Raw genomic sequence first — 121896 nt, 5'->3', positions numbered from 1 at the left:
CGAGTTGCAGAGTGAGAATCTCTGAGAACGTACTTTTCTTGTATGAAGAGTTGAGAACTCGGGGTGCTGGGTGGTTCAGTCGGTTACGCGCCCGACTTCGGCTCAGGTCATGATCTTGTGGTAAGTTCGAGCCCTGTATCAGGCTCTGGGCTGACAGCTCAGAGCCTGGAGACTGCTTTGGATTCTGTGTCTCTCTCTCTTTATGCCCCTCCCCTGCTCGCGCCCTGTCTCTCCCTCTCGAAAATAAACAAACATTAGCGGAAAAAAATTAAAAAAAAAAAAAAAGATTGAGAACTCGCTTTGTAGAACATCACAAAGATAGTGAGAGGACAGGAGCCTACCCTTCTCACCACTGCCTCCTTCAGCACTATCACCACACTTGCACACAAATGCTTAATACATTTAATTGGAGAGGTTACATGGAACACACCAAAAACTCTTGAAACAGCATGTACTGCATAATCTAGTTACACAGTTTCAAAGACAAGAACAGATATTTATTCAATGAGGTAGATAGAAATACTCAAAAGTAAACTCCAAAGTAAAGCATATTCTAAAGTGTCTACACATGGATTTATAATGTATCTCTGAATTTATGCAGCCAGTGTTAAATGTTTTCATAACTCTTATCTATCCCAGCAGTTTTCAATGTTTAGCATACTTATTAAAGATTCTTATTTAGTCAAAGTAACCACTAAAATGATACGACAAAATAATTCATTTTATTTCTTAAATGCCTATGTATTTACAATCATAAAAATGTTCATGCATTATAACTTATGAGATACTATACTTTCACATTTATTAAAAATTAAAAATCTTAGGAAACCTAATTATTTATGAAGAAATTAATGGCCAATCAAAAAATGTCAAATTACTATTATTAGCTTAAGATTATATCATAATCATGAATAGCATTTCATCATGAATACCTTCATTTTACTTTTAAAACTATACTTACAGTTTTTAGATTAAAATCTCATATTGAGGCAATAAGACTTTACTTCAAATTACAGTCACATATGGAAGGGAGCTTTTAATTCAAGGTTTCGATGGTCCGTAGTACAAAGATGTATTTTCCTGAGGGGTACATGATGGACAGCTAGCCAAAGAAATAGGCTAGCAGAGGGTAGTAAATAGCCAACTAAGCATGCACTGAACCCACAGACTACTTTAGAACACAGTAAATCTTTGATTATTGTCAGCTTTTCTATAATGTTCAGGTTCTCAAAGGTCACTGAATTTTATAATTATCTCCAAACAATTTTCTTCATGGTCATTTAAGCTTTGTCTAAACAGCTGAGTGTGTTGCCAAGCAACAACACCATCTCCTCTGCTTAATTCTGCTTCCAAAATAACTTCAGTGGCACCAGAAAAATCATGATAGGAGCGAAGAGTTTTATCTGTTGGAGGAAAAAAAAAAAATTAACACTCTGCTTTTGGTAACTTAAAGAATATAAAGAAATAGCTTATATATATTATATGCCTAACACGTAGGTAAAAACCAACCCTTAAAAAATAAATACAATGATTCCTTAGGGAGGGAATGTGTCCTTTGAAACAAAGAAATAATCTTTCTTCATCCGTTTGTGTTTCACAATAAAAAACGTAAGCCTTTCTATCAGAATGAGGTTATACAAGTTTTAATTAAATTTTTTACTGCAGAGTACGAATGGCTCTTGGGTATGGAACCCTCAAATAAGTACGATTATTCTTCAGAGTTAACTATATACATCGTGATTAATTCTCCAAATGCTTACCGCCTGACAGTTCTACTTGTGCTGAGTCAGATCGCAATTTCCACTGTATTGTTCCAGTTTGAAAGGTTTGACTACTCGTTCTAATGGAAACGCTATCTACTTTGAAGCCAACTGACCCACACTCAAACTTCCAGGAAATGTAAGCGTAAGACGATCCTTCTTTTCGGGCTAAATATACCTACAAAGGAGGAGGGAGAGCAAGAACTGTCAGAAATAATGAAGTAGTGTAGAAAACACATGTAGTCAAAGTCTTACTGTCATAGGGTACTATAATACAGATGCTCTGAACACCTAGTTTTTTCCCATTGAGATTTTTACTGGTAACATTTCTCATCTTGTCAGCAATTTTTCCTACAGCATCTTTTGCTCTGGAAGAAAGAAACTTGGATACAGGTGCCCCGTTAAGTACATTGCTAAGGGGTGCATGCTAACCAAATTTTGGTAAATCTTATTTTTTTTTAAATTAGTAAAGCCCAGCTATTTAATATGAACTTTAGGAGAAGTCCTGCTGAAAATGAAGAATCCTTTTAAATGCAATTATTCTATATCTTCTTTTCTTTTTTTAAATTTTTTTTTTTTCAACGTTTATTTATTTTTGGGACAGAGAGAGACAGAGCATGAACGGGGGAGGGGCAGAGAGAGAGGGAGACACAGAATCGGAAACAGGCTCCAGGCTCTGAGCCATCAGCCCAGAGCCCGACGCGGGGCTCGAACTCACGGACCGTGAGATCGTGACCTGGCTGAAGTCGGACGCTTAACCGACTGCGCCACCCAGGCGCCCCTATATCTTCTTTTCTAAGTGTGGATTTTCAGACAAGCTTTTCTAGAGTGAGAAGTCAAGAAAATAACTCAGTCAATGCGAAGTAATGGTTTAAAAGGTAGTATTCATGCTTGCCTCTTCAAATAGTATGCCCCCATTCCTTCATTATCAGTGATCCTTACCACTTTAAATGTATACTACTTAAGGCAGCCAAGGTTACTGGCTGCTTTCAGCTCATTTCCTTGCATAGTTTCATCTACATTCTAGAAGATGTGGACATTAACATTGACATCCACAGCCTTGGTCTTTCACAGTAACTCCATTTCAATCAGGCTCAACCCCCGAGAATCTCTTTTTATTTACTTCTTAAAAAATATATATTTTTTAAAGTTTATCTTTATTTTGAGAGAGAGATAGACAGCAAGCAGGGGGAAGGCCAGAGAGAGAGGGAGAGAGACAGTCCTGAGCCACCCAGGTGCCCCAAGAATCTGACTCTTTAATCACTTATCCCTGATGTTCAAACTCACACAATAATCATGTATTTCTTTGAAATAAGTCTGGAAAAAAACCCTTTCCTCATTTACACTGCACTTACCATGAATAGTCATGACTTTATGCTCATCTTTCTCCAACTGCCTAATTAATGTTTTTATTTATTTTTTATTTTTTTAATGAAATTTATTGTCAAATTGGTTTCCATACAACACCCAGTGCTCATCCCAAAAAGTGCCCTCTTCAATACCCATCACCCACCCTCCCCTGCCTCTCAGCCCCCATCAACCCTCAGTTTGTTCTCAGTTTTTAATAGTCTCTTATGGTTTGGCTCTCTCCCACTCTAACCTTTTTTTTTTTTTCCTTCCCCTCCCCCATGGGTTTCTGTTAAGTTTCTCAGGATCCACATAAGAGTGAAAACATAAGGTATCTGTCTTTCTCTGTATGGCTTATTTCACTTAGCATAACACTCTCCTGTTCTATCCACGTTGCTACAAAGGGCCATATTTCATTCTTTCTCATTGCCATGTAGTACTCCATTGTGTATATAAACCACAATTTCTTTATCCATTCATCAGTTGATGGACATTTAGGCTCTTTCCATCATTTGGCTATTGTTGAGAGGGCTGCTATAAACATTGCGGTACAAGTGCCCCTATGCATCAGTACTCCTGTATCCCTTGGGTAAATTCCTAGCAGTGCTACTGCTGGGTCATAGAGTAGATCGATTTTTAATTTTTTGAGGAACCTCCACACAGTTTTCCAGAGCGGCTGAACCAGTTTGCATTCCCACCAACAGTGCAAGAGGGTTCCCATTTCTCCACATCCTCTCCAGCATCTATAGTCTCCTGATTTGTTCTTTTTGGCCACTCTGACTGGCGTGAGGTGACATCTGAGTGTGGTTTTGATTTGTATTTCCCTGATGAGGAGTGACGTTGAGCATCTTTTCATGTGCCTGTTGGCCATCTGGATGTCTTCTTTAGAGAAGTGTCTATTCATGCTAATTAATGTTTTTAAAGGCTCACTTCCTTCCTATCATTTGCATGGTCTAGGATGTACAGCAAGTAACTGGCTCATGCATTAAACCTAAACTCCTGGCCATTTACAGGGATTATCTGTAGCTTAATTACTCTTTCAAAGGAGTGGCTAGTAAAGGGGGTTATCTGGAAAAGATGAGCCAAACAGTTATTGGAAGAAAGGTGGCTAGAGAAATGAAAAGACCAGGGGAAAATTATCTTAAGACAAATAAATACATTCAAATTTATGTCTCTCTCTCTCTATATACGTATATATGTCTCTCTCTCTATATATACATATGTCTCTCTCTCTATATATATACATATATATATTTTATGTTTTAAGTCTTTTTAGAGCTCAGTAGTCTAATAAAAGCTCCCCCTCCCCCATCCCACCCTTGCCAAAGTGTGGACGTAAAATATGAAAGATTGACGTTAGGGTAATTTCAAATTTCTAGCTTACCCCCAGAACTTTTTTTTTTGTTTTTAATTTTTTTTTTCCAACATTTATTTATTTTTTGGGACAGAGAGAGACAGAGCATGAACAGGGGAGGGGCAGAGAGAGAGGGAGACACAGAATTGGAAACAGGCTCCAGGCTCTGAGCCATCAGCCCAGAGCCCGACGCGGGGCTCGAACTCACGGACTGCGAGATCGTGACCTGGCTGAAGTCGGACGCTTAACCGACTGCGCCACCCAGGCGCCCCTTAATTTTTAATGTTTATTTGTTGTTGAGAGAGTGAGAGAACATGAGCAGGGGAGGGGCAGAGAGAGAAAGGGAGACACAGAATCCGAAGCAGGCTCTAGGCTCTGAGCTGTCAGCGCAGAGCCCGGTGTGGGGCTCAAACCAACAAACTGTGAAATCATGACCTGAGCTGAAGTTGGATGTTTAACCGACTTAGCCACCCAGGTGCCCCGAGATTAGAATTATCTTAATTATACCAAGGGGGTCTGGGCCACAACTTTAACTATCATAAGAAGGTTTTCAATAGCTGTTGAACATGTCTGACAGAACTGCTTGTTCTATAATTTACATTTTTCAGTCCTAAAGGCATCAGTTTTTAAGACCAAAAAAGTTAAAGGACAGGATGGAATTCATCACTGAACTCTTAAATGCTTAAATAAACATTCAAACACATTGTGAAAAAATAAAAGGTCTCCCAGGCTAAAGAAACAGTATATGGAAATAAAAGACTACTGATATTGAAAATTCATGTCACTTTTTTCTCACAATATATTTTCTGTACCATTTTAACCAAGTTATTTTAACTCAGCATTTTTATTTAACTAATTAATTTATTTACTTTAATGTTTATTTATTTCTGAGACAGAGAGAGAGACAGAGCATGAGTGGGGGAGGGGCAGAGAGAGAGGGAGACACAGAATCAGAAGCAGGCTCCAGGCTCTGAGCTGTCAGCCTAACATTTCCTCACGAATACTTTCATTTTACTTTTAAAACTATACTTACAGTTTTCCCTTACATTTTACTTTTAAAACTATACTTACAGAGTTTCGACGCAGGGCTCGAACTCACAAAGTGTGAGATCATGACCTGAGCCAAAATTGGTCGCCCAACCGACTGAGCCACCCAGGCACCCTAACTCAGCGTTTTTAGAGGTAGAAGTTACCAAGCATATGTATACTCAGTTTGATCATTTGAAATATGCCAAAACAGTAAGATTTATATAAACACCCAACCGTAGTCCTCTCTGTATAACAGCAACAGAACCAGTACTTATAATTTATTTAGGAGAAAAAAGCATTTTATAAGCTCTCAAATATTCAATTGTTTTGTCTAGATGAAAAAACAAACCATTTTTTTTGTAACTACTGGTTGCTCCTAACTTCTTGAGTGTTACCTTAGACAAATTTTTGGATGTTGGTTTTTTAATGCATAGGTATCACTTGCTGTGGGCAAGTTGTACCTGCTTGGTCTTGCAATTTCAGGGACTACTGAGCCACCTCACTTTCGCAGCAGGGACAATAAAATCAGAAGTCATGGAGTTTTCCTTCCACAGACCCGAAATCTACACAGCACCCCACCCCTCCCTCCGGTGACCTATCCCTGTCCCTTTTTGGCAACTGTAAGGCACACACAGAACAGGCAGATCACAACCTGTGGGTGAGAACAAAACCAGTCTGTCTGTGGCTGGAAAGTCTAAGCTTTGCCCCTAACAATGTACACAATGTAAACTTGTCCTTTGGATTATGGCTGTAACCACTATTTTCAAGATTGAGAGCAATTTGCATGTCAGCTTCTTTATGTTTTATGTATTTCACATCCTACAGACCTTCACTTAAAGGGTGTCTGATTACTACATGCCAGGCTGTTTTGTCCACTGTTATGGTTTTCCGGAGGTTTGTGCTGCACTGTTGAAGCTGTTCTTCACTATACTCTTAAAATGATTCTTCTGTTTTGCCTGTCAAGATGAACTCTAATTAAGTTTACTGTGCAGCACTCTACAGTTAGTCATGCCTACAGATACCTAAAAGAACAGCTATATTTCAAGAGATTTTAATTTAATACTTATAGACTGGTTGGTATTGCTCATTAATCTTATTTCGGTTATTCCATTTTATCACTGAAGTCAAACATGAATCGGTCAGTCCCCACTGCATTAGTATCTTTCTATACTCTGTCTATTTCTCCTACCGGCAGCCTCTGAATTACCTCTGATCACTAGTGTGATCTTATCCTTCCTTTGTCTGAAATCTCTCGTGGTTTCCTGTTACGTAACTGCAAGGTAATCAAAGTCCTTGGAACCTGACTACTGTTTACCTCTCTAGTCTCATTTCCCACCATTCTCCTCCATATTCCCTACTACTTTCCCCTGAATATACCAGACGTTTCTCACCTCAGTGTCTTTGCACATGCTCTATCTCATGCTCCTTCTACATCCTGTCTCCACACTGAGAAACTCGTCCACTGCCTCCTTCTCTAAAAGCCTATTCAGACATTAGTTCTTCTGCAAGGTCATCTCTGACTCAAGAAGGGACAGTGGCTCTTCCTTCTGTCTTCTCTCCCTTGGAGTCATATACAGACCCATATTCTTCTACCAGTCATCTCACCAATCTAAACAGCTGGTCCATGTCTTTTTCCTTCACTAGTCTAAGCTCACCTTGATGCTTGACTCTTAATTAAACATTACATCATGTCCAAGCACATCCAAGCACATCATATCACATCCAAGCACAATGTCTGACAATGCACACTTACTGAATGACTAATGACTAATGCCATACCCCCAAAAAGTGCTAAAATGACTCTACTGACAAAAACAATACTTTGCAAAAATGCAAAGTACTTAAAAACATGCAAGGGGCAATCCAAATGAAGATAGATTATTTTTGATACCCTACACAGTTTGAGGGTGGTATAGAATTTACGCCATATACATTCAAAAATTCTTTCTTGCATCCAGCCATCTTTACTAAATATTTCTCAGGCACTATGCTAGATAGATGCATACTGAGAGGACAAGGGAGTAGAAAGACAAAGTCTTTTCTATGAGAATGTTTACAATCTGGTAGGATAGAGACAAATAATCTATTATATTTGTTGAATAAATGTCAAGAAGGAGGGGTACATGGTACAGTGAATAAATAAAGGGAGAAATGAATCCAGCTAGCTGGGACTGGAGGGAGCGAGGCTTACACCAAGCTCGAAGGACAGGAATAAGTGAATCTAACAAAAAGGAAAGTAAAAGAAGTCCTGTGGAGAGGTGAGAAGGGCAATGCAGCTGCAATGCAGAGCAAGAGGGTACCATGGAGCAAGGCGAGGCCAAGAAGGCAGAGGCCAGACTCAGAAGAGACTTGAGTTGTTTCTTGTCCTAAGATCACTCAGTAATGACTAGGGTTTGGAAAATGCTTTTCTGCCTTACACCATGGAAAACAACTATGAAGGGACCAGAGCAGATGCAGAAAGACTAGTTAGGAAGCTATTAACACTTTTCTCAAGGTGTTGTCACCTGCCTCCTAAAAGGCATACTGGTTTTCTTGATTCAGCTTTTTATATTTCTTCCAAATTAGACATCACTGAACAATGTATCTGCTAAGTAGTAAAATTTAGTAAGTCTCTGTGTACCTGGGAGACTAGCTCTTTGAGACGGTAAGAATCTGTTCTAAATATCTGAGAGCAGGCTGCATGTGCTGTCATGATTCCAGGCTGGAGGTTACTGAGGAAAGGTGTGGTGGGAAATAGGTAGGTTAGGTTTCTTCTTCTATTTAGTGGACATAGAGAATCCCTAATTGGAAACATGCTAGTACAAAACTAAAAATATTGACTTATTTCTAGGTGGAAAATTCAATGTTTCAATGGCAATATATTACTTCTGAGTTATTAGACTCTATAGGGGTAATTAAGATTCAACTATTTTTCTTCATTTAGTATTAAATATTATAACTGGACAAAGATTCATTCAACTTTTAAAAAGTGATACCCCTTGTAAAGGTAAATCAAGGCATAAACTTTAATTGAGTAGGAGCCTTTTTTTATTTAATGGCCTCTGCATCTCATTTACATTATTTAAATCTTACTCATACAATATACCCTCTGGGCACAATGGTCTATTTAGAGAACTCAAAACATGCCATGTAATCTATGCTTTTCCCCTACTGTTCCCTTGCTTTATGAACACCTACTCATCCTTCAGCGTCCAGCTCAAATGTCTCCTGCTCTACAGAGCTATCCCCAACTCCCACAGCCAGAGCTAATTACTCCCTCCTTGGTGTTTCCATAGCAATGTGTTGATATCCTTATTATAGCACTCTGCATCCTGGGTAAGATGGCTGTTTGTGCTTCGGCTTTCCCTGTTAGATTGTGAGGGCAGAAACCGTATCTTTATCTTTTTATCCATGGAGCCAAGAACAATGCCTGACATAACAGACATTTAGTAAATGTTTGCTGATGAACAAATGAGTGAATAAGACAGAATCGACCTACTTCTCATCACATCACATCTTCTGCAGCATGTCATTGTTTTTTTTCCATTAATTTTCTCCATTAACACTGCTGGTTAGGAAAAAGGCATACTTTTTCTTTAGTTCCGCAATGACAGCTTAGTCCTTGGATAAATAACATGTCTATCCTATCCTGCTTTCTGTTCAGAAGAACTTTCAGGCTAAGGATAATCTTCCAGAGAAGTTTACCCTTCCTCATTAACTGTATAATCAATTATAGATATACATATCTTAAAATTTAAATTTTCACCTTGCTCTATTTTTTATGTTCTTCTTTAACTCAAGAGGAATAATTTATACAATTTTATTAACGTTGGCAAGTTATTCTTAGTGTAATTTAAAAAGGTCACCAAAACAAGCACCAAGGTAAATTTTACAACAAAAACTTATGACTGGAAAAAAAAAAAAAAAAAAAGCAGGGATCTTACCCTTACGTCTTCTGCACTCTGACTAATGCCTAGTACGGTGACAAGCATATTGTAGATGCTCCTATACACTAGCAGCTGCTAACCTGTGACTCGCTCTTTAAATCTAGCCAATGTGTCCTGCAAATGAGCAACTTCCCTTCCCAAACATCCTGGCAAGTTAACTTTAAAAGCTCCCTCTAAGTTCACTAATTCCTATGAAAATCTATCAATAATATGGTTAGATCTGCTGAGGTCATGTGAATAGTTTTGAGTTTATTTTTGGTGTGTGTCTAAGTGGTAGGACACTTTAAAAGCAAAGCTTCTTACTATTAACTGGGAACATGTGAAAACAATGTGCAAGCTGGTATAAGTGAAATACTATAGTCCGGCATCCATTTCTTTCTTTTTCAGGACACAAAGAAGAAATAGCCAGTATTACTGTTCAATCATCCACATTCTTATGAAATGAAAGCATGTTAAATGCTTAGCTCTTGGGACTTTGGATTAAATGTGCATTTAGTAGGCAATCAACAAGTATCTGTGAAAGGATTAAATAACAATGTATTTTATATATTCATGCAAAAAACCAGTCACAAGTTGGTCATATATGTGATTCTTTTTCCCCATGAATGAATTAAATTCAGCCTCTTTGATGAAAATGGATGCTTCCTTGATATAAATGCACAACTGTCTTATGGACTTCTGATTAAACGTTGGGAGCAGGATTTTCTTTTACAGGTTTAAGGATTACTAAAAGTACTTTTGATATATCAGTTTTCACATTATACACAACTGAAAAATGAAGCCAATCTATGTTTGTTTAAAAACAATGACAAAGTTTTTAAACAGCCTCATGCAGGAAATTACCATGTTCCAGTCTGTTTCAACTTTTCTGAATATGGATTCCATTTTCCACACACCATTCTCCCATCCAGAAATGGTTTGATTATTATTTGAAACTCGGACGTAACGATCTTTCACAATATTATAACAAAGGTGGAGCTGTTTGGAAATCTTCTCATTTTCAGAGGGAATGAGCAGGGTTTCTTTTCTCTTAAAAAGAAAGCAGAATTAGTTTTTCAACATAATGGAAGACTATATATGAAGAACTGCTACATCCAGTGGTTAAGAGATTCCTTCAACTTGAAAATGAAGAGTTGGTGCCATTAAAAAATTTGGAAAACATTTTATAGGTTAAATATGATTAGTATGATGTGGATATAGCTCCAAAAATTACTAAACAGAAAATGAGATGTATAAACCATAGCTCTGATTTATATTGTTGTGATTTATGTTCAACCTAAATTCATTTACTTTTGTTCATTTCTATCACCAACATCTCCAAACTGGACTCCTTCAGTTGTCTCCTAAAGTTGACTCCCAGCTATCAACTCTTACCTTTCCAATCCAAGCTCCACATAGTAATGAAAGTGATTTTCTAGAAATGTAAATTGGGATATGTCACTTTCTTGCTTAGCTCACTCCAATGACTTCCCACTGTACTTAAACTCCAAACCTTTACCAAGGCTAACAGGGCTCTAAATGATCTATTCCCTGCTTACTTCTCAAACCAATCTCATGGTAGTCTTCCATTAGCTCCTCAAAAAGGTCCAGCTAGTTCCTGCCTCAGGGTCTTGACATGCTGTTCCTGCTATCTGGAATGTTGTTTTCCTACTCTCCATATACTTGATTCTTTCTCTTCTTTCAGGCCTCAAAGCCATTTCATCAGTGTCCTTTCTTGATACTCTAAGGTAGGAGAGTGCCTGGGATACATAGCTTGAAACAAACTTCTACATGTGTGAAGCTCATGTTTTACCTTAGAATTCCAGGAAAAATTTGCATCCTAGCCCCCAAATAAATCCATGTTTATTGTAATGAAAATCAATCCCTAGAAATCTGAAATCACTGAGTGAATCTAAAGATTGAGAAAGATGATACATTTATCCCACATCTTAAAAAAAAAATTTTTTTTTTTAATATTTATTTATTTTTGAGAGACAGAGACAGAGTGTGAGTGGGGGAGGGGGCAGAGAGAGAGAGAAAGACACAGAATCTGTGTCTCCAGGCTCTGAGCGGTCAGCACAGAGCCTGACGTGGGGCTCGAACTCACAAGCTGTCAGATCATGACCTGAGCCGAAGTCGGACGCTCAACTGACTGAGCCACTCAGGCGCCCCTATCCCACATCTTTATATGCCACTAAAACACTGGTCCCTGTCCTTTAGACATGGGCATAGTAGCATCTGGGCCAGACAATTAATTCTTTGTAGTAAGGGATGCCCAGTACATTGCAGGTTGTTTAGCAGCAGCCCAGGCCTCTGTCCATTTGATGGCAGTGGCACCCCTCCGCCCAGATGTGACAACCAAAATTGTCTCCAGACATTGCCAAAAATCCCCTGGAAGGCGAAATCAACCACCACTGAGAACCAGTGCTCTAGTCTGTGTCAATGTCTTGCCACAGTATTTGCTAATCAATCAAAATAGTAGGCAATGCTTTCTTGTTAAACATTGGGTACTAGGTATTAAACAATATGAAAACTTCAAATGCATAACAATCAATAAGCAAAATAGAAAACATCTTAGAAACAAAAAGAGAAAAAATAATGTTTGTGTGTGTATATATCACGTTGGAATTATTAAACAGTAGTATTAAATGTATGAAAAACAGAATTCCCTAGTAGAACCTATGAATATCACTGTTAAAAAGGTTTAAAAAAAAAGCAGCTTATTTTTAGAAATTGATTTATAATTATGGATTATAACTTCAAAACAAGCATATAACAAAACTCCCCAATTCTTTTCTTCTTTATCAAAAATATTTTAGGGTGCTGACATAAACTCAATGGAAATAAAATTCAAAAGTAGCATTATCTACTATTTAACAAAGGATAACTAATTACCAAAGAGAAAAGAAAAATATTTATGCTACTGCACATAATTGTGTATGCAACTGAATAATCTAGATTCAGAATAACATTAATATTTCATAAAATCTTTTAATTCTAAGATTAAGATAAACTTTTCTTTCTGAAATGATATCACCAATGTTTCCTTCTTTTTCCAAATGATTTCAAGGTAGAGTTCCATAATTTTTTAGGACTAACATTTTTCAATTAACTTTTAAAATGAACATCTACTTCTAAAGAGGAAAATGATTTTTTAAATCCATGACCCTAATGGTCTCCAGTAACAGAAGTTTTAAAAAAAAATTTCAAAAGGGAAGACAATCCAGGCATATGACCCAATTCATATTTTTAAAGTTTAATCAACTTATATGCCATACAAGAGGAAGCACATCCATCCATAAAAAGAAAAAAGAATAAAGACCTAAATAATATCGACGTTTTATTTAAATTGAACACAGCTGTGAATTAAATTAGCTCTTTTAAATTGGCTTCATTTAGATTTATACTTGTAACTTGCACTGCATCAGCAGTGATTTGAATTATCTGTTGAATTTAGATCGTGTAATTCTATGGCTGAACCAACCCTTCCAACTGCTTCCTAAAGATGATGAAGTAAATTAAAAAGCAAACATAAAGTTTACTGGGGATAATTAACCCATTTTGGACATATTCCTTTATTGGAGAAATTAGTTGCAACAATGGCAAATCTAGAAAAAGTAGATATAAAACTCTATTTTGTTTGGAATTGTTTGATATGATACTGTGGTGGGTATTTTCCTTCCAAGCATTTTTCATTACATACCTTCTTAGACATTTATGAGTCAACTTTAAGTTCCCTAAGGGCAAGGGACAGTCTACTGTACTTTCTTACTGTTCATTACAGACACATTGCTTCTCACCTAGCCCCTAACTACAGGCATATGTCCATTGTTCATTATTTAATTTGGGGACATTAATCAAGAGAGAATGTCTTAATATAAATTTGGCAATAGTAATCACAGCAGCAATGATCATTTCTAGCCAATAACAGATATAGGCAAGTAAATAACAAGAAATAAACACTTTCCTTCACTGAATTATCCAGATTCTATTATTTGTCTCATTGTACTATAAAAAAATTTCTAAAAAGGTAAAACAAGCCTTTCTAAAATGTATAAAATCTTATTTTGAAAAACTTAAACAGGCACTTCCCAAAAGATGATATCCAAAAATTTACAGGACAGGCATTCAACTTCATTAGTCATCAAGGTAAATGCAAAAATGCAAGGTAAAACCACAATATAATAGTACTACACACCACCAGAACTGCTAAAATGAAAAAGACAATACCAACTACAGGCAAATATGTTACAAACTCTCATTCGCTGCTGGTCAGAGTGTAAACTGGCACAACCACTTTGGAAAACTGCTTGGCCATATCTACCCAAACTGAACATACTCCTACTCTATGACCTAGCAATTCCACTCCTAGGTATACATCAAAGTCAAATGCATAAATACATTCACTGAAAACATGTATATAAATGTTCACAGCAGTACAACTTTTAACATCCAAGACCTAGAAACTCAAATGCCCATCAATGGTGGCACGGATAAACTGCATTTATACATTATTATATATCAGTGAGAAAAAATGTGCCATAACCATGCAGCAACAAGTCTGAATTTCATGAAGTAATGTTAAAAGAAAAAAACTCCTCACCAAAGAGTACATATGGTACAATGCCATTTACATAAAGCACAATAATAGGCAAAATCAATCTATGAGGTTAGAAACCAGGATAATGGATACTCTTAGTGGTGAGAAGTGACCGGAAGGGAACTCATGGCCATTCCTGGGATTCTGGTGGCCTATCTGCCACTCTGGTTGGTGGTTACATGGATGCTCAATTTGCACAAATTTGTTAAGCTATACACACTTATAATTTGTGCATTTTTTCTGTATGTACTTTAGTAACAGTTATACTATACTAAAAATTTACATAGGAAAATCCCATTTTAAAATGCTTTCCTTATTCCTGCATGTGAATATACTATGTCAATCAATTATTGCTTCTCTTCAAACGTTTATGTCTTTTCACAATTACTGTAAAAAGTTAACTGAAAGGTCCTGGCGAATGCATTTTTCTGTAAGTAAAGAGCACACTATAGGAAGCAGTCAAGTGAAAAGATTATGATGCTATAATGAATTAAATACCTCTAGACCCATTTCACCTCGGGCTACTCTCCAAGCCACTGACCCAGATATTCTTCCACCAAGTTCTCCAGGCTTAGGGGTTTTGGGAGATATAAATTCAACAAGTTCCACGATTATCCTCTGGAGAAGTTCTTTTCTTCTGTTTTCCGACAAAGATATTTGCCTCTGTAATTCATGTTTTAAAAAAAGTCATTAAGATTAGGGAAGTGCAGAGGTCCATCTCTAAGCAAGTGTATACTTAAAACATTCATATTTTAATGGGATCCTGACAGACGTAACCAACTTTTTGTTCACATGTAGTTATTTGGAAAAGTAATAGGTCACTGTGGAAAACTGAAAATAATTTTACAAATGTTATGTGAAGAAATCATTTAAGATCCATATCCAACTCTTTATGATCTTTACTGTCCTACATTTAAAATGAAGGTGGCAATTTCTGCTTCCAGCTACGATAGACTACCTTGTGTCAGACCAACTGTCCTACTGAGAAAAGGTACGAAGCTGGGCAAAACATTACATGCAGACACAAACAAACCCCTGTTTAAATGCAACAGAAGGCTACCAAGGCAAGCACAGCTGTAGAAGCTAAGATCCCAAGGAAAGAAATGAATTGAGGTGAACTGAACATGCTCCACCTCTTTTCCCTTCCAGGCATTTGCCAATTATTAACTGGTAGGAGCTAAAGAGGGAGAGAAGCCAAGCACAAAATGACAGCTAAAGTGCTGAAAAACACAGCAGAATTTTTACAGAATCACAGTACTGTGGAGTAAATACAGCGGAGTTCAGAGCATTTCAAGGTGAGAAGCTCTAGTTAATACTCCAGATATTCAGTTTAGGATCTTTGAAGGGCTGCACATCAGAAGGTGAAATTCCAAACAGATGGAAACTTCACCCTGAGTCTCAACCACCGGGTTAAGGTGATTCTAACTGCCTGCCAAGAAACAAAATTGATGGTCTGGCTTTTAAATCACAGAAGAACCCACACGTGTGTAATAGTAAAAAATTTCAATACTACCAAACGGATATAAAATAAAAACCGAATCTTCCTTTTTGAACTTCCAGTTCCTCTTTTCAAAAGTAGTCATTGTTAACAATTTCCTGTGCTTTGTCTCAAAAGTTTCCACACTTGGACAAGTGTGTGTAATTATATTCAAGACATAATTTCTTTGAAAAATAAAGCAGCATACTTTTGATGCCTAGTATTACATACATTGAAATTTTGTTTCACTAAACTTTGAGATGTGACAATTTAATGCATAAAACACTCACAATATTTAGAAGGGGTCCTCAAAATTTTCAATGAACGAAAAGACATTTAACATATTAAAATACTTTTGCTTGCAAAGTAATGCTATTACTTTAAGAACTTCAATGGGTTAAAAACTGGCCATTCTTGATTATATAAAAAACTTCAAATGTCTTCTCAAAAATGACAAATACCCATACCTGCTTATTAAGTCCATTAATAGTTTCTCGAAGTAATTCTTCTTTAACCTCAGTTCTTCTGGAGATTACCTCCTCATGTTTACAAGAGTATCGCCAAGTGACATCAACCACCTCAAATCACAGAATACAACAGTTGACAAGATTACAACCATCAACCTTAATCTGCTGTCTAGAACGTTTGTAATTCTTATCTGGTTTTTTTTTGTTTTTTTTTTTAAGTAGACCTCATGCCCACGTTGGAGCCAAAGTGGGGGCTGAGCTCATGACCCTGAGATGAAGATCCGAGCTGAGATCCAGAGTCAGACATTTAACTGACTAAGCCACCCAGGTGCTCCTAGAATGTACAGAATTCTTAAATAGATTTTTAAAATGCTATCCTTTGCTTGAAATTTTAAAACCTGCAGAGAAAAATAAAAAATATGCTTTTTATTCATTTTCTAACATGTATATATTTTTTTAATTTTATGTTTGTTTATTTTTGAGAGAGAGCGTGAGTGGGGGAAGGCAGAGAAAGAGGGAGACAGAATCCAAAGCAGGCTCCAGGCTCTGAGCTGTCAGCACACAGCCCGATGCGGGGCTCAAACTTAGAAACTGTGAGATCATGACCTGAGCTGAAGTTGGACGCTTAACCAACTGAGCCACCCAGGCACTGCTCTAATAGGTACACTTCCAAGAAAGACTGATAAAATGAGATTTTCAGAATACTTAGCTTTTTAAAACTCATCTACAAAGTTAATTTCATAATATTCAACTAATAAAAACTTTTTCCATTTTTACTGTATTAAATTTATATCAAATAACTAACTTTTGACAAAGGTACAAAAACAAGTCAATGGAAAAAAGAAAACCTTTTCAACAAATGATGCTAGAACAATCTGTCATCTATCTGGCAAATAATGACTTTCGATCCACACACTGTACTATACACAAAAATTAACTCAAAATGGATGACAGACCCAAATGTAAAACTGAAAGTATAAAACTTTTAAAAGAAAACACACGAAAAAATCATTCTGACTTGGGCTAGGCAAAACTTGCTTAGATATAACATCAAAAAGCACAATCCATCATTTCATCATCTATACGAATACTGAATCGTTATGCTGTATATGTGCAACTATACAGTGTTATATGCAGACGATACCTCATTTTAAAAGGAAAATAGCACAATCCCTGAAAGAACAAATTGATAATCTGGACTTTCTCAATTTTGTCTCTTCAAAAGTCACTCTGTAACAGAATGAAAAGACATGCCACAGACAAGGAGAAAATCTTTGCAAAGCATTTATTTGAAAAACGACTTATATGCAGAATATATAAAGAATTCTCAAAACTCAACAATAAAAAAATGAACAACCCAACTTAAAAAAAAATGGACAAAGAGGAGGATGCATGGCAAATAAGCACACAAGAGGATACCTGGCATCATTTGTCATCAGGGAAATGCAAATGAAAACCACCATGAGATACCATCTCACATACCGACAACCACACTAAGTGTTAGCAAGGATGCAGAGAAACTGACAACTCTCATACTGCTGGTGAGAATGTAGAATGGCACATGATTCTGGAAAACAGCTTAGCAATTTCTTATGGCTCTACCATATGATTCAGTCATTCTACTTCTAGGCATTTACCAAAGAGAAAAGACAGCATACGGCAATATAAGGACTTGTGTTTAAGTGTTTACAGCAACTTTATTTGAAATACTAAAAAACTGGAAATTATCTAACTGCCCCTCAACAGGTGAATGGATAAACAAACTAGGGTACACGCATACAATGGAAAACTACTCAGCAATAAAAATAATAAATTATTGATACATGAGAATAACATGGGTGAATCTCAAAATAATTGTGCTGAGAAAAAGACACCAGATCACGCCCACCAAAAAGAGCATATATATTGTATTAATTCCATTTTATATAAAACTCTAGAAATGGGATGCTGGGGTGGCTCAGTTGGTTAAGTGTCTGACTCTTGATCTGGGTTCAGGTCATGATCTTACGGTTGTGAGATTGAGCCCCATGTTAGGCTCTGTGCTGACAGAGTGGAGCCTACTTGGGATTCTCTCTCTCTCTCTCTCTCTCTCTCTCTCTCTCATTCCCTCTCCCCCCACCCCCACCCCCGCTTGCATGCTCTCTCTCTCAAAAAAAATAAACACTAAAAAAAAACCAAAACGACAACCTAGAAATCTACAGCGAGAGAAAGCAGATCCATGGTCCATGGTTGCCTAAAGAGGGGCAAAAACGAGGGATAACAAAGGACATAAGGAAACTTCCAGATATAGTGCATATGTTCACTATCTTGACTGCAAAGATGATTTCATGGGTGCATACAAGTGACAAAATTTATTAAACTGTACACTTTAAATGTATGCTGCTTATTATATGTCAAATATATCTTCAAAAGCTGTCCAAAAAGGAAAGAAATTCTACTTTATTCTTAGAAAAAACCCTTTTTTTCTTATGCTTTACCTCATCCTTAGAAAATGCTATGACATAGGAAAGCTTCTTGCCCCACCCTACTTCATAAAGGAGTGGCTTATCACAGACATCTTCACATGCATCACAGTGCAGCCACCGCTGCTGAGAAGGTGAATAGACTTCTGTCCAGACATGGTCTACTCAAGTAAGACACAAGAAAACAGCAGGAAGAAAGAATATAAAAGTTAAGTTTATAAAACCAGAATGATTTCCAACAACTACATACAAACTGCTAAGATAAGGATCATATAATAATTTCTAACAGTCTAAATTTTAGCTAATAGGACTGAGCATTTTGGGGCACACAAAACTCCAGAACATTTGTTTTCATTTCTCTCTTTGAAACCCTTAAAAATATTTTTGGAAAATGTCCTTTAAGGTGGTTAGTTTTAAGTGTCATTAAAAATTATGTGAACCATAACTCTAAAAAGGTGAACATATTGAACAACGGCATCAGAAACATGGGCCTCAGCTTTTGCTAATGTGGAGCTAATGCCACTTTGGAAACTGCAGTCTCTCTTGACGTTTACGACTCAGAACAGGTAGGAGGCCTCCCAAAGGATCTCTGGCTATTGATGTTCTATATTTGACTGTAAGAGAACAGTAACTCTTAAGTGAAGGTTTCATTTTATCCTACAAAACAACAGAAACACAAGTAAAATTCTAAGAACAAGGAAAACAACTTTTTAACGTGTAGATGATAAATCATTTCTAAATAAGAACAACATAAATTTCACATGGCTTTTATTAATTTTTTTTGTATACTGAGGTTTAAGATTACTATGTCTTTTATACTAATCTCTACAAAAATAAAGGTTTCTACAGCATATTACATGTTATTACTCATACAGAAAAAGCACTGTTACAAATGTCATGGTAAATGGTTAATAAAAGAATGTTTATAGGCCATGTTTAAAGTACCAGGCAAAATGGTAGGTGTACAACTCTATACAAAAAACTTACAAGTTGGTATTAGTGTTATTTACAGAAGGCAAATGGGAGCTCAGACTGACAAGGCCAGAAAGTAATAGACAAAAAGCGATGAGCCCAGACTGTAAACCCAAACCTGAAGTGTGCACAGCTCTACTACTTCGCTCACACCACATTCCGTACCTGTATAATCCCAAACATAGCGAGCTTCAAACCCTAAGGCTCGACAGCACAGCGTAAAACAATTGGCCCACTCGCCACACCGTCCACATCTCGTTTCCAAAAGTTTCTCAGGGTTATTATACCTGTTTAAAAATAACCATAGTTATCAACTTTGCAACCAAACTCTGCAAAGAGACTGAAAGGGGGTGTTCTGCACGTAGGGCCGACTCAATCTGCACTGCAGTGAGTTCCAGTAATGAAGGGGATCCTTGGGATTCTGGCAATGGTGGTGGATTTTCAGGTTCTGTTTACCCGGCCCTGAAGATGATGTATTTTTACGGTCTGAGGGTGAAGATTAAAGCTTTTATGATAGTTTTGTACATTCGGGGGACTTGTCCTATAGCTTTAATGTTCACTGAAATATGTTTTCTTTTAGAATTTAGTTTGTCTTGCTCCCGGTAAAGTATTTGCTTTTTTTTAAAACGATGAGCATAACACTGGGATTCAGTTAAGTTTGTTATGTTTCGTTGTCAGTTTTTCCTGAAGTATTATTTTGCGTTAATAAGCAATGGTATCTTGCTGGCATTTTACTCAAATGTATTGTGATTTTGCTGATTTTGTACCTTTATTAATATTTGCTTTTTAATCATGTACTATATGGAACTTCATTCCTAATTGTGGTTAACATCATGGCTTGCTTTTTCACTACAGTCCCATTATTAGCTTTATATTACATGCATGGTATGAGATTAAACTCACCAGAAATTTGAAAATAAAATAAAATAACCATAGAAAAACCTTGATTCATTATCATAATCAATAGTTTAAACAATTTATATTACCTCTGTGCTAAACAGCAACATTTCTTAATTTCACATTTTTAAAAATTAATTTTTTTGTTTTTTCTTTTTTATTATTATTTATTTATTTATTTATTTATTTATTTTTAATTTACATCCAAGTTAGTTAGCCTATAGTGCAATAATGATTTTAGGAGTAGATTCCAGTGATTCATCCCCTTTATATAAAACCCAGTGCTCATCCCAACAAGTGCCTTCCTTAGTGCTCCTTCCCAGTCAGCCCATCCCCCCACCTATAGCCCTCTAGTAATCGTCAGTTTGTTCTCTGTATTTAAGTCTCTTATGTTTTGTCCCCATCCCCAAAATTATTTTTAATTGAAATATAGTTGACATACAATTTTATATTAGCTTCATTTCACATACTTAAATAATGATTAAAGAGCCTAGAATATATGAGGCATTGTGTTAGAATCTATAGTGGAAAATGGTTCAACAGTGGTACAGCCTTAAAGGAGTTTACAGGCATTAACAGGAAGAAGGCAGAATGTGACAAAACCATACACAACAGGTCAGATTTAGTGTTACAGAGTGTGGTTGGGAGCAAAGTTTGTATTTGAACTGGGACCTGAAGGACAGATAAGATTTGGACAGGCAGAGATTCTCTAGGAAATCTGCTTAAAGCATTAGTATTATTCTAACAAGTGGTATAATTAGCTCATGTATTTAAAAGGTAAACAACTTTAACAAACTACTCAGTAAAGATTTTAAAACTTAAGTGAACTCAATTCTACTTAAAACACTACTATTCTGGGGGCGCCTGGGTGGCTCAGTCCATTGAGCGTCCGACTTCGGCTCAGGTCATGATCTCACAGTCCGTGAGTTCGAGCCCTGTGTCGGGCTCTGTGCTAACAGCTCAGAGCCTGGAGCCTTCTTCGGATTCTGTGTCTCCCCCCCTCTCTGCCCCTCCCCTGCTCATTCTCTGTCTCTCTCTGTCTCAAAAATAAATAAAAACATTAAAAAATTAAAAAAAAATTAAATACTACTATACTGTAGAATGATCTTTTTGATGGAACTTTTTTCTTCTTAACCACTTAAAGGTGCTTGCTAATTTGGAAATTATTTTTTGAAAGATGTTTGCCACAATCTTTTAAAAAGTTACTGTAATTATAAAATAATCATAAAACTGGAGAACACCAAATTTTGCATAATGCATTGAGAAGGATTTCACTGATAAAGCTAAGCAAGAAAAGTGCCCTAGCTGAGCACAGATGTTGGCCATAAGCTTGTAGAAGGAAACCACTGCATGAATGAATTGGCTTTGCAATGATAAGTTTGTCTTAAACAGATGCCATTAAACTACTTAATTTAAATAAATTTATGACGAACATAATTAAAAGTAATTGAAAACAGACGTAAATTAAAAAAAATTTTTTTTAACGTTTATTTATTATTGAGAGACAGAGAGACACAGAGCGTGAGCAGGGGAGGGGCAGAGAGAAAGGGGGAGACAGAATCTGAAGCAGGCTTCAGGCTCTGAGCTGTCAGCACAGAGCCCGATGAGGGGCTCGAACTCACAAACTGCGAGATCATGACCTGAGCTAAAGTCAGTCGCCCAACCAGCTGAGCCACCCAGGCGCCCCAAAAACAGACGTAAATTTACATGAAGCAGTAACAGTGGCAGAATTAGCACATCCTATGCCTCCTCTATATACTACTTGTGCCAAGTTGCATAACCAGCTTAGCCTAGAATTAATACTGTTCGTCATCCCAACTCTATATGTAGGACAAAACTAAGTCCCTATGTGTCCAAAATGAGGTATTTCAAAACTTGGTATCTTTTCTTGACTGATGATACAACCAATGTTTATAAGTATTGCGAATTTAACAAATCTGATAAGAGGCTTGTGAATTAAAGGATGAAAAAAGTTAATTGAAAAGTGCAAACTTCCTTAGTTTAAAATTTAAATAATGAGGATACATTAGATTGGGTGGGGAAGGCACCTGATTAAAATTCTGTCGTTAATATGATGGCATTATACTTCTACCTTCCATATTAGCATCTGATGATTATTTTATGTACCTCATTGTGTTTACTATCACAATGTATCAGTAGTATTATTAATGTCATTAGTGTTATTTTTATGTGCTATCAATTATTAATAAAGTTATCAGAAAGTTACAAGTTATGTAATTAAAAGAACAATACAAGATTTACAGCATTAGGGCAGCTGGGTGATTTAGTCAGTTAAGCAACTGACTCTTGGTTTCGGCTCTGGTCATGATCTCGCAGTTTCATGAGAGCCTTATGTTGGGCTCTGCACTGACAGCGTGGAGACTGCTTGGGATTCTCTCTCCCAACTCACTCTCTGCCCCTCCCCCACTCATGCTGTCTCTTTCAAATAAGAAACTTAAAAGAAAATATTAAAAAAAAAAAGATTTATAGCATTAAATGTGCTAAGACCACACTTTATTTATTTATTTAAATTTATTAATTTATTTATTTTTCAGAGAGCCCAAGCTGGGGAGGGGCAGAGAGAGGGGGACAGAGAATTTGAAACAGGCTTTGCACTCACAAGCTGACAGCAGTGAGCCTGATGAGGGGCTCTAACTCATGAACCATGAGATCATGTCCCGAGCCCAAGTTGGATGCTTAACTGACTGAGCCATCCAGGTGCCTCTACACTCAATATTTGCTAGAGAAAGAGTAAACAAATTTTTCCTATAAAAAGACAGTAATTGGGGTGCCTGGGTGGCTCAGTCAGTTAAGTGTCCAACTTTGTCTGAGGTCATGATCTCACGGTTTGTGAGTTAGAGACCCACGTTGGGCTCTTTCTGACAGCTCAGAGCCTGGAACTGGTTTGGATTCTGTGTCTCCCTCTCTCTCTCTGCCCCTTCCTTGCTTGTGCTCGGTCTCTCTCCATCTCTTTCTCTCAAAAATAAATAAACAATCAAAAAAAATTTTAAGACAGTAATTACTTTAGACTTTGTAGGCCATATGGCTGCTGTTGCCAGTATTCAACCCTGACATTATAATGTGAAAGGAGTTATAGACCATAAGCACACAAATCAGAATAAATGTGTTCCAGTATTTACAAAAATAGGATGTGGGCTGGACTTACCCTACCAGCCATAGCTTGCTGACCTCTGTCTTAGAGGAATATATTTCTAATAATTAAAAAGCTCATTTAATAAAAATTCTTTTCTAACCATTCCATTAAGAGATCACTCTGACTTTACTGTCCAGGGGACACTCACCTTGGGAATCGATTGCTGAACTGGCATGTATCACAGTAATGATCTTCTACTCTGTTTGCGCCCCACTTCAGTTCATCATCATTGGGAAATAATGATTCACCTCTAGACTTAGTCTGGCCACCACATTTGCTGCACAAAATGTCATTCACCCATTGAAAAAATTCTTCCTTAAACCAGTGTAAAAGCTCCAGCAGAAGAAAATCCTCTTCACTTACATCAGTACCTGAGAAGTTAAAACAGAACCAAGTAAGATCTGAAGCTGACAAAAACTAAAAATACACACACACACATATTTTATTCTAAAATATGGAGCTGAAATATATGAAAATATAAGATGATCTAAAAGGTATTCTAAAATATGATGCAAGAAAAGAACTGTCAGCATATCGTGAATCAGGATGAAATACGACATAATGCCTTGCACATTTATAGCAGTATGCCATTTACCACTGTAACTGACATTATGTACTAAAGTGAGCTGAACATAACCACCTCTCAGGGAACTATGGTTAATGTGGAATTGATCTTGAAACACAGGGAGGTAAGAAAATCATTCTGATTCATAAAAATATTTAAAAATGACTATATTCAATTTGTTATCAGGTATATATACCAGTAAACGTGAAACAATCACAAAATCACAAGCAGAAATCAGAGAATTCCAGACACCTAAAAAAAATCACCCTATCAACTTTTCTTAGTCTTTCAACTACACAATGTAATCTATCTGTAGCCACTCACCACACATCAACTAAAAAGAGAACAATGCCTACAATGTATGTAACAACCCCAGCAGGTATGTATGGCCTGTTAATATTATATCTACTTTAAAAAGATTTCTCTTGATCATATTCAAGACTGTGGTATCTTTGGAAAGAAGGGAAGGAGAGGAGAAATGAATCTAGAAGACATATCTAGGGAGTTCTCATTTCTATCTTTTCATGTTTTATTATTAAGAAGTGATAATAAAACATACTTGAAGGAAATATATGGCATAATGTTAAGATCTAATAAAGTTCAATGCTGGTCATAGGTGTTTTTGTATTTCTGTTTGATATAGTTCAAAATAGAAAAAAACTGTATTATACAAAAACCTAGAGACTATAAAGGCTAGAAACAGATTATGTTCCCGGATGGGAAAACAATATTCTAAAGTTGTTAATTACCTACTAATTAATCTGTAATTTAATGTAATACCAATTAAAATTAAAAATTACAAATTTTATGTAATTAAAATTTATAAAGTAATCTTTCATAAAATTTGAAAAACTGCAAATTCACATGAAAGACAAAATGGTCAACATAACTTTGAGTAAGAACAATAAGATAAATTCATCAAATACATGTCAAAACACATTACAAAATCACAAAAATAATTAAAATATTGTGATATTGGTGAAAAATAGACAAAGTAGATTACTGAAACAAAGGAAGACTCCTGAAAAATAGATTTCTAAGTGATACATAATGTCTGATGAAGTTAGCCTTTCAAAGTAGTTCTAAGAGGATGGACGATTCAATAAATGATTTGGGGGGCGCCTGGGTGACTCAGTAGGTTGAGCACTCGACTTCAGCTCAGGTCATGATCTCACGGTTTGTGGGTTCAAGCCCAATGTCGGGCTCTGTGCTGACAGGTTGGAGCCTGGAACCTGCTTCAGGTTCTGTGTCTCCCTCTCTCTGCCCCTTCCCCACTCATGCTCTGTCTCTCTCTGCCTCTCAAAAATGAATAAATGTTAAAAAAAATTTTTTTTAAATAAAAAAAAAATGATTTGGGTACAACAGAATTTACATAACATACTGAGAGGAGGAATACTATAAAGGCAGAAATTACAAAAGAACACGTTTATGGCTTTGTGGTGTAGAACGGCCTTCTTAAGCAAGATGCAGATTGTAAAATTAATAATGGAAAAAAATAAATTTTCTTATATTAACTTTGTAACATGAATTTCAAAAGATATACTACATGAAATTAAGCAAAGAACACTGGGAGAAAAAAAGTAACATGTTTAACAAAGAAAAGTACGCAGAACATATATAGAACTTCTATAAATCGGAAAGAATATTAGCAAACCCATTAGATAAATTCAAAGTCCATAAAAGAAGTCCAATAATTTCATTAAGTGGAAACAAATACTCTCAAGACACTTTTTATGTACAATGGAAGGCAATTTGTTTGGCAGGATCCATTACAGTATAAAAGTATCAACACATCCTTGACATTTATATTTATCCCAGAGAAACACTTGTGCATATATATACACCAGGAGGCATGCTTTACAGGAATTCTCACTGCAGGAATACTTAGAATAGAAAAAAATGGTAAATAATCTCCATGTTTATCAATAGGGAACTGTATACATAATAGTACATGCATACTATAGAACACTATGGAGAATTAAAAAGATTTTTAAAACACATTAGTAAATGAAAAACATCAAGAAACTGAAGATATATGGGATGATAAATTTTATGTAAATCCACAGAGCTTAAACTATTTTTACAGGTAACTATGGGTGTATTTCCTATGTATTAACATAGGAAAAGATATGAAAAGGAACACATCATATGATAATAGCTGTTAACCTATGGAAGAGATGTGACTGATTGGCAGGGAGAGTCTAGCTTCTTTTTTTTTTTTTTAATGCATTTTTAAATAAAGTTTATTTATTTTTGAGAGAGAGAGAGAGAGAGAGAAAGTGAGTGCGTGTGCTGGGGAGGGTCAGGGAGAGAGGGGGAACAGAAGATCTGAAGCTGTCAGCACACAGCCTGATGTGGGACTCAAATCCACAAACCATGAGATCATGAAGCTGGATGCTTAACTTGACTGAGCCGCCTGGCTTTCCAAATCTAGCTTTACTTATATAATATGAAAGTTGGTATTAGATTAAAAATGAGCTTGAGAAATATAGCACTGCCATCCTTCTCCATCAAGTGCCTACAGCAGAGTAATCTTTTCAAAAATGCAAGGTAGATTATGTCACTCAAAACCCTCCAATGGGTTTCCATCTCACTCAGGATACAGTTCAGTTTCTACTCTTGCCCTTTCTTACCACAGTTGGTTTCCTCTGGTAGGCTGAAAAATGGTCCACCAAGAGATACGCATATTTTTTTTTAAGATAAGCATATTCTAACCCCTGGAGTCTCTAACTCCTAACATAGCAAAAAAAATAAATAAATAAATAAATAAAACAAAACAAAACAAAACAAAACTTTGAAGATATGATTAAGGATATGGAGATGTGAGATTATACTGGATTATCTGGGTGGGCCCTAAATGCATGCTGTACCCTTAAAAGAGGGAAGCAGAGGGAAATTCTACACATACACAGAAGGTGATGTGATAGTGGAACAGAAAGAGATAATGAGACCCTGTTGACACCTTGATTTCAACCCAGCGATTCTGATTATGAACTTGCGGCTTCCAGAACTGCAAGTGAATACATTCCTGTTGTTTTAGGTCACCAAGTTTGTGACCGTTTGTTACAGCAGACACAGGAAACTAATGTACCCCCTTTACTTCTCTGACCTCTGTCTTGTTCATTCTGTGGCAGGCACCATGTCCTCCCTGCCATCCTTTATACGGACCAAGCTCACCTGCACCGTGGGGAGCCTTTGCAGTTGTTGGTTCCCCCTAACTGCAGTGGAAATCCCTGCTTTCCAGAGAAGACTTTCCTGACAACTCTATACAAACAGCATCCTTCCTAGTCACTCTCTATTCTGTTATCCTGATTTGTTTGCCTTCCCAGCACTTATCACTACGTGCTATATTTGAGTATTGGGTTTTTTTTAGTCTCTCACCCAATGACAGCAGAGACTTTGCTCTGTTCACTGCTGTATCCCCGACACCTTGAACTGTGCTTGTCATGCAGTAAATACCTGAATGAATGATGGAAGGACTAAACAAACAAGTCTCATAATATTACTTAGAATTAATACTGTTCACCAAATAGTCATTATCAAAATGGGAAAAGAAAGGCAAGGAAGACAGAATACTTGTATTTCTGCATTCTAGGTACTGCAGCCTCCCAGCCAGAAGTAGAACTGGCACACAGAGTGTGAGGCCCATCGGGGACAGTGCTCCTTGATCAAGCAATATCCTTAATTATGGCTCAGAGAAATGCAAGTGGAATCCTGTCTGTAGAGGATAAGAGCTCAGAAAGCTCAGAGTTATGGGGCTTAAAGGAAGGTTTGACTTAGATGCTAAATTCTTTTTTGTTGTGTGCCTGTGTTTGGTTTTTTTGTTTGTTTGTTTTAGATGGTAAATTCTGGGAAAATATGGAGAACATATTAGAGTGTGGAGTGTATATTTTAAAATTATAATCAAGACTTCAAGGGGGTGCCCGGGTGGCTCAGTTGGTTAAGTGCCTAACTCCTGATTTTGGCTCAGGTCGTGATCTCATGGTTTGTGAGACTGAGCCCTGCATTGAGCTCTTCTGACAACATGGAGCCTGCTTTGGATTCTCTCTCTCCCTCTCTCTGCCCCTCCCCCGTGCACTCTTTCTCTCAAATAAATAAACCTAAAAAAAAAAAAAAAGACTTTAGATTAATAAATTTAGCATCTTCAAAAATAACATACGAATAGATTTCTGGTAATTTTTCAGTGACAAAAATAAAATCAACAACTTTAGGTCTTAACTCCATCCTATGAAAACCAGACATTAGTGTACAAAAGAGGGAATAAGAAGAGAACCCATTGGGGCACCTGAGTGGCTCAGTCGGCTGAGTGTCTGACTTTGGCTTAGGTGATGATCTCGCGGGTTGGGAGTCTGAACCCCACACTGGGCTCTGTGCTGACAGCTCAGAGCCTGGAACCTGCTTCAAATTCTGTGTCTCCCTCTCTCTCTGCCCTTCTGTCACTCACAAGAACATTAAATAAACATAAAAACAAAAAGAGAAGAGAACCAGTAAAACATCTGTCTAGGTAGCCTCATCCTTAGACACACCTTAATATTCAACATTTTTCTTCCCATGTCTTCATATTCAATTCAGTAGGCCAACATATATTTTATTTCACTTTTCTAAAATGACAGGGTTCTCCCTCTTTGAAAAAGGTGTTTCACCTATATTTGGAACACTCAATCATGACAACTCTTCAGTCTTCCAAGCCAGAGCTATGAAATCACACTTCTCTGAGCCTCAACTATCTCTAAAGGTATCTCAGTGGGCAGTGTTCCAAGGTTCTCACTTCTGCTTCAAACCAGAACACTTTTCCTAGTTCAGAAACCCAGAAGATTTAATTTGAGGAGGAAATGAAAAAACAAACAAATAACACACCAAAAAAACCCACAATGAAGGAAAATCACCAACCTGGACAAAGGAGGCTTTGTAATCACCTCAGTGCCAAAGGTGCTCCTTGCCTTACAACATCCATCTGCCAATACTTTATTTACAGATTCTGATTTATTTAGGATGGCAATGCATTAGCTAAAAAGACTACAGGTCCCAGCCTCCCTTGGAGCTGAATGAGGCCAAATGACGAAGATTGGTGTGAGATGCCAAGGAAGGCTGCTTCAAGAGAATAGGCTCAGCTTAGAGGTACCTTTTGCTTTCTCTCCTTTTCTTCTTCCTGATGCCTGGTCTGCAGATATAATGGCTGGAGCTTTAGCAGTCACCTTGGACTATGAGACGTAACTGCGGAATGGAAACCATGTATGCCAGCACCAAAAGATGAAAGAACCTAGGCTTCTGATAATGTCTCAGAGCCTACCAGTAGCATCAGACTGCCTCCCTCAATAATTTCTTACATGGGAAAATAAATCTTAAGCCACTGGGGTCAAATCCCATTGCTCACAGCCCACTCTAACCTGAAATAATATATCCATTATGTCTGTAATACCACTTATTTCACTATATATTTGGATTTCTCCCACTTATGACTCTTACTCTTTCATCTTTCAGTATCCTACTGTTTTTGTAGAACAGCAGCATCCAATAGAACTTTCAGCAATAATGGAAATATAGCTCATATCTACACTGTCCGACAAGGTGGCCACAAATCACTTGTGGTTAATGAGTACTTAAAATGTGTTCATGTACTCATTAGTACATTAGTAACTAAAGAACAGGATTTTTAACTTCTTTAATTTAAGTGTGAGAGGATATATAGACAAATCTTAAGTCATACTCTGATGAGATGAAGTTATAGATGCCTTATCTTATTCCTATTTTCCAAATCTTCTACCAAAAAGCCACATATTACCTTTATAATTAGAGGGAAAACATGCCAGGCAAATGTCAGCAGGGACACTGCTGTGTCTCCCCTGCAGGGCTTAGCCCAATGACTCACACACAAAACACGCTTCAGTTAGTACCTATTAGACAGGCATTTATGTCAGGCATTATCTAAAGGAGGACAGTACTTTAAAGTGGACAGGGTCTTTGTGATCACATATTAATAAGCATTCTTATCTCATAAATAGTAAAAATATATTAATCCAACATGAAGAATTGTCTCAAGGTCTCACAACAATGTTGCTGAATTTAGACTAAGGCCCAGACTGGTCATCAAATACAAGGAAATGACACAGTATAATATTACAATAAAGACAAAACTACCAAAATACAATGGGCAGCAAAAGATCTACATGATATATGTAAGAAGTGATTAGATGATTAAAAAAGGAAAAGAGACACATTGTTAATCCCTCTGAGAGACTTCTGGTTTTAGCTCTAACACGTAAAGAGCTTAGAGTTTTCATTCGCATTGTTACAACAGTAAAAAACTGAATAAACCAAAATCACTGACTTTTCTTGAGTTCAAAAGAGTTCACAGGGCAAACTGTCACCCTGAAATCTGGAGAAACAGACAAATACAGAGAATCACAACCACCATCTGCTATATGGAAAATAAGCCACCGGAGTCATAAATTGGTAAGAAACACTTAAATGGTAATTTTGACAAACTGCTGGAGGCTGAATATGAACTAGCTTGAATAAGAAACACAATCTTAGGAGGGATTCCTAACACGTTTGAGGGTTTTCCCTCCAAGAATTCCATCAGGTTTTCTTGGTAAAGAACCAAAAAAGAAGGGCTCCTGGATGGCTCAGTTGGTTAAGTGACTGACTCTTGATTTCAGCTTAGGTCATCATCTCACACTTGTGAGATCAAGCCCCATGTTGGGCTCTGTGCTGACAGGGCAGCATGGAACCTGCTTGGGATTCTCTCTCTCCCTCTCCCTCTCCGTTCACCTCCCCTGCTTGCATGTGTGTGTATGTGTGTGCACGCTCTCAAAATAAATAAATTAAAAAAAAAAAAAAGATTCCTTCATGGCTCTGGGAAGGAGAGGAGAAGATCAAGAATTGTAAAGTATGCCCAGATTATTCTCTACAATTAAGGCCTATTCTTCAGGGAAAAAAGATTTTACCAGAGCCTTTTCTGAAGTGGGGAAAGGGGACTTCCCTGGCCCTAGCTGTCTCTAGCCTTCTTATCTTGCCTATGGGGGGGAAAAGTTAAGAAAGACCTGGGAAGGTCACAGGCCTGAGGATACAGGCCCACTAAAACTTAATTGAGATTTACTCAGAAGATGACAGAGGGCTTCTCCTCCCCTCTGCATTATACCAACAAGGCTCCAGTGTAAAAACAATGGAATACGCTAAAAGATACAGACTCTAAGGAGTTCTTAGAAAAGCCCAAAGACAAGAGGGAAGACAAGAATACCAGAGGAAATCTGAAGCTTCTGACACCTATGGCAAACATTAAACATAGCCCAACTCCTCATTAAATGGACATAAAACCTTACATAAAAGGCCTATTCACCTCAGCTCCTATTACCCAATACATCATGTCCAACTTCCAACAAAAAATATAAGATGTGCTAAAAGGCATGAAAAACAGTCTGAAGAGACAAAGCAAGTATCAGAACTACTCAGATATGGCACAGATTTTGGAATTAACAGACAAAAAATTTAAAATAATTATGATTAAGATATTAGGTTTCTCATGAAAAAAGTAGACAACATGTAAGAATAGATGGATAATGTAAATAGATTTTTTTGTTGTTATTTAGAAACTTTTAAAAAAATCTAAAGGAAATGGTAGAAATCAAGAACACTTAAGAATGCCCTTCATGGGGGGTACCTGGGTGGCTCAGTCGGTTAAGCATCCAACTTCAGCTGGAGTCATGGTCTCGCATTTTGCGGGTTCGAGCCCCCACATCACGCTCGGAGCCTGGAGCCTGCTTTGGATTCTGTGTCTCCCTCTCTCTGCTCCTCCCCTGCTCATGCTCTCTCTCTCTCTCTCTCTCTCTCTCTCAGAAATAAAGAAACTTAAAAAAAAAAAAAGAATTCGCTTCATAGGCTCATCAGTAGATAAGACGTAGCCAAGGACAGTGAGCTTGCAGATAGGTTAACAGAAACTTCCCAAACTAAAAATCAAAGAGGAAAAGAAAGAATAAAGGAAAAAAAAAAGAAAAGGGGCACAGGACATCCAAGAATTGCAAGAGAATCTCAAAATGGACCAGAGCACTAAGAACTGCGGGAAACTGAGGAAGAGATAGATGAAGGTAAAATAGAGTATCTTCATTTTGGAATACCAGAAGGAAAAGGGAGAAAGAAACAAAAGAAATATCTGACGCAATAATGGCCAAGAATTTTCCAAAATTAATGAGATTCCAAACCACAGATCTAGGAAGCTCGGAAACACCAACCAAGAAGCTGCACCTAGGCTTGTCATGTTCAAACTGCAGAAAACCATAGACAAAGAGAAAATCTTGAATAAAGCTGGGGATGAGGAGCTGGCAGGTGTGGGGGAACCTTAACTGTTCAAGAATAAGCATGGGGACCATAGCCAACTTCTGGTCATAAACAATGCAGGCAAGAAGACTGTGGAGTAAAATAAAGTGTTGTTGAAAGAAAAGCCTCACCAACCTAGAATTCTATATCCCAGTGATACTATCCTTCAAGCGGGAAGAAAAAAATAAAGGCTTTCTCAGGCAATGAAAAAGTGAGGGAATCACCTCTGACAGAGCTGCCCTGAAAGAAATATTAAAAAGAAGTTCTTCAGGAAGAAGGAAAAAGGTAAAGGTCAGAAACTCAGATCTAGAGAAAGAAAGTGTCAGAAAAGGAATACATGAAAGTAAAAGAGAATCTTGTGTTTTTCTTATCTGTGGCCTAAAAAGTAACTTGTTTAACAACAACAGCGATGTATTATTAGGTGATTGCAGTATATGACAGCAATGTCATAAGGACGGGAGGGAAGAATTGGGACAATTCTTTTAAGAGGTATCTGCACTATACATGACGAAGAATAGTGTTTTTGAAGGTGGACTTAGATTAGTTAAAACTGTTTACTGAAACTAAGGCAACCACCAAAAAAATTACATCATCCCCTAGAAAATTTAGTATTACGAAATGACTTAGATAAAAGCTAATTACATAAAAACCCAAAGTAAAAATGCTGATGTTGGAAAAATAACTAAAATTCTAAAACCATTAATGATAACAAATAATTATTGGTTGATGAGTGTGGCAGGTATCATTCCGAGCCATTTAGTTGTTCTATCTCATTTACTTTTAAAAATCACCTTTTTTAAAACATTTTTTTACATTTATTTATTTTTGAGAAACAGAGTGAGACAAAGTGTGAGCGGGGGAGGCGCAGAGAGAGAAGGAGACACAGAATCCGAAGCAGGCTCCAGGCTCTGAGCAAGTGGTCAGCACAGAGCCCGACGTGGGGCTCAAACCCAAGAACTGTGGGATCTTGACCTGAGCCAAAGTCAGACGCTCAACTGACTGAGCCACCCAGGTGCCCCCAAAATCAAATTTTCAAATGAAGAAATTGAGACCTAGAGATTAAATTACTGGCTCAGTGATGTACAGTAAAGTGGCAGAGCTGAATTTCTTCCCAGGCAGTTGGCTTCAAGATCCATACTCTTAATCAGTAAATACTATCTCTTTATTAACCAAAGTGAGTCAATGGTCTAATCATATAGATTAACCTTGAATGTGTTTTCTGTCTGATTCACATTAAAATTTATTAAAAATGCTGTATGTTCCACAGATTAAAGTTCTACTATACCTAAAAAAATTCACATACCAATGATTAAACTGCAAATACATACTGAAGTAAGAAAAAAAAATGTTAATAGATGTATCCATAAGGTATGTGCAATAAAATTTTACTACTGTTTTAACTTGAGACATCAACATATTAATAGGTTAGAATTTTATGATGTATACAGCAAAAGGCATCATTTCAGTATTTCTATTTAGCAATGATGTATATTTAGCAATGAACGGTTATATAAAGCCACTACCTTTATCCAATTTTCTAGCTCTAGATAACTTTTCTTGAGATCTCCTTTTTAGTTCTTGGACTGGAATACAAGCCAGTGCTTTTTCCTGGAGAGCAAGGTTCTCATAGACCAGCACATGCTGAATGTTGGACTGCAGAACTTTTAGAATGACTGAATCAGTGGTAACCTAATAGAAAAAAATACTGAAGTTAGCTTTTCTCCATATGCTGCAAAAATAACACGTAACAGAAAACAATGGTTCTATGATTTCATAGATAAAGAGGAATGTATGAATTTAGTGAAATACATAACTATACTCAAAACCTTTATAAAATTAGTTTTAGGAGATACCCATATCTGGGTCACAGTCTAAGATACATCTATTTTTTTCCTCTGAATATATTGTATCATTGAGGATACATTTAAACAAGAATATGCTAAATGCTTGATTACAAGTTTGGATCAACACACTGCTCTGAGCAATGCATGTGAACAATAGCTTTTCCACTTCAAATCCCTGGCAAGTATCATAATATTTGAAAAAAAAATTTTAATGTTTATTTTTTGAGAGACAGAGAGAGCGAGCAAGTGCATGTAGAAGAGAAAATCCCAAGCAGTCTCTGCACTTTCAGTGCAGAGCCTGATGTGGGGCTCAAACTCATGAACTGTGAGATCACGAACTGAGCTGAAACCAAGACTCGGATGCTTAACTGACTGAGCCACCCAGGCACCCCAGTAACATAATTTTTTAAGAAAACTCTATATGGCATTAACAAGGGAGGAGTACTCTTAAGGGATCAGGAATTTTGAGAAATTCCTGAAGGAGAAAAACAGACACAAATGGATTAAAGGAAAAAACCATGGCAATATGCACCGCCCTCCCCCCCCCCCCCCCCGCCACCAAAAGAGTGGTTACAGAAACTAAAAAATGTTCTCAAAATAATCCCAAGGGTAGAGGAGCCACAGGATCCAGAGCAAAAAAAGCCTTGGAACAAGCATTAGGAACACTGGCTGAGCTCTGCAGGAGGAACAGCTAGCATTTTCTCCACCCTATCCCCATCACTCCTTGTCAACAAAGAAGTATACCTCTCAGCAGTGAGGGAGGATGCTGAGACTCCCAGAAGGAAAGAAAAACTTCCAAGCTCAGAACTGCTGCTTCTGGTACAGCCTACCTGGTAGCATGTGCTACCCCTCCCTACAATTGCTAGAAGAAGATGCTGTATTCACAGACAGGCTCGTGGGAACTCTCAAGACTCACTGGATCTGCAACAACCCATATTGTTGAGAAGACATACTAGAATCAACATCAGAAGAACTAACCCTGTAGCCATGGCAGCAAATACAGAGACAGAGTATAAAAAAGTCTATCTTCAGAGATTTGAGAGTATACTGTATTCAGTAAAAGACAACTATGGATCCTGGAAATTAAAAATTTAAACACTGAAAGGACAAAGTACAGAGGGTGTCAAACAGTAGAATAAACATAGCTAAAGAGTGATCAATTAGAAGATTGAACCAAGACATTTTCTGAGAATGTGCCCCCCCCCCCCAAAAAAAAAGCATCCCTCCGCCCCCACCCAAAAAACCCAACAAATAGACACTGAGGATAAATCCAAAAGTTCCCAAATCCAGCCAACAGGAAATCTAGAAAGTAGAGCAGAAAAAGTGGAGAAGAGAAACTTCTCCAAGAAATAGCAGAAACCAATAGTTGAAGAAAAGAGCCACTATGAATGGGGGGATAAAACTAGGCATATAATAGGGATATTTCATAAATAGAAAATAGAGAAATAGAAAAACAAAATCCTAATATGCCCTAATGAATCAGACATCTCATTAGAAACATTTAAACAAACTCTTTGAAATTCTGAGGGGTTGGGGCATCTGGGTGGCGCACTTGGTTAAGCATCCGACTTGGTTTCAACTCAGGTCATGATCTCATGGTTCATGAGTTCAAGCCCCACAATCGGATCCACACTGACAGGGCAGAGCCTGCTTGGGATTCCCTCTCACTCTCTCTCTCTGTCCCTCCCACTCCCCCTTATAAATAAATAAATAAATAAACAAACAAATAAATAAATAAATAATGAGGGGGCGCCTGGGTGGCTCAGTCAGTAAGCCTCCAACTCTTGATTTCTGCTCATCTCGCAGTCTGTGAGACAGAGCCCTGTGTGGGGTCTGTGCTGACAGCGCAGGGCCTCTTGGGCTTCCCTCTTTCTCTCGCTTGCTCTCAAAAATAAATAAAGAAACATTAAAAAAAAAAAAAGGAAGAAATTCTGAGGGAAAATGACTGGGAAACAGGATTCATACCCAGCCAAACTAATCACACAAAAGGGCACAAGAAATGTTTTCTGATATATAACACTGTAGAAAGTATACCACTCCCAAATCTTATCTAAAAGAATTCTTAGGGAAGTTATTTTCCCCTCAAAATATAATATATTCAAAGTAAATAAACAGATCACCCAGTAGAAACTGAGATAAAAGAAGCAGGAGCAAGTTAAAAAAAATAAACTAGTAAAACCTAAGTTCTGATTATTACAAACAGTAACTGAACAGCAATATCTCAAATCTTCTCATAAAGAAGGTAGCAGGGAAGAAAGCAGAAAAAAGTAAAATCTTTCTGAGGTTCCTGTCTTGTTATAACATGTTGGAAAAAAATACATTTATATATCATATATATATATACATATATATGATATATATGTGATTTTATATGATATATAAAAGTAAATATATATATGCACAAAATTAAACATTTGCATTAAAAACTTAAGTGCAATAATAGAAAACCAAAAAGATATTTAACATTTTTTAACTTTTAAAGGGAAAATAATTGAAGAAAATGTTTTCAATATAAAACAGAAATGGGAAAAAAACAAAAGCAAGGACACAGGCAACACAAAATAAGATGTCAGAAATAAATTCCAATATATTAGCAGTTATGATAAATATGAATGGGTTGTATGTGTGTTTATTAAAAGGTAGCCAAGGAGTGCCTGGGTGGCTCAGTTGGTTAAGTGTCTGACTTCAGCTTAGGTCATGAGCTCACGGTTCAGTTCGTGGGTTCCAGCCCCACATCAAGCTCTCTGTTGTCAGCGCAGAGCCTGCTTCAGATCCTTTCTCTCCCTCTCTCTCTGCCCATCCCTTGCTTGTGCCCTCGCACTCCCTCTCAAAAATAAACAAACATTGAAAACAACTTAAAAAATAAAAATAAAAGGTAGCCATAGCCAGATTAAGTTTAAAAATACAGATTATTATCTGGCACAAAAACAGACACTCAGATCAATGGAGCAGAATAGAAAACCCAGAAATGGACCGACAAATGTATGACCAGCTAATCTTTGACAAAGCAGGAAAGAATACCTAATGGAATAAAGACAGTCTCTTCAGCAAGTGGTGCTGGGAAAACTGGACAGCAACATGCAGAGCAATGAACCTGAACCACTTTCTTATATCATACACAAAAATAAACTCAAAATGGATGAATGACCTAAATGTAAGACAGGAAGCCATCAAAATCCTCGAGGAGAAAGCAGGCAAAAACCTCTTTGACCTTGGCCGCAGCAACTTCTTACTCAACACATCTCTGGAGGCAAGGGAAACAAAAGCAAAAATGAACTATTGGGACCTCATCAAAATAAAAAGCTTCTGCACAGTGAAAGAAACAATCAACAAAACTAAAAGGCAACTGATGGAATGGGAGAAGATATTTGCAAACAACATATCAGATAAAGGGTTAGTATCCAAAATCTATAAAGAACTTATCAAACTCAACACCCAAAAAACAAATAATCCAGTGAAGAAATGGGCAAAAGACATGAATAGACACTTCTCCAAAGACATCCAGATGGCCAACCAACACATGAAAAAATGCTCAACATCACTCATCAACAGAGAAATACAAACCAAACCCACAATGAGATACCACCTTACACCTGTCAGAATGCCTAACATTAACAACTCAGGCAACAACAGATGTTGGCGAGGATGCGGAGAAAGAGGATCTCTTTTGCGCTGCTGGTGGGAATGCAAACTGGTGCAGCCACTCTGGAAAACAGTCTGGAGGTTTCTCAAAAGTTAAAAATAGAACTACCCTATGACCCAGCAATTGCACTACTAGGCATTTATCCAAGGGATGCAGGTATACTGTTTTGAAGGGATACATGCACCCCCATGTTTACAGCAGCACTATCAACAATAGCCAAAGTATGGAAAGAGCCCAAATGTCCATCGATGGATGAATGGATAAAGATGTTGTATATATATATACAACGGACTATTACTTGGCAATCAAAAAGAATGAAATGTTGCCATTTGCAACTATGTGGATGGAACTGGAGGGTATTATGCTAAGTGAAATTAGTCAGTCAGAGAAAGACAAATATCACATGACTTCACTCATATGAGGACTTTTAGACACGGAACAGATGAACACAAGGGAAGGGAAGCAAAAATAATATAAAAACAGGGAGGGGGACAAAACATAAGAGACTCTTAAATATGGAGAATAAACAGAGGGTTACTGGAGGAGTTGTGGGAGGGGGGATGGACTAAATTGGTAGGGGCATTAAGGAATCTACTCCTGAAATCATTGTTGCACTATATGGTAACTAGTTTGGATGTAAATTTAAAAAATAATAGTAATAAATAAATAAAACCATTCTCAAATACTCCCTTTAATGTCAAGAACTATTTAAAGCACTGGAGATGGGTGTACAGGACAGACATGATCACTTTATGGTCTAAGGGAAGGAAAGGCATTAAACAAATAATGACAAAACTTACCATATTAAGTCAATAAACATTTGTGTATAATGTACGTGTGTGTGTGTGTGTGTGTGTGTGTGTGTGTGTGTGTGTGTGTGTGTGTTACATACTGGAAAAATAATGGAGACCAAAACAGTCAAGGACATTACCCTCACAAAGTAGTCTATGGATGCAGAAAAAAGTACTGGTACAACGATATTAATTTACTCAAGTATTTAATGAGCCTTTATTATTTGCTACGTACTGGGATATAATGCTAAGTTAGACAATTTATTCACAGGTATAAGAAAAGTTATAAGGAAAATACAGAGGATAATGACACTGTATAGTAACAGGGATTCCAAACCTAGAATTCCCTGAAAAAATGGTATTTGTGGTAAATTATGAAGGATGAGAAGAGGCTAATAAACAGGAAAGTGAAAAGACCATTCCTATCAGAAGGTACAGCACAGAGATAGCTGGGGAGTGTGTGTGTGGGGGGACATGCTTAGCAAATTATAAACGGTCAGAGAGCCTATCGGGGTTGAGAGCATGGAGAACCAAGGGGAAATGGAGAGAGAAAGCTGAGGATGAAGTTGATTGGTAAGCACTTAGATCTTTTTGGTCTCTTTCCATTGTGATGGGAAGCTATTAAAAATACTTAAGCAAGGGAGTAAAAGGATCAGATTTGTGGTTTCAGAATATTATTCCAACTGTAGAGTGGAGAAAGGAGGTTATGAAAACACCCAAAGGGGTCTGTAGAACTGAGAGCTGATGGCTTCAAGTAGATGGCTCAGTAGTGGTAGAAAAGTAATAAAAAGAATTTAGGATTAACAGTCTTGGTGACTGAATTGGGAAGTCAGGGGGCAGTTAGAAAACTAGAAAAATACATCAGGAATAATCTGTGAATTTTGAATGAGCAACTAAATGGGGTAATAGTTGAGACAATTACAGTAGAAGGAAAACCAGGAAATGATCAACTGAACTAAAGATGACAAATGGTCAACTAAAAATGAACTGAAGAAAAAGGTATATTAAATTTAGCAGCATGGAGATATTTGACAATCTCAGTAAGAAGTTTTGTAATAATGTTAATAAGGCAAACAGGTTGTAAGAAACTTAGTTGTGTAACTGTGTCCCAAAGTGGTCTAAGTGTACCAAAGCAACTCCACAAAATGGTCCACTAGAAAGTACACAGAAAATATTAGAACTTCTATTTACATTCTTCTTTTGTCCGAAAAATAAAGCAATTAAATTATAATAATATTTAGAATTTGGATTATCGGTAGCTCCCCCCGAGGTTAGAGAAGCTCACCTGAGGAGAGAAAAGTACCACAAAGTACAGGGGGAGTTAACAACTGGCACGTTCACTCCTACTACTACTTTCACCATATTACAAGGTTTTGCAATTCGTATGTGCCTGGCTAAGTGAATTTACAGGTTATATTATGTAGTTTTCACTAATTAACCCTCAACCTGGCTTGGAAATAGTACAAAAACTTGGGGTACTTGGCTGGTTCAGTTGGTGGAGCATGCAGCTCTCGGTCTCAGGGTTGTGAGTTCGAGCCCTGAGTTGGGTGTGGAAATTACTTAAAAATAAAATTAAACAACAACAACAACAACAAAGATTCAAAGACCTCTAGGCATGGAAGCTAATACTAATACTGCAAGTATATGTAAACAAGAAGAAAATGGCTAGGCTAACTCATATACTTTTTTTTGGTATGAGCCCTTCAACAGCTACATTTTAATGCCATAAATCACAATCTACTTAGATCTAACAAAGTTTGCCCCTAAATTCAAAATTATCAAGACTATTTAAAATACAGTTATACCCAAATTAATTCATTTACATCCACATCAATGATATATGATTAATATGTTTTTAAAAATTAAAAATATTATTGGGGTGCCTGGATGGCTCAGTCGGTTGAGCGGCCGACTTCAGCTCAGGTCATGATCTCACAGTCCCTGAGTTTGAGCCTCGCGTCGGGCTCTGTGCTGACAGCCTAGAGCCTGGAGCCTGCTTCGGATTCTGTTTCTCCCTTTCTCTCTGACCCTCCCCTGCTCATGCTCTGTCTCTGTCTCAAAAAAAAAAAAAAATTAAAAAAATTAAAAATATTATTTACTTGATAGCTTCTATTGACATTGTCTTACGATGAATATAATGGCATAATAGTATATATTTATATATAATTTGTGAACAAAATAATAAAAAACATCTATATAATTATGTATGTAATTCACAAACAAAAATATACATTGAAAGGATATGCTCAACATTTTACTGACAGGGCACATGATTAAAGAATGGAAGGGGCGCCTGGGTGGCTCAGTCGGTTAAGCGGCCGACTTGGGCTCAGGTCATGATCTCGCGGTCCGTGAGTTCGAGCCCCGCGTCGGGCTCTGTGCTGACAGCTCAGAGCCTGGAGCCTGTTTCAGATTCTGTGTCTCCCTCTCTCTGACCCTCCCCCGTTCATGCTCTCTCTCTGTCTCAAAAATAAATAAACGTTAAAAAAAAAAAATTAAAAAAAAAAAAAGAATGGAAGCTCACGGGGCGCTTGGTTGGCTCAGTTGGTTAAGCGTCCAACTTCAGCTCAAGTCATGATTTCGTCATTAGTGAGTTCGAAGCCCACATCAGGATCTGTGCTGATAGCTCAGAGCCTGGAGCCCGCTTCAGATTCTGTGTCTCCTGCTCTCTGCCCCTCCCCCATTCAAGTTCTGTCCCTCTCTCAAAAATAAACACTAAAAATTAAAAAAAACAAACAAACAAAGAACGGAAGCTCACTACACCAGTGTGTAAAAAGTAAAGATACAATGATGAGTACAGGGGACTGACTCTTCCTGAAACTTTCTGCCAAGAAGAAATGAGAACCACTGGACGTGAAGGATCTAGGTAGGGATATTTGTATGCTGGCTTGTTTCTAAGACAGGGGTGCTTATAGGAAAGGTTCTTAAACATTAATCCACTTGTAAAAATGGAGATTTCCCAATTCCCGAATCTTCCTTTCTGAGTTAGCCAGTTTGGGGTTACACCTAGGAATCTGAATGTCCAGTTCATTGTGATGCAAACAGTCTAACATTAGATGAAAACTGGTCTAATGCAAGGTTTAAATGCCACTGAGAAGAATCCCCAAGAAAAGAGGATTCAAGACTGTGCACAGTCCATGTAAGATTACACAGGTAACAGAGAAGAAGGGATGCCGGGACAAAGGAGGAAGTGGCTTTTATTAAGAGCAGACACACCTCCCCGATTTACAGAAGGGACAAGTACAACAGATGGATGAGGAAATTTATTGAAGATCTGGTGATGACAAATCCAGGCTCTTCACAACAGGGAGGAATATGCTCCTTTACCAGAATGGATACAGAAACACAAAAAAGAAATGTTTCCATTTTTACTTTAAAGAATTCTTACAAAAATGAGGCACAGCAATATTTTTGTTGTTGTTCTTAAATGCAAGTTTTCATTTACTGAGAGTAAGGTAAGAACTCATCTAGAGATTTTTGTTTTCAATTTAATACTTCCAATCTGGAAATTACCTCATTCGTTGTGGTTTTAATGGCACTCAGACAATCCTGAACAGTTTATTTTCTTGCCTTATTTCTTTACATATTCTTTGGCACAGCTCCATAAACACTAAGTGGTAAAACTAGAAGTCTGCTGATTGCATGGCGACCACAGCAGCTGGGTAACCATGTACACAAGGCAGCAGTTAATTGCCTGAGAGAGTTGAAGTAATATTAGGAGTCCAAATAGAAGTTTAAAATGCGCAATCTGTCTGGTTTTAAGTCGAAAAGATGTTTTTCTTCACTGATCATACTTGGATTCTAATTATTTTGGTTTCTAATGTGAACTATATTTAAGACACTATATATGAAAAAAAAAGATAATATGTATATTTTGCCAAATCATGCGATGAGACCCATGGAAGCTGTATTAGTAAATATACTTTTTTAGTAAAGAACCAACGGTCCCCAGGCCCATCAGTCTTCCTTCTACCTTTATGTAGCTCTTTGCTTTTGTGGCTTTTAAATTTAGAACCTGTTTTTAAACACAAAAGTTCCATTTAATAATTTTTTAATTATAGTTTTAATCAACTTGTGATTTTAATTACCTTATTTCTTACAAAACCTTTTTTTCTACTTATCAAAGTAATAAATGTTGTTATGAGAAATTCTCAGGAAATACTGAATGGTGTAAGTAATATGGAATCACCTGTAATTTCACCCCCAGATAAAATAATGGCTAAGAATTCATTGTATAGCCTTCTAGACCTTTTTAAAATGAACGTATGTGTGTGCATTTAAAAAATTTATTTATTTATTTTTTAAGTCACATCCAAGTTAGTTAGCATATAGTGCAATACGGATTTCAGGAGTGGATTCCAGTGATTCTTCACCTATGTATAAAAACCCAGTGCTCATCCCAACAAGTGTCTTCCTTAATGCCCCTTGCCCATTTAGGCCATCCCCCCACCCACAACCCTCCAGCAACCCTCAGTTTGTTCTCTATATTTAACAGTCTCTTGTGTTTTGTCCCCCTGCCTGTTTTTATATTATTTTTGCTTCCCTTCCCTCTGTTGATTTGTTTTGTATCTTAAATTCTATGTACGTGCATTTTTAATAAGAAAATTGAAATATTATACATACACACATGTTGTTTAATTTTGGAATTCTGAGTTTACCTTTTTTCCCACATAATAAGTCTCTTAATGTCAAAACAGACCACATCATCATTTTTAACAGATGCTAAAAAAATTCTGGTATATGGGTGTGTTATAATTTAAGTGGTCCCTTATTGAAGGGTATGCAGATGTATTTTACCTTTAACAATGTTAGGTTCACAACAAGAAATTAGACATTTAAATCTTATGTCCAAATAGAAGACTTTTTCTCTAATAAAGATCATATATAGATACAGACTAAAAGGTTTCTTAGAGATTAAGTTAGTTCAAAAATAAATCAACTCGGGGGTGCCTGGATGGCTTAGTTGGTTAAGCATCCGACTCCCGGTTTTGGCTCAGGTGAGTTCCAGCTTGGGATATCCCCCCCTCATACTCTTTCCCTTTGCTCTCTACCCCATGCTCACAGGCTGGTCTCTCTCTCAAATAAATAAACATTTAAAAAATAAATAAATAAACTCATAAAAAAATCAACCAACTCATTTTGTTATCGTCTAAAAATATATTATATTTATAATTCCAACAGAATAATCTCAAATGGCAATTCTTTTGCTACTTTTTTAAAGTTTATTTTTTGAGAGAGAGAGAGAGAGAGAGAGAGAGAGAGCGTGCGCGCGCAGGGGATGGGCAGACAGAGTGGGGGCCAGAGGATCCGCACTGACAGCAGAGAGCCCAATGTGGGGCTCGGACTCACAAACCTTGAGATCATTACCTGATCCAAAGTCAGAGGCTTTACTGACTGAGCCACCCAGGTGCCCCTCAAATGGTAATTCTTTTAAATAAATAAATGTATACCCACATACACAATGGGCAATAATTTCTAGAGTGGTTGGAGTTGATGAAAAGTCCTTTAACAATTCCACATACATTTAAAAAATTAGGCATATGCCAAATAAAAGTATGCACATAAACTAGCTGTATAATAATTGCTAAAGACTTATTTTAAGCAAATCATACTCAGAATCATGTTTTCAACCTAAATTGGAAATATAATGCTTTTAACATTCTAAGGTTCTATGTCTTTGAGAAACTATTTTTGTTATTTTGAAACTGCTTTTGGAGAGCAAAGGGTATAAAAATATATAAAGGGTTAACAGGAAATTATGTCCTATAGGAACACTACACACTCAGCATGTATAACCAGCAAATTTAAAAGTCAATTGAGTCATTAGAGAAATGCAAATTAAAGCCACAATGAGATACTACCTAACATCCACTAAAATTGCCATAATAAAAAAGACAATAACAAGTGTCAGTGAGGATATTGAGAATTGTAACATTCACACACTGCTGGTGAGAATGTAAAATGGTGCAGCAACCTTGGAAAACAGCTTGGCAATGTCTTAAAACATTAAGCATAAACTTACCATACAACCTAGTGGTTCCACTTCTAGAAATCTACCCAAGAGAAATGAAAACATATGTCCACACAAAGCCTCGTATGTGAATGTTCAAAACAGCAATATTCATAATTGGCAAAGATGGGGAAACAACCCAAAAGTCCAACATGGAATACTATCCAGCAGTAAAAAGGAGTAAAATACTGATACATCCTACAATATGAATAAGCTTCAAAAGCATAAAAGTAAAAGAAGCCAGAAGCAAAAGCTACATACTGTGTAATTTACTTACATAAATATTCAAAAAAAGCAGCAAAATAAGTTTCTAGCAACCATCACCTTTTATTTAATACCAATATATTCCAGTATTTTATATCTTAAAGGAAAAGCTTATTGGCAAACTTCAACATCAGTGACTATCACCTTGTTTTATAATTCATGATTTTACTTGATGTAATTTTAACGAAAAATATTATAATAGCTGCGAGCACATCAGTGCTCAGGATTTGTCTAGTTTATATGCATGTTAAATCTTTCTCTTGCTGCTTGAATTTGGTCTATTTTAATTAGCAATTAGTACCCCCATTCAAAATGGGCAAGGCAGGAGAACATAATTATCAAATTCTGTAGTATAACAAGTAGTGGTGATGGATGCTTAAATAACAAAATACTTAAAACATTTTTTTAATGTTTATTTATTGAGAGAGAGAAAGAGAGAGAGAGAGAGCATGAGTGTGTAAGCAGGGGATGGCAGAGAGAGGGAGGCACAGAATCCAGAGTAGGCTCCAGGCTCTGAGCTATCAGCATAGAGCCTGATGTGGGGATTGAACCCACAAACCATGAGATCATGACCTGAGCTGAAGCTGGACACCTAACTTACTTAAACACTCTGGTGCCCCACTTTTTTAAACTACGTATTCCAGTGATCTGCAGATAACCAAGACTTGGCAATAAAAAACAAGATTCATTCTAATTTCTCCCAATTCCCTTAAGGAACTCAAAAATGGTTACTGTGTTCCAAGGACCAGAGAAATAAGAGTCGGTAACAGACTGCCTACTAAAGGGATAGGTCTTTAAGAAAGTTTATTTTCTTCTAAATTCTGTATTTGTTTTGTCAATAAAATGGCATTTTGTTTTTAGTACAGCATCCAGTGGCTTTCTGGTGATTACAGAGTTTTAAAGACCTCAAAGTGTATCTGAATTGCAAGGTTAAGAATCAAAAAAAGGAAAGAGGTTACAGATGAGATGGAAAATGCGAATGGGTTTCCTGAGCCAAAACAGTACTTAGTCTAGGAAACAGCTATTTTGTAAAATAAAATGTTTTCGTATATTATATGCTTTTCTGTAAAACTGGTTACTACTGTACATTTTAACCCGTAACAATGAGATCCAACAAAAGATGAAGTAGGGAATCTTAAAACATATATTTTAGCACTATGATTAGAAAACATAAGAAATGGTGCTAAAAAATGAAGGAGTGAAAGGCGCTTCTGTATCAACCTTAACTGCCAAACTGAAGACGTCAGGCAATCTAAGATGGAGCACACATGCTCATGAGAGGAGCACAAAAGAATCTACTGGGTGCATCTTAGATTTACTTTTTATTTCACCTTCTTTACACAATTCTTTTATAAGGTACATAACAGATTAGAAGTATATAATTTATAAGGAAATAGATGCCAGGTCAGGTACTCAACACCTGTATTACTGTTAAGATGTGCAATCAAGAAAGAGTGGAAACCACTGTTCTAAAGAATGGACTGATTAGGGTTACGATTCTGTCATATTAGAGTTAAGCAGTCACATTTTTGTTACTCTGTGATAATTCTGCCACTTAATGTAGCAGCTCAGATACTTTACAGAAAGAATTATTACTACCAAGAGCCAACCTTTATAGTTAAAAAAAGTTTTCACGTATGCTATCTCACGGAATGGCCACTGCCACTTGGTATTATTACTAGTTGACCTAATGCATCCAGTACCAGTTTCTTGAAAGCATTCACAAACACTAGTTGTATTTATTATTATTATAAATAAACATTAGCTGTAAGGACGCCTGGGTGGCTCAGTCAGTTAAACATCCGACTCTTGATTTCGGCTTAGGTCATGATCTCATGGTTTGTGAGATCGAGCACCCTGCTGTCAGTGCAGAACCTGCTTGGGATTCTCTCTCCTCCTCTCTCTGCCCCTCCCCCACTTACACCCTCTCTCTTTCCACCTTCTCTCTACCCCTCTCCCGCTGGCATGCACACATCTCTTGCACACATCTCTCCGAGCTCTCTCTCTCAAAACAAATAAACATTAAGAATAAATAAAAATTAGCTGTGAAGTTAATGAGAGGAATAAACATTTTAAAGACTTCAAGGTTAGGGGCGCCTGGGTGGCGCAGTCGGTTGGGCGGCCGACTTCAGCCAGGTCACGATCTCGCGGTCCGGGAGTTCGAGCCCCGCGTCGGGCTCTGGGCTGATGGCTCAGAGCCTGGAGCCTGTTTCCGATTCTGTGTCTCCCTCTCTCTCTGCCCCTCCCCCGTTCATGCTCTGTCTCTCTCTGTCCCAAAAATAACATAAAATAAAAAAAACGTTGAAAAAAGAAAAAAAAATAAAGACTTCAAGGTTAATTTAAGTAAACTGAAGCACTAATATGTTTCAGAGGAGTTAATCCTCCACAAAAAAAAAAGTATGGAAACCACTCAACAAGAATTACATGAAAGGACAGTGACTCTGTCTATTCCCCTGACAGCCCTTACCACCTTTATTCTTTATTTTTTAAAGACAAGTTTAGGGTCTTCTCAGCATAAACAAAGAAATGCCCACTAATCATTTGACTACTAGGGAATTAATCAGCTGAAGATTAAGGGTAGATTTAATAACTGACTCTATATAGAAGTTCTGCTTTATGGAGGACAGCAACAAGATGTTTTACCAAAATTAACACAAGAGGATACGAGTTGAAGCTGGCTACTGATAAAATTACTAGAGAAAAAAAATCACGAAATTTTTCTGAGAGTGAAAATTCAGAGGAAACCTTAAGGACTTGTATCAAAAGGGATTTTTGTAAACAAGATAGTTTCCTATTACATGAGATCAGTTAAGTGTACCAGGGATGCCTATAAGAGATCACAAGTCTCATATCAGTTCTACAGAAGCATGTATCTGTGTATGCCACTAACTAAGCTTCACTAATCTGGTAGCACCACTCTTAAGAAGTGAATGCATTACTATTTACTTTAAACTTAAAGAAGTTGGTTCCTTTCACTAAACTGAGGGGTTGATAAGGGTTTGGTTATTGGAATTAATAATCCCCAGAATGAATGGCAGCAGGTAAAATTTAGACCAGAATTGTCAATACAGTAGAGGAAATCTCATATGACTGCCATCGTCCTGCAAGTCTGTTATTGTGTTTTAGGTTAAAGACATACTAATTTATATGACTGATTTAAGTACCAAGGCAACGGGTACATTTATATGATAAATGATGAAATGGCTAAAAGGCAATAAACTGAAAGTTAAGATTTAAAAGTATAAAAAAAGATGGTCATTTTCCCCACTTGTTACAAAATGACAATTTTTTAAAGAGCTAAGGAAATCTGATGTATTATAATTCTAAGAGCCAAGAATATGAGGGCATAAATCCAGGAATAAATCACATGTTTCAAAGCTTTTGCTGTTTCAATACTCTGAACTGGTTAAGAAAGGTTTAATTCTGACATTACCATTGGAGCAGATGGTGGATTTGATGATTGTCCTTCACTGTTCCCTGCATGCTGGGTTAACCCATTAGGATTTGAAGACTGTGTAATGGGAAGCTGGGTACTGGGTGCAGGTTGCTGAGATAATTCTACTTTGTAAGTCTTATTTGATTCATCCAATCTGCTACTTCTTTCTATGGCAATCAGGTCACGAATTTTTTGCAGCTGTTCCACTGAAGCTTTTTTAGGAAAGATAAGATGTGTTTCTCCCTGGAATTTATAAAAATGGGAAAAATTTTAACTTTTGCTTTATACTGACAGTCATTCATATATAGATCTATAAAATGAAACCAATACTATAGAATACATCAGATATTAATAATCATTTTGTTTTTCTACCATTGTGGCACTTAAAAAAAAAAACAAAGGTAAAACTGCATAAATGTAAACCAGGAAATTCAGAAAATTGGTCTCTTTCTTAGCATATAATGCTTAGTTTATTTGATCGATTCAAAGGCCTTTAGAAAAATATTTTCTGTTAGGAACAGTAAGTCACAAAGTCTCGTAAGAATTACAAAAATGTACATTCCTGTCTTCTCTGCAATAGTATATAATACTACTATTCCCTGTGAAATCCCCTATGAAGTAACAGTAATTACTAGGGATGCAGCCATACAAAATGATCAGGGGGTCACATAAAACCAAGAAGTTATAAATCTCCTTTCTTTCTTTGAATCTCCTAAACCCAAGACTTTAAAGAATAGCTATATGACTAGCAGTCTGTATATGGGGTCCACTAATTTTTCCAAGAAGACAAAAAGCACACCCTGATGATCAATTCAAAATTATGGATTGTTAACAGTAAATACAAAGGTGGTCCAAACAAAACAATCAAACCATAAAAATCCCATTCTTCAAGTAGTGATTCATTTAATGAATACCCACAATATAATCAGAGTGCTTTAAGATACAATAAGCATTACAACAAAGCTCACAATGTAAAATAGTCAGCAAATTACAAACAAGAAAAAAAGTGAAATGAAAATATATTCAATTAAGTTTCAAGGCACTGAGAAACAAGTGTTAAAATAGTAATTCCACCAGCTGCATATATATGAGAGAAAACTATTGTTAACGTGCAGTAGTAAGACTTACAGATTGTGAGCATTTAAGTTAAGCTCCATAACTGAGAATGACCTTATTTCCCTGGTGATGGCAGACCTATCAGAATGAACTGACCAAGACATTTCTCATTAATGACATGAAAATTAACTCCATATGAATCCCTTTTAAAAAGCCAGAAGGGGCCAGTAAGCTCTCTATATTCATTACCCATAATAGCTGTAAAAACAAAACTATCATTTATTGTGTTTATGTGTTCTAGGTGCTGTACTAAGCATTTTGCATACATTATCTCAAGTAATTCTCACAACCACCCTGCAAGGTAGGTACTAGGTTTATCCCTACTCTTTATATGGAAATATGAAGGCTCAGAAAAGTTAAATAACCTGCCCGATGCCACAGAACAATTGTTGGAGTAAGGATTCACACTTAACAAATCTTAATTGTTATGCTATAATTGAGTCATCTTAGACTGATCAGAGACCAATAACCACAAGCTGGATTAAAAGTTGGAAGTGTTGAGCAAAAGAAAATATTTTTATAGCCGTGATAATTACATATATGATAAGCACAAATCAGATCACAATGAGTTTCCAACATCAGAAAGGAACCACCTCGCATCTCTGATGAGGTCTGGGAAGAGAGACCAACATTTAATTCAAAACCAGATATGGAGGTTTCCCATCTCCTACTGTTAGTGGAGCAGCACTGAGAAAGGTAGAAGACACCACGGAGAGGTGGAAACACAGCATAATAGGTTTCTGGATCTATGTTCAGTTCACACCTCAGAGAGGGCCCGGATAAGACAGAGATGCTGCTTTCCTTTCCAACTTTGCAGGATCAGTCCGAAAAGAATGTATGATCACGGCCAAAGTGTACCAAAAAGTTTAATCAGTGGCACTGTATTTTCATGAAAGGACAAAATCACAGGCTTTGCACTAGATCCAGTAACATTATAAGAAATCAATGAGAATTCTAGTATTTAACAAAATCCCTATTTCTTAACATATTTTTGCTAAGACAATTCTCCCTGCCAGATGTTAAGCAAACCTGCCCCCTCCCTGCCCACTAAATGCTGGTAATATCTTCCAGTCACCAAGACAACCAACACTGCCCACCTCCTGTGGCACCTGGCGGGAACCATCCCACTCAGCAAGCCTGATGAGTCACACAGCCATGCGGATCCCGGTCTTTCTCAACCTTCTTCTCAGAATTTTCACAAAGAGCTCAGCCTCAGAGGCAAGTAGGCCCAAAAGTGCCCAGGATTTTAATATACAAAATATAAAAATTTGGGGATGGGTCTGAGAGATCCCTACTTCACCGTAACCTACCAAAGTTTCTTTCTGATGTCCGAGTTCAGTTGCAGTTCCAATGGTTCCTTCTGCAACTTAGCCACACTGATAACACACAGACTTCAGACGGGCCCTGAGGTGCAATGCCCAAAGCCAATCAGAGACTTGAATCAAAACATGTTACTCTTTTCTGAAACTGTGGCTCTATTTGGGTCAAATACTACTGCAAGTCTCAGCTTGTTACTAGCACTCATGTGACTAATCTTTGGGTCTGCCTGAGATGGGTTTTCTAGGATGTGGGATTTTGAGTGCTAAACCCAGGATAGCCTCAGGCAAACTGGGACAGTTGGTCATCACACCCGGCACTCAAATATTTGTTGAATGAAAGACAAATATGATTCCACAGAACCTGTGACACTTCAAAAATGAAAAATTAGTATAGTTTCCAGTTGTCATTTACTAAATTTTTCTGTCATTTGACTAAAAACATCTGTATTTTCATGAACAAAATCAGCAACGTTCTCAACTCTCCCCCCTACACTTTTAAATTCTTTATGTTCAGATGTCTGTGAGTAACTACAAGCAGATACCACAATTTATACTTCCGGCCTGACCTCTCCTTTCGAGTTATAGACTCATATATCCAATTGCCTACTTGCTATGTTTAACAGTTTTATCAGTTATAATTATCCACAAGTTGGGTAGTGATTTCTCCCAGTATCTGCCACACTCCCAGATTTCGCAATCTGAATGGTACCCGCATCCACACAGATGCTCAAACCAAACCTAAAAGTAACCTACATTCCTTCCTTTCCCTTGTACCCCACATGTAGTTCATTAGCAAGTCCTGCAGACTCTGCTTCAAAAAAAATTCTGGATGCCTCCACTTTCCCCCATCTCCACTGCTATCAGTCTTTAATTCAACGTTTACTGAGTGCCTCAATGTGCCAGCAATATTCTAGGAGCTAGCAACACAGGGAACAAAAAGACAAAAGACTCTGCCTTCATGGAACTTATACAAATCATTACTGTTTCTCCCTTAGGTTAATAAACACTTTCTAACTGGTCCTTCCTGCTTCACCCCTTGCCCTCATCCCAGAACATCCAGAACATTCCCTTTACAACAGCTAGAATAACCTTCTAAATATCCTTCCCTGCCTAAAACCTTCCTATGGTTTCCCGTTTCATTTAGAATGAAATCCAAGTCTTTACCACAGTCCTCAAAACCCCATGCCCTGGATTTCTGCCTGTCTGTGCAGCTTTCTGTGCCAAAGCTACTCCTGCTGGAAGTGCTTTGGACATGTGAATCGTCTGAAGTACTTGGACTTGAGGGCTTCAGGTACCTGAAATACTTCTTTTCACTTAGGTCCCAGCTCAAATGTTCTCTCCCTAGAGGCCTTCCCCGACCACGCATCTGTACCTAGCTGCCTGCCTCTACAGCTGCTTTGAATCGTATCACCATGCCTTATTTTCTTCTTTGCACTCATCTTTGTGTTCATGTCTACTATTTGTCTAACCTATTAGAATCCAAGCTCCACATGAGATGGGATCTATTTCTGTAGTTCGCTATTATACCCTTCAGAGCCTGGAACAGAACCTGGGGAGAAAAGCAGAGAGGCAGAAAGGAAACGACCTCTTATGGCAACTCAGCATATCGCTTGAACAATTTCTACAGCCTTGCCAATTCAGCCTCTGTGGACTACCGAGTATCCATAAGCTGGTTCTACTTCTTTCAATATTCCATGAACTAGAAATGGCTAAGCATATACACAGACAGAAAATTCACGGTATTGATAACTACTTTCACTGTGGCATAGAATTGAACTATGCCACAAGATTCCGGAGGATGAAAACACCAAACGTTTACTTTGACCTAAAAACCAAAAAACATACTGAGATTCTTCTCTTCTGTCACAGAAGAAATTCCTTACAAGTGGCAACTAAACTCAGCTTTTCTGTGTCTACTCTTCTCATTTCTTAACGGAGACAGGTGGTTAGACCCTATTCGTATTCATGTGTGCTCACAAAGCAGGTTTTTGTCAAAAGTCTAAAGTGACCCACAATGGGGTCTCTAGGTTGTATATCTGACCTACCTGTTCTAAAGGATTAAGACTTGTAAGAATTTTCTCTGTGGGAGAGTTGTTATATTGTGATTTTAAAGCATATTTACTGTGACTTTCAAATGTCTAACAGGTGAAGAAATAACTAGCTGCACAGATTTCCAAACTGATCAATTAATTAAAAAAATATTATCTTATTTAGGTAATTATCCATCAACACTACAACAAATTCTTTGTACATGAATTGGGGAAAAGAAACCCCTCAACATACTCACCTCTTCAAAGCCCATTTCAAATAAACATTCAACGGCTCCTCTGACAGGTAAGAGTCTAGTAGAAAAAGCTGTGTTTCCAATCCGGATAGATCTATATTTTTCATCATTAGGGTTTCTGATTTAAATAAAAAAAATTTGATTATATATAACAATTTATACTTTCCACAGTGTTTTTGCACTCCTTTTCACATTTTATATTGGCTATATTGCTACAAGGTAGAACAGATCCCAGCTTTACAGAAAGAGGAAGAACAGTCTGGAAAAACAGCCTGATTTTGAGATTCTTACCTCAATATACATTTACTACCACCCTACTGTTTAATTTCAGTTGATAATATTAATGCTTCCATAACAGACATCCATGTGACTCTGTAATTCTGTGCTATTAAGGCTACATACTTTTATGAGTTTTTAGGGTGCTAAGAAAAAAAAAATCCACATAAGCTCCAGACATGGGGCAGAAGGTTTTGCCTGTTTTGTTCTGATGGACCTCAATCATCAAGAATGGTGCTTGATGCATAGACAGTGGTTAGTAAATACTTGTGAAATGAATGAATGAAAGAAACTAAAAAGCTGCATAAAAACTGATCACAGTTCCTGGAAGATTTTACTTCTGAAAAATATAAACCCAGGTACACCTTGATTTTCTTTCTTCCCTAGACCGGTGATTGTTTTTACTCTATGTTCTGCTTCAGCTCAAGATATATTTTAGTCACAGCCAATTTTTTTTTTTTTTTACGGTGATTAAGATTTTGAATAGCATGCATGGGATAAGACCAGCATATGAAAAGCTTTGAGATTTTTTTTTTATTAAATTTTTTTTTTTTCAACGTTTATTTATTTTTGGGACAGAGAGAGACAGAGCATGAACGGGGGAGGGGCAGAGAGAGAGGGAGACACAGAATCGGAAGCAGGCTCCAGGCTCTGAGCCATCAGCCCAGAGCCTGACGCGGGGCTCGAACTCCCGGACCGCGAGATCGTGACCTGGCTGAAGTCGGACGCTTAACCGACTGCGCCACCCAGGCGCCCCGCTTTGAGATTTTTAATAACGTTGATAAATCGGAAATGCTGTTTTTAAAAAATCAGAAAAAAAAAAAACAAGGTTAAGATAATCACAGTATTATACTCAAGACCATCAAACATAATTTAGGATAAGCAGATTTCATATCTGACACAAACTCCCTTCCAATGGTAGTGGCTTCCATTACTATTTTAAGAAGGATTCTGAGGCTGTGTCAGGGGTCTATGGGAAGGAGTGCTGAGGCCATCTGCCTGGGCTATTGAATGGGGATGGCAGACAAATGCTGGCAACTATTAACAACTCATTAACCATTTGTGTCCTAATTTAATTGTGGAAGTTTTAACATATTTCACATTTGTTTTCCATTGAGCAACTCTCTATTGCCCAATTGTCATAAATACATGAATCTTTTTAAAACTTTTCCTTAAGTTCCAAAATTATACAAGTTTATTACAGAATATTCAGGGACAAAGCTCTAAAATAGTGTTATTCAAAATGTCCATGGACTGGAGCCAATCTACAAACTCCTTGCTATTCATTCATGAGAATGTGCAGAAATTGAGAATACTCAGCAATTATTATAACAATTTGATGTGCCATGAAATTTTTATTGTTATTTTACAAAAGGTATAGGTCCACCAAAGACTGGAAATTAAAAACAAAAACACTTGTTCTTCACCACAGGTCATGTGAGCATCACAGGTGGTTGAAAAAACACAAAGAAAAAAATGTATGTTCTGCTCTTTTACTCTGTGTGTTAAATGAGAGCTTCTCACCCTTGGCATTATTGACATTGGAGGTCTTTGCTGTAGGGGGCTGCCCTGCACACGGCGAGATATTTAGCATCCCTGGCTTTTATGCCACACTAGATCATAAGTGTGCCTCCCTTTCTTACTACTTAAAACAAAAAACATTAAACCATACAATAACCCTACATTTACCAAGGCTAGTTACAGATAAATGTAGCATCTTTTCATGATATTCAACACGTTTCACACGGTTATAAACATATCACTACCATCAGTATGACAGAACCTACTGGTGCAAAACTGCTTGAGGTTGTTTTGTTTGTTTTACGTATTTTTCCCCAATAGCTTCCAGATTTTTACATGATCAAAGTCTTTCACTGGCCTTAATTTTCTAGTTTTCCCTCCCTCTTTTACCACTGTTTAAAAAATTCTTATAAAACACTCATTAGTTGATCTGATACATGTTTCAAAATAACTGTTGATATGGCTTTTCTATTATAATCTATTTCCCATCTTTTTACATCTATGGGCCTCACATACCATTTATGTATTTTTCTCACTAAAAACATAATGCAAACAAAAACAAAAAAACCCAACAGTAATGTCCAGTTACCCAAATTCTATCTCTTTTTTTTTTTTTAATTTTTTTTTTCAACGTTTATTTATTTTTGGGACAGAGAGAGACAGAGCATGAACGGGGGAGGGGCAGAGAGAGAGGGAGACACAGAATCGGAAACAGGCTCCAGGCTCTGAGCCATCAGCCCAGAGCCTGACGCGGGGCTCAAACTCCCGGACCGCGAGATCGTGACCTGGCTGAAGTCGGACGCTTAACCGACTGCGCCACCCAGGCGCCCCCTATCTATCTCTTTTAAAATGTTGAGCACACCAGCCATAGTCTTGAACATAAAATGGTGCCAAAAGTTCATCCTGAAGCCCTCAAAGACTTAGAGAAAAAGCCATTAGGCCTCAAATCCATAAGATCCCACTTCCTGTCCTTGGAAAAGTACCACAAAAACACTTTCTAAATCTCTAGTTTTACAGCCTCTCACCCCAGTGTATCCACCATCCTTGAACTCATTACTACTGTCCTTATCTTGCAGTGTCTAAATTACCCCTAACGATCACCTTTATTTTTGCTTCATCTTCTTCTGTTAATTCCTCTGCAGACTTTTCTCAATATTTTTTGCTATAATTCTTCAATGTGTTTTTTCTGCCTCTGCTGACTCTTAACTATTTCTACAACTGGTAATATTTATCTTGCTTATTAGAAATAATTGTTCACATTCACTTGAGGTGTTTGTTTAGTTGTTTGCTGGATAGTATTGAACGAATGAATAGGGTCTTGAAAGGGCAACAAAATTTCCTGCACCTCACTCACTATCACTTTGAACACATTTTAGTATCTTCCTAGTTGTCTTACCCCCAGGTATCTACAAAATTGTTTAATCTGTAGAATGTTAATTATTAGTCTTTACTTTTACAATTGAATGGTAGAAAAGTCATGCTTTTCACCTTGAAAGTCAGTATCTACCATATATTTAGGATCTTAAGGCATGTTAAACAGTAAGCTTCCCACTGAGGTCATAGACTCAGGAAAAAAAAAAACTTAAATGTTTCTATTTCAGAATTTCAGAAATGCTGAGAATAAACATAGCTGACCATTCACTAGCCCTCTTTCTCTTTAGAATGCATAATCCCAGAAAGGGTTTACAGAAATGGAAACTTAGTACATGAGAGATCCTATAATCTTGTATTTGTATTACTAATCACAAAAATTGGTTTGTAGGCCATTTAAAACATATTTCTTTTGTAAATAGTCCTTTTCAAAATAGTTCTTTACAAAATAGTCCTTTTGTAAATCAAAATAATTGAGATACATGTAAATTTTTCTTTAAAAAAATTTTTTTTAATGTTTATTTTTGAGAGAGAGAGCACGCATGTGCACAAGTGGGGAAGAGCAGAGAGAGAGAGAGGGGGAGACACAGAATCCGAAGCAGGCTCCAGGCTCCGAGCTGTCAGCACAAAGCCCGATGCGGGGCTCGAACTCACAAACTGTGAGATCATGACCTGAGCTGAAGTCGAATGCTTAACCCACTGAGCCACAGGTGCCCCGTATTGTGTATATTTTTCAAAAACATCTAACTGCCTTTAGAACCAGCTGGGAACCATCTCTGGCTGTCTACCATTGTATGTAGCTGACAATAAGGGAAACATACACATAACCTAGCTTGTTCAGAGTGAAAGGTTGAATAATGGTAACAATAGATAACATATGTGCCTTTATTTCTCTTTTGCAAGAATCTCATAATGCAGGCATTTTTTCTTTCCTCTTAAAAATGAGGAAACTGAAAAAAAATGAAGAAACTTAAGTCCAGAGACTGTACATAAATTGACTATAGCCACACTCTTAGGAAATGGTTGACTGGGGTTTAAAACCACTGGTTTGATTACAAAGCTTACATACTCTTCACCATACAATACACCAACAAACTCACCACTCCTCAATTAACCCTCTTTCGATTTCTCCAGTTGTCAGTAGTAACCTAGATTGGAAATCTGAAGTTATTTGGGTTATTTTGTCTCTTCCCATTTCCAGTTCTACTCCTTGCATTCAGTCATCAAGAACTACCAATCCCTGCCTCCAACAGTTCTCTTCTCTCTGCATTTATGTTTATGATTACTGTAATAGGCTCCCAAATGAAATCCATGCCTTGTGTCTTCTTACATCATTATTCTACATTAAACTCCTTCGTTATATTTCTCTTTGACTCTAGAACGTATAATCACTTTCTCTTGTCTCCTATGTCAAATATATGTTCTCTGCCATTCCATCAACCTGTCCCATCTTACCAAACCTCTGTTCTCAAAACTCTTCCACACTAGGTCCCCCTGCTATCTCCAGACACGAACATGTAACTCCTTGAACACTGTCTTGCAATTGTTCTCTGGATTTTATACTGTGGCTGTTTCCCATACTTGTGTCTTTCTCCTAAACATATTTATTTATTTTCTTGGAAAGAAGAAACCACTTTCCATTCTTGGCCCTCCCCAATCATAGGCAGTTTAATTTGTAACCAATAACCGTGTGCAGTTTGCAAAGGAAATTAGTAGAACATCAAACATATTTTTTAAGGAATAAATGGAGCAAATTACCCAAGGAATAATTCCACACATGTGGAATGCTAGTCAAACTATTTTAGAGTTTGAAAAACAGATATTATTGAGTACAGCTCATCTTTATCTAGGAGTCAGTAAACTGAAAAAAAAAAGTAAAAGGTTCAAACCCATGGCATATTGTGCGTGCAAATTAGCTTATATTTTATTCTGTAGTTTCATTAACTATGACTCTTAGTTGGGGAATAGGTTAACATCACCTGCAGCAGAAACCTGAAATGTAACCAAAACCATAATCTTCACTTGAGTGTAGTGACAAGTGCTGCTGTTTATAAAAAATCAAACAAAAAACCACAAAAAAACCCAGCTATTAATGAAAGTCTCATTTCAGCACTCATTTCATAAAATACTACGTCAAACACTGAGGTAGGAATAAGATATATTAAGACAACATCCCTGACACAGTCCCTTATCTTTAACACTAATGGATTTCCCCAAACAGCAAAAGGAACAGAAAACTTTGGTTTTCTCTACTCTGAAATAAGTGAGATTAGCAGATCTGTAACAGAATGTAGTTAGAGTAACCTACATTAGAAATCTCTGAAGAAGAGATCAGGGACTTAGAAGTGGAAGAAAGAATGTTTTTTAACTTCCTGAAGCGTAAAGGAGTTTTAATTCAAAGAAAATGAGACCAGGGATTACTACTATTACAAGCATACCTCAGAGACATTATAGGTTTGGATCTAGACCAATGTAGTAAAGTGAAAATTGCAGCAAACCAAATCAAATGAATTTTTAAAATTTCCCACTGCATATAAAAGTTATGCTTATACTATATTGTACTCCATTAAAAGTGTAATAGCATTATGTTTTAAAAAAATGTACATACCTTAATTAAACAATACTTTATTGCTAAAAAATGCTATCATATGAACTTTCAGTAAGTTGTAATCTTTTTGCTGGTGGAGGGTTTGCCTCGATGTTGATGGATGCTAAGTATTGGTGGGGCTGCAGCAATTTCTTACAAGACAATCAAGTTTACCACATCAATTGACTCTTCCTTTTATGAATAATTTCTCTGCACCATGTGATGCTGTTTGATGAAACATCTTTCAAAACTGGAGTCAATCCCCTCAAACCCCGACACTGTTTTATCAGCAAAGTTTGTTATATTCTAAATTCTTTGTTGTTATTGCAACAATCTTCACAGCATCTGCACTAGGAGGCTCCATCTCAAGAAACCAATTCCTTTGCTCATCCATAAAAAGCAACTCCTCATCCATGAAAGTTTCCTTTTTAAAATGTATTTATTTATTTATTTTGAGAGAAAGAGAGAGAAAGAGCAGGGCAGGGACAGAGAGAAGGAGAGAATCCCAAGCAGGTTCTGCGCTATCTGTGCAGAGCCTGATGCAGGGCTCCATCTCACGAACCCCAAGACCATGACCTGAACTAATCAAGAGTCAGACGCTTAACCATCTGAGCCACCAGGCACCCCATTCATCCGTGACAGTTTTATCATGAGATTGCAGCTATATCTTCAGGCTCCACTTCTAATTCTAGTTCTTTTGCTATTTCCTCCACTGAAGTCAGGAATCCCTCAAAGTTATCCATGAGGGTTGAAATCAACTTCTGCCAAACTCCTATTAATGTTGACCTTTTGACTGCCTACAATGAAATCACAAATGTTAATGGCATCTTGAATGGTGAATCCTTTTCAGGTTTTCAACTTTGCCCAGATCCATCAGAGAAATCATTATCTATGGCAGCTATGGCTTTACAAGATGTAGCTGTTAAAATAAAAATATCTGAAAGTCAAAATGACTCCTTGATCCATGGGGCTGCAGAAGAGATGTGTTAGCAGGCATGAAAACATTATGTCATTGTACATTTCTATCAGAGCTCTTGGGTGACCAGGTGCATTGTCAGTGAGCAATAATATTTTGAAAGGAATCTTTTTTTCTGACGTCTCAACAGTGGCCTTAAAATATTCAATAAATCACATAGTAAAGAGACATGCTCTCATCCAGGCTTTGTTTTTCCATTTAGAATTTTCAGAATGGTTAATAAGCATTGGCTTCAATTTAAAATCACCAGCTGTGTTAGCCACTAACAAGAGAGAGTCAACTTGTCCTTTGAAGCTAGCAATTGACTTCTCCTCCCTGGCTATGAAGTCCTAGATGGCATCTTCTTCCAATAGAAAGCTGCTTTGTCTATGTTGAAAAATCTGTTGTTTAGTGTAGCCATCTTCATGAATTATATTAGCTAGTTCTGGGTAACTTTCTGCAACTTCTCATCATCATTTGCTGCTTCACCTTGCACTTTTGTGTTATGGAAACAGCTTCTTTCCTTTAACCTCATGAACCAACCTCTGCTAGCTTAAAACTTTTCTTCTTCAACTTCACCACCTCTCTCAGTCTTCACAGAACTGAAATTTAAGACCTTGCTCTGGATTAGGCTTTGGTTTTTAAGGGAATGTTGTGGTTGGCTTGATCTTCTTTCTAGACCACTAAAAGTTTCTCTATTAGCAGCAAAAAGGCTGTTTTTCTTTCTCATCATTTGTGTGTTCACTCGAATGGCACTTTTAATCTCCTTCAAGAACACTTCCTTTACATTTGCAACTTGGCTTTTTGGTACAATAGGCCTAGCTTTTGGCTTATCTTGGAATTTGACACAGCCTCTTCACTAAGCTGAATCACTTGTAGCTTTTGATTTAAAGTGAGAGATGCGTACCCCTGCTTTTCACTTGAACACTTAGGCCATTACAGGGTTATTAACTGGCCTAATTTCAATTATTATTGTGTCTCAGGAAACAGGGAAACCTAGGAAAGGAGGGGACAGGAGGCTCAATGGGTGGAGCAGTCAGAACACACACATTTATAGATTAAGTTTCCCATCTTATGTAGGTGCAGTTGGTGCACCCCCAAAAATTACAATAGTAACATCAAAGATAACTGATCACAGGATAAAGAAGATATGGTGTGTACACACACACACACACACACACACACACACACACACACACACACACAATGGGAATATTACTCAGACATAAAAAAGAATGAGATCTTGCCATCTGTGACAACTTGGATCTAAAAAAAGCAAAACAAATAAAGAAAAAAACAGAAACAAACACAGAGAGGGGGATGGGCAAAATAGGTGAAGGGGAGTGGGAGATATAGGCTTCCGGTTATGGAATAAATAAGTCATGGCAGCAGGGGACATCTGGCTGGCTCAGTCAGTAGAGCATGTGAATCTTGATCTCGGGCTCGTGAGTTCAAGCCCCACACTGAGCATAGAGCTCACCAAAAAAAAAAAAAAAAAAAAGTAAAAAAGTCACAGGGATAAAAGGAACATAACAGGAACTATAGTTCATGGCTATATTAATATAGCTTTATAACAGTTTTGTATGACGACAGATGGTAGCTACACTTGTGAGCATAGCATAATATACAGACTCGGGGAATCACTATGTTGTAATACTGAAATTACCGTGACATTGTGTCAACTATATTTCAATTATATAAAAGAGCTCAGGGGCTCCTGGGTGACTCTGTTCCTTAAGCATCCAACTCTCTGTTTCGGCCCAGGTCTCATGATCTCACAGTTCATGAGTATGAGCCCGGTGTTGGGCTCCACTCTGATAGTGTGGAGCCTGCTAGGGATTCTCATTCTCTCTCTCTCTCTGCCCCTCCCTTGCTTGATCTCTGTCTCAAAATAAACAAATTTAAAAAAATTAAAGAACTCATTGATCACAGATCACCATAACAAATAATGAAAAAGTCTGAAATACTACAATTACCAAAATGTGACACAGAGGTACAAAGTGAGCAAATGCTGTTCGAAAAATGTCACCGACAGGTTTGTTCAACACCATAAAATTTGAATTTTGTAAAAATTTGTAAAATTGAATTGAATTTGTAAAAAACACAATATCTGTAAAGCACAATAAAATGAAGCGCAATAAAACAAGGTATGCCTGTAGTTAAACTAACAAGGGTAGTTTTTCATACCATCTCCAATTATCAGTTCCAAACCTCTAATTCTCTTTAAAAAAAAATTTTTTTTTAGATTTATTTACTTTTGAGAGTCAGAGACAGACAGGGCACAAGTAGGGGAGGGGCAGAGAGAGAATGAGACACAGAATCCGAGCAGGCTCCAGGTTCTGAGCTGTCAGCACAAAGCCCGACGCGGGGCTCGGACTCACAAACCGTGAGATCATGACCTGAGCTGAAGTCAGACGCTCAATCAACTGGGCCACCCAGGCGCCCCTCTAATTCTCTTTTTAGATAAAGCTTTTCAAGATCAGAAACATAAACCATAGTAAAAACTGTAATATGAACTGGCAGCATGCCAAGCTGCCTCTACGAGTTTGATAAATATTCACAATGGTGATTATACCAAGTTATTATTTGCATGCAGAGGTTTTCCTTCCTCAAAACATCTTGATCTTAGCATTCTGGGTTTCACTAGATTAAAAGCAGAAGTGAATCCTATTACAAGGCCACTTCCCTTTTCTGAATAATTGGGTTTAAATAGTTTGATGGCTTTCCAGGTTGGAGGTCCCAGCTGCTAAAATCCGGAGGACTCAGTTTATGGGTTCATTCATGCACAGTCCACTGGCATCTTTGTGCTTTGAAGAGCTGTTAGACCTCACAGGGTAGAGGTGAGCTGAAGAAGGTGTCACAGAGGAGAAAGGCAGTCCCCCACATAGGTCACAATTGTGTAGCTGTGTACATTGCCCAGGCTGTATCCCTTATAGCATTTGGCAAATAATAAAGGCTCATTTTTCCTTCAATTTACTTTTAAAATCCTTACTGTTACCTATATAAACAATATATTGCCATGAACAACGAACTGCCACGGGTTGAAACACTACACTTGTAACTAAGGTCTCTAAAATTGGGTCATATCAAATCTATAACCATGAAACTAAGAAGCATTTCCTTTCAGCGTTCACACCAATATACCCGCCACTCAGCAGAACATGTGCACCAGGGGGTGGGGTGGGAGAGAAGCATAGACAGTAATCGTGGTGACCTGATAAATGAGGTATCACCACTCAAGTATCTGCCACCTAGAACTCCTTTAACCTCGCTTCTATCTCCCTCCCCCACACATCACATTCTCAAGACACTACATGAATTGATCTAAGAACTGATAATGAAAAGGATTCAAAATGAGGAATCAAACTTGCCTCCCAATTCCCCAAATCTGTAAGGTCCCTTTAGGATCTATCTACAAGTGTACTTTTGCTCACAGGAGAATGAAACAAATTACTCTCAGCCACGGTAATCTTCACTCATTCTTATTTAAAAGGTCATGTTGAAAACTACACTACAGGTATTAATATAAAAACTGTAACTTTAAAGTAACACGGTTAATATGTCAGTCGACAAAACTGGACAGGAAAAGACCATAAAGAAATGTAAAAACCCCACTACTTCAGTTAGCATGATGCTTTAATATTAAAATATTCACAAAATGTTGGGGGGAGGGGGATTTTGTCGGAGACTAACTTCTCATAAGCCTGTGGCAATTTAAGGCACTACGGTAAGACCCACGCAGCGGGAATGAGACGCTGTCATCTGCGCTGACACCAAGACAGTTAAACAACTCGATCGGAGGCAAGTGTTTCCGGCACGCCTTCTCACCTCCCTCCGCCCTGCGCTTTCCCCACCACCTCCAGTTCACCCTGGAGCACCCCGCCATCAGGTGCCAAGTCACAAGTGCAAAAGAAACTTACTCTTCTCTGGACAGAGGGGCCTGGCCAAGTCTCCAGGCCCTTGGCCAGCGGGCTCCGACACGGATTCGGAACCAGGCTCAGGCCCCGCTCCTTCCTGGCCTCGCGGCCCTTCGGGGCCCTGGCGGGGCGCCCCCAAACCTGCGCCAAGCAGGTGCCCCTCACCGCCCGCCCAGGCACCCCGTCCCACCACGCAGCCCCGCACCTGAGGATGTTGTCTGCGTAGGTGAGCAACAGCTTGGAGGCCTCCAGAAAGGTCTCTGGCGTGTTCTGGCACAGCTCGGCCACAGCCGGGGAAGCAGAGCCCGAAGAGCTGCCCAACGCGGCTGCCGCCATGCTTGAGCGCCCGCGGCCGTCGCCGCCCCTCGCGCGCCGCGTCCCGCACTGAGCAGGCGCCACAGCGCGCGGCCTCCTCTGCGGCTGGCCAGGAAGGGCGGGGCGCTGGGCCGGGAGGTGGGGGGCGGGGGGTGGGGGCGCTCAACCCGGCTGGGTGGGGGCGTTCTGGGAAGGTCGAGGGTTTGGACCTGGAGGGACGCGGGCGTCGTTGCCAGGCCCTGGGGGTCCAATCAGAAACTAGGGGCGGGGTGCTTGGTCGTCCTGGCATGGTCGCTTCTGCGAGGAGGGCCCAGGAAGCGGGTGTTGGCCTGTGCTGGCCGATGGGTCGCAAAATCCCAGGTCCTTCGGCGTCCCAGAGTGGGTTTCGATTGAGCCACGAAGGTGGGTAACCCCCACGTACGTCTAACCACGCCTTTTACCCCCAAACAAAACAATCTTACCGCTTCCTCCTCGTAGACGGCCAGGCATTCCTAAATACGTGTGAATGAAAGACCTCAAGGAAGGAGCAACAAATGTTCCAAACCTAATGGGTGTCTATAAACTCTGCTGGGTTTCTGGTATATAGATTCTTTTTAGAATTAGATGAGTGATTGAAAATACTTTTTCATAAGTACCAGCTCAAATAGTATGATGTTGCTCTAAAGAAGTTTTTAAACCACAGGTTCAACATAGTGAGTTGTGGGCTCAATTTACCGTGTATATTTACCAGTATAAAACATATATACAATAACGACAAAAAGGAATAGACTAAAATGGGGGGGGGGGGGGACAATAAAAAATAGTCATCTCATATAGTGTGGGTAGGTATTGTGAGTTTGTTTTGAAGTTAGATCATGTGATTAATTTCCTTTATTCCTTTTAGAAGATAGTCCTAACTTATTTAATCCGTTCTTGGCCTCACCATGGCCTTGAAAGTGTACTTTTACCAACGGCTTCCTTCTTTGCAGACAAACATTTCCAAACCTCAACAAATATTTATCTTGACCTTATGTTTTTATTTATTTTTTTTTTAATTTTTTTTTCAACCTTTATTTATTTTTGGGACAGAGAGAGTCAGAGCATGAACGGGGGAGGGGCAGAGAGAGAGGGAGACACAGAATCGGAAACAGGCTCCAGGCTCTGAGCCATCAGCCCAGAGCCTGAGGCGGGGCTCGAACTCACAGACCGCCAGATCATGACCTGAGCCGAAGTCAGACGCTTAACCGACTGCGCCACCCAGGCGCCCCTTGACCTTATGTTTTTAAGGTAAATTATTTGCGTAAGTAGCTTCTTTAAATGTTCTTGATGCTTTATCTTCTGTTTGCTTTTTACATTTGAAGTTTTCTTTCAGTACTTCTGAGCAAGACCTTGAGTTATGCTGTCTGCTTCAATTACCATTCATCTGCCAGAAACATGGGGAAAGTTTTAAATAAATATGTAGGTTTTTGGACCAGCTTCCAGGACTAGTGTGTTTAACTGATAGTATGTTCCTAGCTGCTGTAACTAAAATTTTCAGTGACTTAACACAAGAGAAATTTCTTTCTTGCTCACAGAACAGTTTAGTAAAGCAGGTATCTTTAGTCAATGGGCAGCTTTCCTCTGTGTAATAATTTGGACTCTCAGGCTCCTTCCATCCTGTAGAATAGCAGTCAACAAACATTTTTTGTAAAGGGCCAGACTATAAATGCTTAAGGCTCTGTGGCTTTAGGGTCTCTTAGGGTCCCTGTTTCAACTCTTTACTTCTGTCTTTGTACTTGTAGTTCTATAGACAATACTGTAAAATAAATGGGCATGCCTGTGTTCCCATGAAACTCTGTTTACAAAAACAGCCTTTACAAAAACAGCCTGCTGGATTGGGCCTGTAGTTTGCTATTCCTGCCATAGAGCCTCAGAGACTTCTGTATTTAGTTGGTGTTTGGGCAAAAAAGAAGACATACCTGCTTCTTAACCACATGGGCCCCAAAGGATACTAAAACCTTGGTTTGCAAGCATAATTTTTTCCAGAAACATGCTTGGAATCCAAAGCACTTGTATATCAAAGCAAATTTCCCCATATGAAATAATGGAAATTCAGATGATTTGTTCCACAACCCAAAAATAGTCTGTAATGTAATATAAAATAATAAAGACAATAGAAAATATAAAGAAAAATAAACAAATTAATCTGCACTTACCTTTGAAAACCTTCATGGCTTCATGGTGAGGGAGACAAGAGATGGGAGGGTTATTGTGTAGGACAACTTTCACTGTCACTAATGAAATCATGCTATCTATTGGCTCAACGGAATCTTTTTCTTTTCGTGCAACTTTAACAAGAAATCTTTCCAATGATACTTGCTTTTGCCTCCTTATGAGGATTTCACGGAAATGTGACATTGCATTGTCATTAAACAGATTCATCGCTCACACTGCTACAGCCTTATTTGGGTGGTGCTTTCCTACAGAATTTTGCAGTTTCCTACATTTTACACATCTCCCTAATCTCATTTGAAGTAAGGGATTCCTCTGCCTTTTTCTCCTCCTCCTCTGCAGATAAGATCGCCTCCATAACCTCTTGCTGTTGCTTGCAATACAGATCCATCAGTTGATCGGTGGTCATCATGGTTTGAGACTGAGTGTGGGAGACGATCACCCACAATCCCACAGAGAGAGACAGAACGATTGGCTCAGTTCTAATCATGTGACTTTCAGTGTTACTTAGTACTCCTATTGCATACTTGTAAGACATCGCTCGTTTATAAAGTAAAAATTTGTTAGAGATGTTTCCTCATCTTGTGGAACACTCGCAGAACAAGTTACTCACCATCTAAGGTTTTACTGGTATAGCATTTTCTCTACCATATAATTGAGAAAAGGAAGCCCCATCTAGATAAAAGAGGGAAGGCTGGGAAATTTAGTTCCTAGCTGGACATGTACCCACAACTCTAAAGGATAAAAGGTGCAGGGAGGGGGGCCTGGAGTTATAACTAGCTGTCTCTACCACAAACTATAGTCACCTTAATTTGAGGTGGTTTTTTTTTTTCACATTTATTTATCCTTATAATAGCATAAGATTATTACATACTATGTAGTACTTTATTTTACTTTTAAAGAAATAGAACACTTTTTGTTTTCAAATAAATTCTTGGGAGGGAAACCAGTATATATAAAACACCAAAGTGGAGATGCTCTAGAATTGAAGCAGGAGAGTGTGGGTGGCAGGAAGGATAGAATGCCATCAACTGAGCCTGCCCTTTGACGGAGATAATGTCCATCAGGCATCTTTGTGGGGAACACGCAAACACAGTGTGAAAACCAATGCCATAAAGTTAATACTGTGATAATAATGCAGGGTCTAGAAAATCATGGAAATCATCATTTCAAGGGTAATTCAGTAAGTTATTGTTTATCTTAGATCACCTGAAATTTAAATCCTTCCAAATTACTGTTTACCAATGTTTCTGCTGAAGTTCTTGAGTAACTACAATCTCTCTTGGTTACCACCATTTATGCAACTGTTAAGAGAATTTATTATTAAAAAAAAAGAGAATTTATTATAAAGGACTTTGACTCATTCTTTTCCCTGTCTGCTTCTTCCACTAAGTCAAGTTGAAAATATTTTGAGTTTTCAGTTCCTTTAGAAAAGTTGAAGATAGTAAGCTACTCTTAATTTCTTTATGCTCACCATTGCTTCACACAACTAATGGGTGTTCCAATATTAAATCAGCATTGAACTTTCTATTCTTTTACTTGGCTTTTGTTTTTTTTTCTCCAAATAATTTTTTTCAGTATTCCTGCTTTAAGTACACCATTGTTAAAGTTGACACATGGTGGCACTATTCTTAAATAGAATAGAACAAAGAAATAACCCATTAAATTTCCCCAGGATCAGTTTTGCTATAAAAAAGAAAACATTGACCTCAATAAAGACTATAGCACAGAGAGGGGTTGAAGCCTTTCAGGAATTGGTATAGTGACTTATTATGGTATGATTGCATTAAGTGATTACCCAACAACTATTTAGTGAGCACCTGTTGTGTACAAAGCAGTCTGAGATGGAGGACATAAGAGACTTTTATTCTAGTAGGAAAGACAAAACTAATGATAATATCTTGCATACAGACAGCCCTCGAGCTGATGAGACAAAAGTTACTATGAAAAGAAAAAGAAGTCATTTGGTAAAAAACACAAAATAGTGTGTGTATACTAACCGATAGAAGGGTATGTGCTTATTGGTTTATTTCATAATTCAGTCAGTCACCAAATATTTATGAAATGGCTACTGAATCCCAGGCACTGTGCTAGGGGCTGTGAAGCAGTGAATCAGATGAGCATGAGCCCTGCTTTCATAGAAGTCCTAATGAGTTCACAGCAGTGGTTAGATCGGCAGCAGCAGCAGCATCACCAGCAAGGAATATGGTACTAGACCCTAGTACAGCTATTGGAATATCATAAGAATTCCTACCTCTTTCCAAACCAAAGGAAAGGAGATCAGAGGTAGAAATAAAAATGAAATGACTTTTTGGTGGTTTTACTTTTCTACAGGATTTTAATTGATTTGTCTAGATCCAAGATAATCTTGTGATATTACAAAAGAAAAACCAAGCAGCACATTAAAACTGTTTCATAGGAGTTTCGCTTCAAAGAATATATTGTAGGTCTTTTCCCACTGTAATTTAAACATATCATAAAACAATGAAAAGGGACAGCAAGTTTGCATATTTCTACTAACCAAGTTTTAGTTATTTTATAACCACATGTGTTTGTTTAATCCCTCTGAAATTAACTCTATAATTAATGAATGAAGGTCATGCTAAGAAGTAACTGAATAGGCCTAGGATCAAGGATGACTCAAGGTCATATTGGGCTTTCCTAAACTATTTTAGGCAAAGTACATTTCCAAGCTCATTTAAATCCAGTACTTGACCAAAATTCTTCTCTAGAGCTGGGAAAGAAGGCAGAGCATTCAAAAACAATCATTCGAGAGACACTGTCCAGAAAGAAACAAATATGGCTGGGAGGTTCAAATGCAGATTGTATGTTCAACCTTTTATCTAAAGAAGAAAAAAAGGAGGTGCCTGGGTGGCTTGATTGGTTAAGCATCTGGCTTTTTTTTTTTTTTTTTAATGTTTATTTATTTTTGAGAGACAGAGCACAAGCAGGGGAGTGGCAGAGAAAGAGGGAGACACAGAATCGGAGGCAGTCTCCAGGCTCTGAGCTGTGAGCAAGGAGCCTGACACAGGGCTCGAACCCACAACAACTGTGAGATCATGACCTGAGCCAAAGTCAGATGCTTAATGGACTGATCCACCCAGGTGCCCCAATATCTGACTCTTGATATTGGCTCACGTGGTGATCTCAGAGTCATGAGACTGAGCTTTGAGTTGGGTATTCTGTCTCCCTTTCTCTGCCCCTTCCCTGCTTGAGCATGCTCTCTCCCAAAATAAATAAATAAACTCAAAAAAATAAAGAAGAAAAAAGGACATAAACCTCACACCTGGGACAGCATGTGAACAACAGATGGTCATCTAAATAAGTATCTTGCTGATCTTGCTTTTTACAATTTCATGTTCTATTTTCATAGATTCACAGCTAGCTCTGAGTAAATGAAGTTATTATATTTTTTAGACACTTAGAAATAAATGTCTACAATCTCTATTCTTGTCTCCATTAAATTTTTAAAAAATTTTTATTTTGTATTTATTTTTTAGAGTAATCTCTACTTAACCCCAACACGGGGCTCAAACTCCCCATCCCAAGATCAAGAATCTCATGCTCCACCAACTCACTGCCAGGCGCCCCTTCTTGTCTCTGTTCGTTGGACATCCATGTGGCATTTTGAGCCCTGCCCCAATGCATATATACATACACACACACACACACACATACACACACACAACACATATATACATTTTTTAAATGTTTTCTTAAAAAAAATTTTTTTTAATGTTTTATTTATTTTTAAGACAGAGACAGAGCATGAGTGGGGATGGGGCAGAGACGGAGGGAGACACAGAATCTGAAGCAGGCTCCAGGCTCTGAGCTGTCAGCACAGAACCTGACGCGGGGCTCGAACTCACGAACTGTGAGATCACGACCTGAGCCGAAGTCGTTCACTCAACCGACTGAACCACCCAGGCACCCCAAAATGTTTTTTTTCTTTATTTATAATATGATATTTATTGTCAAATTGGTTTCCATACAACACCCAGTGCTCATCCCAACAGGTAATGTTTTCATTTTTTAGAGAGCACAAGCAGGGCAAGAGCAGGGAGAGGGGGGTCAGACCACCTGAAGCAGGCTGGGTTTGAACTCACAAATCAGGAGATCATGACCTGAGCCAAAGTCAGATCCTCAACCGACTGAGCCCCTCAGGTGACTCATTACATAAAATGTAAATATTTTGTGTATATGTGTATATATATATATATATATATACACACACACACACACACACATTCACACACATAAATTTAAGTGGATATATGCCATCTTGTAACCTGTCATCTCCTAACATACTTTTAACATTTTTCTATATAGTATTAACTTACAAAATTATCTTAAATGGCTGCATAGCTTTTAGATGTACTGCAAAATAACCCATTTCCTGATGTTGGGCATTTTGGTTAGTTCTACTTTACTATTATAAACAACCTTAGAAAGAACAGTAACAACTTTGAGGCTCCTGTAGTTTCCTTAATTCTTTACAAAGATTTCAGTAGAATATGGCGGTGTCCCTTCTTCCACAAGATGGAACTATCTGGACATCATCTTTACCGACAAAACAAAAGTCCTTTTTTTGATGGGCAAAAGGGCTACCTCATCGCGTTCTGTGCGCGTTCTTGTCTAGCTTACAGTCAGTGAAGTCGAGGGAGGGGAGTTTCCTCCCTAGCAAGCTGAGCGCCGCCACCTCCCAGGGTCTGACCTCCGTCAAGGTGACAGAGAAAGAGCAACCGGCAGCCCCCACCCCCCACACGTAGCGCGTGCGTGGGCGCGCGCATGAGCGGACGTGCGAATGCAGAGGGCGGCTGCGCGGCCGGTGCGACGCCTGGTGAAGGTATCAGCGGCGTGCTAGCGTTCTCCTTCCGCCTCTCCACCGGCAGATCGGGTGGGGGTTGGATCGGGAAAGGGGAGTCTGATGATCTTCGCCTGACTTCTCTTCCTCTAGCCATGCTTTCTTAGTGTGTGTGGTGGTGCTTGAGAGGCAGGGGGTGGGGGGAGAGGGGGAGAGGGAGGGAGGGAGGGGAGGGAGGAGTTGGCCACGCCCCTCACTTCCCGTCTCCTGATGAAAAACCCTAATTATCTCCACGTTTTGAAGATCAGTAAAGTTCACTTACCCGTACCTCAGAGAATAGGCCTTGAAGTGGTTTTTTTTGTGTGCCACTGATGCCAGAAATAGTTAGAATAAGGCCTCGATAATCCTGAAAAAGGCTCCTTCCTTTATGCAGCCCCTAAAGGGCTGGAAATGCCTTTGTAATTTACCTAGTGTAATTCTATTTGGGTGAATTGAGTCATCATTTCACCTCTTCATCTTGGAATGTGAGGGTACTTACAATCAAAAAAGGGAACTCCAAATGATTCGTTTAATAAGTATAAATTAAAATGATGTTAACGTTATTTTCTCTGTGTTCATTAACAGCTCACACCTAGCACCTGAAAGAACCGTTTCTGCTATTGTTTCCTAGGCCTATAAACTATTTAAACAACAGTGGTTACCTCCTGGGCGTGTTATGATGTACAGGAATGTGTTTATGATCATCTGAATCTCAACCATGTTGTCAAATTGCTTGCAAAATTTCTTAAAACTTACAAGCCCTCATCTATATTCAAGATTATGCCAGCAATTAATAGGAAATAAAAGGAGGTTTTTTGGAACTGTGCCAACATCCAGAATTCGTAGGCGGGTTGTCATTACAGGCATTGGTTTAGTGACTCCTCTTGGTGTTGGAACGCAGCTGGTATGGGATCGTCTTATCCGGGGAGAGAGTGGAATTGTTTCACTGGTCGGTGAAGAATATAAGAGTATCCCTTGCAGTGTTGCTGCTTTAGTGCCAAGAGGTTGTGCTGACGGTCAGTTCAACGAACAAAACTTTGTATCCAGGTCAGATATCAAGTCCATGTCTTCTCCCACCATTATGGCCATTGGGGCTGCAGAGTTAGCCATGAAAGATTCTGACTGGCGTCCTCAATCAGAAGCCGATCGAGTGGCTACTGGCGTTGCAATTGGCATGGGAATGGTTCCTCTTGAAGTTGTTTCTGAAACTGCTTTGATGTTTCAGACAAAAGGTTACAGTAAAGTCAGCCCATTCTTTGTCCCGAAGATTCTGGTCAATATGGCAGCAGGGCAGGTCAGCATTCGATATAAACTCAAGGGCCCCAATCATGCAGTGTCTACAGCCTGTACCACAGGAGCTCATGCCGTGGGAGACTCTTTTAGGTTTATAGCCCATGGTGATGCTGATGTGATGGTGGCTGGAGGTGCAGATTCTTGCATTAGCCCTTTATCTCTTGCTGGGTTTTCCAGAGCCCGTGCTCTGAGCACAAACTCTGATCCTAAGCTGGCCTGTCGGCCGTTTCACCCCAAGAGAGATGGTTTTGTAATGGGAGAAGGTGCAGCTGTGATGGTACTGGAGGAACACGATCATGCTGTTCAACGAGGGGCCCGGATCTATGCAGAAGTTTTGGGCTATGGCCTCTCAGGTGATGCTGGTCACATAACTGCACCTGATCCCGAAGGAGAAGGCGCCTTAAGGTAAAGACTTGCTGTTTTATTTAAAATATTTCTTCACATAAGGCATCTTAATTGGAATCTCAAATTAGGGGAAATTGTAGTATCTGCCTCTGGTACACAGTATCTTTGGTGTTTTTCCGTTTTAAAAAGGTTTTGAATTCTTTGCTTCAACACGTTTGAAATATTTGAAAGCTTTTAACCATCCTTAATAAAAATTGGATTTTAGTTAAGGCCAGTAAAGTTTTGAGAAAGGCCATGTGTGTCTTTGCCAACTTTTCATACTTTCAATTGTGCTTAACAGCTGTCAGAGTGCTCCCTCCCACAGTCCTCCTCTTTGGCCCTTCATCAGACTCAGACAGTAAAGTCAAACCTTTCTTCTAGTTGTGTCTGGTCTTTGCACCATTTCAACAGGGTTCTACTATTACTAAATCAGGACTTCCTAACTTGTAACTATCCAGGGATATTAAAATGCAGATTCTGATTCTAGGTCTAGGGTGGTGGTTGAGATTCTGCATTTCTAACAATCTCCCATTATGCTGATGCTGATGCTGCTGGTCTGAGGACCACACTTTGAAAAACAAGTTGATATTGCATAAGAGATAATTAAGTTAAAAAAAATCCGTTAATGTGTTAGCTAATAGGTTAGCCTGCTTAGATCATAATTTTTTTTTTATGTTTATTTTTGACAGAGCGCGAGCAGGGAAGGGGCAGAGAGAGAGAGAGAGAGAGAGAGGAAGGGAGACACAGAATCCAAAGCAGGCTCCAGGCTCTGAGCTGTCAAGCACAGAGCCCGATATGGGGCCCAAACTCACAAACCGCGAGATCATGACCTGAGCTGAAGTTGGACACTTAACCGACTGACCCACTCAGGCGCCCCGATCATATTATGTTTTAACCAGTCAAATTGACCAGGGGTTGGCAAACCTTTTCTGTAAAGGGACAAAGAGTATTTTCAGCTTTGTGGACCATAGGGTCTCTGTCACAATTACTCAATTGTGTCTTCTCTTGTGAAAGCAGCCATAGACAATACATAAATGAATGGGCGTGATCTAGTGAAACTGGAGTTTACCCTTGAACAAGGGGTCACTGACCCCCATGCAGTCAAAAATTTAATGTATAACTTTTGACTCCTCCAAAACTTAACTAATAGCCTACTGTTTACAAAAAAGCCTTACTGGTAACATAAACAGTCAATGAGCACATATTTTATATACATATTATGTACTATATTCTTACATGGTAAGCTAGAGACAAGAAAATGTTATTAAGAAAATCATAAAGAAGAGAAAATACATTTACAGGATAGTTACGTAAAAAACCCGCAGGTGGACCCACCCATATTATTTAAGGGTCAACTGTATTTGTAAAAGCAGGTATCTGGCTAGAGCCATAGTTTACTGACCCACTGAATTATCCTTTTGAGTTTCAGTAAGTAGTTGCTGGTGCTAGAAATGTCAAACATAGTAGCCAGCTAGATGCAGAAATAGTTGTATTTAGGTGAAAGTTCAAATTACATTCTAAGCTGCCTCTTAAGGAAATATATGCAACCCAGAGATCAGGATCTAAAAAAGAGGGTGTTGACATTCCTGAGATTGTTTCAAAGGTTCTTCGAGAGAAAAGTTTTATTTTCGTATTTGTTTGTTTTGGCTTGGCTTTATACTTGCTCACTTACTTAGAATTCTTATAGCTTAAATAGAATTTTGAAAGGTTATTTGTTAAAAACGTTTATTTATTTTGAGAGAGAGAGTGTGAGCGGGGTAGGGGCAGAGAGTGAGAGAGAATCCCAACTAGAGCCTGACGCAGGCCTGTGAGATAATGACCTGAACTGAAATCGAGTCGGACGCTCAACCAGCTGAGCCACCCAGGTGCCCCTTGAAAGGTTATCTGAAGCACCAAAGTATTGGTACAGACGTTTTTAGATTATTGGGAAATATGCCAAGTTTTACATTTAAATATGAGAAGAAAATTAAAACATGGTTATAAAATTTTTCTCCCTATTTGGAATCACTACACACACACACACACACACACACACACACACACACACATCCCACTGATGAAAGATTCCTAGGGTGGCTCAGTCAGTTGGGTGGTTGGGCATCTGCCTTTGGCTCAGGTCATGATCTCACAGTTGGCGAGTATGAGCCCCGCATCGGGCTCTGTGCTGTCAGCGCACAGCCTGCTCTGGTTCATCTGTCCCCTTCTCTCTCCCCGTCTCCTGCTCCTGCTTGCTGTTCCTCTTAAAGAATAAACATTAAAAAATTAAAAAGAAAGAAAAGAAAGAAAGAAAAGAAAGAAAGAAAAGAAAGAAAAGAAAGAAAGAAAAAGAAAGAAAGAAAGAAAGAAAGAAAGAAAGAAAGAAAGAAAGATAGATTGCTAGAAGAAAAACTATTCTAGGCTGAGTCAATGTGGTTTTTCTCCCAGGGAAAGATATCAATCCAAATAAATGGAAATATATTTTATTAGAGGTTTTAAAACCCATAGGCTTGTGTATTTATCTCATGGTGTTGAATTAGTCCAGGGTACTAGGCAGGTGGCATGCTAATGCGTGTGGTAATCCAAGTTGGGGTTTTGTTATTAGAGCAAAAGATTCTTTTTATCCTGTATATATGTGTATTTCTTTCTCATAGGCCATATAATGACTCGTGTGTTAAAATTAGACTTAGTTCTGATCATTTTTTCCCCTATTTTATTAGATGTATGGCTGCAGCTGTAAAAGATGCAAGTGTACAACCTGAAGAGATATCCTATGTCAATGCACATGCTACTTCCACACCATTGGGAGATGCTGCTGAAAACAAAGCTATCAAACATCTTTTCAAAGACCATACCCGTGCCCTTGCGGTTTCTTCAACTAAGGGAGCCACGGGACATCTGTTGGGAGCTGCAGGGGCAGTTGAGGCAGCTTTTACTGCTCTGGCTTGTTATCATCAAAAACTACCACCTACTTTAAACCTGGATTGTACAGAACCAGAGTTTGATCTCAATTATGTTCCACTAAAGGCACAAGAATGGAAAATTGAGAAAAGACGTATTGGACTCACCAATTCCTTTGGTTTTGGTGGTACTAACGCAACACTTTGTATTGCTGCCATGTAGGGCAAATCTTTTTTTTTTTTTTTTCTTTTTTAGGGGCAAATCATTTGTAATTAGACATTGATTTTTAAAAATGTTATAAACTATCTTAAGTGAAGAAATAAAATGTCTATAGAAATGTATCAATATTTATCTCTATATATCTATATAGATATATATATTAATGCCCAGATAACCTTTATCTGTGTCAGGATTTTTCACCCCTGCCACTACTGATATCTTGGGCAGGATAATTCTTTGTTGGGGGAAGGGGAGGTGTCCTATATATTATCAGATGCTTTGCAGCATCCTTGTCTTGACCCACAAGATTCCAGTAGCACCCTCTTCTCTAGTTGTGACAACCAAAAATGTCTCTAGACCTTGCCAGGTGTTTTCTGGGTGGCAAAATAGTCCCCGTATGAGAAACACTGATCTATATTTTCCTCATACCCTTGGTCAAACAACTCTTTGATATTTCACCTGCTCTTGTCCCTTCCACAAACATTTGGTGAGTAGCTGCTCTGTGCTAGGCAAGGTTGTTGCCCTGTACCACCCCAGGCTTACCATTCACATACAACATAAGGAGAAGGAATGTGCATATAACTGGGAGTTTGCATCGTTGAGCAACATTCTTTGAATAAAGCAGTCATCCAACGATGAGCTGTTTACCCCTTCTACCTTTGTTTTTTTTTAACCTTTATTTATTACTGAGAGACAGAGAGACACAGAGCGTGAGCAGGGAAGGGGAAGAGAGAGGGGAGACACAGAACCCGAAGCAGGCTCCAGGCTCTGAGCTGTCAGCACAGAGCCCGACGCAGGGCTCGAACTCATGAACTGTGAGATCATGCTCTGAGCCGAAGTCGGTCGCCCAACCAACTAAGCCACTCAGGTGTCCCCCCACTCTCTCTTTTCTTCATACTATCTATACAGAGATAAAATTAGTGAAATTTCCCTAAACTCCCAAATCATGAGTTCTCTGAAAGGAGGAGGTAAAATTGGTTTGGTGTTTCTTATTCTTCTTGTACTTATGGTGGCACCTAGTGATTCATGGAGATAAAGGTCCTCGGGAAGTGGGGCAGCTCAGGGCATTAACCAGCTCAATAACTCCCTTTACTGGGTTTTTCCCCCTTCCCTCTCCTCCCTCCCTGATTTTTAATCCTACTCCCAGGAATCACCTCCCAAACTACCTACCTTGTGTTAAGGCTCTGCTTTGTGGGGGACTGAAACTAAGACAAGAAGTATCTGTTGCAATGGGGGTTTATGTAGCAAAGAGATCGAGTGAATAAGGGGATAAATGGAATGTGTATATTTCTGCAGGAGTGAATAGTGTTCCACACATTTTAATAGGCTGAATATATTGCCACCCATAGACCTTCCCTATAGCACTTTATCCCCTATGTGCCTAGGGCTGCAGCCCTGTTCATTCAGCTATACTCAGTTTTGTCATTGGCACATACTAATTTATTCAACTGAAATTTGTTGGGTTCTAACTATGGACCTGGTTTTGTACTGGCCACCAATGGTAAAGGGATGTGTCAGGGAAGGTTTCCTAAAAGAAGCTGAGCCCATAACGGTGAATAGGTCTCAGCTAGGTTAAGGGGAAGATAGGGAAGGCAGAACAGTATTTCAGCCAGGAGCGATAGTGTGAAAAGGTTAGAAATGTTCGAACATTTGTACTGAACACAAATACATAATGGCCTCAGATAGGGGGTGGGGGGAGTAGGAGATAAAGCCAGAAAGTCTGGTGGAAGACAGGTCACAAAGAACCTTACAAGTTTTGTTAAGGATATAAAAGTAATGGGAAGTCATTCAAGGTAAGGGTCTGATGGTTTTGTAAGGGGTCAGGCTGAACTACATACATTTCCTAGAATTCTCTCTACTGTATGTTTTTGGTCAGTGCTGGCCATAAGACATTTCTTGTGGGAGATTTGGAGTGGGGAAGTGAAGCAGCCTCCTTTTTATAGCAGATACATGTTGTGGCTTTGCTGGCTCACCTTGATGAGAAGGCAGTGGCTGAGCCTTGCAACTGCTTCCCCTTCTGTCGGATCTTCCTTCAGCTTCCTTGACTTCTCGGCCAGGTGTGTGTCTAACTCCATGGTAATGGAGGGCCCCAGCTTTGCCCCATACCACCAAGGTCACAGGCAGCAAGGTCTGAGAGGTTTCAGTTCATTCTTGTGGTTGTGAGTTCTAGCTTGTTATTGAAGGGTCACATCCATTTTCCCTTTCCAACTGGCTGCCCTGTGGACTTCAGATTCCAGCAACAGAAGATTACCAGGTGAACATCCAGTTCTCATAATTGTGTAAGGTCAAAATTCTATAACAAGTATCTATGTCTGCATACCTACATCTATTTTAGTGGTTCTCTTTCTCTGAGCCCTGACTGATATATGTGAAAAAAAATGGGAGTTACTGGGAGTAACTTAATCACTCTTTTGGAAACATCACTCGGGCTTTAGAGTGAAGAACAGATTGGAGGGAAGCTTGATTCCTAAAAGAAAATCCAGTCAGAAGGGTATTACAAAACCCAGGTAAGAAAAGATGGTGGCCTGGATGAGGAATCTTATTCCAAGATTATTCCAAAGTTGAATATCGTGTTTTGTTTTCTTAAATCAACTAAGGCATAATTTATATATAATAAAATGCACCTAGTTTAAGTGTACAGTTAAATAAGCTTTGACAAAGATGTACACACAACTCATGTAACTGCCACAATCGAAATACGGAACATTTCCATGACAACAAAAATTCTCTCATTCCCCTTGGCAGTCAACTCCCCACCCAGCCACCCCCCCCACCCCAACTCCAGACAATCACTGAAGAGCTTTCTGTTACTATAGAGAAGGTCTGCCTTTTCTAGAATTTTATATATATGGAACCATACAGAGTATACTTTTAGTATCTGGCTTCTTTCACTCAGTGTTTCTGAGCTTTTTCAATGTTATTGAGTAGATCAATAATTCATTCCATCTATTGCTGACTTTTCAAAATTCTTCAGTCAATATAGATACCCTTCACTTTTCCTGTCCCTAATCCCCACTTAACTTGTTATAACATTTTACTTTATCTCACTATTATTTTTAAATGAATATGTATTGCCTTTTGAACAAAAGACATGTTTTTAAAAATATACTGGAACTGTGAGAGCTTTTAAAGCAAAGAATCCTTCCTCTGAAAATCACAAATGTATAAGGATGTAACAAAGGATATATATATACAGATAGCATATATATATATGTATATGTGTGTGTGTATGTATGTATATATCTATATATATACTCCTATTACTGAGAATACTACAAATGTCTAGAAATTTGAGAATTACTTCCTATGGTATAGTGCCAAGTGTATATAACTATTTTTAGACCCAATTATCCTCTCCCCTCTATCCCACCAAAGTTTTTACAGTTAAAGAAAAAGGTAGAGAAACTTAAGATAATAAAAATAATAACAGTTAGCTTTTATGTCAATTCAGATCCCCTGAGAAACAGACACTGAGACAGGATTTTCTGTTCAAGAAATTCATTGGGGGAAAGGCCCGTGAAGGACAGAGAAAGAAAGCTGGAGAAAGCAGAGAGTATCTTGCGACTCAGCCGAGAGTTCCCTCTGTAAGGAATGAAAGAGGGGATTGGTAGAAGGGTCTCAGACTGAAGTACCATTCTAAGAAAGCTTTGGCCAGGCTAATGAAGAGTTGCTGGTTAAAATCTCTTGTTAAAGGAGTTCCACAATTCTCAGAACAGGCCTTCATTAGTACCTATACCATGCTTGGTGAGTGGCTGGGAGCTGCCTGGGCACAGCAGGAGATCTGAGCTGTATCCTTTAAAAAATGTTTATTAGTTTATTGTTGAGAGAGAGTGTGTGCATGAGCAGGGGAGGGGCAGAGAAAGAGGGAGAGAGAGAATCTTAAGCACGTTCTGTGCTGTCAGCAGAGCCTGACGAGGGGCTCGATCCCATGAACTGCAAGATCATGACCTGAGCCCAAATCAAGAGTCCGACACCTCACCAGCTGAGCCAACCAGAGGCCCTTGAGCTGTATTTTTAATGGTCAGCAAACTCTACTTCTTACGCCAAAGAGATCAACTTCTTCAAGTTCAGGGGGAGGCTCCTCCATGGTTCCTGTGGCCTCTCTTTCTGAGGGAAACCTTTGAAGAGGAAGGTTAGTGGGACAAACAGTAGCTCCTAGTGCTGTGGTAGGTTTCAGGTCCTCATCCTCTCTCTAATCCATTATTCATTCCAAATCCCCCGCCCCCCCCCCCCCCCACACACACACACACATACACACTCAGCTGTTATCTTGGCAAGCCTTGCTGGCTCCCCTGGTGCTGTGACTCAAACTTTCACTCCTGACAGCCTGGGGCCTTGGCAATCATACCACACCTTTTTTTCAGACAGCATTTGCTGTTTGTGTCTAGAACACTGGAATCAGGAGGCAAGGAAACACGGGAAGGTGCTCAAGTACACCTCCTAGATTCGACACATATTCTCCCTGTCTTCATCGTAAAGCAGCACCACCTTCTTCAGCTGATTAGGATCAAATACCACAGCCAGCGTGTTGACTTTCCGGGCCCTGGGCACAGTGAGTCCAAAGTGTCCTAGTGGTAAGTACACTTTGTTGTTCAATGAGACACTTTCTGTGTCTCCTGGTAAGAGTCTGTATACCCTGTAGAGACCAGAATTTTTAGCACTGAGGAGCTCAGAGTTGCAAGGATGGGAGGCACAAAATTCCCCATTGTGCCTGGGTCACTGGGAGCGATGGTAAGCGGGGCTGCTCCCGTTCCCTCTCCACACGCAAAGGTTGTGTTCTCTTTGCTGGGGACTGAGCCCCACATAGAAGTATAGAAGTCTTTCATGTAGGAATATACTGCATCCTGGGGATGGCACCGCATTCACGATATTGCCTCTGAGTTGCTGATTCAGGTGTGCCTTTAGAGGGCTGTTCCAGCATTCTCTGAGGCTGGCTGCTTCAGGATGGTATAACATGTAATATAACTCAGGGAGCCCATGCCCATGTCACCGGCTGACTCCCATGGTCAATCTCCTGTGCTGTGCAGGAACGCCCTCTGCTTAGTATTGGAGGAGGTCATCACGAGGACAGGTGTGTCACAGAAATAACCAAATTTCCATGTTGATTACATTGTAATGAGCCTTATCATATCTTTTTAAGTCTTTTCTCCTTTACAGAATGTTATTGTTTTTACTCTGATGCCTTTGCGAAGGTGTTCATGCAGACAAGGAGATTCATGGAAAAGACGGACAACTACAGGTTTCTGATAACTAAAGTCATACTACTGAACTGAGTAAGAATTTACAGAACTCTAATGGAAAAACTGATGAGGATGACTGTAATTTTTATGACTTTTTATTGGAAACATTATAGGTTTTTTTTTTTATGTTTTGATTTTCCAGATTTCAGGAAACCTTTTCTGTTTCTTTTTTCTTGAGCTATCAGCAGTTTGCCAACATATACCTTTATGAACAAAGATGAAACATTTATCTTTTCCTCCCTACCTGGTCCCTCCAGAATTTGGAAATCTTAGTGAATATTCTTATTTTCATGTCCACATAGTTACTTGCATAAGTTCAATAAGAATCTGTTCTCTTCGTAACAGGCAAGAACTACAGCAAACCAGTAAGCTCAGAGCAATTTGTCTGGTGATCACTCAGAGCCCTGGCCATTAACCCTTTGTACTGATAGCTGGACAATTCTAGAGGGCGATTAACGTCATGGGTTGAATCTGTGGGAGGCTGAGAGGTAGATGATCATGCATAAGTCCCTGTGAGGTGGGGATATACGGAAAGACATTTGGGTTCACCTGCACGAGCCTGAGACATTCCTCACTGTCTTCCGCATCCCAGCTCATAAGGCACTGACGCCTCCTGGCAATGCGGAGGTTGAGGCCATCACTCTGTACAAGCCCTAGTACTGACCCTTCAGTAGATGCCACTTACTGCCTATCCAGGTGGGATGGCATATTGCCAACGATGCCAAATTGCCCTTGAAATACAGTGATTAACGCAATAACATGTCTTATATGTGCTAAACAATGCCCAAGGCAACTGCCAAAGGACCCTGGGGCCATTCACTGGAGTTCCCAACCAATGAGGGATTGGCAAGTTGATTATGTTGGCCCCCTCCCTCCAACTGAGAATCCTAAATATGTCTCAGTTTGTGTAGACACGATGTCTGGACTAACCAAGCTTTCCTCTGTCACTGCACAAACCACACTCCCACCATTAGGGGATTAGAGAAACTGAGTACCAGGTAGATACCTTCATCAAATAAACAGTGATCAGGTGTCACATGTCAAATGCCATGATGTACAAACCTGGGCAAAAGAGCATGACATTGAATGGAGGTTCCACCTTTCCTATGACCTGCAAGCAATAGATAAAATTACTAAAGGGTAAAACTAGCTTGCCTGGGTAGACTAAGGTACTACCCCATGTTTTAATACATTTGAATGACCAACCAGTAGCCCCTGTTGCTCCGTATGCCAGACTGGGGACCCTGCGGAGACACCCAACACCATAAAGGTATGGGAATTGTGGGAAACTAGCCCCCTCCCTCCCCAGCTGTCACTGTGGATTTATCTGCTATGCTGCTGAGAACACCAAGCCCCATGATGCCTGGGAAAGGTGTTACCTACTGAATTTCCCACCGGAATGAATGAATAATTACTATGGAATTTCTCACCGGAATGGATGAATAATTACTGTGTCCCCCCTGGGTGAGAAGGAACTATATAATCTCCACTGGGATCCACTTGTCCTGCTGCAGGCTGGGCCTTTGGAATGTACTATACCTGGAAAGAAGCATGAACCATTTTAAAAGCGGAGAAGGTAGAGGTTCTGGTCTGGCATGGCCCACCCCCAGTCCATCTCCTCATGTCTGACAGTGCTGCCTCCCCCAGGCAGCATGCTTGGTATTACAACCAGGTCAAATTCCTAAAGCTGTCAACCTCACTCTCCTCTAGGCCAGATGGACACATTCTGTTTTCCACTGGTACAATCATTTGGCCATTGTCTTTGTTTCCGCCATTGGCCTGGAGGATGTTATAGCTCACATACAAGGCCTTACTGAATTCATCTAAGAAGTCTTAAATGATGCCAACAAAGCCTGTCCTTATTGAACACTGAATTGTCTCTAATGAGAAAAACTATGGCTTTGAACGTTATTACCGCCTCCCAAAGAGGCACCTATGCTGTTAACCTAACAGAATGCCGTGATCATAGGTGATGACTCTGCTAATACGTTAAGTAGAGTCACATGAAGATACCAGTGAATGTTCTGAAAAAATCTGACACCGTTCCTAGGTTGGTTAATAAACTGGTGGTTTGTATCATGGCATTCTCGGTGGAAAAAATCATTCCTTATGTTAGGAATCATTATCTTAATTTGTGTTTTCTCTTGCATGTGCCTGTGTTGTTGCCGTACCTGCCACCAATTTTGCCAGGTAGCTGTTAAAGGAGTCACCTCCATCTCAGTGAAACTCCTCGCTCACTGCTGAGGGTAATTTGCAGAAGAGCCAGAGTGGGGGTGGGGGCACCTAAGATGGTAAAGGCAGGTCAGGAGGGGTAGGTCATCCGGAGGACACAAACGCCAGGTGACCCTCGGGCTAGATCCCGGGCAATTTAGAAGCTCCCGACTCCCTCCCCTGTCCTTGGAATGTACATTTAGCCCTGTGTTTCTGCAAGAGGAACCAGTTTCAAGGACACAGCCCCCGTGGGAGCAATGTGTTGTTGAGACTAGCTGGGCAGTTACACGGCTGAACCTCATTAAGGCCTCTGAATATACTTTAAAGATTCTGGCAGCGGATGTAAAGATCCACTGGTGCAGAGATCCAGTGGAAACAAGCCTCGTAAAATCCCCTTGTTTGTTAAAGCAGCCACACCTACCAATCTGGAGTGGCCAGCCTATTTCCTGAGTCTTTCCTTGCTCTCCGGGTAAGGGGCCACGTCCAGGTATCGCAGGGAAGCAACAAGTTGGTGAAGCAGCCCTCAGACGCGGTGTTGTATGGGGTGCCAGGCGTGCGGATGGGGTGTTCCATAAGCCTGCAGATAGTGGTGCTGGCTGACGCTCTCTGGGCAGGAAAGGCACGCCCACACCTGAAATAGGTATCTATACCTATGAGGATGAAACACAGATACTTCTGAGCTGCGTTGGACATTCAGCGGCAGCAGTGTGGTAGTTCCCCCTCACCCGCAGTGTGGCGTTCCCCACGGTTTCAATCACCGCCTGCAGCCACCTCCGGAAGCTGGTGAGCCTTGCGAAGTATCCTCCGAGGGTCGGTAGGAGCCCAGTGTTACGTCACAAGGCCCGCCTACCACGTTCGCCTTACGTCATCACGTAGGCATTTTGCGTGAGCCGTCATCGCAGGAAGGGTGAGTGAGTACAGCGCCGTGAGGTGTTTTCAGAGAGCACGTTCACATACCTTTTATTACAGTATATTGTCGTATTGTTCCTTATTATTATTCTTAATCTCTCACTGCGCCTAATTTATAAATTAAGCTCTATTGTCGGTTTGTATGTATAGGAAAATACGTAGTATATACAGAGTTAGGGGGCTCATGGGTGGCCCAGCGGGTTAAACTTCCCGCTCTTGATTTTGGCTTAGGTCATGATCCCGGGGTGGTGGGGTCGAGCCCTTCATCGGGTTCTGCGCCCACAGCGTGGAGCCTGTTTGGGATTCTCTCTCCCTTTCTCTCCTGCTCGCACGCATGTCTTCTCTCTCTCTCTCTCAGTAAATAAATTTAAAAAAAAGAAAGCATATATAGAATTGGTACTATCCTTGGTTTCAGCCATCCTCTTGGGTCTTGGAATGTATCCCCTTGGATAAGGGGGCGATGCTGTAGCTACACTTAGTAAATGTAGGCAGCAGTAGCTAGATCCATCTTGGTAAGTGGGAGTCCATATTGTTGGGCCCATATGTAGCCTCCATTTCTGCCACTGTGACTGCTTCATTCATGGGTCTTCCATGCAAGTTCTGAGGTGGCCAATGACAAGACCGATCTCAGCTGGCAGAGTCCTGTTGTCTACTTGGTTGTTCAGTTCCTCTACAGTGGTGGATGCTTTCTGGTGGGTTTAAATATGTGATACAAAAGTCTTTAGTCTTCAACTAAGTGTCCGTATGTCCACCTGCCTGACTCTGCCCCAGATAGTCTTTTTTAAAAAAATTTTTAAAATATTTATTTATTTTTGACAGAGAGAGGGAGAGAGAGAGAGAGAGAGAGAGAGAGAGAGAGAGAGAGAGAGGGAGAGCGCGAGCAGGGAGAGGCAGGAGAGAGGGGGACACAGAATCTGAAGCAGGCTCCAGGCTCTGAGCTGTCAGCACAGATCCCGACTCGGGGCTCGAACTCACGGACCGCGAGATCATGACCTGAGCCGAAGTCGGTCGCCCAACCGACTGAGCCACCCAGGCGCCCCCCCCCCCCCCATATTCTTATCTCTTATCTTTCTATCTTACTCTTTCCAGACTCCTGACTAAAGTCCAGACCTTTGTCTACTCTCTAAGAATCTTTGTATGTTCTCACTTCTTGGGCCTCTTTTGTACAAAAAGTGGATGGCCAGTTGCATTGTTTGCAGCTCTGCCTATTAGAAAGACTTCCCCTCACCAATATCTCTCAAGTCTACTCCTCATTAGAAGATGAAATGAGATATACTAAAAATTTCCAGTTTGTCTGAAAATTTACTGATTCGGATTTACTAAACCAGAAATGGTTAGGAGCGTTCCACCAAGAGCTCAGGGAGAGACTTTGTAGAGAAAAGGCAGAAGCAGAGTAAGGAAATTTTTGATTGGCTGTAGTTTAAATCCTAGTTGGCTCTCTGTGTTTGGTTGTCCTTAGGTTTCTATTTAATAACCTTGAGGCATAGTCAGCCTTAGATTTTGGTTTGTTTACATCAGCTGCCATGATATTGGAGTCACCTCAGTCTAATATCCTTTTCATTTAATTAATTTTACAAGGTAATTGTGACTTTAATGCAGCCATCATCCATTTCAACTTGAACAAGAGATACTTAGGAGACAGAATCCACAGGATCTGGTAAATGGTTCCCCCCAGATTCTTTGCTTCTGCCTTAATCTTCTGTATTCTCTCTTCCCTCCCAGAATACAAATTTCACTAGAGTAGGAATTTTTGCTGCTTATTTTATCGCTAGAGTTCCTGGTGCCTAGAAGAGTACCTGGCACAAAGTAGGTCCTCAGTAAACGCCGAGTGAACGAATGAGTGAATCTCAGAAAATTGCTCTACCAATCACCTGGCTGCTCAGACCATGAGACTGATAAGTGTCATCCTTGATTCTACCACTTTTGCTTTCCCATATCAGTCCTTCAGCAATTCCAGCTGATTATATCCCCCAAATATACCCCGAGTAGTCACTGCTTTTCACTACCGTCACCTCTCCCCCGAACTAGTTAGTACAAGAGCCAACTTTTTGGTCTTCCTGCTTCTGCTCTCCGATGCTTTCCAAACACCATTCACTCTTGTCAAAGCTGCCAAATTGATCTTTATATGATACAGATCAGATCATGTCATTCTCTGCTGAGAAGCTTCCCATGGCTTCCCATTGGATGTAGGATGCCGTTCAAACACCTTACTGAGGCGTGTGAGTCCCTACATGGTCTGGCCCTGACCTCCGTCTCCAATCTCATCTCATACTACTTGCGTTCAAGCCACATTGGTGTTCTTTTTCTTCCTCAAATGCACAAAGCTCACTTCTGCCTTTATGCTTACTCTTCCCTTGTCCTGGAATATTATTTTTTATTTTGTGCAAATTGCCTTCCTCTTGTTATTCAGGTTTCAGTGCAAATACCTCTTCTTGGGAGAGGTCTTCCCTAGCCACCCAGTCGAAAGTAGCCCCCTCTCTTCCTTACTAATCCGCCTCCATCCCAGAGCCTGGTTGTGGTGGTGGTGTTGTTTCAAATCTCTTGTCGCCATCAGAAAAGATCTCCTTTTAATGATATATTTTCTGGCCTTTTAACAAATCTGTCAGGATATAAGCTTCCTGGAAAAAGAAATCTCACCAATATTTGGAACAAAAATTTGATCTCTCCCACCCCTGCCAAAAAAAAAAAAAAAAAAAAAAAAAAGTTGTATTCCCAGAATACAGCAAAGTGTATGGGACACACAGGTGTCACACATACATGTGCACACACAAACACGCCCACCAACACAAACAGAAACATTTTAGTGCCAGCAGTGACTAAAAATTTCTCTGTTTTAGGAAGGTAGTAAGGAAGAGCCATGCAGGCTTAGTCTTAGAAAACCAAAAGAGTTGTTATTAAAGTAAGAGCTGCCCATTAAGGGTAAGTACGGGGATGGACCTCATAGCTATAATTAATTAAAACCGTCAGGTTTTTTCTCTGGTTAGTTACTTGAGACTCAGCGTTGATGTTTGGGATCAAATAGAAAGGGTCATGGTTATCTTGGTAGTTTCTTTAGGATTGCTTACAAGAAATGCTATCTTGAACTGTAAGAGACCAAATCAATGTGTTGTCTTGAACAAAAATGCCTTTAACTCAGGGTTCAGCCAATTTTTTCTGTAAAGGGCTGGATGGCAAATCAGCCCTTTTTGGTTTTGTGGGTTATATGGTCTCAGTTACAACTTCTCAGCTTTCCCCTTATAGTTCAAAGGCAGCCATAGACAATGCATAAAAGAGTGGGTGTGGCAGGATTTGACAGAGAGAGGGGGCAGATTCGGCCAATGGGAAGTATTTTTACAGCTCCTGCTCTAACTCTTCAAGGAAGCACATTCTCTGAAATGTTTAGCCAGCTACTCTTTCTGCATCAGTGAAGTATCCAGACATTTTGCGGTGTGACCATAGAAAACTGGATTTCAGTACACCTGCTGATGCTTATATGCCAGGTGTTGTTTCAGGTGACTTTTTAAATGTCTTCTCATGTACTCCTCGTAAGAATGATGTAATTTTGGTAATATTGTCCTCATTTTATGGATAAGGAATTTGAAATTCAGTGAAGTTAAAAAGCTGGTGCAAAGTCACACAAAGGGTGGCAAAGGAGGGACTCAGGAATATTCTCTGACCCCAAAGAGCAGCTTCTTAATCTCAAGAATACACCACTTACTCAAAAAGCAAGGGTTGAAGCTCCCTACTAAGGGAAATCCTATAGAAAGGGGTGGAGATAACTCTTTTGGACCTGGTTTTGAGTTGGGAGAAGGGCCAATTCAAAGTTTAAAGAGTGGCTCCTTTCGTTTATTTGGAAAAGAATAAAGATAGGACCTGTTTGGTTTTTGCAGGTGTTGGTAGATTACATTAAAATGTTTAAAGTCTGATAACCAACCCCCAACTTGAAAATCAAAACGATCCTTCTGTAGGTGTGAATATTCTCTTTCTAGGTGTAATATTTGTATGTCTTTATTTAGAATTTTTAAATTCATCATAGTGTCTTAAAGGAAGGACCTATGAACTTATAGACAAAACCACTGATGGCATATTTTTCATATGCCACAGATGGTGTGTGATATATGCTTATTTTTAAAAATTAAAGCGGTGTGGAAGAATGTAAGTCAGCCCATTCTCCACACTCCTCACCACTGGCTAATAATATTTTGTAACCTCAAAGTAACTGAAATATGTGTTGCCATTTTGGTCTGGCCTAACTTCAGCAAACAGCACATGAGAATTTTCCTTTCACTGCTTAATTCTACCCTAGCCAAGCTCCGTTAACGATGGCCCAGTGGTGAACAACCCACCTGAAGATCTTGCTTTCCAGAGTGGTGTTGTGGGCAGAATAAGAGATTTGGACTCAGTAGAACTAGATTTAAACCACTGTCCCGTGGCCTCAGTTTTCTCATCTGTGAATGGAATCAGTAATACTACCTGTGCAGCAGTGATTTTGAGCCTCAGTTAGGTTGGTGAATATACTAAGTGTAATCCTCTGTATAAAAAGGGCTGTTAATTAAGAGACAAGTATTCCTTATTAAGGAATTCTCCATGCGCTTTGTTGCTACATCCAGAAATTTGGTTGCGTTTGGATTTTATGATTATTCTTATATTTTAGATCTATATTTATTTATTATGACTGTTATTATAGTGTCATCCTTGAGACCTGTCACTAAATGGAGAAAAGCTTTGTCAAGGTAAAAAACACCACATCCAGACTTGAGGAATTTTCCCTAAAATAAGCGGTTTGAAGCATAGAAACGTTAACAAAGAAGCTTATGAAATTCCTTGTGAAGAGATGAAAGGTGGCCTCCCTTCACTGGCTCAGGCCCACCCCTTCCTAGCAGCAAGGGGGATTAGATGACCTCTCAAGGTGCCTTGTAGCCTGGGTTTTGTTTTTTGATGTCTATTTAAAGATTATGCTAATACTGCTGATGTGAAATCCTTTGTACACAGTGATGGTTGAAAGTACTGGCTCCTGACCTGAATCTATGCCTGCCTGGTTAAAATTGTATACTTGAGATTAACAGGTCTCAAATGCTCATGTTTTATACAAGCCATTGGGTCTTTTTTCTCCTCAAGAAGGTTTTTTTCATTGTTGTGTTTTGGATGAAAGCAAGGGGGAAAGGGTTGATAAAAAATGCCTTCAGATACAGAAGGATTTAAATTATTTTAATAAGTAAGCTTAGTTATCATATTGCAGTTCAGAAAGATGAATGAATAATAATGTAGAATGCAAAGATCCAGGAGGTAATCCTCCCAGACTAGACATTACTGGAGCAGCATATTAACTAGAAAAGAGTCATTGTTAACAGAGAACAGAGGGGAGGATGGGCTGTGGAGTCAGCCTGCCTGGGTCAGATGCTGGTTCTGACCTTTTATGAGCTCTGTGACTTTGACGATTTAGTTCACCTTTTTGTATCTCCTGCTCCTCATCTGTAAAATGGGGATAATAGTGGTGCCTACTTCTTAAGGTTGTTGTGAGAATTAACTGAGTTAGTACATATAAAGTGGTTAGCACTGTTCTTGGAATATAATGTGTTCAATAATAGCGATTAATTCAAAATCTTAAGTAGTGTTGTGTTTTATTTTGCTTGCTTTTGTTTTGCTTCTTTTTTTTTTTAAATTTTATCATGGGAAATAGCAAACATTTAAAAATATGTAGAGAAGTATAATAACCCCCCATGTATTCATCAGTAGTTATCCATTGATGGGCAGTCTTGTTTTACCTAAATACCCATTCACTTCCCCTCCTCCTACTTGATTATTTTGAAACAGATTTCATACATCATATTATTTCATTTATTAATATTCCGATATGCGTGTCTAACATAGTGGTAGCGAATGATAGCCCCTGTCTGTTTTACAAATAAAGTTTATTTTTGTAATAGTTTTTTTAATGTTTATTATTTATTTTTGAGAGGGAGAGAGACAGAGTGTGAGCGGGGAATGGGCAGAGAGAGAGGGAGACCCAGAATCTGAAGCAGGCTCCAGGTTCTGAGCTGTCAGCACAGAGCCGGCTGTGGGTCTCAAACCCACCAACAGTGAGATCATGACCCGAGCCCAAGTCGGATGCTTAACCGACCCCCAAGCCACCCAGGCACCCCTGTTTTACAAATAAAGTGTAATTGGGACACAGTGAAGGGGCCCAGAATATGCCATGTGGCATAAAAATTATTTTGAGTTGAAGTAATTTAAGAATAGGCTTTTCTTCTGTCAACTCCTCCCTTATCTGCCTAAGAGCAGAGTCTCCCAAAAGAACCGTTGTCATATATCCCCTCCCCAGGAACTTCAGGACTATGGAAGATTGGCTCTTATCACAAAAAAGTTGGAACCACATCTAAACAGACATTGTCACAAAGCTATCATGTCTGTTACCTATTTTCCTAAGGGCCCATTTATCTTTCCTAAATGTCATTTCGTCTCCCATAAGTGTCCTTTCCCCGCTCCTTTTCCCTTATTAAGGTGATACATAAGTCCCAAATTCTCACACCTCTTATGTATGTAAAGTCTTATGTATGTACATGAGTAAAAATCTGTCTTTCCTAATCCGCTTTTCAATCAGTTAACTTCACAGGCCCCCAACAAGTGAATCTAAGAGGGTAGAAGAAAAGATTTTCTTCCTGAACAACAGTGATTGCCTACTTACTTACTTATTGTGGATGGTTGCTTTTGTGCTGTAATGGTAGTTGTTGACAGACTGTATGATCCACAAGCTTAAAATATGTACTATCTGACCCTTTATGGAAAATGTTTGTCAACTCCTACTCTAAAAGACAAAGATACTCTCTTTTTCTTTTAAAAACATAAACCATGATCCATTTTCACACCTTAAAGTATTAACAGTAAGCCGTTAATATTATCAAATATTGAATTGGTGGTAAAATTTCCCCAAATATCTCAAATTTTTTAAAATATGGATTTATTAAAAAAACAGGATCCAGATAAGGTCAACACATTTGGTAGATAAAGCCTTTTTTTTTTTTTTTTTTTAGTTTATTTATTTATTTGGAGAGAGAAAGAGAGCCTGAGTAGGGGAGGGGCAGAGAGAGAACCCAAAGCAGAGGCAGGGCTGGAACTCACAAACTGAGAGATCATGATCTGAGCTGAAATCAAGAGTTGGATGCTTAACCAACTGAGCTGCCCGAGCACCCCTGGAAGATAAAGCTCTTAAGACATTTTCAGTCTAAAGGAGGCAGTCCTTTTTCCTCTCTGTTCCCCTTGCAATTTATCTGTTAAAGAAATAGATCATTTGTCTTACAGAGTTTTATGCATTTGTATTTTGCTGTTTGCAAGTGGTATCATTTAACGTGTTTTTGTATCCTCTATATTGCCTAGAAACTAGTGGTTAGAACTGGAGACTTGACTTGAACCAAGTTCACAAGAGCACACACTCTTCAAGGGTAGTACGTACCTTCACGAGGCAGCACATAATGGCTATCTTTTTGTGATGTTAGCAGACAGGCCAAGTTTTATAGATTGCTAATTCTGAATAAAAATCAGCAGTGGAGGCAATGCTTCTTTGAAAAGGGCAAGGCCCACCCACTATAATATTGTGAAACTAATCCTGTTTATCTTTACTGATTGGGCGTGACGGCAGCTGGAAATAAAAGGGGATGAGCGCAGCAAGCCTCTGACTTCTACCCGTTGTAATCACCTTAAGATATATCTGGAATCTGTTTCTTGCCATTTCTCAGGTCCCTGCTACCCTGGTCCATGTCACCATCACCTCCTGTCTACATCACATTTTTAGTGGTTTAAAAAAACTTCTTTAATGTGTCCCTGTTTGTGGACTTGCTTCCCTACAACGTGTTCTTGACCCAGCAGCCAGAATAGCCCTTTTAAAACCCAGGCTATGTCAAATGAAACCTCTCTTCAAACCCGTCCTATTTTACCTGTACTACTTAAAATAAGTATTGAAGTCCTTGCAGTGACTTACCATCCTCTAAATCATTTGCACCTACCTCTGCTCACTCTACTCCAGCCCCAATGATCTCTTTTCAGACCCATAAATGCACCTGTCCTATCCCTCCACAGGGCCTTTGCAGTGGCTGTTCCCTTTGCCTTTAGTGCTCTTCTCCCAGATACCTACATGACCGATTGTTTCACCTCCTTCAAGTCTTTGCTCAAATGTTACCTTCTCAAGAATCATTCTAGGGGTTCCTGGGTGGCTTGTTTGGTTCAGCATCCTTCTCTTGATTTTGGCTTGGATCATGATCCTGGGGTCATGGGATGGAGCCCTGCATCGGCCTCTGTGCTGAGCACTGAGCATGGAGCCTGCCTGGGATTCTCTATCTCTCTTTCTCTTCCTCTCCTCTTCCTCACTCTGTCTTTCAAAAAAAAAAAAAAATCATTCTATTTCTAAATAAGTATTTAAATACTATATTCTTCTCACCATCTCCACACTACTGATCACACTCACCTTGTTCTACTTTTAAGTTTCCAAGACTTTAGTCCCCTTCCAACATACCTTATAATTACCTTATAATTTATTTATTTGCTTCATCTGTTGCTTAAATATTTGTTCCTGCCAGAAGGTAAGCTTTCTGGTGGTAGGCTTCTTTGTTTTGTTCACTGAAGCATCTCCTGTGCCCAAATCAATGTTCGGCACACGCATAGAAAGTGCCTGAAACGTATTTGCTGAGTGAATGAATGAATTGCTGTCACTTATACCTATAAAGAGAACACAATGAATTCCACAAACCAAAAGACCTCTGACTCAATGGCCACCCTCTGCCAATACTCTTAGATTTTCTTCTCCTGGCAATCAGTCTGCATGCCAGGCACTGTGTTAAATGTTTCCCATGTATTATGTCATTTAATCCTTCAAACAGCCCTAAGAAAGTAGATGCTACTATTATTTTCATTTCCAGAGGATGAAACTCAGGCCTAGGAAAGTTCAGCTCCTGCTAAACTCAAGCTCACATAGTTGCAGAGCCAGAAGTGGAACTCAAACCCATCAGACCCCTAAATCAGACCCCTAAGTTGCTTTTTTAAACCACTAGGCCGATTACTTCCCAATTGGGTGGGATTGCTCTGGGTTGGGTCATTTATGGCAACTTCTCCATTCATTCAACAAATATTTACTGAGCACCAACTATGTGTCAGGTCCTTAGAAGATCTCAGTAAACCAAACAAAAATTCTTGCCCTCACCAAGTTATTGTTGCGTCTACCTCTTTTAAGAGCTATGATTCGGGGCTAATGTAAAGGGGGAATCAGGTAGTCTTTTAGGCAGTATGATCTTAGGGTCATAGAGAAAGCTTCCTCATCTAAAATCACTCTCCTTCATCCCAGTTGGTCATGATATTCTGTCTGAAGTACCTGGATTAACAATACTTTTGGTGAGATTTGAAAGGCCTGCCTTAAAGCACTTTTTTTTTTCCCTGCTTAGATTCGTCTCCACTTTATAGATGAGAAAGCCAAGGCTTAGTATGATTATGAGACATTCTTTAAAAAAAATTTTTTTAGCGTTTTATTTATTTTTGAGACAGGGAGAGACAGAGCATGAACAGGGGAGGGTCAGAGAGAGGGAGACACAGAATCCAAAACAGGCTCCAGGCTCCGAGCCGTCAGCACAGAGCCCGACGCGGGGCTCGAACCCACGGATGGCGAGATCATGACCTGAGCCAAAGTCGGCCGCTCAACCGACTGAGCCACCCAGGTGCCCCGAGACATTCTTAAAGTCAGTTAGGAAATGACAGAGCTGGGATTTCTGGCTTCAAATTTTATGCTCATGATACCATAGCAAACACTGGGGAGAAACATGGTGAGTTAAGTGGGATGTGGGGTAGCCAGAGAGACAAGAGGAAAATAGAAGAAGGGTCCCAGGAAGCCCCAATTTGCCCATGTGTTTTCCTGGAGCTGGGTAACAGGGTGAGTCTTTGTAGAACAAGAGGTACAAGGGCAGGTCAGGGTGCTCATAGGGTAGTTGATCAATGAGAGAACTAGGGAAGGGGTGAGGCCCTACTGGGTGGACACTCTGCTTGGAAATGCCAAGATACTTACTTCAAACTGATTTCCAGAGGGCGCAGCCTTGGGGGAATCAGAGAGGGGAGTAGAGAAAGTTACCCTGATCTGGTCCATGACCCTCCATCTTACCTCGCACGGGATGGCTGGATCCAGCTGGACTCAGGTTGCACCAGAGAACTTCGCCTTGGTTTAGATCAGAAATGACTAAAGAGCAAGGATTCTGTTAATTTATATTCTGTTCTTTGTGTCTACACTGGAGAAGGGGTAAAATGTCCTTGAATGTACCAGGTGTCCTAGACCAGGCTTTGGAGTCAAAAAGTTTCTTTCAATTCTGCTTCTGTCATGTGCTATGCAAGTTATTAAATTCTTTAAGTCCCATTTTTCTTATCTATAAGAAGGAATATTCATTCGTTCATTAAGTATTCATTAGCTTCTATTATATATAAAGAACTATACATAATAAGTATTGGGGATAAGATAATATAATGTTCTTGGCACATAGTAGTTTTTCAATAGGTGGTAGCTATTGCTATTATTTTTAGTGTGCATAAGGAAATCAGCAATGAGTCTTTGGAATGGTAGTAGTACAAATATTATATTAGCTAGCTTTTCACCCAACTAACTAGAGGTCCCCGCCTAGTATCCTTGTGAAGCTTTATCTGCCGGGGGAACGATTGTTTTCCTCTCTAACTGGAAGTACCACATCTTTCTGCAATGGCTGTGTGACTTCTGACAACCCTGGTCATCTGTATCCCAAAAGGAAATTAAGCTAGCTGCCCTGAGCAACATTCTGTTTCGTGACGGATGGTTGATGTGGATTTGCTAATAGTTTTGATCCGGTGAAGAGTCAGTCAGTAGAAAATTAGAAATTTTAATGAAGATTCCCATTAGATGTTCCCCACAAATAATAGAGCTGTAATATTACGTAAGATTCTTGGCAAAGCAATTCTCATTTCCATTCTCACAAGTGATTATTATTTAGTGTTTACATCACTTTGTATTTCTTAAATGTGTTCAATTATTTTTACATTATTCTTGGGCAAAAAAAAGCCCCAGAAAACAGAACTCTTTGAAGCATCTTAGCGTGTTAATCCCCATTTCACAGATGGCGGAAGGTGGGATAGTTCTTGAACAAACACCAGTGTATCCTCTTATACTTAAAAAAATAATGCAAAGTTCTGGCCCAATGAGTAGCCACAGCCAGCACCTGCTATTAAGCAGTATATTTGCACACACACACATGCACACGTGCACACACACAGTAGAAAAGATGTTCTTGGATCAATGATTGTAATGCTCAGTAAAGAAGGACTCTTTCTGCATGATTTCTCTTCACAAAATTCATGTGTTGAATAAACCTGATTTAAGACAGTGATTCCATCACGTCTTTGCTGGTTTCCTGCCTTCAGAATTCCCAGTCTTCTCCTTGTCTTTTGTTTACTCTTTTAATTCAGTTTATCAATAATTCATTTAATGTTTGCTGTATAACAGCCACCCAATTTCACCTACATACAACAGTAAGCATTTGTTTTTATATCACGCACCTGTGGATTGTCTGGGCTGGTTTGCTTCATGCTGAAAGACAGTGTCTATTCAGGATGTTTTTCTTGTGGCCAAGTTCTAAATGCAATAATATAAGCAGTGTGTAAACACATTTTAAATCTTTGCTGGTGGCACATGTCATTGGCCAGAGCAAGGCATGTGGATCTCCCAGAGTCAAGGGGCGAGGCAATTTACTCCCCCACCAAGAAGCCATAGCAAGGGTTTTGGATGTGTTGATGGGAGTTGAGAGACAATGAAGTCCTGTAGACACTGGCAGCATCTTCGTCTTCTCCTCTTGAGCTATCTTTTTTTCTACCTTTGCCCTTTGGGGTGTAACCGCATCTGCAGGATGAGGCCATGGTAAGAGAAAGTCTCAGCAAGAACATGATCCCAAGGACGTGCCAGGTAGAAGTGTTAATACCCAAGAAGGCTATCCAGGGATTTCCTATGAATGTTAGACTGACTGATTAAATACTTTAATAATGTTCTACCCCTCTATTTAAGCCCTTTGCAGTGTGATTTTAAAATCTTCTCATCAGAAAACCCTAAGGGACTCTTAAATATAGAGAATAAACTCAGGGTTGATGGAAGGGGTGGGTGGGAGATAGGCTAAATGGGTGATGAGCATTAGCGAAGGCACTTGGGATGAACACTGAGTGTTATATGTAAGTGATCAATCACTCAATTCCATTCCTGAAGTCAGTATTACACTGTATGTTAACTAACATGAATTTAAACAATAAAATCTTCTCATCAAAGGTAGAATCCACTTTCCTACACCTTGAATCTGGGCTGACTGGTCACTTGCTCTGGCTAATGGCATGCAGCGGACCTGGCAGGATGTCCATTCCAAGCCTAGTCACTAAAGGGTTTTGCATGCTTCGGTTCTCTCCTTGCTGCCGCCCTAAGAGTAAGTCCAGGCCAGCTTACTGATAGGTAAAACCACAGGCAGGAGAGTTGACACCTCCAAGTTGTCCTGCTAGAGCCACTGCTAAAGCACAAGCTTCAAGCACAAGCAGCCTGCCAGCTGACTGCAGACACAGAGATGGGTTCAAGTTGACTAACTGCCTGGACGACCTGTACATGTGTAAGGTGTAATACATGGCTGCTGTTGTGAGCTACCGTTTTAGGTGGCTCGTTAGGCAGAGGTGGTAACTTAAACACTCTGACACTCTGCATCTTGGGCGCCTGGTATCGCACAGTGTCGTTTTCCTAGATCCGACATATTCTTTAGGCAGACCAGAGGTGATAACATATTCATCGAAGCCTTTTCCTATTCCCCAAACCTGTGTCTCCATAGTCTCATGAGATTCTTGTGTGTGAGAGATACACAAACCCAGTGACTTTTCCATAGTGAGCATGTATAGCGGGTAGCTATTTATTTTTATTTTTAAGTTTATTTACTTAGAGAGAGAGAGAGAGAGGGAGAGAGAGAGAGAAATGTAAAAATGTGAGCTGGGGAGGGGCAGAGAGAATCCCAATCAGGTTCTGCCCTGTCAGCTCAGGCCCCCACGTGGGGCTCAACCTCGCGAACCATGGAATCATGACCTGAGCCGAAATCAAGAGCTGGACGCTCAACCAACTGAGCCACCCAGGCACCCCTGGGTAGTTATTTCTTTGGGAAGATTATAGGATACTAATTGATTTTGGAGAATGTATTACTGATACGATGAAAAGGAAAGCAAAGCACACAATGTTTTCTGTTCAAGCTGACAGATGCATTCCAATTTCTATAACAACGGTAATTAATTTTAGCTGGGTAGAAAATCCATTTTCTTTGAGGAATCAGTGAACTACAGAGAAATTTGTCAGTAACCATTGTTTGGAATTTTAGTCTGCATGTAAGAGGCACAATAATTTTACAATGACAGCTAATATACAGGGAAACCAACCCAAGATAGAGAAAGCTATTTGGCGCTATTGTATGTTTCTGGAAATACGTGATAATGGGATTGAAATCAAATCAAAAGGTAAGAGGCATGATATCAGAGCTCTACTTTTTTTTCTTCCCTATTTTATCAGCACTGAAATGCAATATAAAAAGAGAACTGTAAAGAGATAAGTGTGGTGACTTACGGTTGGAATTTTTACAATTATCGAACATATTGAAGGGCATGATCTTTGGGGTTGGAGGCAAACATCATTTTATGAAAGTGTCAGGGAAATGCACCATTTCTGCAGTTAATCTGTAATTCCCCTGTAAATTTTCTGTGGCTTAGTGTTTTGTTATCAATATTTTTCTGCTCATAAATGAACTCTAATAGACTTACTTTCACAGTTGTAGACATGTGTCACATACTCATTTTTCATGGAGCATTATTGTAGTTGAACTATGGTGGTGGTTTTAATTAGTCTATAGTTTATTAGAGCAGTGGGGAATGTGCCACAGATGAAATCTGTATAAACTAAGAGATACAACAGAATATTTCATACTGTTTTTATATGCACTGATAAACCTATTAATGTACTTGGAAAACATTTCTCAAGCATGGTGGTGGATTTCCATTCTTCATGGTCATTCACCTCCTGCCCCTGCTGGAGGGCAGAGATGTTCTTTTTTGTTGTGATATCATGGTCCAGTGTGTATAAACACCGAACAAGTGCATCAGTCTTTCTGGGGTGCCCAGGGGGTCAGCTTCCAGCAAGCCTCTTTGTAGAAGCAGTGGGACATGAAGGATTCAGGCCTTTTTGGCCTATAGACGCTTACTTGTCAGTTTTCCTAATATAAAGTCTTGCCTTAAAGTGTTTCAAGTGATATTTTGTAATTCTTAACTGAACCTTGGAGCTTGACAGGGGGTTGATCACATAGGGACTGAACTTGCGTGATGACTTTGTTCTAAATGAATCATTAAGGAGAGAAAATTAATATTTCTACTAAGAATGTTGTGTTTTGTTCTTTACTCTATGGCCAGCACTGGGAATAGTATCTGACATATAGTAGGAGCTCAGTAAATATCTGTTCAGTGAATAAAAAGAAATTTGAAGAAGAAAGACCAAGAGGTCTGGGTGAATTCTCATACCAGCTGAAGAAACCTTAAACAGTTATCTCTTCCTTATGTTCCCGGCCAGGAGACTACTGCTTCAGGATAAAAGGGTTCCATATCAATTATGAAGATAAATGGGCTTTGTGCTTCCTGTCACTTTTTATTTACATGAATCCTGGTCTTCCCTGTCCTTTTAGTCTCATGACAAATTCAACCTCAACTCCAACATGTTCTTTTATGATTACTTCTCTTTCATGATCTTCCCTTTATCTAAACACATGAGATCAGATGTGCCTGTGGGACCTTAGTAAGTTTCATGTGCCTGTTGTGCCTAGGAATCTTGTTCAAATGCAGATTCTGATTCAGAAAGTCTGGAATGAGGTCCGAGATTCTGAATTTCCATCAGACTCCCAGATGATGGCAATGCTACTGGTCCATGGACCACACATGGAAAACAAAAGAGGTAGATGATTGATACTGAAGGAACAACATTTAAATAATAGGCAAAGGGGAAAAAACTGCAAAGAAATTGTCAAAAACCAGAACAGGAAGAATTAGAAGTTATTGGTGTCATGGAGTCAGGTGTGGAAAGATTTTCAATACACCAGATGTGCTCAACTTGGGTCAAATGTTGCTGAGAAACAATAACATAAAGATAGAACATGCTGTGTTGGATTTTCCAGGAGGAGGTATCTGATGATCTTAGGACAGTTTTAATGGAGTAAGGAGGCTAGATTGCTACAAAAGGATGCAGAGAAAGCAAGCAGCAGCAATAACTGCTTTTATATAATTTCAATACAATAGAAGTTTGAACTTTATACGCTGAAGAGAAAGAGGAAGCGGAGAAGAGAGGTTGAATATGCAAGGAGTGGTGCAATTGATAGAGAAAAAGCCCTGACAAAGGTGGGAGGTGACTGCAATTAGATTTAGATGAGAGGCCAAAAGGGATTGATAAAGGTTGAAGCCTGAGGTTTGAAGGAGGAATACAGGTGTCAGGAAATGAAGGAGGCTTTCATTTCTCTATGAAGATTGGAGTTGCCCATGGAGGAATGACAGAAGAAGGTGGTATTTAAAGGCAGTGGACTGAAGGAAAATGGTAAAAGTGTGAAATAGTTTTTGAGGACAATGGCAAAGGGAAATAAATGATCAGGGGCAGGATTTTTTTAAAGGTAATACTGAGTTTCCAGTTGAGGTTTGAAGCCTTGAATTTGTAATGATACCAACGCTCAGCATTATATGGTTTTTCTCCAAGAGAGAGCTCAACAACCTGGGGGCAGGTGCAGAATAGATGGCTCGTGGTTGTGTTTTTGCTCTTGGCACATATGGGGGTGTACCACTCCCACGTGTAATCTTCGAATTTGCCATTTAAAATATCAAAGATGGAGAGGCACCTGGGTGGCTCAGCTTGATTTTGGCTCAGGTCATGATCTCACGGTTCAGGGGATCTGGTACCATGTCAAACTCTGTACTGACAGTGCGGAGCCTGCTTGGGATTCTCTCTCTCCCTCTCTCTCTCTGCCCCTCCCCCATCTCTCAAAATAAATAAATAAACATTTAAAAATATATCAAAGATTGAATTTTTATTTATCATATTGGTAAGTGAGTCTTTGGATTAGAGGAAATCACCTTGATTCCCAGATCCAAGGGATAATAGGGAGCTGCCACCTAAAATTATAAACCAGGATATTTTATTCTCTAGACCTTACTATGCAATATAGTAGCCACTAGCCACATGTGGCCTTTGAGCACTTGAAATATGGTTAGTCTGAATTGAGATAAGCTGTAAGTTTAAAATAGACATGGGATTTCAAAACTTATTACTAAAAAAAGAATATTTCACTAATAATTTTCAAATATCAATTATATGTTAAAATGATAAGATTTGGGCTATATTAGGTTAAATAAAATGTTGTTAAAATTATTTTTGCCTTTAATTTTACTTTCTGAAATACATCTACTAATTTAAAATTACATAGGGGTCTCACATGATATTTCTGTTGGATAGTGCTGCTCTAGATTCTTTGGATTGACTAACCTTTACTCTCAATTACTCTCTGTTTCTGCTTGTTATGTTAATCAGTGTTCTAATGGTATAGCTAATCCAAGTCTTTCCTAAATTCTACCTGCATTCAGATGACAGCTTACTTTACCACCCACCTTTTGCTTGCTATCATCTGGAGGAACAACTGAGTCACGTCCTTGGGTTAACCAGTGATTTTTTTGCCAGAAGTCATTTGGATTGGCAACCTGCCAGTTATTGGCAATCCCAGGATTGCCCCAAACAATGAAACTAGTTATTCAGTTCTATGTGCTGAGCTGATTCTCTCTGATGGAGATGAACTTTTCTTAACATTCATATAGTAAATCCAGAGTAGGATTCTGATTGGCCCTTCTTGGGTCACACACACGTTACCGAACACTGGGGTCAGGAGGGTTTTGCACTTCACTGATTCTGTTTATGAGGCCTAAGCCTGTGACTAGTGGGGAAAGTTTGTTGCCAGAAAAAGGAGAGAGGAAAGTGTATATGTCTAGTAGATAAAATAGTAGTTACTACTATCTGCTGTGATTAACAAGCCTCTCACTTAGGGCAGGTTGAGCTGCGCCTCTGCTTGTTTGAGTTGAAGCTGCCTGGAGTTTACCCACACAAATGTGTGCAACTAAGAATACCAAATCATCCTAAATCATAGACTAGGCAACCTGAAAGTAAAACACTTATGCTTTTCCTCCATTTACTCTTCTAAAGTCTGTTCTTTAGTATTTGCATGGTTTCATTTGGCAAAGGCATATAGAGTACTTAGCTGTAAATGCTGAGTAATTATATGCTGTTGTAAGTGACTGAGCCATTATCTACAGTAAGTGTGCAACCTGTCATAGGAAAAACAGCCTTTGGATTTATCCTGTAATTAGTCCATATTGCTATAATTATGTTCCAGAAAAATGTCTCTTGGCCCACTTTAAACATACATACATATATATATATATGTATACGTACGTATGTATACATATATATATACATATATACATACATATATATACATATATACATACATATATATACATATATATATACATATACATACATATATATACACATATATATACATATATATGTATACATATATATACACATATATATACATATATATATACACATATATATGTATGTATACATACGTATGTATACATATATATATATATTTTTTTAAGTAGGCTTCATGCCCAGTGCAGAACCTAATGTGGGGTTGAACTCATGACCCTGAGATCGAGACCTGAGCTGAGACCAAGAGATGGACACTTAACCAACTGAGCCACTCAGGCACCCCTAAACATATTTTAACATTTATTTTTGGGACAGAGAGAGACAGAGCATGAACGGGGGAGGGGCAGAGAGAGAGGGAGACACAGAATCGGAAACAGGCTCCAGGCTCTGAGCCATCAGCCCAGAGCCCGACGCGGGGCTCGAACTCACGGACCACGAGATCGTGACCTGGCTGAAGTCGGACGCTCAACCGACTGTGCCACCCAGGCGCCCCTAAACATATTTTAAGAAGACTAAAACTCATATTGTTTAAAATCATGTTATAGTATTTTTGTGGGGAAAAAAACACAATTCTTGGAGTTGGTCAAATGAGGCTTGGAAGTTCTTTTTGATAAAAAGATAACCTAGAGATATAAGAAATTTAATTGCTTCTGTTTGTCAGCAGATTTTGATTTTGTTTTTATGGTATGCTTTTCTTTATCCATTGATTTTGAGATTTGAGGACATGATCTGTCAACAGTCATTGAAAAATATGAGGATATCTTTAGTTTCAACTTGCAATTAATTTTTATAGCTGTTTACCGTCCTCAGTGGTTCCCCATTCATTATACCATCCCTATTAAGTAAGGTTATGATAGGTAGAGAAACAAAGAATCAGAGATATTAAGAAGTTTTTCTAAGGTTATGTAGACAGTAAGTGGCAGAGCTGGGACTTAAACCTACACCTTCTGCGTCAAATAGTATGCCTTTGGCTACATATGACAGTATATTTGGCTAATAGTGGTGTAAACAAAGAAGACATTTAATAATCTTATATTAAAAGAAGACTGGAAACAAATGGCTCCAGGTTAGTTCAAGGAGCTAGACTGATGTCTCTGATTCTCTCCACCTTTCCCTCTAGGCCACGCTATGATTACAGGAGCTCCAAACATCACATCTTCACAGAACAGAATCAGTCTAAAGCAGAAAGAGAAAGATAGGAGACCTCTTTCTCTCTCTCCATCTTTCCCTCTGCCTTTTCTTTTTTTCTCCTCTGTCCTCCTTTCCTGTCTATTTCTCTCATTCTCTGTTTCTCTCTCTCTCCCCCTTCCCCTTTCTTTCTTGATTTTGTCCACCTTTCTCTCTTTTTTCTTCTTCTCTTACATTCTTTCTTTCTTCCTCTCTTTAGTTAGGAGATACATCTTTCCAAGAAATAATTCTCCAGACATTTCTTCATATATCTCATTGGCTAGAACTTGGTTATATTTTTAACCCCAGTAACAAGGGAGGCAGGCAAAGGAAATATCTGGAACTTTTAGTCTCTGTTCGTGGAGGCAGATTTTGCTATAAAAGATGATAGCGTTGCGAAGTGTTTTGGTAACCGACAGTGTCTACTACGTCTCTGTACTCCAAGTCCAGTGCTCTTTTAATCTTATCTCATCAGATGTATTTTTATTGCTTAGAAATAGAAATAGCATTAGAATTTTTTCACTTACTTAGAAGCCATTTATTGGCACATTACTAGACGATGTGGTATGGATTCTGGGGCTGCAAAAATTAATAGATACTCTTCTTGTCTTTAAGGAATATATGATCAATGAAGGAACGTAGGACCTGAATGAAAATGCTTTAAACGTAAATCAACATCTAAATGCAGTTGTACTGAAAATATGAACTATAGGAGTTTGGAGTAACAACAGTTGGAAGGCAGAAAATATTGCCTTCAATTGGTATTTAGTATTCAAGAACTAAAGTGAATGTATCACCAACTCGGTATCCTACTAGGAAATCTGGCTGCAATTTGGTATTTGGTAATGCTGCAAAGTTCTTGCAGTGCTTATTAACATACAGATGGAATCCCTATTTTTGGTGGAAAGTGGAGGGCAATGAGTTGAAAATGTGGCAGCTGAGTTTGTGTGCACAGTCACACTAAGCTCAGGCCAAGTTGGATACATTGAAGTCTTTTGACAAACCATTCTCAGGAGCTTTAAGTAGTCTTGGTGAATAGTCACGTTGGGATATTGGCCAGTTTTGGATCACCATACTAGGCTTACTACTTAATACCACTCTTTTTGTTATTTTTCTTTAGTATACATTCTATTTGGTGCCCTGTAGCCTTTGGGGCATAAAGTTGCCTACTGACCATCCGTAGATTTTGGAGCAAAGTTTCAAGTTGGTAGAAGCATGGGCCCGGAACACCTGTGTGGTCATTTCAGGCCAACGATGCTAACATGAGTGTCCAATAGATGAGATGGATCTTCTCTATGAAATGTAGCTTTGATACTTAGGTAATTTTAGAATTAGGAATTCTTCATAGCATTTTGTACTTAGAGAGGATTCTTCAGAATATGAAACTTATGGCTCTTTGACAGTAGATTCTTTGTCGTGTACATTAAAAAAGCCTCCCATAGCCTTTGATACTGTACATTATATACAGTAGGAATTCAGTAAGTGATTATTTTATTAAATGAGTGATTATTTCTTAGAGGATTCCAGCATATTATTAAAAATAGTTTCAAATTGAAACATCTTCCTTATTGGACATCAAGTTTCAGACTAATAAAAAAAATTGCATTTGTGGGGCGCCTGGGTGGCTCAGTTGGCTGTGTCCAACTTTGGCTCAGGTTATGGTCTTGCAGTTTGTGAGTTTGAGCTCCATGTTCTACTCTGTGCTGACAGCTCAGATCCTGGAGCCTGATTCAGATTCTGTGTTTCTGTCTCTGCCCCTCTGCCATTCATGCTCTGTCTCTGTCTCTCTCTTTCTTTCTAAAAATATGAACAAAATGTTAAAAAATTGCATTTGTGATAAAAATACATTGAATAGTGAAACAAGTTTGGCTTAAAAATTTTTCAAAAATGTTTAATACGAAATAATTAAGACACAAAAGAGTATAAGCATAAATAACACGTATCCTTGTACTTTCTATCCAGTTAATAAAAAAGTAATTTATTTTATTTTATTTTAGAGAGCAAGCAGGGGTCAGGGGCAGAGGGGGAGAGAGAGAGAGAGAGAGAGAGAGAGAGAGAGAATATCTTAAGCAGGCTCCATGCTGAGCATTGAGCCCAATGTGGGGCTTGATCCCACAACCCTGGTGGAAATCAAGAGTTGGATGCTTAGCCATCTGAGCCACTCAGGTGCCCCAAAGTTTGTTTTTAAATGAATATTAACTCTCTTTTTGTGGATAAAAATTAGGACTTCCAATCTAAATCTTGACAATGAATCAGGAATAAAATTGAGAAGAAAGATCTGTTTTCCCCTGTATTTAACCTTAAAGATGAGTTACTTATTATTTTTTGACTCTTTTATTACTTGTGTAAAATAATTACACATTATAAAAAATTCAGATAATACAGAGAAAGAAATAAGCATCTGAAGCTCAACAGTTCAGAGACAACTACAGATGACATTATTTGAGATATTTCATACGCATACAACACGTGGAAATATGTATGCATTTTACATAAATGGGTTCATACCATTCATTTTACTCTGAAAGTTGCTTCCTTCCTCTAACCCCCGTCTGCTGAATGTAGTGGATATTTTTCCATTTAAAGAGGAAAAGGATCTACACTGATTTTTTTTTTAAATTTTTTTTTTCAACATTTATTTATTTTTGGGACAGAGAGAGACAGAGCATGAACGGGGGAGGGGCAGAGAGAGAGGGAGACACAGAATCGGAAACAGGCTCCAGGCTCTGAGCCATCAGCCCAGAGCCCGACGCGGGGCTCGAACTCACGGACCACGAGATCGTGACCTGGCTGAAGTCGGACGCTCAACCGACTGTGCCACCCAGGCGCCCCTACACCGATTTTAATAGCGGTACACATGATCATTTTCCTGTATCATGATGTGCTTAACAAGGCATCTATTCATGGCGATGTACATTTCTAATTTTTCCATATTATAATCTGTGTTTAATAAATAGTCCTAAGCATGGTTTTGTTCTTTTATCCTTTTAAAATAGTTCCTTGGGTAAATTCTTAAGAATGGGTATGGTGGATTGTCCCAGCGTCTGGATGTTTGGCCTCCTCACTGCATCTGTACCCTTTGCCATGTTACTTTCCAGCACTTTTCCTTGTGAGCAGGGTGCCACGTCCCAGCTTTGGGCTCCGGTGACTCGCTTCGGTCAACGGGATGTTAGAAACGTGGTGCAAGCAGAGTCCCAAAGGTGTTTTTGCAATTGAGTTGCTGCCGTCGCCATGAGAAGGACATTCCGAGCCAGCCTGCTGGTTCCGGGAGAGTGAAAGCGGAACGAGCCCAGTTAAACGTATTCAGTGAAGCTCTAACTGAATCAGAGTCCTCACCCAGCCTGCAGGCTCCTGCGTGAGCCCGGCAAGGTCAGCAGAACCGCACAACCCATCCTCAGTTCTGTGAACACTAACAGATTGTTTGTGGATGCCAATGAGGCTTTGTGGGTGTTTGTTACAAAGCATTAATGTGGCAATAGATAATTGATATAGTGGGATTTGGCTACTGAATTTTTTTTATTGGTACCTATATTGATTTGTAGTTTTTCTATCCAGTTTTCTATACAGTTCTATCCAGCCTTGATACATTTTTCTGGATTTTTTTTTAAAGGTGATAAATGCAGTTTAGTGGAAGTGATTTCATACATCCATTATAATTAGATGAAAGTAAAAGACCAAATCCAACAAGCAAAAACTTCCTTGCTAGTTTACAGACCTCATTTCCATCTTGGGTTTTGCATTTATCTTGGCTATTTGTTTTTCATGTATATGAAAATCATGTTAATAGTTAATGTTTATTTATTTATTTATTTATTTATTTATTTAATAAAATTTTTTTTAACGTTTATTTTTGAGACAGAGAGAGACAAAGCGTGAACGGGGGAGGGTCAGGGAGAGGGAGACACAGAATCGGAAGCAGGCTCCAGGCTCTGAGCTGTCAGCACAGAGCCTGACGCGGGGCTCAAACTCACGGACCGCGAGATCATGACCTGAGCCGAAGTCGGCTGCTTAACCGACTGAGCCACCCAGGCGCCCCAATGTTTATTTATTTTTGAGAGAGCATGAGAGAGAGAGACAGAGCACGAGTGGGGGAGGGGCAGAGAGGGAGGGGAGACACAGAATCTGAAGCAGGTTCTAAGTTCTGAGCTGTCAGCACAGAGCCCAATGCAGGGCTCGAACTCACGAACCGCGAGATCATGACCTGAGCCGAAGTCAGACGCTCAACAGACTGAGCCACCCAGGCGCCCCAAAAATCATGTTAATAGTTAAAATGAAGATGAGTGATTAGTTGTTCAATTACAGAAAGAAAATAGAAAAGTTAAATTACTAAGAAAAAGAAAAAATTACCAAATTGATAATCCAAATTTGTTTATTTACTTATTCATTTATTTATTTGTAAATGTTTATTTATTTTTGACAGAGAGAGCGTGTGCACATGAGCAGGAAAGGGGCACAGAGAGGGAGACAGAGGATCTGAAGGCAGAGCCAGATGCAGGGCTCAAACATACAAACTAACCTGAGCTGAAGTCGGATGCTTAACAGACTGAGCAACCCCAGGGCCCCTAAACTAAATTTACTTTTAAAGTTGTCTTAAAAGATTGTTAGTTTACTTATATTTGCATCAGTCTCATAAACTCTTATAAATGTTATAGCATTTAGTTTTGACCGTCATTCTAATTAATTTTAGGGCTGTGATTCTGGCCTCATTTTTCTAGCCTTGTACCCATGGCCCCATATTAATATTTATGCTGAACTAATAGAAAGTTTTTGTCCATTCTCACTTTAGACTTTGAAATGAGATCATTAGTTCCCATCAGTTAAGCAGAATTGAATTTCATTGCATATTCAGTCCAACTATCCTTGAAATCCACCAATAATCCCCAAACTTCATCAGAGTGATTAGTATCCATGTATTCTATGCCAAACCTTCCACTTAGAATTGTAATTAAGAAGATGGATATTTTAAAGTTTCACCTTTTTGTCCCTTCTCAAAACCACCACTTTTTGACTGTTTTGATTCTTTTAGACTGGGCATTGTGTGTGGTTTCTGTACCTTCCCCATCTGAGTCCACAATCTATCCCTTCAACCACATCCTTACATCAATCACCAAGTTCCCTTATCTGTTAGCCTTCCTCTGCACCTATTATAAGCTGCTCTCAACCCAGGGCAACCCACCCCTCCACAGGAGGACCCCACTGAGGAGGGTTACATCTACCATTCCCCTGGGGCCCTCGCTCTACTTCTGTGTCCAGCATTATTGGCAGATGATCACTTTTGAGGAGAAACTAATGATTATTCAGAGTGTATATTCTTTTTTTTTTTAAATTTTTTTTCCTCAACGTTTTTTATTTATTTTTGGGACAGAGAGAGACAGAGCATGAACGGGGGAGGGGCAGAGAGAGAGAGAGACACAGAATCGGAAACAGGCTCCAGGCTCCGAGCCATCAGCCCAGAGCCCGACGCGGGGCTCGAACTCACGGACCGCGAGATCGTGACCTGGCTGAAGTCGGACGCTTAACCGACTGCGCCACCCAGGCGCCCCTCAGAGTGTATATTCTTAAAAACATTTTTTAAATGTTTATTTATTATTGAGAAACAGAGACAGAGCATGGGAGGGGCAGAGAGAGGGGGAGACACAGAATCTGAAGCGGGCTCCAGGCTCTGAGCTGTCAGCACAGAGCCCGATGCGAGGCTCATACTCACGAACTATGAGATCATGACCTGAGCTGAAGTTGGACACTTTACCGACTGAACCACCCAGGCACCCCAGAGTGTATATTCTTTTTTTAAAAAAAAATTTTTTTTAACGTTTATTTATTTTTGAGACAGAGAGAGACAGAGCATGAACGGGGAAGGGGCAGAGAGAGAGGGAGACACAGAATCGGAAGCAGGCTCCAGGCTCTGAGCCATCAGCCCAGAGCCCGACGCGGGGCTCGAACTCACGGACCGTGAGATCGTGACCTGGCTGAAGTCGGACGCTGAACCGACTGAGCCACCCAGGCGCCCCCCAGAGTGTATATTCTTAAATTTACTTTGCTTCATGGCTTCAGACTTTCTTCCTCCCATCTACCATCTACACTGCCATTGGTTATTTTTCCAAAATATGATCACATTCCTGCCCTGATTAAAAATATCTAATGAATCTCTTCTGCCTAAATTCTGGGCATGGCACCCCAGGCCTTTCACAATCTGCTGGCCACCTGTTTCTGGATTCAATTTCTGCTCCTGGCTGTGGGGAACAGAGGGAGCTAAAGGGGCAGCCAGCGTAGAACCAGCTGTCAGTCAAGGCCGTGTGTGTGTGTGTGTGTGTGTGTGTGTGACAATTGTTGACATTCCAGGTGGGCACCACATTCTAGGGGACTGCACTCTGGAGGAATAAGGGCATAGTGTTTTGAAAGTGTAGGGAGGTGTCTTGGGTTGGATTTCCCCTAATTTCCCTCAAGTTCCTGTAGAACTTGAGATATGTTTGTGTGAAGTCAATTTATTTGGAAATATGGTCTCAGGGAACAGGAATACAGGATGGAGGAATGAAACTGGAAAGGAGTAAGTCAATACAGGGGTAGATGATTGAACTGGACCAGCACTAGAGGCATCTTGTGTTGGATCCAGTGAGATGTCACGTGGAGTCTTATGCAGTGCATCTAAGAACTGTTTTCTTGGTGGCAGTGCAAGAGGGAGGAACGTATTCATTGACTTCTGTTCCCCATGGTCACGAGTGGCTTCACTGATACTCATTTCCTTGTACATCTGGATTAAGAATTACAAGTGAGGGGCGCTTGGGTGGCTCAGTCGGTTGAGCGACCGACTTCGGCTCAGGTCATGATCTCACGGTTTGTGAGTCGAAGTCCCGTGTCGGGCTCTGTGCTGCCAGCTCAGAGCCTGGAGCCTGCTTCGGATTCTGTGTCTCCCTCTCTCTCTCTCCGCCCCTCCCCCACTTGTACTCTGTCTCTGTCTCTCTCTAAAAAATAAATATTAAAAAAAATATATATATATTTAAACATTTTTATTTTTGAATAAGAAAATAAAACAACAACACCAAAGTGAACTCTTCTTTAGAGAAGAGGCTCACAGTTACTGCCTTTTGTGCTTTTTTTGAGTCCACAGTTTGTAATCCAGTCAGTAGGAACAGCAGCTGCCTGCTCCTAATTGGAGCAGGGACAGAGATGGGCTAGAATTTTAACCATGACCTTCCTTTTATTGAAATTCAAGCAGGGCAGTGGTGAAAACTAAGCAATTTGTTGTCCTAACAGATTTACGAATGACAAACCACAGCTGAGAAGCTTTGAAAGGAAGGCAAAATCTGTCCTAGAGAGGAAAATAATCATGATTATGATATATTTGATCATGCTGTATTTGTACCATGCTCTAACTTTCTGTGTATCATCTAAGCATTACAACAGGCATTTACAGTAGGTAGAAATTACAATCCCTACCATAGAAGGAAATGTTTATTATCTATTTGTACTTAAGAAGAACTGAGGTAAAATTCATATAGTATAAACTTAACCATTTAAAGTGTGCAGTTCAGGGGTGCCTAGGTGGCTCAGTCAGTTAAGCATTCGACTCTTGATTTTGGCTCAGGTCTGGATCGTACGGTTTCATGAGGTTAGGCCCCACCTCTGGCGCTGCACTGACAGTGCGGAGCCTGCTTGAGATTCTCTCTCTCTCCCTCTTTCTCTCTCTCTCTCTCTGCTCCGACCCCACTCACACTCTCTCTGTCTCTCTCAAAATAAATAAGTAAACTGAAAAGAAATTAAGTGTGCAATTCAGTGGCATTTAGTATGTTCACAGATGTTGTGCAACCATTCCCTCTATGTAGTTTTCAGAACATTTTTATCGTCTCATAAAGAAACCCCATACTCGTTATGTAGTCAGTCTTCATTACCCTCTCCCCACAGTCCCTGGCAACCACTCGTTTGCTTTCTGTCTCTAGGGATTTACTTATTCTTGATTATTTCGTCTAAATGGAATCATACAATATGTGAATTTTTGCATCTGGCTCCTTTTACTTAGCATAATGTTCTCAAGGTTCATTAGGTTGTGGCGGGTATCAATATTTCATTCCTAGTAATGACTGAATACTATTCCAGTGTGTGATGTACCACATTTTGTGTATCCATTCATCTTTTGATGGGTATTTGGGTTGTTCCCTTCTTTTGGCTTTTGTGAATAGTGCTGCTATAAACATCTGTTTTTTGTTTCAACACCTGGTTTCAATTCTTTGGGCTTTATACCTAGGAGTGGAATATACTTTTATTTTTACCTACTTTGTGCTGGGGGTTTCTTTTCTGCAAGACAGAAACACTAATTGAGGTGGTATTAGATGTATTAGCTAGGTCAAATGTGAAGCAATGTTAAGAAGAATGTTGAGATGAGAAAGCAAAAATTTCAGATGAAAATATGTAAACCACAGGTTCCGCATGGTTGCTATGATTAGACTGAGAATTTGACTCTTAGGCACCTGGCAGGTGCCAAAGGCTTTTTAAAGTCAGAAATGAAACCTGGAAGTAAAATGTTTACACAAGCCATGAAATCTAAGAGATGGGTTTGTCGGGGCACCTGGGCAGCTCAGTTGGATGAGTGTTTGATTCTTGAGTTCGGCTCATGTCCTGGTCCCAGGGTCATGGGATTGAGCCCTGCATCGGGCTCCATGCCCAACTTAGGTTTCCGCCCCCCCCCCCCCGCCTCTCTCCTCTGCTCATGCGTGCTTTCTCTCTTAAAATGAAATGAAATGAAATAAAAATTTAAAAGATGTGTTGTCTACATAACAATGAAAAACTTCTGTACAATCAAAGGAAAACAAACGTTAAAAGGTAACTAGGAAACTGGAGGGAGCTATTTATAAATTGGTAATGAAAGGTCAATGTATAACATGTAAACAGATAATTTAAAAATGTCACCCAATGCCTGGGTGACTCAGTGGGTTAAGTGGCTCAGGTCATGGTTTCCCAGTTCACAAGTTCAAGCCCTGCGTCAGGCTCTGTGCTGACAGCTCAGAGCCTGGAGCCTGCTTCAGATTCTGTGTCTTCCTCTCTCTCTGCCCCTCCCCCGCTCGAGGCCTCCCTCTCAAAAATAAATAAAAACATTAAAAAATTTAAAAATGTCACCCAAGACATTAAAGGGTAAGCAGGCATTTTGAAAAAAAAAACAAGTTTTTTTTTTTGAAGGGAGTAGTCTAGTAGATTAGAAAAGAATTTAAAAGATAACATTCAGTGTTGATGGGGATGTGGATAAAAGGTCAACATAAAACAGTGTTGGTGGGAGTTTATATTTGCAGACCTTTTTTGTAGGGCAAACTGATAGCATAGATTAGCATAGATCAATGGAACGGAATGGGGAGCTTAGAAATAGACCCCGCAGATCTTTGACAAAGGAGCAAAGGCACTTCAATAGAGAAAGAATAATCTTTTCGGCAAACGGTGTTGGAACAATTGGAAATCCATATGTCAAAAAAAAAATATAAGTGGACACACAGACCTTATACCTTCCACAAAAATTAACATATTGTAGTGAAACTTCAAAACACGACGGATGGAAAGAAAATCCTAAAGACTACCGGTGATAAAAGACAGATTACCTACAATGGAAAGAAAATCAGAATGATATCAGACATTTCATCAGCAATACTTGATGCATAAAACAAATATTCAGCATATTCAGGGGCAGTGGGAGGAAGAAATGGACGCACGGATAGAACTTAACGTACCTCATCTGGCTGTGAGAGGGGGTTTTGAATTCTGTAGCTTGCAAATCCAGACTTAAACCCATACAGAAAGCTAGAGTGTAGCCTAAGCCTGGGGTCGGGGGTACAATTAACTTGTAAGAAAGAGAAGCGAAAGCAGGCATGTTAAGGAGAAAATGATTAGTGTGTTTAGTCGAGGCTAAGCTAATTCAGTGGTGTACGTCTGGATAGCTGTAATTTTCCTCAACTGTGTATTTATTCTCTTTATACCAATCGTGACAAGGCAGTTACCAAAGATACTCATTTAATCCCTGTGCCATACTGTACTTTCTATAGAGGCTCTAGCAAGTGACAGGCTTTACTGTAGAGAAAGCCTTCTGGTCAGTGTGATTGCTCAGAGCATGACAGCTCCTTCTGCTGTAAAACATGATTTGGGGAGAAAGGCTTTTGCTCAGAAACAATGTAGTTTAGCCTAGTCAGTTAATCAAAAAGTGTAATGCTGGGAGATGTAATTTCATCATGTGGAAAACTTTGGGCGTATTATCTCATCCACTCACCAAATGCGGTCTTGCAATTAAAATCCCTCCATATACCAGCAGATGGAATTTTATGCAAGCACACATAGACGTGTGCCAGGAGAGTAAGAGAAGTTCCAAAGCACAGCTGCCTCCTCTACCTGACATAGGACTGAAAGAACCAAATTTATAAGTGAGTGCTTGCCAGACGGCAGACCTCTCAGCCTAGCCAATTATGTAAATGGAACTGGAAGAATGATTTGTACCAGGCACAGTTTCGGACGAAAGCCCCATTGTTGTAAAGCCCTATCCTTGGTCTACGTCGTTTTCAAAGTTTTTTGCTTTCTTTCCACTTTTGATTTGACTTTCCTGACTTCTGGAGAAGCAGCTGTGGGCGTACAGAGTAAGACCTTTCTTAAATTGATAATCTTCATAAAGACATAAGATCGGCAGAAACAGGGCTCAATTCGGCAGCGCGTGCACTAAAACGGAACCATACAGAGAAGATTAGCATGGCTTCTGCTCAACGATGACACACAAATTTGTGAAGCGTTTCATATTAAAAAATCAGCAGAAACGTTGGGAGTAAAAATTTTTGTTTTTAAGTTTATTTTTTTGAGAGAGACAGAGACAGCATGAGTCGGGGAGGGGCAGAGAGAGAGAGGGAGAGAGAGAGAATTCCAAGCAGGCTCCGTGCTGCCAGCACAGAGCCCAGTGTGGGGCTCGAACCCATGAACTGTGAGATCATGACCTGAGCCAAAACCAAGAGTCAGACGCTTAACCAGACTGAGCCACCCAGGGGCCCCATGAAACACTGAAATTTTAATCACTCACTGTGGTATGTTTATGAGGTCAACAGGTAGGGATTTTCAAGAATTGGCTAAATATATTTTAAAACATTGTCTTTTGGTTCCTTCAAGCCAAATCAAAGCCTAGAATATGTTGATCATAGAACATGCCTTTAGGACTGTAGCAAATGCCTTATTTATTTGTGTCCAAAAGTTCTCTTGGGACCCCCATAGATTCAAAAAGAGTAATTTCTATGGCAGCGTCAGACCAGCACAGTTTTTACATATTGTGCTCCTGCCCAAGTTTCATTTGGAGAAAGCTTAACAAGTATGTGAACAATACCGTGGCCTAGATGGAGACCGACTTTAGGAACCTTAGTTCACAGGCCTAGATGGAGACCGACTTTAGGAACCTTAGTTCACAGGCCTAGATGGAGACCGACTTTAGGAACCTTAGTTCACAGACCACATAGTTACTTACTTGATTTTGTAAAACTGTTTTCTTTCCAAATATGTGTAATTTTATGGTTCCCTACTCTCTTTTCCCAGGTGTTTAGCAGTAAAATTCCCCTGAACGGCAGTCATATTTAATAGCTCCTCTTGGGGTGTGGAGAAGGAAATATAAAAAATAGAAGGGGTAGGAAATGAAACTACTAGAAACAATAAGATGATTCATTAAGAAGCCCAATTATAAATTAACATACAAAATCAGGAGATTTCTTATGTAAAAATGTTAATACATTTTATATAAACTGTATAGAAATTTATATAGGAAATATAATAGAAAAATATGTTCCATTCATAATGGCATTACAGGACATAAACCATACAGAAATAAACTTAACTAAAACTGTAAAGGTCCTTTTGGAAGAAAACTGTAAAATTTCATTGTGGGGCCGTAAAAGAGGTCTTGAATAAATACATTAAGTACTTTGTTTTAAGTCTCTGAATATTTATCATGATTTTGTTATTTAAATACAAATTGTGGACATTTTCTTAAGGCAGTAGATGAATTACAACAGGCCTTTATCACATGCATAGAACCTTACTGAATGGGTATACCTACTCTTAGCAGTTCCTAATGGCAAATATTAGAATGTTTCCAATTTTCTGTGTTGGAAACAATGTAACAAGAACTTCCTCATGCATATATTTCTTTTTTCTTTATTTTTATTAAAATTTTTTTTTAATATTTATTTCTGACAGAGAGAGAGAGAGAGACAGAGACAGAGACAGAGCATGAGTGGGGAGGGGCAGAGAGAGAGGGAGACACAAAATGTGAAGCAGGCTCCAGGCTCTGAGCCGTCAGCACAGAGCCTGATGCAGGGCTCCAACTCATGGACTGTGAGATCATGACCTGAGCCGAAGTCAGATGCTCAACCGACTGAGCCACCCTGGCGCCCCTCATTTTTTTAACAAAGCATGACTTTTCTTTTTTTTTAATTAAAAAATTTTTTAAAAATGTTTATTTATTTGAGAGAGAGAGAGAGAGAGAGTGAAAGAGAGAAAGAGAGACAGAGTGTGAGTGGGGAGGGGCAGAGAAGGAGGGAGACACAGAATCTGAGGCAGGCTCCAGGCTCTGAGCCATCAGCACAGAGCCCGTCTCAGGGCCCAAACCCACGAACCATGAGATCATGACCTGAGCTGAAGTTGGACCCTTAACCAACTAACTGGGCTACCATGGCGCCCCTTTATACCTGTATTTCTATATATTCACTTACTAATTTCTGGAAGTGGCTCAAAATGTCTGCATGTTTAATATTTTGGCAAATGCTGTCAAAATGTACTCCTACCAGTGCTGTTTTACGGTGCCTTTTTATCCGTGTTCCTTTAATACTGAATGTTATGTCTTAACATTTTTTCTCAATCTGCTAGATTCTCCCCAAATACAACTATTTTTTTTCTAAATGCCTGTTTATACTCAGGTTGTCTTTTTGAAAAACATGATTTGTAGGTGTTATTTATGTATTATGGACATTGAACTTTTGATACCTTTGCTGCTAATAATTCCCTCCGACTTTCTAGTTATCTTTTAACTTTTTCCCCTTTCGTTGTACAGAACTTCTTCGTTTTTATGTAGTCAAACCTGTCTTTTAGATTTCATGGCTTCTGTAGATATTTTACTTGGGGTTTCATTCCTTACTTGGAAAAGCCTTTGACACCTGCCAGTTGCCTAGGAGTCAAATTCTCTGTGTAATTGTAGCAACCGTGGGGACCCTGAGGCTACCAGTTTGTGACTCCAGTGGCTTCTCCTCCTGGTGAGCAGGTCTTGGCTGTAAGTCACTGCATGCATCTGTCTCTCCAGATTACAGGGTGTTATCTGCCTTGTTACCTCAGTTCTGTGATGGGTCCAAGGAAAGCCATTGATTTTCAGTTTGCTCAGCTGTTTCTTGTTGGAATGTAAGCGTGATAATTTCTAATCTTTTTGCATCTGGGAGCAGAAACTGGAAGCCTTTTACCGTAAATTATTTGTATGTAAGTGCTGAATAGGTTTATGTAGATCCAATTTAGCAATCTAGGTTTGGGCGGGGCATGGAGGGGTGGCATATCAGGAATCAGTGTTGTCTAGTTGCCTAGGTAACATCCGAAAGAGTTTTTAGACAGCCGAGAGAAGACATCGAGTGGTTATATATCCAGGTGTGAGTCAGGTAAAGAGCTAGGGCTGCAGATAGATTTTCCGAGTCAGCGTAAATGCGGTATTGAAAGTCTTGGGTAGCTTCCTGTCTCCCAGCTAAAGTCCTTATTAGTACATTCTGTGAGAGGCTAAATGGTCTGGCTCTTGGTATTTCCCTGACCTCCCCTTCTCCCCTTGTTCACTGAGCTTAAACCACACTGACGTCTTTGCTAGTTCTTAAATAAACAAGGTCTGCGCTGGCTTCATGGCCTTTGCCCTTGCTGTTTCCTCTGCCTGTAATGTTTTGCCTCCTGGTGTCTTCTCTCACTTTTCCTATGTCTCAAAACCACCTACTCAGTGAGGCCTTGCCTAAAATTACTTATGTCAAATTCAGCTGCCTGTCTGCGTGCCTCATATCTCCCTTCTCCTTAGCGTGCGTCACTATCTTACATACTCTGCGGTATATATTGTTTATGCCCTATTTCTCCCATGAGATTGTAAGCACCACAGGGAAAGGGACTTTTCCTGTTTGCTTCACTGTATCCTGAGGTTTTAGGGCCACACTGTAGAAGTAAAAAGAAACAGGTGAAAATAAATTGAAACTATATTGTATTTAGGAGCACCTGTGTGGCTCAGTCGGTTAAGCATCCAACTCTTCTTGATTTTGGCTCAGGTCATTGATCTCACGGTGGTTCGTGGGATCGAATCCTGTGTTGGGTTCCACGCTGACAGCTGACAGTGTAGAGATTACTTGGGATTCTACCTCTCCCTCTCTGTGCCCCTCCCCTGCTCGTACTCTGTCTTTGTCTTTCTCAAAATAAGTAAACATTAAAAATTATATTGTATTTAACCCATTCTATACCAAGTATTGTCATTTCATGTAATATAATCATATAATCACTATAAAAATTAGTAATGAGATAATTTACATTCTTTTTTTTTATGTTTGAAGTATTCAAAGTCTGGGGTGCATTTTATACTGACATCGCATTTAATTTGCACCAACCACATTTCAAGGGTTCCAGAACCACATGTGGCTAGAGGCTGCTGTGTTGGACAGCTCTATGAGACTTGTGGGCTATGTTAGGACTGGGACATTTTTCTTAGGAGAAGTTGGATGTAGATTCAGAAGTGACATGATCAGTTTGGTGTTAACACAAATAACTGTGGCAGCAGAGTAGAGAATGAATTGGAGGGACTCAAGAGTCTGTGCAGGGAGATCGGTCTAGGAGGCTGTGAGAGAGATTTGTAGAGAAACAGATGTGGTGCCTGGACCAGGGTGCTGGCTGTGGGAGAGCAGAAGAGAGAAGATTCAGGAGACATTTAGCCAGGACATTCCACAAGGCTGGACAAAAATTGGTTGCAAAATAGTGAGGTAACTTTATAAGTCAGATAATAGTTTGGTTATAATTATCTTTTGTCTCCTGGAAGAGAACAGATTGGAAACGGTGACAGTGGCACTTAGTTTTTAGTGGATAAATCTAAATGGCCACATGATGGCGCCAAAACCTCGATAGTTAGTGTGGCTGTTCAGACCTGCGGGCAAATTCCTTCCACAGAAATGTCGCCACCTTCACTTAGTTATTTTATTTTAAAAAACAAATTCATTGAGGATAAGTGAAATTTTGTCAAAGTAATGTTTTAGTTCTAATCATGTTCTTAAGTCAGTAGGTAAAACTGACTTAGTTCTCATTATTTTATACTTGCAAAACTGGAGTTGTCTAACCCAGAGCGTATCAAAGAAAGATGAAGTTCAGTATTTATTTATTTAAGTATGAGACCAGTAGGTTCTGTGTATAATAGCATCGCCCTTTTTTTGGGAATGCAAACATTTCTCCAAAGTGCATCGGGAGAGATACCAAGCTTTAATAAGAGACGATTATGAAGTTGGTGAACCCAGATACCTCAGTATAACACTTGAAATGATTGGTTAGAGGAAGTACCCTACCCTGTACATAGTAGGTTCTTAATTAATATTTGCTCATGGTGACTGCGAGTATGAATTAAGGAAAACCCAAACCACCTGTTGGCCCAAGTTGGTTACTTTTTCCAAATTAAGTAGTCAGTTTTTGTTGGATACGAAGCATGGAATTTAGAAATCTGTAAATGTTAGAGATCCAATTTTAGCATACCTTGAAGACCCAAAAGAGGTCATTTATTCACTCGACAAACATTCTCTGAGTGTTTACTATGGATTCAGGGCTATGACTTCAGGATCGGCACATGACCTTTAGTGCTATTAAATGATTACCTTCTAGAAATGTAAATGCCACAAGCACTCACAGCCGCAAGGATCATCAAGCGTAAAACCTCAAGTGCTGAAGGTCAAGAACCATAAGTGCCACCCGGTCCCAGCAAGTCTTCACCAGGGGTTGGTTTCACAAAGTGCCAGAAAACACTGGGATAGTATGTACCATTAAAGTATCATCAAGGGCTACAAAGTGCCAAGATACTGACATCCAGAAGTGCAAGTTCTGTTAGCTTCTAGACCAGAGGTCAGTAAACTCTGGCCTGCAGGCCTACCATCTGCTTTGGTAAATGAAGGTTCACTGGGACAGAGCCACACCTACTCATTTACACATAGTCTATGGCTGTTTTTGTGCTGGAATAGCAGAGTTGAATAGTTGCAACAGAGACCTTTTGCTTGCAAAGGCTAAAATCTTTACTATCTGACTATTTAAGGGAAACGTCTCCTGACATGCTCTAGACCCACAAATGCCCTCAGTCTCTAACCACAAGTATCGTTAATTCCTGGAACTAGATTTGCCTCAAATACTTTATTTTTTTTTTAAATTTTTAATGCTTTTGCTGTTTTATTTTTGAGAGAGAGAGAGAGAGAGAGACAGTGTGAGTGGGAAAGGGGTAGAGAGAGGGGGGAGACACAGAATCCGAAGCAGGCTCCAGGCTCCAAGCACAGACCCAACACAGGGCTCAAATTCAGAAACCATGAGATCATGACCTGAGTCAAACAAAGTGCAGCCAACACCTAGAAACACAGTTCTATCAATGAGTAAACTTACAGAAAACCATCCTGGGAGGAGTGATTAAGAACTGGCAAGAAAGTTCGTAGACTCTGTCTTTGCATTTCAATCAGAATAGGTTATAGAATGTAGACAGAGGTTATAGGTTTTGTCAAAATTCTCATGTTAATTATTCTTGCCTCTAATTTTGACCTTTCTTGCGGATATTGTTTTTGTAAAAGAAGAAATAAAGGGGAGGAAGTATTATATTTTTCATATGAATTCTTCTTGGATATTAATTCTCAGTTTCAGAAGTACTGATTTCATTAACCTTGAACTATCAGAATGTGGATAAAAGATTATGAATATAAATGAACTCAGAGTTAGAACTTGTCGACATCTACTTTAATAGCAATCTAAATACTGTCAGAAGGGAAAGGACTGCTCTGGCAAGTTTAGTGACTAGGCTGATGTGAGGGCTTGAAGGCACAAATGTTATGTCATATAATGCTCATTTGTTACTTTTTGAATTTAAAAAGTAAAAAAAAAAAAAAAAAAGTACACCAGGCGTAGCAGGTGGGGGTCCCAGTAGGGTCTAAGCATCTGGAAGGAACAAATTGGCTGACATCTGAGACTTAGAAATCAGTCTGCAAATGAAATGCGCCTGAGAGTGAGCAAGGAATCAACACTATTTCTATACTCAAAGTCCCAGGAGATCCTGGGTGCCATCAAAGAGAAACAGAAAAAGGCATGAACTGGAGTCTGAAGTGCTCTTTACCAATTGCGTGGCCTGGGGCAAGACTCTTAAATCTGAGCCTTGGTTCTTCACACATAACTTGAAGCTCATCATCACTGTTATCAGTCTCCCCATCAGCATTTCATAGCATCCTCACTGGTGTTTGGAAGTTGCTCAGTGTGATCGACTGTCTCTTTTGATTCTCACGGAAGGCAGAGATTATGTTCCTCTCTTGACAGGTGACATAATTGAAGCTTAAGGTAGAGGTGACTTCCCAAGGTCCCACCGGAGACCATGACAGGGCTGGACTGCTCCATGGCCCATTGCTTTCACCCTGTGCTAAGGAAACCTGCTTTGGTATAACTTTTTTTGAAAGGTGTTTCCAAAGCATATTAGTAATCAGAGTGTTACTGTACTTTATTTGGTAATTTCACTTCTGGGAATATCAAGGAAATATTCCTATAAAAGTAAAGTGAATAAAGACATTCACTGCAGCATTATTTATCATGGTAAATAATTGGAAACTTCCTAAATGTCCAACAAAGGACGTATGTCACAGATAATGACATACTACATAGAATCTTAAATATTTACCCTGAGGCCTATTTAGAAATATGGTAGAATGCATAAATCCACTCTGTGAAAACCTGGAATGTACCGTTTTATCCACATTATGATGCCAATTCAGTGAAAGTTTGCCTAGATATGGAAAAAAAAGAATTGCGAAGTACAAAGAAAAATGTCAACATTTTTTTCCTGAGGTGGTGACATTTCGGGTAAATTTTTCTTCTGTTCATGTCATTATAATCCGTACAAAAAGTGAACAGGTTGGAAATGCAATGCACACTTACACTCATTCCTCGTATCTAATAGAATCATTGTGAAGACCAAACGAGAATATGAGTAACTGGATAAACTTGATACACTGTGAGACAATTCCGATACTATCATTAAGAAGTCTGACCTGTGCGTTAGGAGATGTCTCGAATTCAAAGGGAAAGAAGCCCTGGGATATCTGCCCTCACCATCTAGGTCAGAGATCAGCAAGCTATGGCCCCAGGGTCAAACCCTGCCTACCACCTGTTTTTGTATGGCCCTTGAGCTAAGCGTGATTTTTACATTTTTAAATGGTACCCCCACCCCCCCACCCCTCCCCGCAAAAAATAGAAGAATATTGTTTCACGACACATGAAATTATATGAAATCCAACTTTCAGTATCTATCAGTAAAGTTTTATTGAAACACAGTTAACACCTGTTTATATACTGTCTATGGCTGCTCTCCTGCTACAAACAGAGCTGAGTAGTTGCCATAGAGACTGCATGGCCCAGTTTAAAATATTTACTATCTGGCCTTTTACCAAAAGAGTTTACTTACCTCTGACAGAGGCCAGCTCAGTTCTCCCGTCTTGTCCAGGCCTCGTGAGATTTTTATTCCATAGATTTTTCTCCTTTGCCCTTACATGGTTACAAATGCTGTCTTCTTAATATTTAGATTTTTAAAAATGTTTTTAACACATTAGGGATGAAGGCCAGTGAGCGGCTAGGACACTGACAAGGGTTACATGGCGGTGTTTGCCAACCTGCAAATGTATGTTCCGATAGCCGCTCACTGGGAGGTATAAGACCCATACTGGTCATCTGGAGATCCAATCTTTGATCTGTTCAAAGTTTGAGCCACATGGGCCTCTGTTCCTCCATCTGTAATAATGAAGTTGACTGGATGATTTCTGAGGCCCCTTCCCGCTCTACATTTCTGTTAAGGA

The 121896-nt window shown here is 39.3% G+C and overlaps 2 protein-coding genes, 1 long non-coding RNA gene and 1 other non-coding gene across 8 annotated transcripts; 2 read left to right on the top strand and 2 right to left on the bottom strand.

Annotated features, from left to right (window-relative positions):
* Nucleotides 1-388: 388 nt before the first annotated feature.
* Nucleotides 389-64255, bottom strand: NGLY1 (N-glycanase 1). 5 transcript variants are annotated; one of them, XM_025913178.2, is made up of 12 exons: nucleotides 63842-64035; nucleotides 53013-53127; nucleotides 48288-48533; nucleotides 33826-33991; nucleotides 23573-23795; nucleotides 19539-19660; nucleotides 18417-18562; nucleotides 15940-16050; nucleotides 14494-14658; nucleotides 10260-10445; nucleotides 1761-1938; nucleotides 389-1403 (listed from the first exon to the last, which is right to left on the bottom strand). In XM_025913178.2, the coding sequence occupies exons 1-12, from the start codon at nucleotides 63970-63972 to the stop codon at nucleotides 1228-1230; spliced, it is 1965 nt and encodes a 654-aa protein (XP_025768963.1). In that variant the 5' UTR covers nucleotides 63973-64035; the 3' UTR covers nucleotides 389-1227. The 5 variants fall into 5 exon arrangements, with proteins under 5 accessions (XP_025768963.1, XP_086530311.1, XP_086530310.1 ...); XM_086674185.1 differs by lacking the exon at nucleotides 48288-48533 and having other exon boundaries at nucleotides 63842-64037; XM_086674184.1 differs by lacking the exon at nucleotides 10260-10445 and having other exon boundaries at nucleotides 63842-64036.
* Nucleotides 64256-67986: 3731 nt separating this feature from the next.
* LOC147577115 (uncharacterized) lies at nucleotides 67987-83995 on the bottom strand. Its single transcript, XR_015239921.1, has 3 exons — nucleotides 83630-83995; nucleotides 82060-82108; nucleotides 67987-68082 (listed from the first exon to the last, which is right to left on the bottom strand). It is a non-coding gene; the product is annotated as an uncharacterized LOC147577115 (long non-coding RNA).
* On the top strand, nucleotides 70489-76411 carry OXSM (3-oxoacyl-ACP synthase, mitochondrial). Its single transcript, XM_025914071.2, has 3 exons — nucleotides 70489-70987; nucleotides 71570-72682; nucleotides 75358-76411. The coding sequence occupies exons 2-3, from the start codon at nucleotides 71703-71705 to the stop codon at nucleotides 75758-75760; spliced, it is 1383 nt and encodes a 460-aa protein (XP_025769856.1). The 5' UTR covers nucleotides 70489-70987; nucleotides 71570-71702; the 3' UTR covers nucleotides 75761-76411.
* A 29496-nt stretch (nucleotides 83996-113491) lies between the features above and the next one.
* On the top strand, nucleotides 113492-113597 carry LOC112850545 (U6 spliceosomal RNA). Its single transcript, XR_003222668.1, has one exon. It is a non-coding gene; the product is annotated as a U6 spliceosomal RNA (small nuclear RNA).
* Nucleotides 113598-121896: the final 8299 nt, after the last annotated feature.

The sequence above is a fragment of the Puma concolor genome, chromosome C2 (assembly GCF_028749965.1).
Source record: "Puma concolor isolate L17-30 chromosome C2, mPumCon1.1.hap2, whole genome shotgun sequence".
In the NCBI taxonomy this organism is placed as follows: Eukaryota; Metazoa; Chordata; class Mammalia; order Carnivora; family Felidae; genus Puma; species Puma concolor.
The sequence above is the reverse complement of the archived record's forward strand: the minus strand, read 5'-3'. Positions and strand labels throughout refer to the sequence as shown.

Coding starts and splice junctions, on each gene's coding strand:
- NGLY1 (XM_025913178.2), bottom strand. CDS start 63,972: ATGGCGGCAGCCGCGTTGGGCAGCTCTTCGGGCTCTGCTTCCCCGGCT. Junction 33,992..48,287: donor ATCCACCATCTGCTCCAATG/GTAATGTCAGAA, acceptor TTTTTCTATTAG/GTTACCACTGATTCAGTCAT. Junction 1,404..1,760: donor ACAAGTAGAACTGTCAGGCG/GTAAGCATTTGG, acceptor TTCCTCCAACAG/ATAAAACTCTTCGCTCCTAT.
- OXSM (XM_025914071.2), top strand. CDS start 71,703: ATGTTGTCAAATTGCTTGCAAAATTTCTTAAAACTTACAAGCCCTCAT. Junction 72,683..75,357: donor GAAGGAGAAGGCGCCTTAAG/GTAAAGACTTGC, acceptor CTATTTTATTAG/ATGTATGGCTGCAGCTGTAA.